The sequence below is a fragment of the Sciurus vulgaris genome (genome assembly GCF_902686455.1).
Source record: "Sciurus vulgaris genome assembly, chromosome: 8".
NCBI lineage: Eukaryota > Metazoa > Chordata > Mammalia > Rodentia > Sciuridae > Sciurus > Sciurus vulgaris.
In genome coordinates this window covers 88,652,923-88,797,101 of record NC_136468.1, presented here as the reverse complement: position 1 = coordinate 88,797,101, position 144,179 = coordinate 88,652,923, and the positions used below count along the sequence as shown (strand labels likewise).

General features: G+C 35.6%; 1 protein-coding gene across 1 annotated transcript; it reads left to right on the top strand.

The window, feature by feature from the left end:
- The first annotated feature begins 29,261 nt into the window (after positions 1 to 29,261).
- HIBADH (3-hydroxyisobutyrate dehydrogenase) lies at positions 29,262 to 134,936 on the top strand. Its single transcript, XM_079152572.1, has 8 exons — positions 29,262 to 29,432; positions 41,969 to 42,129; positions 54,006 to 54,115; positions 56,537 to 56,658; positions 123,253 to 123,386; positions 124,952 to 125,028; positions 131,760 to 131,916; positions 133,972 to 134,936. Exons 1-8 carry the CDS (start codon positions 29,342 to 29,344, stop codon positions 134,128 to 134,130), a joined length of 1,011 nt encoding a protein of 336 aa, XP_079008698.1. The 5' UTR covers positions 29,262 to 29,341; the 3' UTR covers positions 134,131 to 134,936.
- The last annotated feature ends 9,243 nt before the right edge of the window (positions 134,937 to 144,179 follow it).

The following is a 144,179-nucleotide window of genomic DNA, read 5'->3' as shown; positions in this document are numbered from 1 at the left end:
AACTTGCCAGAATAGATGCAAAAGGAAGGATCCGTTTATGTAACTTTTAAGCATGCAGCATGCCCATGGGCTTTTTGAATCAATGCCATTTTCTGCACTTGAAAGGAACTGTGGTGTGAAAGGGAATAGGGAAGCTAGGTTTTAGAGAACATGTAAGTGGGTTCACTGCAAAGCTTTGCATGACTGGGGACAAGAAGAGGGGGTTGTTGTTGGTAGTGGTGAAGGGGTACTGAGGCAGCTGCAATACCCATGCTTCAATAGTGCCACCATGTGGCTGTGACACCAGCAACAGCCTATCCCTCACCCAATGTGCCACTTAAGTTGACTGAACTGAATTTCTGGTTTTCTCCTCTGGAGGTGATAATAGGTGGAACTGACCACCCGTCCCTGAGTGTGCATTTCTTAGAGGGAGACGGGGAATGGTTGGAAAAAGAATTACAAAGGAGAAAGATGTTAATGGTAACAGAGAAGAATTATTTAGATAACAAAAACAGTTGAGTTTTTATTTTGTCTCCCGCATTGGAGAAAAGGAGTTTATAGGTGATGGCATGCTGGAGTTGACTTGTACCAATTTGTGAGAGCTGATTGGGAATTTTGAGGAATTTTGCAAGCTGATTGTTAAACAAAGACATCACGAAAAATAAAATACACATGTCAGATTTAGTGACAATAAATTTACTGGGAAAAGACTTAGAGATTGGGATGCAACTCCATTTGTCAAATCATAGTTCAATTGCAACCATGTGTTGGCTACAGAAACAAAAGTTTGGCAAAAGCAACAAAAATTCTGTAGGAATCCTTTGGCTGTGTGCATGTTATAATAAAAGTATTTTATATTTTATTTTTATTTGTAAATTATATGACACACATATTTTACATCATAAAATTTCTAAAAAACCTATATACATATAAACACATACACACAAATACATATATGCATACTTTTTTCCCTGAAGAATTCATTGTTAAAAACATTTACTAGCACACCACTATTTCTAGGTTATATGTTTATAAAAATAAGAACTTATATGAATAATGCAACATTTCATTTCACTCACACCTCTTCCAGACCAGTGTGACAACGAGTTCAGGCTGTTTGCAGTGCCTAATAGGAACTCCCATTCAGTTGTTTCCTTAATTCCCTCTGTGAAAAATCAAGGGAACTCCTATGAGATCTCTGGAAATACTTGAAAACCATCCTGAAGTGCAAGTGCCTAATAGTTCTGGAAAGTGACATTTGAGTCCCATTATAAATGTTCAACTTTATGTCTTGTTTAAGAGATTAAATATCACCATGAACTGTTGTCTTTTTTTTTTTTTTTTTTTTTGCTGTGCTGGGGATCGAACCCATTCTTTTTCTCATATAAAAAGCAGACAGGTGAATTCTTCTACATAGTGACAACCAACATAATCTCTTGAGACTCAAAACAATAAGAATGAGGAAGAAGTTTCCACTTTGAATGGCAAGATGAATACAGGTGTTGGATCTAGGTACCATTAGAATAACAGTAAAGGAACAAAAGTCAGAAAAGAAATAAAATCACAAAAAATGAAGAGAACTGAATAAGAATCACCAACAGATTAGTTTTTTGTTTTTTTTTTTTTTAATTTAAGAAAAGATGAAGATATGTGAAAACCATACTCCTTTTCTTAGGAAGTTACTTGATGTTCTCAAGAAAAAAAGCAGAGGATATGAAATCCAAAAGGAAATGATCTTGACAGAAAACGTAGAACTAACCAAGGATTCAATGAAAAGGAATCCTAAATGCCTGCTAGTGCTGCTAGAAAAAGTCTTTCCAAGATGGAACAAGAATGCAGTGGAGGCCAAAAAGAATGTCTTCAGTAAGAAAGGAATAATTCCCATGGTACTGATGGAATAAATAAAGTATTGGAAGGTATTTGGATATGGTGAAGTAAACATGTTCTGTCTCTCAGAAAAAGATTAAAAAACAATTTGAATCTCTAGGAAAACAAAAAAAGCTGAAATAAACTTGTATTCCAAGTCTTTTTTTTTTTTTTTTTTTTTTTTTTTTTTGCGGTGCTGGGAATTGAACTCAGGACCTTATACTTGCAAGGCAAGCATTCCACCAACTGAGCTATCTCCCCAGCCCTGTTCCAAGTCTTAATCCATCTAAAACACAGAACCGTTTTCAGCAGTTACACTGTACTTAAAGTACAAGGAAACAGTACTGTACAAGGTAGAGTACTTGACTATGATGTCAGAAACTTTCTCCTTCGTGTAGTACAGGGATCCTACGTTGCATTGATAGTGAAAAAAAAAAATGTTGCCATGAGCAAACCTTTTGGCTCTATATTGAAAAAATTTTCCATCACCTAAATAATAGTTATGTTATTAATTATGATTCAACTTTTGGAATCAATTTGCAGACAAAACAGTAAAAACTTAATTATGTCCATAAAATAGAATATAAATCACTTTTGAGACTATAAAAGAAAGATAAAATTGAAAGAAATTGGTAGATTAAAGTTTAAGAAGCCAGGCAATGGTGCACAGCTGTAATCCGATCTACTCAGGAGGCTGAGGCAGAAGGATCCCAAGTTCAAGACCAGCCTCATTGATTTATGAGACCCCTGTCTCAAAAAAAAAAAAAAAAACAAATAACCTGGGGATGAGCTCAATGGGTCCAATCCCCAGTACTGGAAAAAAATAGTTGTCAATAAGACATAAAAGGAAGTATATAGGGATACTATTAGATTTTTTCAAAAATGGAGAATCCAGAAGTACTGTCTTGAGTTAAGAAACAAGAAATCATCTAAATTTTTTAAAAAAATATTAAAAAAAGAAACAGGAAACTGTTTGAACATTACAAAGTTTAAACAATGATAAAACAATCAAATGTCTGCAGAGGAAAAATAAGAAGAGATGAGATGTAGAGGTGTAGATGTAAGTTGAGTGAACTAAATTTTCATCTCAGAGTAAGAGATCAATCAATAAATCAAGAGGTGATTACTTGGGTTTATGGAAGTCCATACTAAAGATTAAGGTCCTTGCACATGCTAGGCAAACATGCTACCTCTCAGCTATAATTTTGCAAGATGAGGAAGTTGGGCTGGAGTTGTAGTTCATTGGTAAAATGCTTGCTGCATTAGTGAGGCCCTGGGTTTGAGCACCAGCACCTGAAAAAGAAAAAGAAAAAGAAAAAGTTTTATTTAAATAAAGTAGTGAGAAAGGATAGCATCCCATAAAGAACTTTAAAGTCTGTGCATGTTTAATTTCAACCCAACTATTTACTATCTAGGAACCCTTGAGCGTGTTACTTAATTCCTTTGTGCCTTACCATTGTATGTAAAATGCTTAGCAAAGTGTTCAACTTCTGAGAAATGTGCATATTGTCATCTAATAGACAACAACCAAATCTTTTGTAAACCTGTTGGGGAGGATAGGAGTTTTTCTATTGTCTAAATTCTTCCTTGAATATAAATTGGTAGAACCTCTTTAGAAGAATTTTTTTCTTTTTTTTTTTAATTAGACTGGACTAATTAGTTAGACTTAGGGTTGCTCTACCATGGAGATGTATTCCCAGTCCTTTTTACATTTTTAACTTTGAGATAGGGTCTTGCTAAACTGCTGAGGCGGTCCTCTAATTTGCAATCCTCCTGCCTCAGCCTCCCAAATTGCTGGGATTACAAGTATGCCATCACCACACCCAGTGTTAGAAGGAATTTTCATGACAGCTATTAAAATGTAAAACATTTTTTTTGAAGCAAATATTCCATTTCTAGGAATTTATCCTCAGATTTATATTTATATTTTTGTTCAATGATATAAATTAGAAAATGTTAATTGCATCACTATTTATAGTAGCAAAAACTTAGAAAATTAGAAATTGTTTAAATGAATGGTGGTCTATCCATACAATGGAAAACCACCATTTTTAAAAAGTAAGCCAGATCTATATGTACTGATTTGAGGTCATTTCTCAGATATATAAAGTACAATAAACAAGATGCAAAATAATGTGTATATTACACTTCTACTTGAATAAAAATGAAGACACACAGATATACACACTCGTGTGCATGAAACTTATTCTGGGTTGACTCTGGAGAGGTAAATGATTCTAAAATGAGAAAGACATTTAGTTCTTTTGTCCTTTTTGAACTGTTGTACTTTTTGTACTTTTGAATTTCTTTTTTGTTCTTTTTTAGATATACATGACTGTAGAGTATATTTTAACATATTATACATACATGGAGTATAACTTATTCTAATTGGATCCCATTCTTGTGGTTGTACATGATGTGGAATTTCACTGGTCATATTACTGTTTGAATTTTACCATATATTCATACAAAAAATTTAAGGCTTTAAAGTCTTACAAATGTGAAATAAAATTACAACTCACCATTTCCGTTTGGATGCTTTTGCCAGAAAATAACAGAAAACTAAACTCCATAGCTTTTTTATTGCCTCATTACTAGGAATTCATTGGCCCACATAATGGAAGCCCAGAGCAGGACAGCTTCAAATTCAGCCTGGTCCAGACTGCCAGGACTGTGACTTCTCTTTTCAGTGGATTGGTTCTTATTTTGACTTTTCTCATGGCTAAATGCCATGCCAAACCAACAGGGACCATGAAACCCACTCCAATCTTCCTCAAGGCTGATATAAAGGCTTTCCACAAAGCCTTTATATCCCTGTTCATAAGATTATTATCAAAGATAAAGAAATTAGTTTCTCTTCTATGGCAACAGAGTAAGTCTGGCAATAATGATTGTAATACGTCCTCTGAAAAGATAATTTATAGGGAGACCTCACATTTGTATAGAATAGGTCATCTGTTAGATTATCCTATTACTTAGAATACAACCATTGGGGGAATGGAAGCCCATTCTTTGAGACTGTCAGACTTGAAGACAATATAGAGTAATCATCATCATGATGAATTTATAATGAAGGGATTCATTTGGTTTAACTTTCCCTCACTGCCAAAGACGATATTCCTGGAGGACTGCATAATGCAAAGAAAGTTGAAAATGTCACAGGTGCCATCTACGAGACAATTAGTGTCGGCTACATTGAAGACTTGAGTCCTGTCTTTCAGATCTCAAAAGGTCTGTAGTTTCTCCAGGGTTGCCACAAATTCTTCTAGGTGAGTTGCTGGAGTAGTGATATAAGTGATGGAGAATCACTTGGAAGGTACAGAGGACTGAATTTTGTGCCCCTTCCCTAACACCCAATACAATGCTATTTGGATATAGGGCCTTTGGGAGGTGATTAGATCATGAGGGCAGAGCACCCGTGAATGAGACAGATCCCTCATAAAAGAGGTTCCTTGTCCCTTCAACCTGTGAGAACAACATGAAGACACCATCTGTGAATGAGAAAACAAGCTCTAACCACATTCTCATCAAGTCTCCCAGGGTCTTAATCATGGAATTCTCAGCCTCTGGAACTGTAAGTAATACATTTGTTTTCATTGTTTATAAGGTACTCAATTTATGGCATTAAAAATACATTTTATTTGATGTATTTAAAGTATACAACATGATGTTATGGGAAGTCTACTCATTTAGCAGGAATCCCAAATACAATACATTATTAACTATATTACTCATGTTGTACATTAGATCCCAGGACTTATTAATTCTACATATTTACTACTTTGTAAATACCACTAACCAATATCTCCCTATTTCCTTCCCTCACTGCCTCCAGTAACCTCTGTTTTATTCTCTGTATCTGTACATTTGACTTTTTTTTTTTTTAAGATTCCACACAAATGAGAACATGAAATATTTTTCTATCTCTTGCTTATTTCAGTTAGCATGACCTCTAATTTCAGTCATTTTATAACAAATGACAGTATCTCTTTTTAAAGGCTAAATAATATTCCATCATGTGTGGACACAAAATCTTTGCAGGGTTTTTTTGTTTGTTTGTTTTGCAGTGCTGAGATCATATCAAGGGCCTCACACATGCTAGGTAATCTCCACTACTGAGCTATACTTCCAAACCTGGAGTAAGTTTTTTTGTTTGTTCGTTTGTTGTTTTTTGTACCAGGGATTGAATACAAATGTGCTTAATTACTTAGCCACATCCCCAGCCTTTTTTTATGTTTTAGTTTTACACAGGGTCTTGCTAAGTTGTTTGGGGCCTCGCCAAGTTGTTGAGGCTGGCTTTGAACTTTGGATCCTCCTGCCTCAGCCTCCTGAGCCACTGGGATTATAGGAATGTGCCACCACACCCTGCTATGATAAGTATTTTTAATGTTGGCAAACAGAGTTATAAAACACTTCCATGGAGTGAAGTATGCACTATTAAGATCAACTGTCCTACTAAAAAGATGTCCTAAATCTGAAATATCCTAGTACTTGGTTCATGCTTTCTTGGCCATGAGTTTAGAGTTTATAGGACCTGGGTTTGAAATGTCTTACAGGGATGTTTACAAATATGGGCCCCCTGACTTGTCTGATGATAGGAACCTATTTGGTAGTCTGAACTGTTCTATTGCATCTGCAGGTGCCTGTTGAGTGTCCAGTGTTAAATGTGGTCAGACATGAGTGATAAATGTCTTTATCAATAGCTGCATTGCCCCTGGGATAGACTCAGAGAGGAGAAGAGGTTTATGATTAAATTGCATGACATTGTTCCTTAGAAGACTTGGGGACAAAGGAATTACAGCTCCTCAAAAATGACCAGTTTATCTTTTGGCCAAGAATATTCTTTACGTTAACCTGACTAATGAAGAAAGTTATGCTACACCTGGAAACATTCAAGTCCCTAATGAGCCAAATTAGTTTTCTGGAAAAGGCCCTCATGGTTCTCTCAACTGCACCCTGGCACAACAGGAAGCCCTGGATCCAGGCCTTATCTGCTGGGATGTGTACCTGCCTGTCATTGCATCCAAAGCCTTTCTTACTCCCAGTCCAAGTAGCTGACGGGCAAAGTATGGCCAGACCCTTGCAAGCATGGACAGGTGTAGGAATTCTGTTTTGATAGCACTGGGTGCGATTTGCCAGTCCTTCTGAGGTTGCAGGACTGTGGAGATTTTTGAATAAATGGTCTGGGATGGGGATGACTTTCTGAATTCTTTGTCTCAAAGCGCATTAAAACCTGAAATTGACCATCAAAAAGATGAGTTAATTTAGTCTCTGGCTTTAATTTCTAGGGATTCATATCCTCTTGGGTTTCAATTTAAGCTAACTAGGAGTATGAGTTTTTAATTTTTTGTTTTGTTTTGAAGGTTGGTCCTTTTAGAGTTGAAGGTGAATTTCAGGGTGAGGAGACCTTTTCTATCCTAGTAATTAAGCTCCTCTGGTGTCAGTCTCTGAAATGGATGAGCACGTAGCAGAGTATTTAAAAATTTTTTTTTTTAGATGTTGATGAACTTTTATTTTATTTGTTTATTGATATGTGATGCTGAGAATCAAACCTAGTGCCTCACACATGCTAGGTAAGTGCTGTAAACTGAGTCAAAACTCCAACCCCATGTAGCAGAATATTTTTCCAGGTGTTTTCTTGGGACAATGACATTGGAGGAATCGGTCTCTATTGCAAATGAATGCTAGGGTGTAGGGGACATTGCAGGGCCTCCAGCTTCCTGACTGCTGTGGCAGTAACTGAATTCCATGTGACCTCTTGGCTTTTGTCTAAAAGTGCACCGTTTAATATGGTAACTGCAGGCCACATGTGGCTCCTGAGCACTTGAAAGGTGGATGATCTGAATTGAGATGTGCTTTAAGTACAAAGTAGACTGCAGAGTTTGAAGATGTAGTATGACAAAAAGAATGTAAAACATCTCATTAATAATTTTTAATATTGATTACATGAAATGGTAATATTTAAAATACCATATTTCAATACTCTGTTTAAACAAACATATCATTTCACTTGTTTCTCTATACGCTTTTTACAATGTGACCCTGGAAAATCTGTAATGGCATTTGGCTCTCCTCATGTTTCATTAGTACAGTGATATACCAGTAAAAAGTAGGAGAGTTAGACTAGGGAAGATGTGGCCAAAGGCTGCAAAATCCAAAGTCTATCAATAGTTCTGGCATATGAGGAGACTCCCTTTATATTCCAGGCATTCAAAATTGATTTTCCCTGAGTTGGCCCAGAGATGAGCATACCACATCCATTTCAGTCCTGGACTTTCAGCATCAAAGTCACCTGAGAGACAAGATCTAGGAATCAAATAAATCTATCAAGTCAGAGAGTCATAAACATATTATTAACTAAATGCTAGGAAAGGGTTATGGTTTGGATATAAGATGTCCCCAGAAAAGCTCATGTGACAATATTGGCAGAAATGTTCAGAGGTGAAATGATTGGGTTATAAGAGCTATGAACTAATCAGTGGATTAATCCATCCAGATTAATAATACTGGGTGATGACTAGGCAGGAGGAGCATGGATGGAGAAAGTAAGGTCACTGGGGGCATGCCTCTGGGGAATACATTTTGCTCCTGGCTCCTTGTGTGTGCTCTCTCTGCTTTCCGGCTGCTGTGGGTAGAGCAGTTTTCTTCTACCATGCACTTCCACCATGATGTTTTGCATGACCTTTGGGCACCGTGGAGAGAAACCTCTAAAACTGTGAGCCCCAAACAAACTTTTCCTCTTCCAAGTTGTTCTTGTTAGGCACTTGGATGAAAATCTGACTAACATAACATAGATAGTATTTGTAACCAGTACTGAACTGAAATAAGCTTGGACAAATTGCTCTCATTCCTGAGAAATATGCCCAAGACTTTAGCTTAAAGCTCTAACTCTCTGATGAATGTATCAGATTTAGTGCTTGCTAGGGAAGAGGTAGTGGTGCCTTCTGGTCACTGAGTACAGGGTGCGGTGTTCCTCATGCAGGGCCTCAATTTTCCAAAGGAACATGGGAACCTGGCAGCCTGATTTGAATTTGAAGGGAAATTTTCTCCAAGAACAGTTGGCTACATGGTGTGGGAATACTCTACCATAAGTCAGCATCTGCCACAAATGTAACTTGGAAAGTTGGTTGGGTCCATCTCTGATACTATAGAGACATTAGACCCTGGCTATCACCAAGGAAGTTGGGACAGTAGGAAAAGAGAGACCCAGAAAACTGTCATGTCACTGTCTTTCTGACACAAGCCCTCACTTCAATGACCAATTTTAGTCTTTCTTCCCTGAGATAATCTTGCCATGTTATGGGGGCAACTGGGGAGCATTTACCAATCTTGACTCTGTGCCTTTCGGCAGCTTGATTTGGCTATGTGCCTGATTCAGCTATGCACACCAGCATTTGGGATCTGCTATGGTTTAGATATCAAAATATTCCCAAAGTTCCATGTGTTAAAGGCTCGGTCCCTGGGTAGTGCCATAGAGAGGTGGTGGAATGTTTAGGGTCTAGTGAGAGGTCTTTAGGTAATTGGAGTATGCCATTGGAAAGGATTGTGGGACCCTGCCTATCTCCATCCTGCCACTCTTTCTTCCTCAGTTGGAGAGGTGACTGCTCACTCTGACATGCACTCCTGCCATTGTCATCCAGTGCCCTTACCAGAGGTCAAACCAACTGGGCTTGTCCAATCTTGCACCTTGAACTTTCATTACTGAGCCAAATAAACCTTTTATCTTTATAAGGTTGGTTGGCTCAGAAATGTTTCATTGTAGTAATATTAAATTGACTAATATAGGATCAATCACCTCTGACCAAATTAGTCAGTAGATTTTCTTAATCAGGTTTTTGCTTGGTTTCCATTTTTGGCCTTCTTTTTCATTCACGTCTAGCTGCAGACTTTTGTATGTGATAATCTTGGTTTTTCCCTCAAGAACTTTGCTTTAGACCTATTCTACTAGATCTCCTCTGGAATTAAAAAAAAAAAAATGAACTAACATAGAAGTCCTGATTGCTATCTTTTCAAACACCTCCTTATAAGGATGATCCTTGGCTGGCATACTGGAACTTGAACTTGGGAAAGATTCTTGACACCCTGACTGATTAAAAAGAAAAAAAGAAAAAAATGGCTTGCTGTACCTAAACTGTGCAAGTAATGCATTTCATGCTAAACACCTTTTTCTTTCTAGGACTCCAGAATTCTGTGATAGGCAGAGGTTCTATGTGACCAGTTCCCAATAAAAATCCTAGGTACATAATATGTTTTTATGTAGACAACATTTCACTTGTGTCAGCTGGACTCCTTGATGAGGAATTAAGCATGTCCTATGTAACTACATTAGCAGAGGAGAATTACAATCTTATGCTTGGTTTCCTTTAGACTGTGCTCCATGCACCTCTTTTTTTAAAAATTTTTAAATTTTTATTTGTTTATTTTTTTCGTTCATGTAATCATACATATACATAGGGTAATACTGTCTGTTTCATTCCACTATCTTTCTGTTCCCCATCCTCTCCCATCCCTTTTTGCTCTACACCAAAGTTCCTTCATTCATCTCTTCCCCCCACCCCCACCCTCATTATATATTGTCATGCACTTATCAGAGAAAACATTCAGCCTTTGGGTTTTTGGGCTTGGCCTATTTCACTTAGCATGATATTCTCCAACTTCATCCATTTACCAGCAAATGCCATAATTTTATTCTTCTTTATAGCCGAGAAATATTCCATTGTGTATATATACCACAGTTTCTTTATCCATTCATCAATTGAAGGACATCTAGGTTGGTTCCACAATGTGGCTATTGTGAATTGAGCAGCTATGAACATTGATGTGGCTGCATCTCTGTAGTATACTGATTTTAAGTCCTTTGGGTATAGACCAAGGAGTGGGATAGCTGGGTCAAATGGGTGGTTCCATTCCAAGTTTTCTGAGGAATCTCTATACTGCTTTCCAGAATGGCTGGACCAATTTGCCACTCCACCAGCAATTTTTGAATGTGCCTTTTTCCCCACATCCACACCGACACTTATTATTGCTTGTTTTCTTGATAACAGCCATTCTAATTGGAGTTAGATGAAATCTTAGGGTGGTTTTAATTTGCATTTCTCTAATTACTAGGGATGATGAGCACTTTTTCATATATTTGTTGATCACCTGTATATCTTCATTTTGAAGTGTCTGCCCAGTTCCTTAGCTTATTTATTGATTGGATTCTTTGTATTTTACAAGACAAAGGTGCCACAAACTCACAATGGAGAAAAGATAGCCTCTTCAACAAATGGTGCTGGCAAAACTGGAAATCCATATGCAGTAAAATGAAATTAAGTCACTATCTCTCACCCTGTACAAAATTCAACTCAAAATGGATCAAGGATCTAGGAATTAGGCCTGAGACCCTTCACCAAATAGAAGAAAAAGTAGGCCCGAATCTCCATCGCATTGGCTTAGGACCAGTCTTCCTTAATGAGAGCCCCATAGAGCAAGAAATAAAAGCAAGAATCAATAAATGAGATGGATTCAAACTAAAAAGTTTTTTCTCAGCACAGGAAACAATAATGTGAAAAGAGAGCCTACAGAATGGGAGAAAATCTTTTCCACACACACTCAGACAGAGCACTCATCTCCAAAATTTATAAAGAACTTAAAAACTTTACATCCATGCACCTCTTACGTGTATGAGTTTGCTTTGTATCCTTTTGCTTAATAAATCATAGCCATGAGTATGACCACAGGCAAACTCCCAAGTCCTCCTAGTGAATGAATGAACCTGGGCATGGTCTTGGAGACACTTGACATATAATATACAGAACTTACTAAAGAAAAACCTGAATGTATATAATTTTTGGTTTGATTTTTCCTCAAAAAGAGTTACAGAGCTGAGGTTCCACATGCTCCCATTATGGTACCATTCTGGTTGGGAGACCCAAAGCACTAGTATGTGGAAAATTGGCAGATGATGTAGACTTCTCAAAAGACACTTATTCTGAAAGGTTACCTAGGGAATACTCTAGAGAGATCAGTGAAGGAAGAGCAAGAAAGTTTGGAGAATTCAGTATGGAAGAAAGACAATCCTTAAACAGAACCCAAGGTCAGATCCCAGAAAAGCTAATAAAGACAAAGGCCTGTCTTTTCTCAGTCATATTGACTGAGTAAAGTAACACCAGGAATTTTATTGAAAAATGAACAAACAAAAACTCAAATGCTTAGAATTAGCACACAGACAAACATCTTTCTTAAAGAATATTGCTCTTGCTGGGAATGATGTCCCAGGTCTATAATCTCAACCTAGGAAGGGCTGAGGCAGGAGGATTGTAAGTTTTAGGCCAGCCTCAGCATCTTAGTGAGACCCTCAGAAACTTAGCAAGATCTGCCTCAAAATAAAAAATAGAAAGGCTAGTGGTAAAGTGTGCCTGTGTTCAATTCCCAGTACTAAAAAAGAAAAAAAAAAGTAGTTTGTTGTTGTTTTTAATTAATTTCTTATGGATGTACACAATGGTGAAATTTACTGTGGTGTATTCATCTATGTACATAGGAAAGTTATGTCAGGTTCATTCACTATTTTTCCTTTTCCTATTCCCTCTCCCTTCCCTTCATTCCCCTTTGTCTACCCCTCTGAACTTCTAATCTTTTCCCCTGTCTTATTGTGGGTTAGCTTTCACATATCAAAGAAAACATTTATTTGACCTTTGGGTTTTGGGGATTGGCTTATTTCACTTAGTATGACAGTTTCCAGATCTGTCCACTTACTGGCAAAGATTATAAAGTCATTCTTCTTTATGGCTGAGTAATATTCCATTGTGTATGTATATCACATTTTCTTTCTTTTTTTCCTATTCTTCAGTTTATTATTATTTTTTCCTCTTTTTTTTAAATTGTAAACAAATGGGATACATGTTGTTTCTCTGTTTGTACATGGAGTCAAGGCATACCATTTGTGTAATCATAAATTTACATAGGGTAATGTTGTTTGATTCATTCTTTTATTTTTATGCCATATTTTCTTTATCCATTCCTCTGCTGAAGGGCACCTAGGTTGGCTTCATAGCTTAACTATTGTGAATTGTACTGCTATAAACATTGATGTGGTTGTGTCATTGTAATATGTTCTTGATAAAGCTTTACTCAGGAATTATTTTAGGGACCCGAAATTCACAAATGGAGTCTGAAAAATAGGATGACATTATTGAGAAGTATTTTAATTATTCTACCATAGAAAATGCAAGTTGTTTGTATATGGATGGGGTGGGTTAAGTTTAGCACCATAGGCCAAATATTTAAAAAATACTAAACAAATCCATTTGGTCTCCTTAATTTTGTTGTCTCACAGAAAATCAGGGTTCAAATTCCCAATAAGAAGGCAGCTTCCGATTTTTTCAAAGTGGTTAAGGGCACAGACATTGGGATCAGTTACCTGATTTTGAGTCCTAGGGCTAACGATTAGCTATGTGCTCTTGGACAAGTTAATAACCTCTTTATGTTTTAATTGCAAATAATCTCATACTCAAATGCAAATCATAATTATAATTATTTCCTAGGGTTGCTGAAAGAACAACCTGAATTAATCCCTATAAAAAAGTCATATAGTTCCTGGCATATTGTATGTTCTCAAGAAATGATAGCTACTATTATCATTATTGTTATTATTATTGTTGTAAGACTGATTCCTGTGTTCTTAGAAAGTGAATTCTTAGGATGGTGTAAGAACATGATATGTTTTAGTAACTTGTAAATGAAATAAAAGAGAATGTCCTCTAAGAATTTGACTACGCAACTGATAAAAAGGAATCATTCGGAGGATAGCTAGGAGATAGCTAGAAGGCCCAGAAATTTCAATGTAATCAGGTTGAAGTTATTATCATATCTTGTGTGTGTGTGCATGTGTGTGTGTATGCAGTATTGAGTATAAGGGATTGAACTCTGGGCTTTGCACATGCTAACCAAGCACTGAGCTACATTACCAGCCTTTTTCTTTCTTTTTTTAAATTTGAGACAGTCTTGCTAAATTGCTCAAAAAGTTGCTGGGATTAGAGGTGTGCACCACCATGCCAGGCTAGTTGTTATCTTATTTTAAAACTGTATCAGTCAGGCCAGGTGAAGTGGTGCACACCTGTAACCCCAGCAGCTCAGGAGGCTGAGTCAGGAGGATCATGAATTCAAAGCCAGTCTCAGCAACTTAGTGAGGCCCTAAGCAACTCAATGAGACCTTATCTCTAAATAATAATATAAAATAGGGCTGGGGATGTAGCTCAGTTGTTGAGTAACTCTGAGTTCAATCCCTGCCCCCCCCCCAAAAGAGTGTATCAGTCAGAAAAATTTGTTATTCAATTATGACAAAATAAAATAGTAGCTCCTGGACTTTGAGTTTTATGACTTTGTTAGAAAAAACTGGAAGACCTGAGGAAGAGCTGTCAACTTTCCAATTTACAAAAACTGGGTATAAGAAAGATCCAACAGTCTATGGCCACCACCTTGTCCCCAAAGAAAAGATGCTTTATCACCAAAAAATAAGAAATAGCACATTTTCAGGACAACGACAGCCCTTCTCAGAAAGTCTACTCATCTACAGAGATATTTTTTCTTTTCCTCAAAAATGGGTGGAAGTCTCCTTGAAGATAAGCCACACTCTCTGATCCAGCCCGTGGGATAGGAAAAGTCAAAGAGGTAAACAAGGAAAAGGAAACCATACCATCTAACTTTGGTCTATTGTCTCCAGTTGCAACATCATTTCTAACGTGAAGAGAAACATGGAGATTTAGGCATTGACTTTGAATACTTCCAGTTAGGAAGGTCACCAAAGTGGCAGCACATTCTCTAGACATTTGATTTGTTTGTTTCCCATTGTTTTGATTTCATGCCATGAAGCAACCTTGGAATTCCAGTGTGGGTGCCTCCACAGGAAGACAATGGGTTGACCACATGAACTTAAAATATTTCTGGCAAATCACTGAAATGGCTTCTGACTATGATGAGCTTCCCATGTAGCTTCATTATAGGACAGAGAATGTGCTGATTATGCCCACAGAGGGGTATTGCTGTTTTATTTTTCCTAGTATACTAATAAATTTGCATTCTGGTGTCTATTTCAGTCTCTTGTCCAGTCTCTCAGGACCTGATTACTCCTACCCTTGAGAAAATAAAATTTCTAGATTATGGAAGTAGTCACTCTTCTTGTAGACAATGTCACGTACACACTGTTCCATTTTCAGAGTCAGGTTTATCTACTAAGACATTTACAAGGAACACACAAAGTAAAAAGCTAAGCTGCTGTAATAAAGAGACTCTAAACAAGGGCTGGTCTAGGGGCTCTGCTCCAGGAAGCAGAGGCTCAGGTTTCTCTCAGAGACCCATGTCTTCCCTCTCCTTGCTTCATTATCTGCTGGGTGTTGTTTTCATCCATACAGTTGAAACTGGTTGCCTCCATGTTTGTATTCCAGTCCTTGGGGTGGGAAAAGAAAAGGTCCAGGACAAGGGACTCCAGCTTTAAGGAAAGATCTGGAAGCTGAACACATTTCTTCTGTTCATATCCTATTGGAATTTCATCATATAACCACCTCTGGTTGCAAGAGAGACTGGAAATGTTTGCTCAATGTCATGTGCTGTGACCAAGAGTAGAAAACACCTTGATTGTTCTAAATAATTTACTTGGACTTTTGAATGATCCCTATGAAATGTGGCCTAATTTTATTACTATGGAAAGAAGAAAAAAAGGATGGGTACAGTGGTATGTGTTTATGTTCTTCCTTGGGAAGCTGAGGTGGAAGGTTCCTTGAACTCAGGAGTTTGAGACCAGTTGGGCAATATAGTGAGAACCCATCTCAAAATAAAATAATACTACTAATAAACCTGTCTCCCCTTCCTTTCAAATGGAGGTTACCCCCATACTGAAATCTGTGTTTATTATTTTATTGCTTTAAAAAGTATTTTTAACACATGGGTGTGTATTCATAAAAAGAAATTCTTTCTGTTTTAACTGTTCAAGTGCCATCTACATGAATTTATATTTTTGTGACTTGTTCAACAATGCTTTTGAGGGTCATCCAAGTTGAAAAGAGCAGCTATATTGTATTCATTCTTACTGCTATGAGAGTTTTCCATTTTGTGCATATACCACAATGTATTTACCTATTTTGTTGAATATCTGTCCCCCCTCCTCCCCATTTTTTTGTCATTTGGAGCAATAGTATTGTGACCCTTCCTGCCCAGGGTTCCTGATGAAACTATGTGTATATCTCTCTAAGGTAAACACTTAAGAGTGGAATTAGAGTTTGTGCAAATTTATTAGATAATGTCAAACCGTTGTCCACTGTCATTGACCCAATTTACATTCCTTCCAGCTGTGTAAGAAAGTTCCCATCTTTTTATCGTTTCATTGTATTGAAGGACAATATTATAATAATTTAAAGACCTTAATTGGCTTTATTTTTTATTCTAGAATTAAACACACTTCATTCCAGAAAAGAAAATAAGTGTTCCAAACAGTCTAGCTAAAGAAGCTGGTTTTTTAGAGAGAAAAAGGGCTTGAAGAAAGCAGGAATAAAAAGCAAAAGCAGACTGGTCATCTCAAAGTTACTTCACTTGTAAGGTCAGCATGGCTACTAGCAACAGGAGAGGGCAGAGAGCAATACAGGACGCTGGAAGAGGAAGCCAATGTCGCGGCAGGCTGTAGGAGACCAGAGAGAACAAGTAGAACAAGTATTTCTTAAAGCCAAGCCCATTAAGGGAAAGAAACATTCATTTTATTTATTTAAGCAAATTAAACATTTAACACCATTTGTGGGTTGGGGCTGTGGTTCAGTGGTAGAGCGCTTGCCTAGCATGTGTGAGGTACTTGGTTCAATTCTTAGCACCGTATATAAATAAATGAATAAAATAAAGGTCCATCAACAACTAAAAAAATTCTTAAAAAAATTTGTGCTATGGGGGCTGGGGAGATATCTCAGTTGGTAGAGAGCTTGCCTCGCAAGCACAAGGCCCTGAGTTCAATCCCCAGCACTGAAAAAAAAAAAAAAAAAAAAAAAAAAAAAAAAAAAAAAAAAAAATTTGTGCTATGGTCTGAATGTGTCCTCCCAAAGTTATGTGCAGAAAACTTTCAGTGCTGAAATTCAGGACCTCACCTCAAACTTTATTCAATTACTTTTTTGTAATCCCTATTTACAAGGTTAGATAATTGTTGACCACCACAGTCAAAGGTACAGCAATTAGAAAACACATAATACCTGGTGTACTCATTGCTACTAAAGGATCAGTGCTACTAGGTTCCCTCAGATGACAAAGCAAGGACATATGAGTGTGTATACTAACCTGTGTATACACACATTGATAAATACTTTTATATGTAACCACCTGTTCATACTGATGTCTCCAACTCTAAGTCATTTAAATAAACAAGTATTGTGAACTTTTATATGCTCTCTACCTGTGACACAAATCAATTATCTTATCATTATGTTCCAAAACATTTTGAAATTGATTGTTGGCAAAAACTGATCATGCCCATCCAAATCCTATTTTTTTTCTCTCAGTTACATTTCTAGTCTTTCTTTTCAGGTGCATATGGCTACATGACTAAGTTCTTCATCCCCTTCCTTCTTCTTTTTGCCTGGGATTCAAGACAAAATGTGAGGCTAGAACAAAGTGCCAGGTAGTAAAGCAGGAAGAGAAACCTGGATACTTGATAACTCAGAGCAGTTACACTGGCCCTTGTCTGCCTACCTCTAGACTTTTCTTTTTTCCCTTTCTTCTCTCTCTCTTTTTATATGTGCTGGGTATTGAACCTAAGACCTCACACATGCTAAATATGTGCTCTACCACTGCGATATACTCCCATTCACACTTCTTTAATGCATGGAGAAAACACATTGCTATCATTTGGACTTTCTGTTTCATCCAGCCAAAGCTGATGCAAACTGATAATTTTTCAAAGTGACTTTAGATATAGTTTCTTCCTTTCTTTTTTTTTCGTATCCCTCCCACCCTTTCTTTCTTTCTCTTTTCTTTTTCCAGTGCTGGAGATCCAAAACAGAATCTTATTCATGCTAGACAAGCACCTTTAGTCCAAATATAGCTTCTTCTATATCTAAAATATTTTCATAACTGCTTCTACATATAAATTATCTTCATGACTGCTCCTATGTCTAAATTATTTTCATGACTGCTTATTTATTATCCACGAAAATACTTTTTTGGGGGAAGGTCATTTTGAGTTGTCCTAAACATTGGGGAATAGAGTAGGTGTATTAGAAATTATTGTGAAAAAGGGAAAGGAAAAACAGAAAGAAGGAAGGAAGAAAGGAAGGGAGGATGAGAAGGACAGAGGGAAGAAGGAAAGGACAGAACCTGGGGAAGTCAGAGTGATCTGGGCAAGGGAGACACTTTCGTATCATCATGAAAATGAGTAAACATGAATCATATCTTCAGGACAATCATATCTGCAAAAATGATTACAGAGTGTGTACCGTATTGGGAAATTTTTCCTTTCTCTTCCAGATTCTTTTGTTATAGTCAACTGCAAGCTTCTAGGCTATGTTTACTTTCCACCAGTCTGTTTTTACTCTCTTTCAATTGGGTAGTTTCTATTGTTCTATTTTCCTGTTCACTGAACCTCTCCTTTGTCCTGCTGTTAAGTTCATTAACCGAGTTTTTATTTCTGTCACTCCAACTTTCAGTCCTAAAATTTCCATTTATTTCTTCCATCTTCTATTTCTTTGCTGAAACTTTCTGTTTCCTTGTTGAGATTGTTTGCTTTTTCATTTGCTTCAAGTACTTTTTAATTGCTCATTGAAATATCTTTTTTTTTTTTTCCTGATGACTTGATGATTATTGGTCTTCATCAGATAAGTTTAACTTTGGGTTTTGCATCTGCTGATTGTCTTTTCTTCATTCAGCTTGATAGCTTCCTGGGTTTTGGAATGATGAATGTTTTTTTAACTGAAATCTAGATGTTTGGGTATTATGACATGTTGAGCCTTATTTAAACCTTGTATTTTTATTGATTTTTTCTAACATGGTTCTGGTAAGGGAATGAAAGGGGATGATGATTTGTAAATGACAAATAGCAATAGAAGTCCAGGCTTCCTATTCTGCCTCTGTTGCTGCCAATGGGGAGAATTTCTCATTATTGCTAGGCAAGGGTGTGAGTTTCAGCTCCCCTAAAGCGGGCAGTGGTACTGCCCAAGTTGGGGCAGGGGTTGGAATGTTCCCTACAGGGCATCCACTGACCATGCTAGCAGGAGTTACCTCCTTCCTGCTGGACAATGGTGAAAGTCCTGATTCTTCACTTGGTCTCTTCTTACACACCACAGCAGAGAAAGGCAGGAGCACCTCTTTCCTATAAGGTAAGGGTGGCAGCCTGGGTTCCCTGCATTGGTCTCCAATGACTTCAAGTGCAAGGGGAGGCATGTATGTGGAGAACTCATTATTGCCCAGTGTTGGTGATGGAAGTCTCAGTGCCTTAGAGGGGTTGAGGGGAAGGGAGGTTGAGGTATTGGAATGTTGGAGTGTCTCATTGAGGGCTGGGAAGTATAGAAGTCTAGGCTTCCCACTTGGCCTTTGCTTTGTGCGGTAGGGCCACTGTTTGAGTATGTGTATGTGCCTGTCTTCCATCCTGACATTTTCTGTCTTGCTAGAGTGATGCTTTTACATTCTTTGGCTATAGAGAGCAGCCTGTTATTGGGGCATTTTTGGTCTATGCCTTTAGGTATTTTGGGGTTTCTGTTTTTTGGCTTTTCCAACAACGAATTTGGGATATATTAGGGTAAATAAAAGCCCAGGAGTTTACTACCACTGTGTTCACTTTGGGTCCTGAAGTCCCTAGTGAGTATGACCTCCTTTCTTTATCTTTCAAGTTATCTTATATTTGTTTTATATACAAATGGGCCCTAAATTATGATGGTTTGATGATAGTTCAACTTAATGATGGCAAGAAAGCAATACAAATTTGGTAGAAATTGTACGTCAGTTTTTGAATTTGCATCTTTTCCAGGGCTACCAGTATGTGGTATGATCCTTTTTCAAGATGCTTAGGAATGGTAGAGTAGAGGAGGTTGCTTTCCAATCTGCTCTGTGGTATGAGACCAAGAAAATGGATAAACGGCTTCTCAGTAAAAGAGGGATATTACTGGGATTTGATACTGGACTCTCAGAACAGCTTTGGGACTCAAAAGTTTGGATACAGTAAAATAAAAGAAGAAAACCTATTTATGGCAGCCTTTGGAACTGATTCACCATGGGCAAAGTTGGGAGAGGGTCCAAAAGAACCCATTTCAGTTGGCACTGTGGTGTGTCTTGGTATGGAGAAATCAGAGACCAAGGACATTGCTGGATGATACAGAGAGTGAGCTATACTACATCTTCCTACAGAAAAGATGCTGCTTATTTCCTAGTTGTCTGCCAAGAGCCAAGGAAGGAAGCCATATTCTTGCTGTGCCATGGTGGCCAGTGGCTATGGAAGCAAGTTCAGGAACCCAGACCTGAGTAATCTGAGTTGGGCTGAAAACCAGATCTGGCAGATAACTGCCACATGATTCAGAGTGTGCCTAAGAGATCAGGAGAAATTCAGGTGCAGTGAGTGTTTTACCCAGGGGAATAGGGGGCATAGAAACCTGAGAGATCCTGGGTCCCTTCCTCCTCTGAGTCTGCGGTGTGCTGGGAATTTAATTGGGTGGGTGGAAGTGAGTGTGTCCTTGGGGACTAAGCCCAGGTGCTGGGAAGGACAGGATCCATAGGTGGTAGAGGAGGCAAAGGACTGGTTCCTCCACTGCATGAATGGAACAAAGGGGAGACTCCTAGGGTGCAGTCTCCTAATGTGATTGGCAGAGTTCAAGCCCTGGAGGTGCACCAGTAACATGCCATTTCTGTTTATTGTGCCAATTAACATTGCAGATGTCATATAGGAGCCAATATTTAGTTTAATGTTGTACACTGGTTTGCATTGGTTGTTGTTATCTTCCCCTAAACCATGAGGTACTAGAAACCTTCAGGGACACTATAAATTCACTATAGGGAACTAAAAACTCTGCCACCTCAGATTCACACTGATAAATGGGTAGACATAGAAACAATATTAAAAAGCGAGGGGAAAAATCATCCCAAATAAACCCAAATACTTCAATAATGGATTCCATTGATACCACAGTGGAGGAAATGTCAGAAGGAATTTAGAATGTTCATAGTTAAACTGATCTGTGAGGTAAAAGACAATGGAAAGAGTGAAATCAGAAAGGAAATACAGGAAGTGAAAGATCACTTCAAGAAAGAGAGAATCTGAAAAAGAATCAACAAATCCTTGAAATGAAGGAGTCAATAAATCAAATTAAAAATTCAATGGAAAGCATCACCAACAGACTACACCACTTGGAAGATAGAGTTTCAGGCAACAAAAACAAAATATGTAATCTTGAAAATAAAGTTGACCATGAAGAAAAGATGTTAAAAGACCATGAATAGAATTTTCAAGAAATATGGGATAAAGGAGAAGGCCAAATTTAAGATTCATCAGGATAGATGAAGGCCCTGAAATACAAACTAAAGGAATGCACAATCATTTCAATGAAATAATATCAGAAAATCTCCCAAACCTCAAGGGTGAAATGGAAAAGCAACTACAGGAGGTGTACAAGATTCAAAATAGATAAAATTACAACAGACCCACACCACACACATGATTATGAAATTTCTTGTATTAGTCAGGGTTCTCTGGAGGAACAGAATCAACAGGAAGTATGATTATGAAAAGGGGATTTATTAGATTGTCTTACATGACCAGAAGCTGAATAGTCCATAATGACTTACAGCAGGTTGGAAAGCTGTAAGAACCAGTAACTGTGCAGTCCAAGAGATGGAAATCCCAGAACAAGAAGGATCAACAGTGCTACCCTAGTCTGAGACCAAGGTTTCTGGAAACTACCTGGAAAATCACTGGCAGAGTCAGCTTTGGGAGAGTGAAGAAGCAAGAGTCTGATATCCTCAGACAATCGAAGCAGCGATTAACAACCCATTCAAGAAGAGTCTAGCTTGCATCTGCACCTGTTTCCTTGTTGTTCCAACTTTTATTCCATCCAAGCCACCATCTTATTGGGTCGTGCTGCCCACGCTTAGGGAGGATCTCCACTTCAGCTCACTATTCCACATTTCAGTCATTCCTAGACATGCCCTCACTGACACACCCAGAAGCCTCTTAATCATTGGCATCTCTTAATCCAATCAAGTTGACAATTCAAATTAAACATTACATTACCTAACATACAGAATAAGGATAGAATTTTAAAGACTGCTAGAGAAAAATGACAGGTCACATTTAGTGGTAAGTCAATCCAAATTGCAGATGATATTTCAACCCTGACCCTAAAAGCTAGGAGGTTTTGGAATAATATTTACCCATCTCTGAAAGAAAATGGATGCCAACCAAGAATACTATATGAAGTAAAATTAGGCTTCAGAATTGAAGATGAAATAAAAACTTTCTGTGATAAATAAAAGTTAAAAGAATTCACAGCTAGAAAGCCTATGCTACAAAACATATTCAATACAATATTTCATAAAGAAAAAATGAAAATGAAAACCAGCAGAGGGAGGAACTACACCAGAAGAATAGTCAATCAAGGGAGGAACTAATGCAAATTAAAATCTAGAAATAAATCAAAATGACAGGGAATAAAAATCATCTCTCAATAATAACAATGCATGTAAATAGCCTAAAATCATCAATCAAAAGCCATAGGCAGATCAGATTAAAAAAACAAGACTCGACAATATGCTATCTCTAAGAGACTCACCTCATAGGCAAGGACATCCACAGACTGAAAGTGAAAGGATTATGGATCTTGTAAACAAGCAGGGATTTCTATTCTCATATCGGATAAAGTGGACTTAAAGCCAAAGTTAATCAGAAGAGACTAAGAAGGTCATTTCATGCTGCTTAAGGGAATTATACAACAACAAGAAATAACAATCCTAAATATTTATGCTCCAAACAATGGAGCATCTATGTATATCAAACAAACCTTCTCAATATCAAAACTTAAATAGACCATGACACAAAAATACTGAGTAAATTTAACACACCTCTCTTAATACTGGGTACATTTTCCAAACAAAAACAAAATGAAGACACTATAGAACTAAAAAATACAATGAATAGTTTAGACTTAACAGACATATGTAGAATATTTCATCTATCAATGATTCAATACACTTTCTTCCCAGCAGTACATGGATCTTTTTCTAAAATAGACCATATCTTAGACCACATAGCAACACTTAACAAATAACAAAATAGAGATAATACTTTGCATTCTGTCATATCATAATGGAATGAAATTAGAAATCAATGATCAGATAAAAAATAGAAGCAGAAGAAATAAGGGGTGAAGTAAAAAAATACTTAAAAGTAAATAAGAATAGTGACACAACATATCAAAATCTCTAGGATGCCATGAAGGCAGGTCTAAGAGGAAAGTTCACAGCATTGAGTTCATTCACTAAAGAATAGAAAGACATCAAATAAATAATCTCACATTACATTTCAAGGCCCTAAAAAAGAAGAACTAATCAACACTCGAATCAGCAAAAGACAGAAAATAACTAAAATCTGAGTCAAAACCAATGAATTGAAATTAAAAAATTCAAAAAAATCAACAAAACAAAAAGTTGGTTCTTCGAAAAAATAAAATTAATAGACCCTTAGCCAAAGTAATAAATGAAAGAGGGAAAATACTCATTATTAAAATACATGATGAAAAAGGAAATATTACCATAGACACTACTGAAATACAGTGGATAATCAAACTATTTTGAAAATTTATACTCCAATTAGAAAATCTTGAAGACATTTATAAACTTCTAGAGATATATGACCTACCCAAACTGAACCAAGAGGATACAGAAAATTTAAACAGATCAATTTCAAGTAGTGAAATTGAAGATGCCATCAAAAGCGTACCAACAAAGAAAAGCTAAGGACCAATCAAATTCTCAGCTGAGTTCTACCAGACCTTTAAAGAAGAACTAACATCAATACTCCTCAAATTAGAGAAAGAGAACAGGAGGAAACCCAAACTCATTCTATGAAGCCCTGATACCAAAACCAGATAGAGACACATCGAGGAAAGAAAACTCCAGACCAATGTCCTTGACAAACATAGGTGTGAAAATTCTTAATAAAATACTGGCAAATTGCACACAAAAACATATTAAAAAGATAGTGCACCATGATCAAGTGGGATTCATCCAAGGGATGCAAGTTTGGTTCAACATATGGAAATCAATAAATGTAATTCACCACATAAGTAGACTTAAAGACAAGAATCACATGATTCTCTCAACAGATGCAGAAAAAGCATTTGACAAAATGTAGCATCCATTCATGTTTAAAACACTAGAAAAACTAGGGATTGTAGGGATATACCTCAATATTGTAAAAGCTATACATGACAAATCCAAGGCCAACATCATTCTAAATGGAGAAAAACCGAAAGCATTCCCTCTAAAACTGGCACAAGACAGAGTTGCCCTCTTTCACCACTTTTATTCAACATAGCCCTTGAAACTCTACCAGAGCAATTAGGCAAGAGGAAGAAATTAAAGGGATACTTACTTACAAGAAAAGAAGAGTTCAAATTATCTCTGTTTGCTAACATGATCCTGTATTTAGAAGATCAAAAAAATTCCACCAGAAAACTTCTAGAACTCATAAACAAATTCAGCAAAGTAGCAGGATACAAAATTAACACCCATAAATCAATTGTGTTCCTATACACCACCCATGATGAATAAGCTAAAAGAGAATTAGGAAATCTATCCCTTTTACAATAGTCTAAAAAAAATACTTTGGAATCAGTCTAAGAGGTGAAAGTCATCTACATGAAAACTTTTTGAACACTAATTAAATAAATTGAAGAAGACCTTAGAAGATGCTTGGATAGGTAGAATTAATATTGTCAAAATGACCTATCAAAAGCACTATACAGATTTTTAAAAAAAATTTTTTTAGTTGTAGATGGACAAAATACCTTTATTTTATTTATTTTTATGTGGTGCTGAGGATTGAACCCAGTGCCTCACACATGCTAGGCAAGTGCTTTACCACTGAGCCACAACTGCAGCCCCAACACTATACAGATTTAATTCAATTTCTATATAGGTTCCTATGATGTTCTTCATAGAAATAGGAAAAAAAGAATCATGAAATTCATTTGAAAAAATAAGAGGCTCAGAATAGCCAAAGCAATCCTCAATGAGAAAAGTGAAGCAGGAGGCATCACAATACCAGACCTTAAATTATACTACAGAGCTATAGTTACAAAAAAAAAAAAAAAAAAAAAAAGGCACCAAAACAGACATGAAGACCAATGGTACAGAATAGAAGACACAGGCAAACTCACATAAATACAGTTATCTCATACTAGACAAAGGAGCCAAAAGTGTACATTGGAGAAAAGATGACTTCTTTAACAAATGGTGCTGGGAAAACTGGAAATCCATATGTAGTAGAATGAAATTTAACCTCTACATTGCATCCTGCATAAAATTCAGCTCAAAGTGGATCAAGGATGCAGGCAGTAGACCAGAAACCCTGCACCTGCTAGAATAAAATGTAGGTTCAATCTTCCATCACGTCAGCTTAGGACCTGACTTTCTCAACAAGACTTCTAAAGCACAAGAAATAAAATAAAAAATCAACAAATGGGATGGTATCAAACTAAAAAGTTTCTTCACAGCAAAGAAAACAATCGAGAGTGTGAAAAGAAAGCCTACAGAATGTGAGAAAATCTTTGCCACCTATACCTCAGATAAGGTGTTAATTTCCAGGATATACAAAGAACTCAAAAAGCTTAACACCAAAAACAAAACAAAACAAAACAAAATAAAACAAATAACCCAATCAATAAATGGGCAAAGGAACTAAACATACACTTTTCAAAAAAAAGAAATATAAAGTCAACTAATATATGAAAAAAAATGTTCAACATCTCTAGCAATTAGAGAAATGCAAATTAAAACTACACAGATTTCACCTCATGCCAGTGAGAATGGCAATCATCAAGAATACAGGTGACAATAAATGTTGGTGAAGACGTGGGGAAAAGGGTACACTCATACATTGATGTGGGACTGCAAACTGGTGCAACCATTCTGGAAAGCAGTATGGAGATCCCTCAAAACCTAGGAATGGAATCACCATTTGACCCAGTTATCCCACTCCTCAGTATATACCCAAAAAAATCAGCATACTATAGTGACACAGTCACATCAGTGTTTATAGCAGCACAATTCACAATAGCTAAGCTATGGAATCAACCTAGATGCCCATAAACAGATGAATGGATAAAGAAATTGTAGTATATATACACAATGGAATATTAGCCATAAAGAAGAATGACTTTATGACATTTGCCTGTAAATGAATAGATCTGGACACTACCATGCTAAGTGAAATAAGCCAATCCCCAAAAGTCAAAGGTCAAATGTTCTCTCTGATATGTGAATGCTAATACACAACAAGAGGTTGGGGGAAAAGGAAGAACAGAAGTTCAGTGAAGTAGACAAAGGGTTATGAAGGTAAGGAAGTGGGGATAGAAATAGGAAAGGTAGTGGAATGAATCTGACATAGCTTTCCTATGTACGTATATGAACACAACACAGTGAATCTCCACATCCACAAGACTGAGATTCTAATTAGAATAAGATATATTCCATGCTTTTATAAATATATCAATAGATTCTACTGTCATGTATAACTAAAAAGAACAACAATAAACCCCCCTCAAACTCAATAGCAGATGGGGAAGGGATTAGGGAGAGAGAGGAGGGGAGGGAAGGGGGAAATATTGGGTACTAAATTACAGCAAATTATATTCAATGCTTTTATATATTCCATGCTTGTGTATATATACTACATTTCTTATTCTTATGTCAAAACATATCTTAATGTTATAATAACTAAAAAGAACCAATAAGAAAGGAAAAATTGTTAAAACGGAAAAAAAAGAGGCTTAGCAGCAGCTTTTTGCTACTATTTTAAAGGTTAGGTATATGAAATACATTTTCAATTTAATAATATTTTCAACTTTTGATCAACTTTTGGCATATAGCCCCATTGTAATTGAGCAACATCTATATAATGTCCAGGGTTTTCAGTTGTACTTTGTGAAAGGAATAAGGAAAAAAAGCACATCTGCTACATCTTTCTGGAAGCAGAAGTCAACAACCACCATGATGCTTTGAACCATAACTTCAAACAAAAATGTGTGGCAAAGAGGTAGGATGAAGTTGCAGTGCTTTTCAAACAGAGGTATCAGGAAGGCAATCAAATAAAACAATCTAGCCATAGGCAGTGACTGCCTTTGCAAATGCAGTATCTGTGAGGATTTTCAAATATTAAGAATTACTAAAACAAAATCAGAGAGCTTCTGGGAAAACTTCTGTGAACATTTCTTGATTTATCAATCAATATAGAACTTCTGGGAGAAGACAGATGTCTACATGACACAGATCTGGAAAATTATGCTTTATCCTAGGATCACATTTGAGCAAAAGGAATCAAACTTTCAATACCATTCCCATTTCAAAGTCATCACTATTGAAAGAAAGAAAGAAAGAAAGAAAGAAAGAAAGAAAGAAAGAAAGAAAAAGAAAGAAAGGAAAGAAAGAAAGACCTCATGCCTGACTTCAGCTCCTTTTGCTCTTCCTGAGCTCCTTTTTTCTAACCTTGGAAAAATGCTGTTCACAGGAGGCAGCCTTTTGTTTAAAAAAAAATTATACACAAACATTTTCAAGAACAGAGTCCCATAAACAACCTAGAGAAGTAGCTCATAATAAAAATGATAGAAGTGATCTGATTGGGTATAAAATCTCAAGAGGACCGGGATATAAAGAGCTGGGGAGAGCAAGTGATGTGTTGCCTTGTGTGTAAACAGCTCTCTTGGGATTGACAAAGTTGGTAGCTTACTGCACTTCAGCAGTTAAATGTAGAAACCTGTAAGGCTACATTTATTGGTTGCAGGTCTATTCCAGCTAAAACCTAAAGAAACCCAGAAGAGAGAAATATGAAATGCTCCAGAAATTAATTAACAGTCCTATTAGTGGTGGGGTCCCAAATCTTGTAAACTGTCCGATATTTGAAACAAGTTTTTCCTACCTTTCTCCCTGCCTTTCCTTCCTTCTTTTCATTTGGGGTGGTGCAGAGGATTGTGATAGACACAATGAAGGAAATTGTTTTTCTACTAGTTACAGATGGGTCCTTGCACTGGAAACATTGCTAGCATGCCCAGAACCATGAGAGAGGTGTGCTTGGAAATTATCCAATTACTTGCTTTCGCTTTAGCAGCTTCCAGCTCCAGGGATGACTGGGCACAGTTAAAAAAAAAAAAAAAAAAAAAAAAAAAAAAAGACCGAAGTCAAATTCCTTGTTTCTACTACTTAGATTAGAAAGTTGAATGAGTACAACCCTAGGCAAATGAATAAAAAGTAATTTGGGAATGGGATTGAGAAACCTTGGGGTTTCTATTGCTCGAGCTACATCTCACTCTTTCCTCCTTTACTATCTTTCTCCAAAGGCTGCAAGTGGCTCTGGTGCAATTATAGCTCCCAACACTTTGGTGAAGATAGGAGGTCCCTGAAATTATCCACAAGGGGCAGAGATTCAAATATGTACACTAAGGACCCAAAGAATAAAGAATAGATGTCTATTTCTCTAACACGTTAACATGCATACGTATGGACTATTTTCTGGATTTTAATTTACCTTTACGTTCTGCTTTCCAAATTGATCAGGCTGTGAAATTTTCAACTATTAAAGAGATATGTTTTGGAATAGAAAGAGCAAGTTCCTAGAAATTCTTTCAAAAAAAAAAGTTATCAGTTTTTCAAATTTGTTGAGAAATTGCAGGGTTATACATCATCAAATCATTTAAAAAATTATTACATATACCGTAGATTTCTTGTTTTTCAATAGACACTAAAAATACAAGTGCTAACATTAGAAGATTCACATTTGCAAAGACTGGAAATTCCTGCTCTGGACTAAAAATTTTTGCAGCTGCTGCGAGTCAAAGTTTGTCCTTGCCTGCAACGTAGAAACGCATAGCTACAGCTCTTGGAAGGAATGTTTCTGGGGTACAGGGGCTCTGTGGAGGCGGTAGTGAGCGACAGACACCTCCTCCCACACACCCTCCACGTTTTAGTAAACAAGGAGACACACTTTCGAAGGTTTAAAACGTTGAGGGAGCCTGTGGGCGGGACCAGGGTGGCGGAGGATCTCGAGTTCTTATTGGTCCATTGCCCTGTCTCTAAGGGGATTGACAGGCCCTGCCCCCGCCGGGCCTCGCCTCTCCGTGCCGCGCTCCTCCAGTTGCGGGCAGACGCCCCCCCCAGAACAGAGAGAGCGCATGCGCGAGCGGTCCCACGCCGCTATCGCGCCAGCCCGCCCGCGGGGTTGCGCACTCTCTCCGTCAGTGGCCCAGCTGGGAGGCGGTGGAGGTCACCGCGGGGAGGCGGGGCGGGGGGCAGCATGGCAGCCTCCTTGCGGCTCCGAGGAGCCACCTCCGGCCTCCGGTACTGGAGCCACAGGCAGCGGCCGGCAGCAGCCAGCCTTGCAGCGGGTAAGGACCTCGCGCCTCTTCCCTAGGTCCTCTTCTGGCCGCCTACTACTGGCGACCAGAGGGCTGAGGAGGTGTTTTCAGCCAAGGTTGCTGTGATTGGGTTGGGGTTTAAAAAACAAAATTTTCACTGGTTCCAAAGGCCTGGCCCCCATTGCGGCCGCTGCTCCTGCCTGTAATTCTGTCTCTTCTGCCGCATCCCCTCACTCGGCCCCAGATGTGCGGGGTTCAGTGTCCTTTTGGAACTTAGGAAGGGGCGGGCAAAGGCTAGGGGTGAAGGGAGAGTATTTGGGTCCAGGACAGGCTTCGTTGGAGTTTGGGCTCCTTGGACATTTGGAGGACCGAGCAGCAGGGGCGACCCAGCACTCACCCCGGCGACCCCTGGCCTTCCTGACGCCCCAGGTTGCACACTCAGTGAGAGCACCCTCGGGCCCACAGCTGGTTTTGGGAGAGATGGCTGGACAGTGTCCTAGCATTCCAGCAAAGTTTGTCACCCTTGACCAGCAAGGCGGGTTTACCCCTCTTTTGTAACTGCTGCCTGGAAGAGTCACTCCTGTCAAATTATTAACCCACACTCTTAACGTCCTCAAATTGTAGCCTCAAAACGTCCAGGCAAACTGAACCTTTCCTGTGTCCCTCCCCCCATACTATTAGAAGTTAAGGACACTAACCAGGAACTTAGGAAGAGGCAGTTTTTAGAGCTACATGAAGATCCATGGAAAACTAATTCAGTCTTTGATTTTTCACATGAGGAACCTGAGACCCCTTTTGAATAAATAAGTTAGGATGTCCCCAACAGGATCTAAAAAGTAGTCCTTCATTCTTCTTCGTGCCTGCATGTTCTAGGACACCAGGGTTCCTCTTTAATTAAAAAATTGTTGATTTGTGGGAACACTGTCGTTGTTTCTGTAAAAGTGAATTTTAACAATGCACGGTTTAGTATGATCATATTCAGGATTAACAAAGTCTTACTAGTGGGGTTGGGGGTTCTCTACCCAGTGGTAGAGCACTTGTCTAGCGTCCACTAGGCCCTGAGTTTGGACCCCAGCAGACCGCATCTCCTGCCCTCCAAGAAAGGGTACTCAGTTCTTTCATATTTCATTAGTTGAGTCAGATGTATTTGCTGTTTAGTGATTATACAAGATGTTCTAATGATATTTGAATGAACCCTTCATATAGCTTTTAGAGTTGTGAAGGTTCTTACAATTCCTGGTAGAAAAATTGGAGGCCTAAGACTATAATACTTGCTTTTATAAATTGGAAGGGCCTACCTCACAGTGCTGGTTAGACTACTTTGGCATGTGATCTTCAGGTTCTTCAGCACAAAGTTGTTGTAAGAATATAGGTTTCTGAAAAACTTTGAAGTAGTTCTTTAGTGATGAACTGTTTAAAACATAAGCAATTGTTTTTCTGTGGAATTGTTTTAAACACTCAGGTTGATTTTATTTTACTACAAAAGTGTTAATTTTTTTGAGGTTCAAATCAAAGGATAGAAAAAACAAGTTTGGCATCCAGAGTTTGCAAGTTTGGCATCCAGAGACATTAAGAAAAAGAACCATGATTAAATAGTAACATTATATAATATTCTGAATTTTTTAGGTTATTTACCTCCATTGTATGTTAATGTGCTTACATTAGATGGATGGCAATGTTCTAAGGATCCATAATTTATTATTAAAAAAATTAAGTTATCAGTTAATACCACACTTCAATTTTAACATACTTAAAACATCACAAAGGAAATAGAAAAATAAGAAATATTAAACTATACATATATTGCTATTTCATTACCTTTAATAAAAGTAAATTTTGTTTTTCATTTTTAAAGGAAATTACATTTAGTTTTAGACCTTTTTTTTTGTACAGAGGAAGAAAATCTACAGCTGAAGGCCCTCTACACTTCATGTGACTTTCAGAAATGTACATGGAAAAATATCTTATATCTTATATTAGGTTATCTCACAGTGACCACCTGACAAGGGGTGGAATGGGAAAATTAACCAGCATCATATACAGAAATGGAAATACTAATTTTTTATTATTGGTTCTTTTTGTATATATGATATCTACTTTCAAAGCAGTGTAACTTCAGCATAAACCAAATCCAAATATATAATGGCATTATTTTTCTTGTACATCAGCTTCCAGGGTGGCATATGAGGTTCTGAAAAGTTGCATGTGGTCCTTGGACTAAAAGTTGATATTAAATTTGTGATATTACATAAGGAGAATATTTATTACTAAAACAAGTTAGCCCAAATCATAAAGGTATTTCTAGAGTAAGTCACCAACCTTAATTTTGCAACTTTTAAGCATTAAAGCAAATAGAATGTTCATGATATAATATTATATGATAAAGTAGGACATGGTATTCTATAAATCATATTCTCCTTTTATCCATTTCCTCTTTTTGCAGTTCCAGTTATCTACCATTAACCACAGACTGAAAATATTAAATGAAAAGATATTTTCAGAGAGAGACCACATTCACATACCTTCTTAAAATATATTGTTATAATTGTTCTATTTTATTGTTGTTAATCTCTTACTGTGCTGAATTTATAAATTAGAGTCTATCATTGGTATGTATGAACAGAAAGAAACAGTTTGGTACATCCCAAGATTTTGGACATCCACTGGATGTCTTGGAATGTATCCCTCTGGAAAAGGGGAAACTACTCTACAATGTAATCTCATGATATAATGAAAAAAATGCATTCAGAAGATTAGAAAGACTATGTAAAAACCTTAACAATGATTATATTTGTGTAATGAGATTAACTTTTCCCATGTAACTATACTTTTTCAATTTTACAATTTTCTACAATGTATATGTATTACTTTGATTAGGAAAAAAACCTTCAGAAATGCAAAATTCTTAACCTATTACCAGTTTTTGCATTTCAAAATTAAGACTGATTTTTGTTAGCATTTCAGATTATCAAGAAATGGGTAATTTTTGATCATGTTATATTTGAGAGATCAAAACCTATAAGCTTACATCTGTAAATTTACTTATTTTTATTATTTTGATTCATTGTGTACAAATGGGGTGCAACTTTCATTTCTCTGGTTGTACATGAAGTAGAGTCACATCGTTTGTGTAATCATACATGTACATAGGGTAATGATGTTTGTCTGGTTCTATTATCTTTCCTTTCCCCTGCCCCTTTCTACCCCTCATTTTCCTCTATACAATCCATCTTTCCTCCATTCTTGCCTCCTTCCCTGTCCCCCCATTATGTATCATTATCCACTTATCAGAGAAATCATTTGGCCTTTGGTTTTTTGGGATTGATTTCTTTCACTTAGCATGATGTTCTCCAACTCCATCCATTTACCTGCAAATGCCATAATTTTATTATTCTTTATGGTTATGGAATATATACATATTCCATTGTGTATATATACCAGAGTTTCTTTATCCATTCATCTATTGAAAGACATCTAGGTGGGTTCCACAATCTAGCTATTGTGAATTGAGCTGCTATAAATATTGATGTGGCTGCATCACTATAGTATGCTGATTTTAAGTCCTTTGGGTATAGACCAAGGAGTGGGATAGCTGGGTCAAATGGGGGTTCCATTCCAAGTTTTCTAAGGAATTTCCATACTGCTTTCCAGAGTGGCTGCACCAATTTGCAACCCCACCAGTAAGGCATGAGTGTACCTTTTTCCCACATCCTCGCCAACACCTATTTTTGCTTGTATTCTTGATAATAGCCATTCTGATTGGGGTGAGATGAAATCTTAGGGTAGTTTTGATTTGTATTTCTCTTATTACTAGAGATGTTAAACATTTTTTCATATATCTTTAGAATGCTTGTAGACCTTCTTTGAAGTGTCTGCTCATTTCCTTAGCCCATTTATTGATTGGATTATTTGTATTCTTGGTGTAAAGTTTTTTGAGTTCTTTATAAATTCTGGAGATGAGTGCTCTATCTGATGCATGTGGCAAAGATTTTCTCTCACTCTGTAGGCTCTCTCTTCATATTGTTGATTGTTTCCTTTGCTGAGAAAAAGCTTTTCAGTTTGAATCTATCCCATTTATTGATCCTTGCTATTATTACCTGTGTTTTGGGAGTCATGTTAAGGAAGTCTGGTCCTTAAGCTGACATGATGAAGATTAAGACCTAGTTTTTTTTCCATTAGGTGCAGGGTCTCTGGTCTAATTCCTAGTTCCTTGATTCATTTTGAGTTGAGTTTTGTGCAGGATGAGAGATAGGGGGTTAGTTTCATTTTGCTGCATATGAATTTCAGTTTTCCCAACACCATTTGTGAAGAGGCTATCTTTTCTCTATTGTATGTTTTTGGCACCTTTGATTAGCATGAGATAACTGTATTTATGTGGGTTTGTCTCTGTGTCTTCTATTGGTCTACCTGTTTATTTTGGTGCCAGTGTCATGCTGTTTTGGTTACTGTTGCTCTGTAGTATAATTTAAGGTCTGGTATTGTGATACCTCCTCCTTCACTCTTCCTGCTAAGCACTGCTTTGACTATTCTGGGTCTCTTATTTTTCCAAATGAATTTTGTGATTGCTTTCTCTAATTCTATGAGGTATGTCTTTGGGATTTTAATTGGAATTGCATTGAATTTGGTAGTATGGGCATTTTGACAATATTAATTCTGCCTATCTAAGAATGTGGGAGATCTTTCCATCTTCTAAGGTTTTCTTTAATTTCTTTCTTTAGCATTCTGTAGTTTTCATTGTAGAGGTTTTTCACCTCTTTCGTTAGTTAAAGACTGTCTATGCTAAGCCCATGGCCAACATCATTCTAAATGGAGAAAAACTGAAAGCATCCCCTCTAAAAACTGGAACAAGGCAGGGATGCCCTTTTTCACCACTTCTATTCAACATCACCCTTGAAACTGTAGCCAGAGCAATTAGACAGACCAAAGAAATTAAAGGGATACGATTAGGAAAAGAAGAACTCAAACTTTCACTATTTATCTATGACATGATTCTATACTTAGAGGTGTCAAAAATTCTACCAGAAAACTTCTAGAACTCATAAATGAATTCAACAAGTAGCAGGATATAAAATCAATACTCATAAATCTAATGCATTTTTATTCATAAGTGATGAATCCTCTGAAAGAGAAATTATGAAAACTACCCCATTCACAATAGCATCTGTAAATTTAGAAACTAATGTTGCCAGATTTTCTTGCTGGTTTACTAGTTGATCAATGACTATCACCTTTGTATGATGTCTTATTATTTTTCTTTACCCCAGCTTATGGTCTAACTTTGCTATTTCCACATACTACTATCAGGACTTCCTTAAAGGAACATGTGTTTTTTAGGTTTGAACATTTTTAGGGTAATTATAATACCATTGTATTCCTTGGAATTTCTGCCCCTCTGGCAACAAATTCTTCTTTATTTGCCAAGCACTCCTTCTCTTGTTCGATCTTCACTAAATGTTGTCTTTCCCCAGATACAGTTCATTTCCTAAATGCTTCTATACCTTCTTCAATCTCTCTGTTTCTTTCTTCTAACCCACTTGGCATAGGATTTGTCCCATAGTTCTACTTCTTGATTATTGTTAATAAAAGTAGCTAATATTTATTTACTATCATGTGCTAAGCATTGTTTAACGTTTTACATGCATTGTCTCAAATAATCTTTACAATCATTTTTCTCAAGTAGGTGCTCTTGTTGATAAAACAGTAGATACTTTTGTTGATTTTAAATATTATCACTATCAATAAACAGCTTCTCTTTTGATATCAGACCAGCTAATACTGCCACCCTATCTCTAACTGTCACAAGCTAAGGTGAAATAAAGGTAACTGAGCCCATCATTGAAAGCTTCATCTTCATTGGTATTCATGTTGACTTATCCACGATGGGCCTTATTGTACTTGATTGCCTCAATCTCAGCCACATCAGCATTCTACTTTAGCTCTTCTAGATCTTATCATAGAATTTGGCAGAATTTCTCTTGCTAGGGTTTCACAAGAAGAACTGGTCTTCTGATTGATTTAATTCCATGATTCTCAACCAACAAATATCATTATTACACCTTGTCTTTGGACCTCTTCTTTTCACCCTTTAACACATGGACACACTTTCTCATTGCCTCATTTCATTAAGTCCCTTTCTAGATTTATATCCAACTTCAAACTTATGTATAATGCGCAGTTTCACTGATGCTTTTGATAGCATCCTAGTATTATTTTTCTCAGTCTTCTGCTTTAGTTCTGGGTCATATCCATTGCCTTTGGTTTGCCTTCCCTCTGGCTGCCACTTAGGTAGTGATATGGAGAGTCACAAAAGTTTGCTGATAAGCTACAATGCTTTCATGGATCTCGTGTTCCATTTTCTGATTTCCCCCAGCTTTGACTTAGTGCTGGGGGAAACCAGACATTTTGGCAGAAATGGCATTACCTTGTATTGGTTTAGACAGTTTGGAACCTGACCCTGAACCTGGGAGAAAAGGATATTGGAGAGTCAACCTGCATTGTGTAATGGTTGCTGCAACAGTTTAACCTTTGCTAGATTCACTTTGTCACCATTGTACTCTATAATTGTGTCAGAACTGGCTTTTATTCCCCATAAGCCCTTTGGTAAAACCTTTCTAGTTAGTAGTGATTTATTCACATAATGCTTATTCAAGCACTTACTGTATGCCATTTCATTTTCTTATAAAAGTAGTTATCAAAGTTATATATATTGTAAAAACTCAAAAGGATATAAAAAGTAAGATCTTTTCTTCAGATCTGACCCATTACTCAGACTCACCAGATTAACTGCCATTTTTTTTTTTTTTTTTTTTTTTGCGGTGCTGGGGATTGAACCCAGGGCCTTGTGCTTGGAAGGCAAGCACTCTACTGACTGAGCTATCTCCCCAGCCCTTAACTGCCATTTATTATGTATCTATATAGAAAACCAGAAAAATAAGCACACTGTACAGTATTTATAAAGTTTTGCAACTTACCTTTTTTGTTTTCACTCAATAACTTGTCCTGGAGATTTTTCCTGTGCTTTTAGATACATATATCACATTCTTTTAAATATTGGTATAATATTTCATTGCATTTAGTATAAATTATTAAGTATCTTTTTAATGCATATTTTATTATGAATTAAGTGGACTATTAGCAGTTATTTATTTTTTGTGGTTTTTCTGTTGTAACAAACAGTGCTATAATAAACTATGTATTTGTGGTATACAGAAGTTAGTGTATAGTACAGACCAACAAACTGGTTGGGCACCTGTTTTTATAAATAAAGTTTATAAAACTTTTACAAATAAAGTTTTATAAATAAAGTTGTATCAGAACACAGGCACACCTATTTGTATTTGTATTGCCTATGCCTATGACTGCTTTCAAACTATAGTGGATGAGTGGAACGATTGTGACACAGGCCTTATGGATTGCAATGCTAAAAAAATTTACTGTTTGATTCTCTTCTCAAAAATGTCTGTTTTTTTTTCCAAATCAGGATGCACTTGGTTTTCACACATTACATTCAATTGATATATTACCTTCTTAATATATTTAAAGTTGAGAACTCTAATGTTTGTTTCTATAATGTTCTAAAAGTCTATGATGTTGATGTTTTAAAAACAACTATTTGGACTGGGGATATAGCTCAGTTGGTAAAGTGCTTGCCTTGCGAGCCCAAGGCCCTGAGTTCAATCCCCTGCACCACCAAAAAAATAAATAAATAAAATAAAAATTCAAATAAAGAAGTTCTTTAAAAATAAAATAAAAATAGCTATTTGAGCTGGTGAAGGTGGCACATGCCTGTGATCCCAGCAGCTTAGAAGGCTACGACAAGAGGATTGCAAGTTCAAAGCCAGCCTCAGCTAGAGCAAGGCGCTAAGCATCTCAGTGAGACCTGTCTCTAAATAAAATACAAAATAGGGCTGGGGATGTGACTCAGTGACTGAGTGCCCCTGAGTTCAATCCCGGGTACACCCCCCCAATTAAAAAAAAAATTCCTAACCCCAGCTATTTGCAGTATAGTTGACGTATAATAAATTGCACATATTTAAACTACAATTTGATAAGTTTGAGGTATATGTACCTGAGAAACCATCATCACAATCAAGATATTGAATGTATCTGTTACCACTACCCTAAATTTCCTTTGCATCTTTATATTTATGAATAGGAATATTTGTATATTTTCACTGGGTATAGATTTCTAGCTTGACAGTTTTTTCCTCCTCAATATTTTAAAGATGTTGCTCTAATGTCTTCTCAGTTGCATAGTTTCTGAAATCTGCCTCCATGCTTTCCCTCTGGCTGCTTTTAGCATTTTGATTATGATGTATCTTGGCATAGTTTTATTGTTTGTTGTACTGGGATTCATTAAACTTCTTGGAGGCAGTTTTAAAAAAATTGGAAGATTTTTGGCCATTAGTTCTTCCCATAGTTTTTTTTTTTTTTTTTTCCCTTCACTTTTCTAATTTGAGGACTCCAATTGCATATGCGTTTGGCTGGTTAAAACTGTCTCAACTCATTAATGCTCTTTTCATTTTTAGAATTATTTTTTCTCTCTGTTTTGCTTTGGGTAGTTTCTATTGCTTTGCCAGTAAGGATATTGATCTTTTCTTCTGCAATGTCTATTCTGCTGCTAATTTTCCACTGTAATTTTCTTCTCACACATTGTAGATTTCATCTCAAGTAATTTTGATTTGGATTTTTAAAACTATCTTCCATATTTCTACTTTTGAAATGTATGGATTACAGTTATAATAATTTATAATGTTCTTATATTTTTAATTCTAACATCTGTGTCATGTCAGGGTTGGTTTCATCTTTTTGACTTCTAAGTGTACTTATTCCCTTGGGCTTCAAAGAAGTTCAGCCTTTGGACTTCAGCCTCTCTGTTCTTGTTAACTCTCACAATTTCAACTCTGTTTTGAAATAGATGGTCAAGTCAATCTCTCTCTCTCTCTCCCCTCCCCCCCCCCTTCTTATCCTAGCCATGGAAACTTTTCTCATTTTGTCCCTACAACCTTGGTCATATTTCTAAGTTTGTTGGACATCTTTCAGCTCACAGATAGCTCGTAGTTGCCCTATTTAAAATGGAACCAACTCTCCTTTTTGATTTCTCTACTTAGGTTATTGGTACTACTATTCTCTTAGTGTCATTTTTGACCTTTGCCTTATATTTCAGCCCATAGTCCAATCCATTGTTACATTTTTTTCCTGCCTTGGAATAATTTTGCCTATTTGTCTTTCCCCATGGTTACTACTCTTTCTGTTTTTATGGACTGAATATTTGTGTCTCTTCAAGATTCATATATTGAAATTCAAACCTTTAAGATGATGGTTTTGAAGGGTAGGATCTTTGGGATAGAATTAGTTCATGAAATTAGAGCTCATAATAATCAGAGACATGAGCTCTCATCCTCTCTTTTTCTGCCATGTGAGAATACAAAGAGAAAATGGCCAACTGGCATCTTTGTTACTTTCATTTGGACTTTCCTCCAGAATTCTTTTTTAAGCCACCCTACAACCTGAATATTTGTTATAGCAACCTGAACTAAGATCTAGAGAATTACTGTTACGTTTATGTTGGTCTTCTTGAATTCAGACTCTTTCTTCCAGTTGGTCTTCTTGAATTTAGACTCTTTCTTCCAGTTCATCTGTTGTATACTGCTGCTTCATTTCTCTTTCTAAAGTGTAAGTCTGATCATATCATTCTTATCCTGCCCTTCAATAACTACCTCTTGCCTCAAAACACAGTCACATTGTTTAGCATGCTTTAACCTTCCACATATGGTCATATTATTTCTTCTAATTTAAATCTACTGTTTCATTTCTTTGGAAATAATACAGGAGGAATGGAAGAATGGAGGGCAGTGTCATACAAATGAAGAATCTAGTCAGACTGACCTCATTTGAATATTGGGTTACAACTTAATAAATTCTTAGCCATTTACTGAAAGATGGGTTTAATGATAGTATATTCTGACAGTGTTATCTATAAAGTCTTTAGTGTCTGGCATGTAGTAAAACATTAATGATTACTGTTATCATTCACTGCTGGCTTGCATATATGCTCATGTTCTTTTTCTCTTACATTGCCTTCCTTTCTGTTCTCTCATTTGAAATCCTACCCATCCTAAAATACCCGGATCAAATACTTCCTTCTTCAAGTTCCCAGATCATGAATTTTCCTTCTCTATCAGTGTTTTTAAACAATATTTTACCCCAGACTGTCTTGTATTAGCATTAGATTGCATAGCGTACATCGCCTTGGATTTTAAGACTATTGAAGGCAAGGACTGTGTCTCATTAGTGTCTTCCATGTCATCTGGCATGGGACAAATACATAGTTGCTTAATATTTGTTGAGTGTGGGAATGATTTGTGATTCTGTGTTGTCACACTTACATGTTTGACCTAGAACAATTGCCTGTTATGGCCTTTAAAATATAATCTTCCTAGTTTCTAAAGTTTTTAGATTGTTAAATTATACCTTTCCAGCCGTGCGTAGGGGCGTACACCTGTAATCCTAGTGGCTCGGGAGGCTGAGACTGGAGGTTCAAAGACAACCTCAGCAAAAGTGAGGTGCTAAGCAACTCAGTGAGACCCTGTCTCTAAATATACAAATTAGGGCTGGGGATGTGGCTCAGTGGTTGAGTGCCCCTGAGTTAAGTCCCTCAAAAACAAAAACCTTTCCAACATTAACACAATAGCCCAGAACAATAAGATTACATTTTCTCTCAAGCTATTTTTGTTAGTGTGCTTAAGAACATTAGAATACTCTTAAAAGCCAGGTGCAGTGGTGCATACCTATAATCCCAGTGACTTGGGAGGCTTAGTTCCGACGGTCGTGAATTCAAAGCCAGCCTCAGCAACTTAGTGAGGCACTAAGCAACTCAGTGAGATCCTGTCTGTAAATAAAAATCTAAAAGGGCTAGAGATGTGGCTCAGTGGTTGAGCACCCTGGATTCATTCCCTTGTATCAGAAGAAGAAGAAGGAGAAGGAGGGGGAGGAGAGGAGGAGGAAGAAGAGGGAGAGGGGAGGGGAGGAGAGGAAGAGGGGGAGAGGAGTAGGGGAGGAGGGGAAAAGAATCCTCTTACAATATATACCTCTCATTCTGTTTAATTTCAGAATAAAATTTATTTCATTTAGGTGTCATTTCTCTGTCATTGAATCCTTGTGGGCCAGAATGTCAGACAAAGGGATCCCGTTATACCCAGTGTGTTAAACTTGGCATTAGTAAGGTGTTCTTGCTTGATCTTACTTGATACCCACATTTAATAGAAGTGATAGTCAATAATCATATTAAAAAGAATTAAATATGTTTCTAACCCAATAAGCATTAGAACTTCAAACCTTTTTTTAGAAAAATGTTATTATATTCAGAGTAAGTTCAAGGAAGAACAGGGATCTATAATTTGAGAGGATCTGAAACATGAGAGGGTGACTGTGATTAGTTGTTGCACTCCACAATTTTGAAACTGGAGAATTTCAAAGAAAAAAAAGAAAAGAAAACTGGTAAATGAAATGGCAAGTGGAGTTATTTCTCTCTTCTTGCCTTGACTGGGAGCTTTTCCAGGTCAAGGACCCCACCTTGCTTTGTCTGTCCCCCACTATCCTCAGTACTTCATATGCAGTGAATGTTTGTTGAATGGTGTTGGTTGAGTGGAGTTCTAAAAATCTGAGACATTGTGTCCAATGTTATTTCTGTGGTAGTGTAAAACCTTTTTTACTCTAAAGTTTTACTTTGAATCATGTGCCCCCAATGTAATTTAGAAAACCCTTCGATGAAAAACAAAAACCAATCTTGTATATGAAGACACTTCTCCTTTTCCCTCTTTCCTTCGTCCCCTCCTTCCGTCCCTCCCTTCCTTCCATTTTCCTATCTTTCTTCTTGCCTCCTCTGGAAACCCCTCTTTTCTGAAGGTGCAAAGGTGCTAAGCCCAGGTCCTGATACTTTTACCTTTACAATTTTAAAGCCCATGGAAGCATTTCCTTCCTCTCCTTTCCCCTCCCTTCCCCCAGGACCACATGTATAAAATAGTAACTTTTCTTGAAATATATTCTCCTAGATTTAACATTTTATTAGGATTTTTAAAACTCTGTGTATTAAACATAGGGTCTTGACTTGCTAAGCTTGTGTTCTGTCACCAAGCTTCACTCCCAGGCTAAGGTTTGTCCAAGGGTATAGACTTTTAGTCTTTTACCTACATCATTACAGGAGATAGTATAAATATAAGGAATTAAAATGCTTTAAATAGTGGGTAACTGACTAGAGGAGATTTATAAATGATAACATTTTTGAATTTATTGTTAAAAATGGTAAAGGGATGTTATAGAGGCAGAAAATAGGAAAGATTGCTTAAAGTTTTATGAATGTTTTATGAAGAACTAATTAATCTTAAGTAAAATTTGCTTGCACACTATTGATACCTTTAAGTGTGGTTAGGTTATTACTTTAAAACTATTCTTTTAAAAGGCTTTTTTGTAGAAAACATAAATGACAACTGATTTATAAATATTGAAAGACTGTTTACAATGAAAAATGTTATCTGCTCCTATTGAAAGTATTGTATTGAAATCAGTGTGTTCTAGGTCAATGGCTTCTAAGACTCCGGTTGGATTCATTGGACTGGGCAACATGGGGAATCCAATGGCAAAAAATCTCATGAAACATGGTTATCCGCTCATTATTTATGATGTATTCCCTGATGCATGCAAAGAGTTTCAAGAGGCAGGTGAACAGGTAAGGTCTTTCCTGCATATTGCTTTATATTTTGATAATTAAAAATGAATGTATACCGGATGCAGTTACTCACACCTGTAATCCCTGTAAGGTGGATATAGGAGTATTACATGTTCAAGGACAGCTTCAGTAACTTAGCAGGACCCTCAGCAACTTAGTGAGACCCTGTCTCAAGATACAAAATAAAAACAGGACTGAGGATATAGTTGAGTGGTAAAGCATCCCTGGGTTCAATCCCAGTATTAAAATAAAAACAACAAAAACAGAATGTACATTCAAATAAATGGCATCTTGGAAGTATACTCAATGAAGTTGTAAGCCTAATTCATGGTTAACTTTATTTCATTGGATATTTAACAATTATTCAGCATCCAGATGTGCAGCAAAGGAGCACTTCCATTACTGTTTTCGGGGAAAGGATATATGCTGTAACAGGTGACCTGGAACATTTCCCAAATTTGATCAGAGGGCCTTGTTTTGCTCTGTTAGTTTCCTGAGATAATAACTTTACTGATTATGCTGTTAAAGCAGTTTGTTTGGTGGGAGTAGCCTTCCAAGTTAGTGAAAGACAGGCATGATTGTCTTAGAACAGAAATGGGCTTAGAGATACAAGCTTAGCTTGAGTCCTGGATCAGATATTTACATGTTGTCTTAATGGTGGCAAGTTACTTTACCTCTGCTGGTTTTCTCATTTGTAAAATGTGACTGATGAAAACCTATGTCATTAGATTTTGAAACGTCAATGAGAGAATGAATATAGGTGAATGTATTTTGTAAATAACTGTATGATAGTACTTTTAGTTATTGGCTATAAACCTAGAGATGACCTAAAAACACTGTGTGTTAACAGATCTCTAGAGTGTTGTTTTAGGCTACCATTTATGTTTCAAGAATTTGAACATTGGAGTTTATCATATTGAATGAGACTGCTGGTTCAGTCTTGTATATTGAGGAGATGGATTTTACTTTATTTTTTTGGATTTGTTGAACTTTATTAGTAACTCAGATGACAAGAGAACTGGGAGAAATCTAAAAACCTCCAAAATTCAGCTGGGTGCAGTGGTGCACACCTGTAATCCCAGTAGTTCTGGAGGCTAAGGCAGGAGAATTGTGAGTTCAAAGCCAACCTCGTCAACTTAGTGAGACTCTGTCTCTAAATAAAATATAAAAAAGGACTGAGATGTGGCTCAGTGGTGGTGTCCCTGGGTTCAAATGCCTGGTACCAAAAAAGTGAAGTGAAGTGAAGTGAAAAGTAAAGTAAAGTAAAATAAAATAAAATAAAATTTAGCAGTCAACTTCTAGATGATAGACTTTAAGGTGAATACTGTGAAATGCAATGTCTAGATAAAGGACAGATTTAGGTAATTTAGAGGCCATTTGCTGAACTGGACATCTGTATATTCTTCCCTCCCATGGTTGCATACCATCTGGAAATGGCAGCAGTCTTGTATGAGAATGTGAGTGTGATCTTGGAACTTGACCAAATAATGTTGAAACTTCCTTGAGCCTATGCAGTCTGTGAGAACCAACACTGTCCTCCCAGTGCTTATAGATGACCTGAGGTAACTTAGCAACTTAGTAACCTTGTTTGAGAGATTTGATCAGTAATTTTGCTAGAGAATCTGGAAGGGTGACTTTTTTGCTATCTTCAAATATGGTAAGCATTTTAAGTTGATATTCAGTCTGGGATGAATCAATTCTCAGTTATTTTGAGGAGATGGATTTTACTTTTTGAAATAATACATCTGTGGTGGTGGTGTAACTTTACAGTGGTTTACATATTGTCTGTAAGAGTAGCTGTGCTACTCAGTTTCTAAACTGAGTAAATATCTCCAATAAAAATAGAACTTAACTGAAGAGAAAGAAACCTAGACTGGCAAAGCAGAAGCTTATGACCTTTTAAGTTATTATTGATACTGTTATTTTCTCTCAACGCCTATAGCCTTTACACCTTACCTGTGGAATAACTGAAATGATGATCACTACTTTGTGAATCTTTTCTGCTTCTTCCTAGATTCCAGATCTTTCTGATGCTCTGCCTGAATTATCTCATATTCTGAAGTTACCCCCCTTACCTCCATTTCCCAACAAAATTCTTGTTCTTTGTTAATTTTAGGTAGGTATGAGGCAAGCCTACTTTAAGAATAAGGCTTATCCCTGAGTATAGGAGATACTTACATATTAAAGGGAAAGGAATGAATCTAGTATTTAGTGAGTACCTATAGCTTGTCAAGTCTTTTGCTATTTTTGTGTTATCTCATTTTATCTTTGCAACATTTTTTTCTTATTCATTTTATCATTTTATTATCAGGAAACTTATTTGTGGAAAAATTAAACAATATCCCAAGGCTATACAGTGAGTGAATAGTGAAAACCAGGATCTAAACAAAGGTCTTTCTTTGACTTCAGAGCTTTGGCTCTTAATTACATGACGCATAGTCACTAAATAGGGAAACTAATGTGTCAGACGTTTTGGAGTATTTTCCTTATTCTGAAATATAGCAACTTGTTATCTGTTTATAAACTAGGTTTCTGAAAAATAAAGTGCCTCGATGCTTTTTGAATAAGTGGTCTCAAGTCACTGATCATATATTCCCTGCCCCATTCTCTCTTTAATGTGTGGTTCTGTACTCTTGAAGTTTGTTGGAATTAATTAATAATTATCCGTTATAATGGGCTGTTGAGTGGGAATACAGAAGTTAAGTATGTCTTAATAGAAGACACAGGAGTAAGTATTCTTGACCTTGGATTTGGCAAAGAATTTTTAGATCTGACAACAAGAATATGAGCAATAAAATTGAAAACAGATAAATTGGACTGCATCAAAGTAAAAAATGTTTGTGTTCCAAAGAACACCATCAAGAAAGTGAAAAGACAATCCACAGAATGGGATAAAATATTTATATCTGATATGGGACTTATATCTTGAATATATAAAGTTAGCTTTTTCATTGCTATGAACTAAAGACTTGATAAGAACAACTTAGAGGAGGAAAAGTTTATTTTAGCTATGGTTTCAGAGGTTCAGTCTATGGTTAATCGAATCCATAGCTCTGAATCGAGGCGAGGCAGAACATGAAGGTGGGAAGGGCACGACGGAAGAAAGCAGCTCAGGACATGGCGACTAGAATGGAGAGAGAGCTCTGCACATCAAGGACAATATATAAACCCCAAAGGCATATCCCTAGTAACCTATTTCCTCCAGCCACACCCTACACACCTATAGTTACTGCCCAGTTAATCCATATCAGTCACAGCTGGCAAGCTTTCATAATCTAATAATTTCACCTCTGAAAATTCTTGCATTGTCTCACATATGAGTTTTTGGGGTCACCTCATATCTAAATCATAATAGAAACCTTACAACTCAAATGTAAAAGACAAATAATTAAATGGGCAAAAGATCTGAATAAATGTTTCTTCAAGGAAGTTATACAAAAGGCCAGTAAACACACGAAGATTCTTAACATTATTAGTCACTAGAGAAGTGCAGTCAAAACCATGAGGTATGCACACTAGAATAAAAAAATTAGAGAACAACAAGTTTTGGTGAGGATGTGAAGAAATTAGAACACTCATAAAATGTAAAATGGTTCAGCTACTTAGTAGGAGTTCCTCAGATTAATTAAGCATAGAGTTATGACATGACCTAGTAATTATACTCATAGGTATATGCACAAGAGAAATAAAAACATGTACGCTGTTAACTTATGTTAATAGCATAATTCATAATAGCCAAAAGGTGGAAGCAACCCAAATGTACGGCAGTAGATGAATGGTTAAACAAAACGTTTTATGTCTATATGGTGAAATATTATTCAATAATTAAAAGGAATGAGTATTTACATTTGCTACAATACAGAGGAACTCTGAAAAGATGTTAAATGAAAGAAGCCAGTTCCCAAAGACCAGATACTGTACAAGTCCATTCATATGAAAGTCTAGAATAAGAAAATATGTAGAGATAGAAAGTACCTGGTTGCTTAGTACTGGGGATGAGGTGGAGGTAGACGCAGGAGTGATAGCTAATGGGTATAGAGTTTCTTCTTGAAAAGATTCTAAAATTGACTCTGGTGATGGTAGCACAACCTGCAGTACTAAAAGCCATCAATTATGTAGTTTTAAATGGGTAAATTGTATGATATGTGAATTATAGTTCAATAAAGTCATTTAAAAACAGAAGTCTAGAGATATAGCTCAGTGGTGGAATATGTGTTTGGCATGTGTAACGACCTGGGTCAATCCCCAGCATGACACAAAAATAAAAAATAAAAAATAAAAAATAAATCCAAGTCCTAACTCCTGGTACCTATGAATGTGACTTTTTTGGAAACAGGATCTTTGAAGACAAAAATTAAGGATCTTGAGTTGAGATCATCCTGGATTTAGGGTGGGCTCTAAATCCAGTCACAAGTATCCTTCCAAGAGACAGGAAAGAAGACATAAAGACCCAAAGAGGAAGGCCATGTGAAGATGGAAGCAGACATGAGAGTTATGCTCCTGTAAGCCAAGGAACTTCATGAGCCACTTGGAGCTGGAAGAGACAAAGAAGATCCCTCCCCTAGAGCCTTTGGAGGGAGCGAGGCCCTGCTGACACCTCAATTTCAGACTTTGGTCTTCCGAGCTATGAAAGAGTAAATTTCTGTTGTTTTAAGCCACATGCTTATAGTAATTTGTTGTGGCGGCCAAGGGAAACTGATAGAGCAAGTATCTACAGAATGGGAATCTACAGAATGCCCTGGGTTTGGAATTTGTCTTCACCACTTAGTGTCTGTGCAAACGGGAAAGTTTTAAAATTATCTCTAAACCTGTTCTGTGTGTGAAATAAGGATAATAATCAGACCTTTTTCATGGAGATATGAGGATTAAATGAGTCAGTATGTGTAAAGACTTAAAATCATCTTTGTTACATAGTAAGTACTGTTTGTTAGTGTTAGCCAGAAATTAGTTTCTATAAACCTTAGATGTGCCAGACATGGTGGTGCCCTCCTGTAATCCTGGCGATTCAGGAGACTAAGGGAGGAGAAGTGACATTTCAAAGCCAGCTTTGGCAACTTAGCAAGGTCCCCAACAACTTAGTGAGACCCTGTCTCTAAATAAAATATAAGTGAAGGACTGGGGATGTGGCTCAGTAGTTAAGTGCTCCTGGGTTCAATCCTTGGTACCAAAAAACCAAAGAAAAACAAAACCAAAAAAAAAAAAAAACCTTAGATGCACTTCTACTGTACACATGCATCTGGTTTTCTCTTCTGATGCTCTCCATTCAGATGGCAGTGTCAGAGTGTCCTCACTTGTTTGTGAAGGAAAATTACTTTCTATTGCTCCGATTATGAAGTTCCTGCAGATTACCATAGCAAAACAGATTATAGGACTGGGAATATTGCTTGCTCAGTGGTAGAGTTCATGCCTAGTGTGCACAAGGCCCTGGGTTCAGTTTCCAGCACTGAAAAACAAACAAAAACCCAGGACCTTCATTAAGTCATTAACTTAACAGATATTTCTTGAGTACTTTCTGTGTGCCAGGCACTGGAACTATAGCCCAGAATGAGTCGTCATCCTTGCCTTTGGGGATCAGTAGTGGGTCTTAGATTATTGAAACACAAATATGTGATTCCAAATTGTGATAGGTAGAATGAAAAAAGTAAAAATATCATATATATTTTTAATATGCATTATCTTAAGTGAGAAGGCATTTTCTTTAAAGACCTGACATTTAGTTAGACAGCAGAATACATAGCATTTATCTGAGATAAGAATGGGATTGAAGGAGCATTTTCTTCAAAAAGAGGAGTCTTAGACTCTGTTTGCTAGAGATTTTACTTTAGTTCAACAGATATCACTTGAATACCTGTCTTTTGTCTAAAAGTTCACCTAGTGCTGTGGTAAATAAGACAGGTTGAGCTGAATGTGACAAGGTGTTGGATATGTCTCAGGGGACAAGACAAACTAATATTACAAGGAATTCCTATTAAAATTACAATTTGACTATAATATGCTAATAAAGCAGTTTTGGGGAAAAAATAACTATTAAAAGCCATTTCTGATGAAGAACTACAGAAATATTGTGTGTAGTCTTTGCTTACCCACACATAGAAATGATGTAGTCTAAAATAAAAGTCACGAAGACAAGGTCTCCCAGACTCATGGATGGAAATTAAAGAGTTCCAGGACACAGACTTAATGACCAGGTTTTTCTTTTCCCTCTTTCTTGTGATCTGTAAGTGGGTGTAAGGAAAGAATATGGGTTCTGGGTAACTTTCTTTCAGACTAGTGAATAGTGAAGAATTACCTTCACTTCTTGGGTGCCCCTCTGACCTCTGTACCCAGTACACAGACAGGTTCTGTGTGTGGTTCACATTGAGGCTGGAAGCCTGGAAGATGGAATTCTCTTTTTTTGCATCCCATCTTCCTCCCATCTCTGGTTCTCTTAAGAGTCTGGACTCCACAAGATTCTCTGAGTATTGATTATTATCAGCAGTGGAAGGTAGGAGAATGAAATATAGATGAATGAAGCGAGAAAGATAAGAGGGTGAAAAAGCTTTGGGCCTGAGAGGAAGTATCTGTCATAATAAAATGAGAACATTTATTGATAAATGATATATGTTGGCAGCTTACAAAATGTTTTGAACAGTGGCAATATCACTTGAACAAGTGTGATTTTTCTAAGAATATTCCTTTAAAAGGTAATAGTAATTCAAATGAAGTAAGTTCACATATATTAATATGTTAATGTTTTTTATATTTATGTTTACAAAGTATTCAATGAAAGAAAAAAATGAACTTCATTCTGCACTATAAGGCAAAGACAACTTGAAATAAGACTGGAAAAATATAGGTGAAAACCATGAAACTTGTTACCCTGTGTAAAACAATGCCCTGAAGGGATTAAAGGTTAAAAAATTCTGGGTGTATTTTAGTTGACTCCAACATTTTAATGACAGGTATTCACCTCCCCACACTCTTCCACCAGTGTTACAATATTAAGTGAAGCTGATGAGGTGAAAGCCAAAGTTAACAAAAGTTTCTCCCCCATCTCCCAAATTGCAGAATGCTTGCTTCCAGTTGATTTCTGATTAGCAGGGAGACTAGCAGGGAAGAAAAAAGTTCCAGAATAGGCATATCTAACTCAAAGTACAATCAGCTAGTTCTAAAGATCCTCATAAAAAGTACCACATGGGGCTGGGAGTGTAGCTCAGTGGTAGAGCACTTGCCTAGTATACATGAGGCCCTGGGGCCCATCCCCAGGGCCACTCCCACCACAAAAAAAAGTACTACATGGGTTATTAAGGAAATAAAAATTTTGACATGTTAAGTATTTTACATGACTGATTAGCTTATTTATGCCTTTAAAGGTTAACCAGTTCTAATGAGACATTTATAATTTATTAAATTTGTTATTTGTGGTCATTTCCATTAAAAATTTGGTCTTTCCTGATTTAGTATTTGCTTATTGTATCCTTGTTTCTGTTAGAAATTTAGATTTGACCTACAACACATCATCACAACTTTTAGCATCTTTATTAACAGTGTAACTAATGATAACCATTAGGCCTGCATCTATTAGAAATTAAAAATCAATACATGGTCAATGTGTGTTTTAAAACACGAGATTGTCTGGGGCCAAATCCCAGCTCTGCTGTGTACTATGTGTGTGGCTTTGAATAGATTATTAATCTCTCTTTTGCTTAAATTTCCTTGTCTTATAAAATAGAGATAATAACAATAACTCCCTCTTAGTCCTAGAGGACCTGGCACATAAAGAGTGCTATTACTGCTCCTGCTATTCTTCCTGTGGTGCTGGTGGTTGTATCTATACCATGTTTCTCAACACACATTTCCCCCAATACTATATATCACTGTTTTTGCTGAATCACCAAGTTCAAAGTGCTTTGGAAGGAAATAATAGACATATTTTTAAATGAAAACTGATAAAAATTAAAATCAAATCAGATGGTTATTTGACAGCATCCCTGTTTACAGAACTATTCTGTACTGTCTCTTCTCTCCCACATTTATGATAAGAAGATGCTTGTCTCTCTTTGTAATTTAGGCCTTAGCATGAAGGGCATGCAACTTGTGCTTCATTTTCATTGTCTAGGATTTTCCATGGAGATGCTGATACGTGCCAAAAGTCTGGGACATAAGCATCATTTTCATATGAGTTTTCTGGTTGAATGAGGCTTAATTAGATCCTCTTTTGTTTTCCCTTTAAAAACTTGGAAACCATCTTGTTGTTCCTGGATTGTAAGGCTGAACATGTTTGGTTAAGTAAATCTCTTGGGTTCTAATCTGGCATCCACTCACATCTTGTTAAATAAGAACTTTAAAAGCCTCTTGCTGAGTGGGCTCCATCATTGTTGACCAGATGTTTCAAAATATAGGCACAAAACGTTTTTGTCAGTCAAATGTAGTATAATTTTGAAGTAACAGTGTGTTTTTCTACTTCCAAAGATTAAAAACCACAGGAGTAGAAGTTTAACAAGGTCACGTTCATATTGTTTCTTTGCAAGTTTCTGTTACCCATTTACTTGGAAATAATGCTGAACTTGACTTTTCTGTCTTGACTGGAAGAGAGCAAGATTTTTTCTCCTCATATAAAGTAATGAGGCAACAATTGTCTCCTTCCAGTGGATTTGTAAAGAGGAGGTACAGTTCCTTCAGATTATTCTTGGTCCTTCTCCCTTTCCCTGCTTCAGCAGAGCACATTTTGTCTAGAATTTATCCAGTCCTTTACTCTTTATATCACACAGTTGCCATTGATGTATCCTGGCAGACAGATGAATCAGGGTGAAGTCCAGAGAAACTGGCTGTGAGAATTTTTAAAGACTGGAGATATTGAGATATACATGGAAACCAATAAAAAGGTAGACTCATCTTAATTCATAATGGTATAAAAATGAGGTTGTTGTAATTAGCATGAGACCTGTCTGGACAGCCTCAGCAGTCATAGCAGAGCCAAGATTCAATCAGCCAGGCCAGGGATTGTCCACAGATGTGGAGGTATTGCCAACCTGACCTGCACAGCGTGAGTCCTGCTAATGCTGTCCATTTGTACTGAATCACTGCAGGTGTTCCAGCCCCATCAGCCCTTTCTCACAGGGACCATACATTTCCTAGTATTTAATGTTACTAAGTGTGGAAAGTATCTCTGCCCAGTTTCCTTTCTACTTTGGAGATGGAATCCCTTAACGATAACCCAACCCATATTACTATTTTTATCTTATAGATTGAGAAACTGAAGCCAGAGGTTAAATGATTTGTACAAAATAACACATGACTTCTTGGCTGAGCTGCAACTGAACCTGGTTCTCTGGCTTCCCCAAATTAGTGTTCTTTTCTCTGATCCATGCTGTCTTTGCTTATCCACTCAATTAGCAAATGTAATTGAAGGGACTCTAATTAGTTTGGCTCCTAAAGGCTTTTGTGGTTAGTGTCAGATTGGCAATGAGGTTTTTTTTTTCCCCTTAGCTTTTGAGTTGTGGCCAAATTTCATCAATTATTTCAGTCTTGAAGTCATCACATTGATGGCAAGATTATTTAAGTGTTTGTCTATCTGTCTGATAACATGCCTTTGTAATGCAAATTAAAGGCTGCTATTATAATATATCAATGTATGTCATTATGAGACATGGAGCAGTTGTGGCCAGTATAGTGGTGACATTCCAGCTATCACTATCATTGTGTGTTTTTTCCAGGCTTGTGAGCTTTGACACTACTTTCCTATATAATTGAGGGGTTAGCAGTGCTCTGGCAACCCAAGCATCCCAAGAAGCAGATGCTAGGGATGCAGGGGGTTGATTGGCCACCCCATGCACTTGGCAGTTGGATGATTTGGCACTGCCAGGTCATGGGCATGAGAAGCTTGAAGGTGTGAAGCACCCTTAGATCTGTAAGCTAATTGCTGGTGCCCTTTAGGGACCTCTCAAGGTGTTATCTAGATGAAATTGAATTTCTTTCAATGGAAAAGAACTCAGTTCCTAAGAAGAAACCTAAAATTGACTCTTAGACTTCAGAACTTGTTGATATCTCTGAAAGATCTAGAGATGGAACTATAATAGAAGGAAAGGCCTGAAAGATAAGCTATTGTTTGCATTGTGTTTACTATTGTGCGGATGAATAAATGGGGCTCTCCAAGTAACCCATGTTCTTGAGATAGTCTAGGAGTAGAAATTATGACTCTTATGACTTCATTTCTTATCTTTTCATTTTACTGAGCTATATTTTTCTTGAATAAATTTGAGTGGTTTTCCAGGAAATGGTTGCCTCTTTTTGAATCTCAGTATTTGTGTGTAAGAAAAGTTTTCATGTAACTTATTTCTTTGTAATTTGATGGAAAGTTTTTAAGTTTTCAAAATTATTTGTGGCCTATCCTTGTTATACATCAAAATATACATGTTGAATATACCTCATGTAGACTTCTAAAATGCTCCATTATTGTTAGGTTGCAACATTGAGAGAGAATATCTGTTTTGTTTTAGAGTATGAGGTGTTCTACATTTCTTCTCTGGATTTAGTACACAAATTGCTGTAATACTAATCATCTGAAAATTTATTTATTTATTTATTTTTTGCGGTGCTGGGGATTGAATGCAGGGCCTTGTGCTTGTGAGGCAAGCGCTCTACCAACTGAGCTGTATTCCCAGCCCTGATTGTCTGAAAATTTAAAGAATGATTTATGAAATTGCTTTATCCAGAATTTGATTTAGAAGCTGATGTTCTAAGAAAAATTGAAATGTATTTATTTCTAGTTCATAATATTTAGATTACACATCATGTTTGGTTTTCCATTCTTTGACATTCATCAAATGCACATAAAAGATAAAAAAAAAAGTTATGTAAACTTCTACCACATGAAAAGCAGACACATTTCCATTCCTAAGATGCTTTCTCATCACTTCACATTTTCTAGTAGAAAATAGGTCAGTTTCTCCATACATGATGCTTGTCGAATTGTGTCTGTTTTTACATATATCAGTCATTCTGGAGAGAGGTCTTCAATTATTTGCCTGATAATCATTTACTTTTTTTTTTTTTTTTTTTCCATGAAAAGAGAAAAGACATTAGAGAAAGTTTTGTGACATTTGGGGTGACAGGCTCCTTTTATTAAAGGAGAATTAGAGTCTGAGAGTGAACTCTTAGTTTCTCCTGACCTCTTTGGTTGCCAACTGGCTGGCGAGGTTTATCAAAGTATATATGTGAGAAAGTGAGAGGAGCCATGGGCAGGGGAGCATGTGAGTGAGTGTGTATGCCTGCTTGCATACACATATATAGACGATGCACAGAGCAACTTTCCTCTCTAGTATGTTCATGGTCATTTTAAAGCAGGAATGAGATTGAGAGGGTAACCTGATACCTATTCATGTGTTTCTTGTATATAGTTTTCCCATGAGTTCTGATAATTCATCACATTCTGGTGGTATTCACAGTTATTGCAGTAAGTGGTCATGTTCTTGTCCTGACCTTTTCTGAAACAGTGAATTTTCTTGTTTGTTACTTTGAAAATAGAAAGTAGAGGATGGTGGTGAAGTTTTGCTAAGGGATTTTGTTGCCCATCAGATTACTCTATCTCCTATAGTAGGGCTACCAATTCTTTTGTACATTTTTAAAACATTTTTTATTTGCCTTTTTCCCATTGACTTCCTTCACATTTTTAAAAACAAACAGATTTGATTCCACAGAAAATGCATCAGTACGTGGATAAAAAGTGGACTCCTTATTTTGGACAATAAGGTTTTAATTTTTGTTATTTGGAAGCAAGGTTTGATTTTTATGTTCTGTCACTTTTAAGCATGCATACAAAGTGGATCCTACTTGGGCTCTAGAAACTGCTTACATTTTAATTTAAATAACATGCCTTTGCAATTTTTTTTTTAAAGGTAGTGTCTTCCCCAGCAGATGTAGCTGAAAAGGCTGACAGAATTATTACAATGCTGCCTACCAGTATCAATGCTGTAGAAGCTTATTCTGGAGCAAATGGGATTCTAAAGTATGTATTTTTCAACTATGGATATTTTCTTGTTACGCTAGTTCATGAATTTCACATTTGTTAGAACTGTTAGGAAATTCTATTTGTTAAAACTTTCTATACTGTTTTCTTATATCATAAAGTGAATAGTGTGTTTTTTTTCCCTCAATGTAAAGGGTTTATTTTTTTCACTGAAGTCAAGTTTGGGTGGGAATAAGGTTTTTTTGCTTCTGTTTCTTTTCTTTAACTCTTACGTTAAACTTACCCTTTCTTTGGTAACATATTTAAGATGCTTTTAAAGATTGCATTTTAAACTGTACAACTATTAAAAGTATAATTTTCTTATGGCTTTTAGAAATTCAGAAAAAGGGTTCTATGAAAAATAAAACCAAACGCTGGAAAGAACACTGTTATTTAACATTTTATTATATAATAAAAAGTTACTCTATGTCCTTCGGGTTAGTATATCTGTAGTGAGAACTTCGGGAAGTTGGAATAAGGTTAGCAGCAACTCTTTAAATGAAATATAATTTAGGTTAGAGTTTCCTACCAGTACCTATCTTCCCTAGTTCTGGGCACCTTTTGGTTAATTGCCGTCTGTTGCCAAATCCTTGTGGTGGTTGTGTTAGGATGACAGTGGTTGAATTCCCAACTTAGTTTTCTGGTCTTAACTGGTTCCTATTCCTAACTTATTTTCTTGTTGAATTTCAGCAAAGAGCTTGTACAAACTAGTAGGCTCTATGGACACATAAAGAGCTTAAAGAAAGGGTTGAATTCCAGGAAATTGTAATACATGAAATTTGAGGTTTTTGGAAATTGAATTACTTTGGAAAACTAATAAAGTTGGAAGCAAAAGACACTTGGATATTAGGCAGAAAACTGATAAGATAAATGTTTAGATTTCAGGGATGGTTGAAAGACACTCCTTCTGGATGGAGCCAGGGAGCTCTCGGTGTGTGTGGTCCTGAGGCACTCTTGCTGACTCACTGCCCCGCCTGTTTCAATTATGGCCCTGTCTTACCTCTCAGGGAAAAATTGCAAAAACTTGTGGGGAGACAGGATCCTATATGTATTAGTATCCTTTACTTTGGAGGATGGTGGCCAGCCACCAAACTCTTTGCAAAGCACTCTCCAGGGAGTGCTTTGAAAGAATTTGACTTTACATTAGTTCATAATTTGCTTCTCATGGATGATTCTTTATTTTCTTCTGAGTCGGGGTCATTTCCCCATAACCAGTGCATGTGTAATTTTTTAGATGATTTCCATTTTGTTTAAAGATTTAATATCTTAAAAATAGAAAGATCACAGAAGACTGATAAACTTAATTCTTATTTTTTAGATTACATAAAGTGAAACTTACACAGAGGTGATCTCTAATAGTTTGTTGTGTCTCTTCTATGGAATATACCCAAGCTTTTAAACTAGAACAATTCATATGTCTAAAATTGTTGTTTAAATCGTTTTGTGTGCTATTTTTTTCCTATAGAAAGATTTTACTTTCCTTTTTAGTCGTTCTTATCAGTGATTTTTTTAATCCCCTATTTTCTCCTTTAATATTTATACTTGCTGAGTTCTCATTTCTGGTCATGATTCCATGTCCTGGCTGGGAAATTTGAATTAAGGGCTAGCCATTGCCCTTAATAAATTATAATTGAGGTGACAGTATACTAGCCAGTAAAATAGGCACTGTTTTTTAGATAATAAGGGAACTAGATAGGTATATATATCCTTTATTTGTAGTAAAAACAGTAACGTTTTACTACAAGAATGCCATTTTGAATATTGAGGTAAGATATATGAAAACATTGCTTCCTCTTTGTGTGTGTATTTTAATTTCCCACAAAGAACAAAAAGATTGTGAAATTTCCTGATTCATTCTTGTGTTTTCCTGCCTGTTTGATATTTTTGTCTTTAAAAATGTTTTACTTGTAAAAAAATATATATAATCCTAAAGCATATAGCTAGATTTCAATTTTGTTTAGTTCATCTACTAGAAATTATATAGATATGTGAAATTTGCAGGCTTGTTAAAGACAAACAAATTACCTTTTAAAGACCCAGTGACTTTACAAACAAAAATTAAAATCCTATCAAATACCCTTTTAAAGTTAACAGTTGTTTTAAATTGCTTACATCTTAGCTTCACCTATATTATATAGTTAGTGTGTACTTTACTTGAAGCCAGAATGTGTACCATGTAGTTTATTAGATTCTTTTGGGTTTATTTGGAAGAACTTGGGTTTATTTTGAACTGTAATTAATCTGGGAATGAATATGAGATTTTTGAACTAATAATGTTAACTAATAATGTTCTAACTAATAATGTTTTTAATACTAAACCAAAGACCCCATTGATCTGGCATCTTTTAGCTGATTCTATGTAAGTAGTTACATGCAATGTTTATTCAGAGTTGTAAACTATGAATATTTTTATTTACTTAGAAAAGTGAAGAAAGGCTCATTATTAATAGATTCCAGTACTATTGATCCTTCCGTTTCAAAGGAATTGGCCAAAGAAGTTGAGAAAATGGGAGCAGTTTTCATGGATGCCCCTGTTTCTGGTGGTAAGTGGTAGCTAAAATATATGCATACTTATCTCTGTTTGTTGAAAGTAGCTCTTATGATTTTGTGCTACCCAAGATATTTCTAGTTATTTTTAGATGTGTTTAAGGATTCTTAGCCTCTCATTAAAAACAAAACCAAAACAAAACAGGCATATTTAGTACTCTAAAGATACATTTTTCTGTTTAGACACAAGGAAATTATAGTTTGAATAGTTGCAAATTTTTGGTCTCATTATTATGGTTAGAGATTGATCAGTTCCTAGAAATTTAACTTTTTTTTTTTTTTTTTTTTTTTTTTTTTTTTTTTAATACTAAGGATTGAACCCAGGGATACTCTACTTCTGAACTGTGATACCAAGATTTTTAAAATTTTTATTTTATTTTATTTTAAAAAATTATTTTAGTTGTAGATGGATGCAATAGCTTTATTTTATTTATTCATTCATTTATTTATTTATTTATTTATTTATTTATTTATTTATTTATTTATTTATTTATTTATTTATGTGGTGCTGAGGATTGAACCCAGTGCCTCCCTCACACATGCTAGGCAAGCACTCTACCACTGAGCTATAACTCCAGACCCTAAAATTTTACTTTTGAGACAGTGTTTTGATAAGTTACCCAGCTAGCCTTAAAACTTTCAATTCTTCTGCCCTAGCCTCTTAAATTGCTGGGATTACAGGTGTACACCATTGTACCTGGATAGAAATTTTAACTTTTAAGAACTAATTCAAGAATTAGCTTGAGTGATTCTTTAACTGTTGAAGAAAGTGAAGAAGTGGTAAAAAGAAAAAAAAAAAAATCATCTCAAAGGAAAATAGGCCCAGATGGTTTTACAGATGAGTGTTACCAAATTTTCAAGAACAGATGACCTAAAATTTATATAGACTTTTTTGGACAATATAAAATGAGGAAATACATTTCAACTCACTCTACAAGACCGGTATAACTCTTGATACTTAGATAAGACAGAAATAGTAGTAGAGAGAAAAATTACATGTAGGTCTGTTTTAGTCATGATGTAGAAGCAAAAACTTAAAAAGCATATTAACAAACCACATCCAACCATGAATAAAGGAGATCAAACACTACAAACAAGTTTGGTTTAGCTTATGTGTTCATAAATGGCTTAATATTAGAAAATCTGTAAATGTAATTCATCATACAACATATTTTGATCATCTCTGTAAGAGAAGGAGACCTACTAATGAAATTCTAAAAACTTATTGTGCCAAATAATAGAAGGATCTGGGTATTTGGGAATGGCAGGATTACAGATATGATTTTCTATAATTTTCAAGTTTTTCAAAATCACTGTGTGATCAAAATTACTCTGTGCCTATTTATATACATATGTATATATGTATTTTTCATAATAGACAATAGAATAAAAGTTTTATTCTGATTGCATTAAACTTGATTGCAAGTTTTGGTGGTAATAAGTAACATATAATAATTCAAATCAGTTTCTGTTTTTTCCGTAAGGAACTTGATGTTTGTTATGAAAGTATCTTATATACCAAATGATTTTTTTCCCAAACCATTGTTGTATATAGGTGGAAGAATATAATAATTGTTAGCTTTTATTGTTATATTGAATGGGTTTAGGCACTTTGATCACAAAATACTAATAAACTTGGTGTTGGTGTGGCTTTTTATTGGATGGAATTAATAAACTGAACAATTCTTTCTTTGAATGGATCTGTAGTTAAATTTGAAAATTGATATGGTGGGGCCTGGGGTTGTAGCTCAGTGATGGAGTGCTTGACTGGCACATATAAAGTACTGGGTTCAATCCTCAGCACCACATGAAAATAAGTAAATAAAAACAAAAAAAATTATTTAAAGAAAAGAAAATTGGTATGGTACATTTGATCTTCCTGTTGACTTTTCAAATTTTAAAAAGTTTTAAAAATTGACACAACTGTTATACATATTTATGGGGTACCATCTGATGTTTTGATACGTGGGTACATTGTAGCAATGTTCAAATCAAGATAAATGTATCTTATCTCCTCAAACATTTATCATTTTTTGTGGTGAAAGCATTAAAAAATGCTTTCGCCTGACTTTTTTGAAATATGCATACATTATTATTGTATGTAGTCATCCTACTGTGCAAGGAACATCGGAACTTATTTTTCCTAAGTATAGTTTATTACCTTTTGGTCAACCTTTTGCCCTCCCTACCTCTTCCTTACTCTCCCTAGCCTCTGGTAACCATTGTACTACTCTCAACTTCTAGGAGATCAACTTTTTTAAGACTGAACATATAAGTGAGACCATGTGACATTTGTTTTTCTGCTTGACAACATACTGACCTCTAGTTCTATTCTATATTTTTGCAAATGATAGGATTTCATCCTTTTTGTGGATAAATAGTGTGCTATTTATTTACTTAATTTTTACAGACTGCATTTTGATTCACAGTACACAAATGGGGTACAGCTTTTCGTTTCTGTGGATGTACACCATGTAGATTCACACCATTCGTGTAATCATATGTGTACATAGGGTGATGATGTCTGTCTCATTCCACCATCTTTCATACCCCGGTCCCCTTCCCCCTCTCATTTCCCTCTACATATGTACCAAATTTTCTTTATCCACTCATTAGTCGATAGATCTTAGGTTGTTTCCATCTCTTGGCCATTGTGAATAGTGCTGTAGTGAACCTGGGAAGTGTGATGTCCCTTCAATAGAATGATTTATTTTCCTTTGGATATATACCCAGTAGTGGGATTGTTGAATCAGATGGTAGTTCTGTTTTAAATTTTTTGAGAAACCCCCGTGTGGTTTTCCATAATGGCTGTATGGCTGTACTAATTTATATCACCACCAATGGTGTTGTATGTAAAGATTCTCTTTTCTTCATATCATAGCCCGTACTTTTATTTGACTTTTTGATAATACTTATTCTAACTAGAATGTCTGTGATTTTGGTTTGCAGTTCCCTGATATCAAGCATTTTAAAAATATACTTGTTGGCCATTTTGTATGTCCTCTTTTGAGAAATGTCTATTTAGGTCTGTTGCCTATTTTTAAATCAGATTATCTGTTTTTGTTTTTGTTTTTTGCTATTGAGTTGTTTGACTCCTTGTCAGATGTATAGTTTGCAGATCATTTCTCCCATTCTGTAGGTTGTCTCTTTGCTCTGTTTCCTTTGCTGTGTTATCTTGTTGTTGTTTGACCCTTTGTTTCAAGAGTACAATTTGAAAATATTTTGCCCAGGCTGGCCTTAAACTCAAAGATCTTTCTACCTCGGCTTCTACCTCATGAGTAGCCTGTGAATAGCTGGAATTACAAGTGTGTGGCACCATGGCAGGCCAACTGGATTTTAAAGGGTTGTTTTAATTTTTAAATTGCAGTCATAATTGTGTGGAAACTTTGAAATTACTCTTTTGTTCTTATCAAACTATTTAAACCCTAATAACTGTGAACACATCTGAATCTGCTTTTATTGTTGATTAAAAGCTTTGTGTAGGGATTTATTGGTTGATGTATGATCATTATGAGATGAATTAGTATATAATAGCAGCTTGTTTACATTGGTCTTCTCATAGTTATTAATTTTATAGCTATGATGGGTTAGAAACAATTCCACTTTCTCAGTTAAAATAGATAAAACTTCCTGTATGTTAAATAGCCTGGTTTTAAAAACATTATATTTTAACCAAGTAAACTTGAATAAGAGGGATGTGGGAGAAGCATAGCTTAGATACCAATTGTGGACCCACAGTTTCATAGATGTTCTAAATTCATCAATCTTGAAGTGTGAGATATTTGGGATCATTTAACAAAACCTTAAAAAACATTTCTTCCTGTGTATTATCCTTTTTTCCAAGCCCAATTTTATTACTTATCTCAGGTTTTAAAAAAAACTTTTAAAGGAATATGTGTGTGTGCGCGCGTATGTGTATGTATATACATCCATATATATATATACACATATGTATACACATATACACACAGATACAGTAGTATTATAAAATTATAAAGGGACTATCGTATACTTATTGCTTTGTGGTTAGCTTTCTCATTTTTTTTTCTTTTTAAAAATTTTTATTTTTATTTTTACAGACTGCATTTTGATTCATTGTACACAAAATGGGGTACAACTTTTCATTCCTATGGTTGTACAAATCTTCTGATTCTTTAAGAGAAGTGAGAAAGCCAGGAGTCAGGACCGTGAGGGACCAGAGCACTGACATCTGGGACCAGGGAGTTATTCAATTTCTGTTCTTTGAATGTAGTAATGCTGCACCCAAGCATGTGGAAACCACAATACACTGAATAGCAGTGACTTGGAGGCATGGGGTAGGGCGCCTGCTATCTTTTCTAGTAAGAGGCATAGTTGTCTCTATTCTTTTTTTTTTTTTTTTTAAATTTATTTTTATTGTAAACAAATGGGATACATGTTGTTTCTGTTTGTACATGGAGTAACAGCATACCATTTGCATAATCATATTTACATGGGTAATGATGTTTGATTCATTCTGTTATTTTTTAGCTTTTTCATTTTAAAGTAATTTTTTTTAACCCAGATGAATTTAAAAGATTTTTGAGAAGTGAATGGTTTCCCCAATCCAGCATTTTCTTCTACTTCTGGGGAGCAAGTAAAAAGAATCATTTCTGTATCATTTTACCAGCCCATGCAGTAACAGATAGTAGATTTTCCTCACATTTCATTTCAATATTTATCAGACCCATCATAAATGACTCCTGTGTACATCATTTATTTATTTATTTATTTATTTTGATAGTCCTGGCAATCAAACCAAGGGCCTTGCATATGCTAGGTAAATGCTCTACCACTGCATTACATCCCCAGCCCTGTACATCATTCTTATTATAATACAACTCTACTTAAGTGCTCTATGACTCACAATGTAAGGAACCATTGTATACTTGTATAATTTTCACTGTATAGTAGATTTTTTTTTTATAAGGTACTTTGGCATGATTTAACCTATTTGGTGCTTCTCTTTGAAGCTGTCAGACTATACATGTCTTTATCAAAGCCCACATTTATAGCCATAAATTCCCTTCCTCTTCTGAAGTTTAAGTTTTTTTGAGTAGAGGGAGTCCTTTTGTTTTTCTTTGTTTTTATTAAATACTGACTATATATAAAAATATCAGATACATATATATATATATGGTATAAAGTGTAAGTATATGTTGAGCTAATTCATACTACCCAGTTTAAGAAATAGTCTTATATTTATTACCCTTGAAGTTATTTTTAATATACTTTTATTTCTAATTAACACATAGGAATTGTACATATTTATGGGTACAGTGTGACATTTCTTCAGTACAGGTATATGACAGATCATGACCAAACAATATGTAATGATCAGATGAGAGGGGCTGGTATGACTGTTACCTCAGACATATTGAAAGTAGTTCTTACATGCTTCCCCCAATTCTGTTTTCTCCCCAATTAGAGTGTCACTATTTTTGTGTCTCATTCTCATGCTTCTCTTTACAGTTTAGCTCCATTTAAAATCTCTTTATAGTAGTTTTACTTTCCAGGATTTGGAACATTCTAGAAATGGAATTATACGTATATTCTGTGACTTGCTTTTTAATGTTCAGTTCCTGGATTTCATCTGTGGTGTTGGTAGAGCCACTTACTCAGTGCCTTCTTGAGAATCAGAATGAGGCATCCTCTTTGCACTGAAACAGCTCACAGGTGAGCCAAAGTCACCTTTGTATTAAAAAAAAAAAGTGCTTCTTTTTCTGAGCAGATGGATCCCTGCATGAGGGTTTATAGTCTGGCAAACTGTGATTGAATTTGGCACCTACCATTAAAAAAAAAAAAAAAAAAAAAAAGGAGAAGGAGAAGGAAGATCAATGGAGTAGACAAAGGGGAGTGAAGGGAAGGATAGGGAAAAACAGGGGAATGATTCTGATCTGACATTCCTGTGTACATCTATGAATATACCACCGTCAATCTCACCATCAGGTACATCCACAAGACGCTAATTTAAACAAACAAAACCTATAAGCAAATAGCAGAAAGATCAATGGAATAGAAGGTAGGAGGAAGGAGGAGAAAGGAAAGTACCAAGGACTGAATTACAACAAATTATATTCCATGCTTCTATAATCATGTCAAAATAAATTCTAATGCCATGTATAACTAAAAAGAACTGATTTTAAAAAAATAAAGAATTTAGTCCCTACTGATATGTATGGTGGGATGTCCATGTGTAGTGAATAAATACCCTGCCTTTACATGGTTCTTATGTGTAACTCATTACTTTCAACTGCTGTATGGTATTTTTTCTAGATAAGTACACCATACTTTGATCTTTTCTTTGGTGACGAACATTTGGATTGTTTCCAATTTTTTTATTATTTGTATTTTTATACATCACGGAAGTGTGTCTGAATTTTCAGTCTTTGGTTTTTCCAGCATAATGCTTGGAACATGGTTGGTCTTAAAAAAATGTTTAAAAACTTTGGAGTTCAACTGGGAAGACAACCACATGAGATAAACAGACGGTAGTGATATTTTTGTAAGTGATGGTATTGTACCAAGATTGGAAATAGCACATAGGGATGTTTTTAAGTAGTTTTTCTCAGGATCATACTGCTGTTGAGTGGCAGAGTTGAAGACTAGTATGATTCTGCTGTTTTAGGGAGTATTATTTCCAAAGAGATTTGATTTATTCCAGGAGAAAATAAAGATTGTAAAATGGAAGAATGCCCTTTGAAGTGTAATTTTTTTCTCATTAATTGGTTAAAATAACTAATAGCTGATGTGATATACTGTTATAGTAACCACCTCTTGCATTGACTCTGGGCTTAGCCATCTGACTTGCTTTTGGCCAGTGGTATTTTTGTAAATGTTAGGCAAGGAGTGGCTTTGAAAGCACTTCGTAGGTTGACATAATGCCTTCTCTTGTTACTAAAAACTCTTCCACCTGCAGAAAAGCCTGGGCTAGCTTGCTGGAGATATGCACACTAAACCAAGCATCTGGGTGAGGCCATCTTAACCAGTAGGCTCCAGTCAAGATGTCAGATGACTGCAGCCACATTAGTGACCTCAAGCCTGATCGACTAGGCCAAGTCAAAATTGTTTACCTACAGATTGTGAAAAAGAAAAGTTACACCCACAAAGTTTTGGGGATAGGTTTTATGTAGCAGTTGATAACTGATGTAGCCAATTGAGTTGGAAAACTAGAATTCTAGTCCAAGATATGCTAATAAGCTGGAGAAATGAGCTGAGTCCAGAAAAGAGTTGTTTGCTTGCTGTGTCTCTATATTTCTGAGTACCATGGAGATCTTTGACCAAATGTTACCTAAGCATCTACCCTGAAGAGCTGGTAAGAGATACTCATATTAGAAAGATCTGAAGCATAGTTGATGAAAATTCAACAAAATTTTTTAGGTTTTCTTGTGGACTCCTGAGGTTAAATAGTTTATCAAGTGTCTCTTGTGCTCTTAGAATTGAGTTTTATTGTTAGAAAGGGCCTTATGAGTAATTTAGTTTTTACTGTTATTTAATAGATGGAGAAATTGAGGTTTAAAAAGGGTAAGTGATTTGCTCAGGGTTTGCCATCTTTTAACATATCTGGGACTAGAATTCTAGTTTTCCAGATCAGTCCAAGGCACTTCACACACTCTGCCAGATTTCCCTTCAGTCTTTTTCTATCATGGTTCCTCCCTTTTTTATAGTAATCCCTTTCTGAGAACTCATTTTCAACAATTTTATCACCTCAGTGGCTAGTCCCCTCTCTTTTTGTTAACTGGTAGGCACTGGCATGTAGTGAAAACATAGAGGGAATTGCCTTATTTTCTAACCTGAAGAAGCTTAATGTATCTGTTCTAGAGTTACTTGAGAAGAAGTGGTTGAGAAATTATTATTCTAGAATTCAAAGAAATAAGGAGAGATCAGATCATTCCTATTAACTGTTCCAGGGAGTCTTTGTTCTGCAGATAGATTGGGATAGAACCAGTTTTGGGGGTCTTTTCTGTTTGGTGTTCCCTGGCTGGTACTATTTAATCAAATGAACCTCCAGAGAAATCAAAAGAAAATGCTGTTTTGACATATACCTCCGATGTTTGAGTTTAACTGGGACAGAATCTATTCTGAGGTATAAAGACTTGGGAGTTGAACATGCTTATACCTGAAAGCAGAGGAATGAGAAGATTGTTTTATATAGCAATAATGAGACTATTTTCCCAGATGTGAAACACATATAAAAACTTAAAATATAGTATATAATATTATATAATTATGTAACATATAATAATAAAAAATAACATAATTATAATAATATTAATTTTCCATACCCTTCTTCTCTGTTCTTATTGTATTAGCATCTCTGCTATTTTAAGGACCATTGTGTTATGCTTATGATTGTTCCTGTTTCTTCTATTAGACTCTGAAGAGGGCAAACAGTTGAATTCTATCTTTATCCCCACTGGGTACTTTTAGTGGGCATTTAAAAAAGTATGGCTGATTAAATCAAGAATCTTGTATGTGTGTGGTGCTGGAGCTCAGACCAGGGCCTTTCCCATGCTGTGCAAGCATACTGTTGAACCACATCCCAGCCCCTTTTCTGTTTTTGAAATTCAAGACCAATGTTAAATATTTGAGGCCTTCCTGCAATTATTCTCCACTCTCAAAATATTAGAACAACTTAAAAAGGAAGTTCTTACATTAAAAGTTTAAAATTTGGGAAAACATACTAATAATGTGTGAGTATTTGCAAAATAATGTGATATGTAGTATTCCCAGTACTTAACAACCTGAAAGAGAACTTCTCATTAACAGTTTGGTCTCCAGCAGCATTCTAGGCACTGTAGAGAAACATTGCTTGTGCTGTCTGAGTTAGCTGTTAACCCATTAAGTTCCAGGTTTTCACTTCTGCAAATATTTCAACAATATTGACAAAGCTGTATTAAAATAAGTTGCAAATTATAACCTGGAATTTATATATGTAATTATATTATTATTATAATTACATTCTTACTATAAAATTATATACTATATTTGAGTTTTTATGTTTGTTCCACATCTGGGACCATAGGACAAAATGGTTAATACTTTTTATCTCATACTCAACTTTATGGATATTTAAAGAGAGAGTGACATCAAATTTAATTTATACAGCTAATTCTGGGACAACAAAAATTTTAAATCAGGAAATGGAAAGTCTATGCTAAAGGTCAATTGGAAACTCATAGATGATTCCCAGTAATAACCCAAGGGATCCTGTGGTATTTGGACTTAGACTTGATAGCTCTTTAGTAAATATTCTTAAAGAAGAAATGGAATTGGTTAGTTCATATCATTTTCTTACTACCTTTAGTTTCATTTTTGTTGATGCTGTTGTACTTCTGTTAATGAAGAAACTAAAAGAAGAAACTTTCAGAAAAAGAAGGTAAACTATCAAAGTCAAGGCTTACATTTCTTCAATGAATTACTTTGCACTTAAAATTATTGTTATTTATATAATTGTTACAGAATTACATACTGTTTTCTGTTTATTGACCTTTTTCTGATCTTCCTTCTTTGCTGACAGCATCTTGACCACAAGAGACATGCCTCAATCTCCATTTCATTCGATTAAAACTTCTGAGTACTTTTTCTGGGCCAACTGTGCTAGTCACTAGGGTCAGCACTTTGCCTCTTGGAACTTTTGTTTAATAGGAATACAGAGAGTAAATAAAAATAATTTCAGTGGGAAGTGCTATGAAGAAAATGAAAAAGCACTATTAGGTGAGGTGGAGAGTAATAAGAGGGCTCTTTCATAAAGTAGGTGGATGCCCTTTTTTGGGAAAATGACATTTAACCAGAGATATGAATGTGAAGGTCCAGGGGAATAGTATGTTTCAGTGGAGGGCACTGCTTTGTGCAGACTCTGGGACATGAACAAGCCAGTAGGTTTCTGGAACTTTTATTGTTATAGCACCAGGATTTAGCTGGTAGTTTTACTTGAAGGTTGTTAAAATTGAATAACCTGTACTTGACTTCCCATATGTCTCATACTCTGCCTTTGTTTAACACTTCATGGTTATAAAACTGGGCTTCATATAACTCAGCCTTTGACACTGGTCTCATAAGTATGCCCTAATCTATTTATTTTATATAAATCACATCATTATGAAATTTGTAATCCTTACTTAATGCAAATGTTTAGTTGTACCAGTTTGGATACATATACTTCTTTGTGTGGAGGAAGTGGATGTGTTGCCACAGAGTTGGTTCCAATTTGATCAGCTCTCCTCTATAACAAATGCTGGGCAGAAAGCAAATTTAAAATTATTGTTTGTGACTAATGACCAAATACCATTTGCTCCAGAGACATCATTGCAGCATTTAACTGTGCTTGAACAATTGAAGATAAATTCATTGATTACTTAATATATCTATAGGTTTGCACAGAGAATTTAAGTTGAAGTGACTCTGAAGTGGCACTTGTAGTTAGCCCCAGGCCAGCAAGCCTCATTGATTCACTAAACTGTATTGTTCCAGTTAGGAATTAATGTCAAAGTTAAATAATTGAACTTGTATGTATGTGTTTATATAGCAGCTCCCTACCAGGAAACCAAATTTTATACTCTACTTGGCTGGTTTAAGTTTTAGTAATTTGAGGTATTCTTAGAATATGGAATAGTAAGCACAAAACCTATTAAGTTTCCCTTAGAGTGTTAGACTTGCTTGCTAAATCTCAATGAAAGTTTCATATAGATTCCATTATTGTTTTTAAAATCAAGTGTGCAGTCTTTTCCTTTACTGCTCACTGAGCTGTATACCTACTGTTTTTCCACCAGATCTGTATCTAATTTATGGTAAAGGGACCGCAAAAACAAAAATTATTTCTATTTTGGCACCTATTGCTATTATAGTTAAGGGTCTGTTGGCATTTCTATTAAAATGTTTTCTTAGAGAAGTTTATAACTTGGCAGTTTTACTTGGCTTTGGGCTGAAACATTGCTATTTCTGTCCAAAAGCAAATTCTTTTATCAAATTTCATAGAACTAAATTTTCTGTGGTTTATAATGTGTTAAGGGGGGATGGACTATCATTATGGGTCTTTTTTTTTTTTTTTTTTTGATGGTCTCATGAGCTCTTTGCACAGTAATGTTACTTGTTACCTCAGTAAGAATTTATTTTTGTTGTGGAAGATGAATGAGTTCTGTAGAGCTGCAGTTACAACATGGTGCCTATAGTTAACAATACTGTATTCTATACTTAAACAATTGGTAAAAGGGTAGGTCTCATGTTCAGTGTTCTTACCACAAAACAATAGCAGCAGTAGTAGTAAGAAAGCAGGAAGATGAGGAAATTTTTGGAGGTGATAGAATATTTACTACCATGATTATGCTAATAGTTTCATGGGTATATGTATATGTCTAAACTCATCAAATTGTAGACATTTAAATATGTATGAGTTTTGGCATATCAATTAATAAAGCTGTTAAAATAATTTTTAATTGTTGTGAAATAAGTTGGCCAAATAATTTATATTCATGGGCCCCTCCCTTTCAAGAGTTGTATTGTGGGTCAGTGGTAGAATACTTGCCTAGCATGTGCAAGATCCTGAGTTCAATTCCCAGTGCACACTCATATTATTGTTATGATTTTTTTTTAAATTTTAATTAAAAATCATAAATTTACATAGGGCAATGTTGTTTGGTTATGATGTTTTTAAAGTTAACTTTTCAATTGGCATTTCCTATGTATTATAAAATTTTAAAGTACATTGTAGCATTGACATTTGTATGAAAGACTTGATTTATTCTATCTTGAAAATAAATAAAGTAATAAGGCTCTTTGGTCTTATTTAATTTTGGTATTATTTAAAGTTTTAGTAACTCAAATAGTTCAGATATCCTTTAACTTAGTGGAAAAATTCATTTCCATAGAAATGACTTAAGACTCATTGGTACTAATACACAAAATTAATTATGTTAGTTATGTTACTTAGCTATTTACATTTTCCCATAATTTTATTTATTACCCTGTATGTATTTGGTATCCTTTTTGTGGTAAATAAATTTCAAGGCTTTCTTTGAAATTATCTCTGAAGAAGATGTGCCCATAAACTCATTTTTATATTCTTTGGCATACTAAGACTCCCTTACAACAGTTGTCACAGACAAGAGCCTCTGTATAAATTGTAAATAATTTCTTAACACAGTGAAAGAAGACTGTTGACTCACTGACTTATTGCCTGAGATTTGAACAAAAATAGTTTTGTCTTCTATGAAAATTGTAGAATGGGTTTGAGAAGGTCAGTGTTTTATCACTTTACTCAGAATTTTCATTATTGTTATCATTATTCATTGTTAGTAATAGTTATTCTTTCTAACAACCTAGTTTATTTCTAAAAATTTATTCTCTCAATTTGTAATTCCTTCATGTCCAAATCTGAAGGCCTAATTTTTAACTCCATGGTCATTTGCAGTCAAGTAACCATTTTAAGGGTTGCTCTTGCCAGGTTCTGCCTTGTGGTGGAGAGACATTGTATTCGCTTTACATGGTTATGCTGGAAAGTGTATGGATAAGGCAGGGGTCCTGCCTAGAGTAATCCCAGGGTATTTTTAATGTCCTTTAATTGCCAGTCAGGATGTAAGTCAGACCAGACACAATTGGGTCTGGTCACGTAGTTTAGGACTGCCTAGCCATGTTTATATAGGGTGAAATAGAGTTAGCAAATAAATCTGAAGCTATTATTTATGTATAATTTATGTTTTTAACATCTATTGATTTCTAAGCAGTGTGAAATTAGTTCTGTTATACTTTATCTACTATATATCTTTATGTTGTTTTGCTTGTGATCCCTAGATAGCATTGGGGGTGAGGTGGGAGAAAGAGATGAAATTAAGAATTTTATAAAGGTCTTTTTACTATGATCAAAAGCAAACTGTTAAAAGACTTAGTTACAGTTTTCCAGGTGCCTGATTTTCTCAAAGTATGTTTATGTTCGATAATATTAGTGATGAGAAGTATTTGAAGTTTTAAATCCTTCTTTCTATATTTGCCATATAATTCTGTTTTGTTTTGCATTGTGTTGGGTGTTTTAGTTGTGACCACTTTAAATTTACATGCAAACTTCATAATAGATACCCCTTTTTCAGGGCCAAGATGGGTAGAGCAACAGACATGCCTTCCCCGTCCTGCTTTGAAGGGATCTTAACCACACCTGAAAGTGGAGCGTTTTTGTTTTGTATCTAGCTCAAATTACCTCCAGGGATATGGCAGATTTTTTTTTTTTTCCTCCTTTTTAGATGAGTACTAAGAATTTCAAGATTAGCACCTGTCTTTTATTATTGAGGTATAGACTGTTAGTTGTAGTTATCATAATTGTTTATCCATTGCAGCCTCTAAAAGGGCATTATTCTTAAGGAGTTTTAAAAAATGAAATTTAATATAAGGCCAGAAATAACAAGTAATTTAATCGTTAATTAATTTCATTGCTCCTAATTCTTCTTATGTGTGAAAGTAATACTTGTTCTCAAGTGGCCAACATTTTTAATGTACTTTGTCTATATATTAAAAGAGTAGAAAAACAGTCTTGGCAGACACTGAAATAGTTAATTGACTTTTCCAGCCAAGATAGGTTTGTAAAACTTTCTGAAAATTAAGAAGTGGAGGAAAAGAATTTTTCTTTGCACTAATGACATATTTTATTAACCCTTTACCTTAGGCTGTAAATTTTTTTTTTTTTTTTTTTTTTTTTTTGCAGTATTCTTTCACTAGATAAGCAGCTGGGGGAAGAAGGATAGTTTATTTTGTACAATTGTTAAATATCTTTCTGCAAACATTCAAATAGTTAAAAATTATTTTGATCTCAAATCCTGGGTAGATATAGTTTTTTTCCTAAATATGTGATAATTTTGAGAAAAAAGTAAGAGCAACCATGTAATTCTGACTTTGAGACCTATAATTTTTTAATAGCAAACTTTTAAAAATAGCATTTAGAAACATTTGATGATATCTTGTGGTCTTTAATTGGGCTGAACTTTTATATTCTTATTAGTACTCATATAAAATCAACAGGTTTTCATGATCAGGCATTTACATCTTAAATCCTGCTCTCTGCTCCATAAGGAAATAGACTGCTCAACACTGTATACTTTGAAGTTAAGTGGAAGAGTCTACATTTGATACAAAAAAGTTACCTTACATGATGTTCAAGGGCTAATAGACAAGGGAGAGCGACAGAGTGAATGATAGAGCAAGTGAGCAGGAACTTGAGCTTAAGCATGCTTGGAATGAGAGATGACTTTATCCTTTTCCATTTGAGCTGCTAGTTTGTACTGCAAACTGTAAAGTTAAACTTTTTGGAATTGTTACTGCCCCAAGTGGGAATATAAACTATATTGAACAAAATTTATTTAGCCTGTTAAAAAGTCAACATAAAACTGTAGTTAATTAGTTTATATTATTACATCACTTCTAGTAGAGATTCAAACTAGTACAGAGTAAGAAGAGCTGCATCAGGTGAGCTGACTGCTACCCATATGGGGCTTTAAGATAATGATGAGTTTAAATTTCCTCTTAGAGCTAAGTGAGAATAAAACTGGAGGCAATAAATACTCTTGGCTAAAGCCATTAAATGAAAAAGCTGGGAATTCTCCAGCTCTTGACTTAAATTGTTTGTTTATCAGCTGGCGCCTAGTCTGGAGTCAAGAGCTGGAGATTTCTATCTGTGACAGAACTTTGAAACTCTTGCAGGACACTTTCATTTCAACTTAAGGTAACTTGAGTTTATAGCTTCGGCTTTAAAGATTACTAATGATTTACTCATTTCCTTACCATTTAACCAGAGTGGACTTTTTCCCAGGAAGGGATCTGTGTTTATTTAGGGCCTTTGTCTGAGGAGGGATTAAAAGGCAGCCCACCAGCATTGTGAACTTGATGGTAATAAAAGGTCACCAAAACACACCATAAAAACATTCTTACCATGGAATTAATTATACAGTGTAATTTTACAAAGCAACTCGGTTACTCCATGCATCCCCCTCCTTAAACATTTCATCATTTAAAATTTAAAGTTTTCATACAGTTTTGGTTTACGAAAAAATATTTTGCTTATTTTATGCTATTTAAACACTGAGGATAAATTATCACGGGCATACATGCAGTTAATAGCATTAAAAAGCCTAAAATTTTAAAACAAAAATGATTTTTTTTTCAGTTATGGAATGAATAGCTTGTTTGGGAGGAAGGTGGAATAGTCAAAAGGGTTGGCTGGTATTTCACTAAACAGCTCAGTTTCTAAAAACCAAAGCCCAGTTTAAGAGTTTATCTGTGCCACCAGGTGGCATTGCATCCAAACCTGCTTGTGATAAAAGAATTTTAAAATACATTATTTTGTTTTTGAGAGAATATAATACTTCTAGATTTTGCTTTTGAAATCAACTTAAGACTGCATCTGATATCAAGGTTGATTAAATGTCTCCAAAGAATTGAAAAGATTTCTGAATTTTGCAAGTATGTGTTTTTAGTGTGTTGATATTGAAATGAAAGTAAATTAAAATGAAATATTTTTTAGGGATTGCCTTTTTTAGTAAAATAAACATTTGGTTATTATTATTGCTATTATTATTTTGCTGTACATTGCATTACTTTTTTGCTGTACTTGTCAAAACAGTAGAGAGGGGATCCTGCTAATAAAAATTCTCACAAATATTTCAAAACCCCCCAGTGCTGCAGATTACACGCCCCCACACACCCCTACACACTCTCCCAGTCCCTTGTAAAAAAGTGTCAGCAGGTTTCACTGTATGGGAATTTTTAAAAAGAGGGAGAGACCTTTGAAAGGTGCAAGTTGGTCCTTTTCACAAGGCTAACTATGAGATTCATTAGGCAGTTCATGTTCATGTCTTAAAAGCTGTTTTTGGGAAAGTAAATTCTTGAGTTTCCTGTACTGGTTTTCAGGGAGTCTTTATAGTTTTAGAATCAATCAGCTCATTTTAAAAGTGATAATGTAAAAGAAAAAAAAAGAAAAAAGCTCATTATAAATTTTATGCAAGTGAGATATTTTCATTAAAATATGTATTTATGTTCTATTTTTATGAACCCCTTAAATATAAGTTAATAAACTATACAACTATCCAGGTGCTACAATATGTTGTCAGAGTAAATAAGATTCAGTGTACATTATATTGATTTTTATTCTTTTAAAAAGTATATTCACCATACAAAGAGATGTTTAATGCTTGGCTTTGATCATTTCTCAAAAAACTTTATGAAATATTATTCATCGTATACTCTTGCCTCTTCTCTGAGGCTTCTTAATGTGCACAGCCTATTTAAGAAATGTATATGTTTTCAAAGTAAATGTTTGACCTCCCACCTTGATGGTCCCTTTTAAAAACAAAACATAAAAACCCTCTTTTTTTCCCTTATATTTGAATAACTTGATTGGAATGTGTGCTATACTAAACTAAATATATACACCCTTCAGTATTATAAGAGAGATCTTTTTTATTTTAAAAATTATGATTTCACATTTGAAAGTAATCTAGACAAAGGTACTCATGACATTTGACCCTCAATATTTTACTTTTAAACTTGATACAACAGTCTGCTTCCTAGCTTTGTTGTATGCTAATATTTCTACTTATTTAACATCAAAAAGCTGTAGTGGTTTCTCTTTATAGATTATGCCTGCGTTCTGGAATTGCCTCCTGCTGACCATGAATTGCTTCATGGCTTATTGTGTTAGAATTTCTCACCAGGGTTTTTGTGAGCTTATACAGCCAACATTTTTAGAAAAATCAAATTTGATACAGTAAACTGAATTAGCACAAATTATACTTACTATTCATAATTACAATTGAAGTAATCTTCTTGGCCTGGCAAATGCAAATCTCATGTAATGATATGCATATATATAATTGCCTACAATGACTATTTTTCTTGTTATTTCTTTAATGTTAAATGACTCTTTTTTAAAATTCCAGAAATCTACTTTTTCATTCAAAAGAAGTTATTAGAAAAAAAATCCCACTTGTTAGGGTGTATGCTATTTAGCGATGGAACTATTAGATTTTGGCTGCTTTCCTTTCAGTTGAAAATAGTATTGGTGTGAGTGGGTGTTGCCATGGGAACCTCCACATAGATATAAAAGGCAAGACTGTCTTAAGCGGAGGAGGAGGGGCAATGTTCTAAAATACTGGTGACCTAAATGATCTATTTTACATATGTGTTAGTGGGGAGAGGGTGTAGCTAAGATGAGAAAGGGAGAGAAAGTAGTGCAGAAAGTACATGTTAAGAGTTAAGACCATCTATTTATACTTTCAGAGTCTCAGATGGAGGTGTTTGAAGACTGATTCTTATTTATTTGTATCATTTACATATATTAGGGAACTATTCTTCAAATATGTTATTTTACAACTACATCTATGGAATATGTTTAACTTGATTTGACTTTAGATAAAAATGTTTAATTCAGTGAAATTTCCTGGTTCAGAAGGATTTACGTCTTTGAGGTGACTTTATTTATATATTTTATTGATGGCTATGGTTATTTAATTCTTTTTCAAATACCTGAAATTTTTAAAAAACTAAACTGGCTAGGCGACAGCTAATGTGTCTTTCATGGGAAAGTTGGGGTTCAGGTATTATAGTGTTTTTAATAGTAGCTTTTAAAATTTAAAAAATTTCAGTAATTTTTTGTTAATATTTAGGCAGGAAACAATGGCTTACTGTATCTTTACTGTGTGCGCATATATAATGGGTGGTTCCTACTTTTTTTTTTTTAAAGGGGAAAAAAAAAGCAAAAAACCGAGCATCAAATCCTTTTATATCCTTTAGGAACACATGTGCAACTCTGATAAAGGTGATTTGAGATCAACCACCTTAACTGTATGCAAAGTAAAATTTTTGTTTTTTGCATACTTAAGTTACAAAAACAAAAACAATGAAATTGTACCCAATATGAATGGGCATGGTAAAAAGCAACATCATCATCATAATCATCATTATCATCATCATCATCATCATTGAGATTTAACACATCAGATACTTATGTAAAAAAAGAAAAGACATTAAACTGACAAAAACTGTTTAAACATCTTTTTAGTCAATTTGGAGAAAAAGTAAAGCTGTTAAGTTTTTAAATTAAAAAGAATAGTTTAAATTAAAAGGGTTGAAGGGGTGCACTCAGGAGGAAAAAAAAAGAGGGGATTAAAGACAAACACTGCTTCCTGAGCCTGGCTGCATCTGATATAAACGAACCAGCCCTGGGAAGTGTATTGTTTTCAACCACAGGTAAACAATTCCGGGTATCTCTCTGGGGGTGGATGAGTGTTGGTTGGATAGGGATCCTTGAGAAGTGAACTGGCATGCAGAAAGTTCAGTTATCAATGGATTTTTCAGTGTGAAAAAACAGAAACAAGAGTAAAGAATGAGAAAGTGTGTTTGCATAGAAAATTGACCAGGTGAACCTTTGAGTGATGTGAAGTAATTCCCAAATGTTAGAAATAATTAGTTTTCAGTGATCATTTTTTTTGTTTTGTTTTGTTTTTTTTTTGAGAGACTTTGACTTTCTAGTATAAAACATTCAGCAATGAAAATACTTTTAAGGGGACTTTTGGCATATTATTCTGCTTCTGAAAAAGGAAGGATTGTAGAATTAAATTTCTTGGAAATATTGGTAACAAGAGAGATAAACAGTCATGTTTATTTAAAAAAAATTTTGACAGAATAAAAGTAAGAGCAAGATCCTGTTTTTCTGTTTTAGTTTTTCCCTGCTGCTTTCTTTCCTCCATTCTTCCTTGGAACCAAGTCTTAACAAAGTGGAAAACATTAAAATGCATACAGTCTCATCAATAAGGATGTTAAACATTTTTTTAAATTTTAATCATCTTAAGACAGTTACATAATAGAGAATTTCCTAGAAGAAATCAATTCTAATATTGATTAAGTACCTTTTGTGGGTCAGGCTGTCATACTGAGTGGTTTATGTTTTTTTAAACATTAATTCTTAAAACATCCCCATGGAATACAGATTCTTCTCATATTTTAGTAAGGAAGTTGAGTTCACTTTGGAAGAGATAAAGGACCACAATACAATGATTGGAAGAATTAGCTTGACTTAGCTCAAAGAAGACATTTTAGGTAGAGGATTTCCAAATATTATGGTAGGACCATTACTTCAAGTTTAGAATTTCTTTTGGTTGCTAGAATAAGGAAAATGCATACCACCATCCAGTGACATCCTGCCCACTCACACATGCTACTCCCAAATATGGAAAGAATTATTAGCAAACTTTAAAAGATCCAATTAGATGAATTAGCACAGTTTTATTTTTGTTTTTATGTGCTTGAATCTATTAAAGGAGAGGGACAGAGGGGCAAGAAAAGGTGGAACCAGAAGTGAAAACCAGAAATTTTAAACTTCTAAAATAACTTTCTTTGTAGGTTGTTTAGGAGTTGGAGTATTAAAAAGAGTATGTCTTATTAAGTTATATAATCATAATATGAGTTCACGTTTTCTCTTTTTCAGGTGAATGTAGATTTATAACTTTTAAAATACCAAAAATATCAGTGAGAATTTCAGTATGCATGATTGATCAGTGATATACTTTTAAAAATGTTTACAAAATTCAGCATTAAAACTTGTGAATAACAGTGTGCCAAGCTTATCAGTCAATAAGAGCAATAAAAGCAGCACAGCATTCAGTTCTAATTTGATATCACAACTATCATTTCATTTTTTACTGAAAGAACTATATAATATATTAGGGATTTTGATGATTTTCATCTTGTCAGTATTTTTAAGTACTCCCAATAAACACAATCCTTCAGTAGTAGTATTTGAAAAAAAAAAAAAATTGATTCCAGCAGCTTTTAACAGGTGATCTTTAAGAGTTGGGGGGGGGGGGGGGGGGGTTTGTGTTTTAATAGTTTTACCTTGAAGAGAATGCAGTGATACTTTCTGTATTTAATTCAGATTATATTTTTAAAAAACTCAATCCATACTTTCTATGGTGTAACCACATAATTTTCATTGAAGTGGTAAGAATTTAGTGTTTATGATGTTTTGCTTCCTCTCAATATTATATTTCTTAGTATTTCTCTGAATATTGTAGGATTGAGTATACTGAAGTGTGAAATGCTAAAGTGAATATTTTGGAAACAAACAGAACCCCACCCAACTCCTATTTTAAGTATTCTAAGAGTGAGAATTTCAAGTGTTTAAATAGCTTGATATGTCTGGTTTATGACTCATAGATTTCTAGCTCCAAAAATGATTGGCAGCAGTTTGGGAAGAGTGAGGAGGAGGCCCTAACCAATATTCTTGTTAGAAAAGATTAGCAAGAAATTTATGGGGGAAAAAACCTGTTAAACAGATATTTTGACCCTGACCCTTACTAGGATAAAATTCCAAGGGTGTAATGATTATTACTGATTATAAAATTGCCCAGAAATGAGTGATGAGAACTGGAGTTTAGATGAGTCTTATTTTTGTGTGGTTTTGCTCATTTTTTTTCTTTTTGGTCAAATTGGAAGGAACCTTTAGTAGGCCATCTGATTATGGCAGGACCAAGGTCAAGTTCAGCTTTGCCTGATTTTGGTGAGTTATCTTTTATAACCAAAGTGCTGTATGATAATGAGATTCTTTACCAGGAAAAAAATGAACAATTCTTGATCTTTTCGGTGCATCACTTTTAAGTCATGTGTTTTTTTTAATATAGAAATTGTGACTTTAAATGGTGAATCGTGATATTGCAGGAATATGCTAATGTTAACATACAGCTGTGTTTTCATGAAGGGGAGATGATGTGGGCAAACTATAGTAATGAGGGTGAAGAAAGGGAAGGAATCTGAAAGAAATTCTATTTTTGTTGGTTAAGAGCTGGAACTGTGGAATTTATGTGCATTGTCAATTATACGGGGATGAGAAGTTAAAAAAATAGGAAAAAAAAACCCTTCAGAATGGTAAAATTTTGATGTCTGAACTGAGCACCCTTTATTAATTATCTTTGCAATACAGTTAAACATGAAAATAAACTCCTCAGGAATTGTTGACACATATTTTAGTTTGTAGTGTGTGTTGTGGCTATGAGGTTACAACTTGGGAATGAGTTTTGGGATAAGGTACTGTGGGAATGAGCCTCCTGTGGCTCACCATTTACTATTTCCCATGTATTTACTGTTTCGAACTGGAGATGCACATCAGTATAGCTGTACATCTATGCTGGGCTCGTCTCCCCCAGCCCATCAAAACAGTTTTATTGTCTAAGAAGTAAGTTATCTCTGTGTTTCGCTCCCACATCCTGTGATAGCTTAAACTCTGAATTTCTTTTTCATTGACCATAAAAATGAAGGTGATATGCCTTCCTTTTACTTATGTCTGAGTTTTAAATGTTCTTGAATTTTTTATATGATGATACCCCCAAATGCACAATTGTAAACTACAAACATCTACGTATAATTTTATGTGCAAATGTTTTTTGAGAGAAAAACAAACCTTTCCTTTAAAAAATAAAACCTAAAGTCTTGAGTAATTGCTATTTAATTTTATTTCTATTATTTTGCTTTGGCTTGCTTGATTTTAATACATTTTTAAATAAAACATTTAAATATGAAAGATTCAAAGTAAAGTTTAGGATGGAAATTTTATCTATTGAATTCATTTTTTTTTCTGTTTTCTACTGAAAGTTCTTCAATAAATGTGCTTACCTTTGACCCTTCTTTTAATTAGACCCAAAAAAGACTTTTTTGGGGGGATGTATGACCCCACATCACAACTTTTATTGGTATCTGCCTTATATATGAACACCTGTCTTTGATATGGTGATTGCTTTCTGAAGGGCTTCTTACTTATTCTCTTTCAATAATGATCTAAAATGAATGGATTGGTTCAATCACTTGTCTTCTTAAGGTGTTCTGCATTTAACCTTTGTTTGAGGGAGACAAATGTTATTATGTCTAGTTTCAGTTGTACCCACTTTGCCTTGATCATGTTGGGGCTTATACTTTTTTCTTGTCAATGTTTTCTTATCAATGTACTCAATGTGTAGTTATGGAAGTGAAATAGTGACAAAGTTTCTGTGGGAAAGAAGTTCATGTTTCCTGTCTTTGTTGGTATTTGTGGATTCCTAATCTCCTAATAGTCTTGGGATGCAGATTTGTACATCACAACAACTAGGGTGGGTAGTTTTATGGTGAGGAAGAGGGGGAAAAGATAGTATTGAAGCAATTCCTGTCTAGGTCTGCAAAGTGCAGATTGCATTTCTCTTTCAGTGGTGTTAGGTTTATGGCCCTTTTTTTTGGGAAAGTGCTATTAAGTGTTTGGAGACCTTTATCTTTGTCTGTTTTGTTGCAGCAGATGGAGTTGTCCTCTGGTGGTTTTGCTAGGTATGATAAATGTTGTACTAAAACTGTGCTTGTTGGAAGTTTGATCTGCAAAGATTACTGTCTTTCAGTTTCCTGAAGAAAATGGAATCACGGTATTCAAACTATTAAACAAGCCCATCAGCAGATCAGTAATAATAATATATTTATTATTATTACTCATTGATGCTTGTGATTTTTTCCTTTTAAAACAAAGGTTTAGGAGTAAAAACCAGAAATAATCAATTTTTTCAGAAATAATGTAAACAGTAGAAATAGTTAAGCCTTTTGCTTCAGAGCTTCCAGGGAGAAATGTCTAGATAATGAAGAATTGTCCCTATTTTATAAAAGAATAATGAAAGCAAAAAAGTTATGTAATTCTCTTATGTTATAGAAAGATTATTCCAGGAACAAAATTTTCAAATCTTCTACACATATAGTGTAGCTGTCCTTTGTTTTCTAGAAAAAGATGATTTTGTACATATTTCTAACATTCTAAGAGGTATTTCCCTTTTTGCACTCTCCTTTGTTGGTTTAATTCTATTTTGACTAGTAGTATCTTAGATAATACACACTTCTAATAGCTTTTATGCAGTCTGTGGTTAATCTACATTGGTGCTGAAAGATGCTAGTCATCGCTTTGCTCCTTTATCAAAATAAATTTAATTGAATTTTCCCAACAAATAAACTTGTTACTAAAAACAGGAAAGTCTAATCAAATGATGGGGTATTCGAAGGCAGAATTTTTTTCTCTTTTGGGTGATTTGCACTGCAGATGTAGTCTGATACAAGTAAGAACAAATTTATAAACCTGAATTGAGTCTGTGGAGTAATTTGCAAGTTATTATCCTTACATTTCAGTTATTTGAATTTATAGTTCCTTACATTAATATAAGGTAATGGTGGTTCTTGAATCTGAAACTCCCTCTTCAAGCTTCTTTGTGTCATATGTTTAGCTTTTCTGTATTCCCATCTTCAATAGTTAGGAACAACATAAGGAAGGAGGGTCGTGGCAGTATCCATAGTCATAAGCTCCTCTTTTTTTACTTGTACTTAGGAAAAATGTTGACTTATATTCAAAATAGTAGTTGGGGACCTGGGGCTTAGCTCATTGATAGTGCTCCTCCTTAGCATGTGCAAGGCCCTGGGTTTAATGCCCAGCACCAAAAAAAGGAAAAACAGAATAGTAGATGGTCTCAGTGATATCTGGACTCCACTCTTTGTTTGTAGTTGTAGCACTTAAGATGTAGGATGCAGAGGAATCCGTATGGGGGATTCTGGTGGTACTGTTGGAAGGTTATTGACTCACAGCATCATGTTTTTCTTTCTACTGAGATTGCTAGGAGACTCAGAGCTTTTGGGATCCAGTAATAATCATCATTTCTCCCAGTCTTCCCTTTTCTGTATGATTTACATTTCACTTGTGTTTTTAGCTTAAAATTTTTATTTAGTTTCTATCTGCCAGACACTGGGAATATAATATGTTTCCTTCTCTTAGTACTTATAGTACTTATTTATGTCATTTTAGAAACTAACCCCAAATCCTTTTTGGAAGTAAAGGATTTAATCATAAATATGGACTCATAGCCATCAGATTTGCTTATAATTTTTCTTTAAAATTTTCTTCTCTACTTTTTATTTTTGTGGGAGGCGGGGCAGGTACTAAAGATTGAACCCAGGCATTTAACCACTGAGCCACATCCCAGCCTGTTTTATTTTTTACTTTGAGACAGGATCTCACCAAGTTGCTCAGGGCCTAAGTTGCTGGAGGCTTACTTTGAACTTTCAATCCTCCTGCCCCAGCCTCCCAAGGGAGCCATTGGGATTACAGGCATGCACTACCATGCCCGGCCTCTGTGTACTTCTATTCTTGCCTTTATTATCATTTTCTTTGCTTAATTTTCCTTTTGTTTTTAAAATGAAATGAAGACTTCCTACCTTCTTTTTCTTCTAAGCTTCTATATATTGTAAATGGAAGATCATGTTAATATTTTAAAAATACTTTATTGTGCATAAGTGTATGCATATAAAAACAAAAATGAAATTCTTTCTTACAAGTCCTTTTCCACTTAATATATCTTTTAGTATATAGATTTGCTCTATACTTTTAAAATTACTACAAAATACTCTATTAAGTGGACAGACTTCTGCTGTTACCAAGAGGCTACTCTGAATATTCTTGACCATAGGTGTTTTTGTGTATATGCAAACTTATCAGTTGGAAAAATTCTGAGAAATGAAATTGCTAGATCAAAGAGTATGTATAAGTGTTGGGGATGTAGCTCAGTGATAGAGTGCTTGCCTAGCATGCAAAAGGCCCTGGGTACAATCTCCAGTATTACAAAACAAGAAGAATTTTTAAAAATAATATGTATATTTTAAGTTTTGACAGAAACTGCCACTTTTTCATCAAAGTTTATATTTCAACCAACAGTGTAGAAGAGTAATATCTGAATGTGTTCCTCAAAATTTGTTAGAAATTTAATCCCTAGTGCAACTGTGGAAGATGGGACCTTTTGGGAGGTTTAAGTCCTAAGGATTCTGCCCTCATGAACGGATTAATGCCATTATAAAAAGACTTGACCAAAGAAGTTGGTCCCTTGATCCCTTTTTTGCCTTTCTACTTTCTGTTCTGTTGAGAACACAACATTCTTTCCCTTTGAAGGATGCCTTGTTCAAGTCACCATCTTGGAAGCACTGGACCCTTACCAGATGACAAACCTTCTACTGCCTTCATCTTGAACTTCCTGTATTCTAGAATTTTGAGAAATAAAATTTTGTTCTTTATAAATGGCTCAGTGTCAGGTAATTTGTTTTAGCAGTGCAAGCTAAGAGTATTTATTCACGTTTGCCAACATTGTCTTTATACTTTAGTAGTCTGATAGGTAAAAATGGTATAATGCAGTTTTAGTTTTCTTCAAATTATGTGTTCCTTTGTGTATTCTAAGGATTTTTTATGTTTCTTTGAACATTTTAAGAATGTTTTAAAACTTCTTAATGCTTATTGTTTTTTAAATAATGATCGTTGTTTCTGTTCTTTGGACATACTTTCATTAGATTCATTCATTCAGCAGCTATTTGTTCATTACTTACAGCATGCCAAGTGTTCTGCTAGGTATTGATTTTTTCTAACTGATATGCTTGCTCATTCATTCTTTTATTCAGCGAATAATGAACATCTACCATGTACTCAGTATCATTCTAGGCCTGGGAATACAGCAATGAGAACACACACACACACACACACACACACACACACACTTGCTGTTATGGAAGTTATATTTTAATGAGTGTGAGTGTGTGTGGGAAAATAGAAATGTTGAAAATATTTTCTGCCAGTTTGTCCTTTTTTAATCCAATTTTTATGGTACTTTTTGAAATGCAGAAGTTTTGTATCATTATATGATTAGAATCTATTAGTTTTATCCTTTATGGCTTCAAAGTTTTATGTTCTATTTAGAAAGGAGGATTTACCCTATTCAAGTTTGTGAAATTAAAAAAAATTACATATGATTTCTTTTTTTAAAAAATATTTTTTTAGATGTTGATAGGCCTTTATTTTATTCATTTATTTATATGTGGTGCTAACAATTGAACCTAGTGCCTCACACATGCTAGGCAAGCGCTCTACCACTGAGCCACAACTCCTATACATGATTTCTTTTAGTTATTTTATGACTTCATTTTTAACAATTTAAATCTTTAATCCATATGCAGTTTATTTTGGTGGGAGGATCGATGGTAGACCTCTAGAGTACATTTTCTTTTTAAAATCTATTTAATGAAAAATATCTTATCCTTCCCCATTAATTTCAAATACCCCATTATTTTAATGCTCTCAATTCCTATAAGTATTGGGGTTTATTCCTGAGTTCTCTATACCATTCTGTTGATGTCTCATGGTTGATTCTTTCATGAATAGGACCTTTTTACTTTCTGTTGCTTTATTATTTGGAAGGGTAGTCTTCTCACACTGCCCCACCCCAAGAATTTCTCCCAAATTTCCAGACTACTTTTTCTGGTTATTGTTCTATAGAAACATAAGTTATTTTTATCATGTTTTCCCCTAAATATTCTGTTAATATTTGCACTGGGATTACACTGAAGTTGTAAATTAACTTATGAGAAGTTGGTGTATTTACAAAACTGTGTCTTTGAGTAGGAAAGAGGATAGATGGGACTATCAAGGCCCTTTTAGTCATGCTACCCATTTTGTTCTTTATGCTAAGAACAATGAGATGCCATTGAAAGTTTTAAGCAGAAAGGCAGCATGATCACATTAGGATTTCTAAAAGATGGTAGTAGCCATAGTGTGGAAAACATTTCGGAGACAGGGTAAGTAAAAATTGGGAGACCAATTGGGAGGCTACTGCAATAGTGCAGGCAACAGTGATGGTAATTTGAGCTAAATTCATGGTTGGGGGAGATAGAAAATGGTGGAATCATGACTTTTTATTTGTTTTTCTAAAAAAAACTAGATTTAGGTATTACAAGAAGTCAGCCTGTAAAATTCACTAAGAACATAACTCAGGTTGAATGGAGCTTGGTGAAGTGCTACTTTTTTGGTGAAAAAAATGTACAAGTTGGTCCTGGTAATTGGTTTTATTGTTTTCATCCTGTCTTCCACTTATTCTCATCTTTCTTCCTTTTTTTTCTTTACCTAGAAATCAGTCTGTTCTCATCAGATTTCTGTTCTTTATTCTTAAACATTCTTTCATCCAGCAGATATTTACTGAGTACTCTATTAGTCTACTTTCTGTTATTACAGAAATAATTGAGTCTGTGAGCTAGAAAATTAACTTACGTGTCATTCTTTTATCAGAGATGATAAAAATGTAAAATCCCTAATACATCTTACCTTCTTGAGACTTCTAGCAATCCAAATAATCTTTGTTGTACTCTTTTCTTTCCAATTAAACCTGAAGTATGAAAGCTTTAAATCCAAAGAGAGTTCACTACTTTTGGCATTCTCCATCTATATCATTTTATTCTCAATTTGTATTAAATATTAAATATTTGGTTCATTACCACCAATATTAAAACTTTACTTTTTTTCACTTTCTATATGAATTTAATAAGCCATGAGTCAAACATTGTTTTACAAATTTTAGACCAGCAGTCTGGGCTCTGTTCTCTATAGCATTTTTATCTAAGCAATGCAATGAAGAATAAATTCATATTTGTAAAAGCTCTTAACACAATGCCAGACACATAATTTGTTCTCAGTAGGTCTTTACTGAATTTTATTTTGGACGCCAGCATGCAGATAATGACAGTGAATAATGGCACACATAGAATAGTATTTAAGAAGTAGGACAGTGCTTATCCAGAAGGATGTGTCTTCTATCAAGCTGCAGCATTCCTGTCTTTGCTTGCTATAAGATTTTTAGCCCTTTCTCAACGGTGATGAAGAGGATTGGATCATCAAATCTGTGACTGACCAAAAAAAGGGAGTAGGGGATTAAATATCTTGGATCATGAAGTAAAAATCTAGAATCATTTTTTTAAAAAAGAAAGAAATACTTGAGGGGATGGGTGACTTTAGTAAGAAAAGAGTCATATTTTGATTCATGGTCTGGCAGTCCAAAGTTGAAGGTCTGCATGGGGTAGTGACCTTCTTGCTCTCAGAGTCCAGAGGTATGCAGAACATCACATGGCGGGAGACAGGAATCTTGCATATATGTCTTTTCTGGTCTCTCTCTTTTCTTATACAACTACCTATATTCAGTCTTGAGGGCTCCACCCTGCTGTCTTATCCTCAGATATAATTGAGGAAATTTTAGTAATTTCTAGAAGAAAAATAATTGAATTGTGCATTAGTAAAATTGTCTTAGCAGATAATAAGATGACTTCATGATATTTTTAAAAGTACTGTGTTCTGATTTATCCAGATTTCTTGTCTTGTGTTTGTCCTGGCCCTCTTCCCTTACTTATTTTCCAGGTTCACTTAGTAAATGACGCAGAACAAACAACAAACCCCAACAACTCTCCCTGGCCCATAGGCTTTAAACTTGAAATAATGTTTACATTTGGCTTGTTCCTGGCCAGCGAACATTTTATTCTTTTAAATTTTAAAACATTCAACAGTGAATTGTTACCTTCAGGGTAAAGATCCTGTACATTCCTATGTAGAAACTTTCCTTATCTGAACTGGGTCCAGATATGATTATGTTTCTCTGTAATAACTATTTTAGCTAAATTTCTCTTGATATGTATATCATTGAATGATTCATAACCAGACATTTATTTAGACCCTTTCCCTCCTAAACTGCTGTACTCAGATTATGAAAATGACCAGTTTGAAAATGCAACTACTGACTGATAACCTTCATCTTTTGCTTTTACCTTCTCAATTATTAAAATGTCTGATTTTTAAATGATATTTCTTTGACGAAAATCTTTAAATTACAGCTTTACCCTGGTAGAATCTTTTTTCAGTTGTCTTTTGAATAGATTAGAAATAGTTAAATGCCTTTGAATACTTACTTCCCAAATAATATTTAAATCCACTGGTTGGTTAAAATGAGTGTTGACAGAAAGAAGCCTCCTAATTGGAGGGGAAGAGGGAGAGGTGCAGGCAATGTGGGGGGAGAGCGTGGCTGGGTGTGGCTGGGAAGAGGGTGCAGGGAATTGACACAAGGCACTGAGCCATCCCCATGAACCTTACCTTATGAAATTTCTTGTCATCTATTGCCTTTCATATAAAATTGGGTATTAGTAAAAGTACTATTAGAGCATTTTTCTCCTAATAATTCATTTTTTAATCTAATATAACTTGTTATACCAATTTTTTTTTCCAGTTGTTAAGACTTAAATTTTCTGTTTCTGGTAGTAAATCATCTCTGTCAAGTGTAGGGAATCTGCAGCTTTAACACCTCTTCATGTCTGATTAGAAGGTTTTCTTTTGTAATTAATTTTCCACTGAGCTCTTGTGGAGAACAGGAGCCCACTGCAGAGAGGTTAGAACACCGTGGACTTTAGCTGTTCAGTTTTAATGATACAAGGGGATGGCAAAGCAAGAATAAATGAGGTACTTTTTGGTGAGCAGAAACTGTGAACTGACTGTCAGCGTGAGATGGGTTCTAGGAGCAGTTAACCAGCAGTACTAGGGCACACTCCAGTGATTGAATTTGCATAACAAGGCTTGCTGAAGAGATCTGACAGGCACAGAGATTTGTCTAGCTAGAGAGCTCCAGATGGACTTGACCATGTAGCAGCTGGGTGGCACGTTGCTCAGCATGGACAGTACCGCCCAGACTGGCAGCTGGACCCTGGCGGCTGCAGGGCTGTGGCAGGCCAGCTGGTGGCTTCTGACAGCCAGTGGCCCTGTTAGTGGGCCTTTTTATAATGGCCTGTCAGGGTACTGGACTGCAGGGACTCGCAGGAGAATGTCACAAGTCACTAGTGAGGGTTGTTAAGCTAAAGAAATCTGTCCCACGGAAGTAGAGATGGTCACTATTGCAGTCACAAAACTAACACCTCCCAGAGTGATTCCCCTCTTTTACAAAGAGGACAGACTCTCCTCCCCGTCTCCACAGTTGCTCTAGACCGTAGTTGTTCTGGGTTTTTGTAGTTTTCTTAAAATTTTGAAAGCAACCTACCTGGGGGCGCATGAGAATTATCACTTGGAATGGAAATGAATATTCCTTTTTTCATATTTTCATCTTTGGTATTTGTAACAAGGCACACTTGTTTAATACTTTATCACAGATTTATTATTCATAGGAAAAAAAACAACATGTTTAAAAATAAACTGCAGAGAAAGTGAGTGAACTGGTGTGTGAAATCAGTTTGTTCAGGCCATTCCACCTCCCTGTGTCCAGGTGGATTACATTTATGTAAGGCATTAAAACACCCATCTTCTCACATTAGTTAACATGGAAAAAGGCTAACTTCGAGCCTGTCATTGGTAAATTTTATTTCTGTGTTCTTAAATTGAGGATTTTTCTATCTTGTAACATTTCTCCTCTTAAAAAATCACATATCTAGATAATACAACATTTTTTCTAAGGAAGGAAAACTGCTTAGATGCATTTCTCTTTAAAGTGAAAATTTTGCTTATAATCCCTAAGCTCACTTTTAGTACAACCAAATTCTAGTGAAAAAAAAATTAATGTTTCCTTCGCATGTCATTGACACTTGATTTATTTTTACTTTCATTTTTTAATATTTTATTTAGTCCTTATTCATCCACTAATATTAAGCAGGGTAGGTGATACCTCCATTTTAATGAGGTGAACTGGGGGCCACAAAGAAGGCAAATGTGCACTGTTGCTTGGCTAATTGTGGGACAACCTGGACTTGGACACAGTTAAGGATGGTCTAAGAGAATTACCATTTTTAATCATCAAATTGGCAAAGATACAAAAGTGTGTTCTTAGCAAAGATAGGGGAAATGTGTAGCCTCATAGTCTGTTTTGATGATGTAAATCACTTCAGCCAGTTTGGCAATATGCATCAAAATCTTAAAAAATATATATTTGTGTATTTTACCAAGTAATTCTACTTCTAAGAAATTTTCCTCACAATTTAAGAATGTATGTAAAAGATTTAGCTGTGAGAACTTACCTTGACCCAGTGGCTCTGGAGGCTGAGGCAGGAGGATCTGAAGTTCAAAGCCAGTGTCAGCAAAAGTGAGGTGCTAATAAAATACACAATAGGACTGGGGATATGGCTCAGTGGTCAAGTACCCCTGAGTTCAATCCCTGGTCCTCCCCACCCACTCACCCCCCAAAAAATGTACATTGAGCATTGTTTAGAACATTGGTTCTTCATGTTTCATTTATGGGCCTGCAGTGGAGCTGTGAGGTCAAAATTATTTTCCTAATAATATAGTATTATTTGTGGTACAAAAGGAATGGTGGGTAGAACTGCTGTTTCTTAGCATAAATCAAGATGGCAGTGTTGTGTTTTTAAGAGCCCCAGACACATAGTTTCGCTTAATGTTCTTGAAGAAGCAATAAAAATTGATTTATTAAATCTTGATTTTTGAGTGCTTCTCTTTTTAGCTTTCTATTTGATGAAATGAAGAGTATGCATAAAGCACTTCTACAATTGGTTGTTGAAGAAAAGTACTTATATATTTATGAGTTACTAGCTAAACTGTCAGCTTTTTTGTGGAACAACATGTTTATTTGAAAGAATGACTGACAAGACATCTTATAGAAAAGAACAAAGTTAGGCTTTTATTGCAAGGAAAACAACTTGAAAATATTTATTGCCAACAATAAATCTGGATCCTTAAGTAAAAATTAGACCTTTGGAATACTTGTACTTGACTGTATGAGCTCGATATTTTTCTAATACTTAAAGATGTTTTTGATTAGATTGGTGGTTCTATTAAAAAGTGTGGATTTTTGATATTATGTATTGGGAATTTTGAAGATCTTTATTACACACTGATGGTATCTTCCAAATGTCCATTATATGATATTAATTATGTCTGCATAAAAGACACAAAGTATAAAATAAACTGTAGATTTTAACATAACCATATAAAAATTTGATGGTAACAATTTCAGATTCCATATTAGAAATAGTGTTTGAGAAATCATTTGTCAGATTTTGGTTCACTATCAAAGAAGTATATTCACAATTATCTGAAAAGGTTATTAAAATGCCTGTACCTTTTCTAACTACATTGTCTGCATAAGGCCAGCTTTTCCTTCTCTTCCTTAACCAAAAACACATATATCTGTTTCTGCATTTAATCTACTATGAAAATCTGGCTGCCTTCTATTAAGCCAGAACCAAAGATTTACATTCGTGAAACAATGCTACTCTTCTAATTTTTTTCCCTTTGGTAATTTTAAAATTTATATAAAAGTATGTAAAATAGGGTTGGGGATGTATGTACCTTAGTGGTGGAGTGCTTGCCCAGCTTACAGCAAGTACCTGGGTTTAATACTAGTACTGTGTTTAAAAAAAAAGGTGGGTTTGATATAAAAATATGAAACATACAGTGGGTTGATTATTGTCTCTTTAAATAAATCAAGAAATAAATATTTTTTAAAATTTATTTTTCTTTCTTTTTCTTTTTCTTTGGTATCAGAGATTGAACCCAGGGTTATTTAACCACTGAGCCACATCTCCAGCCCTTTCTTTTAATTTTTTTTTTTTTTTTTTTTTTTTTAATTTTGAGGCAGGGTCTTGCTAGGTTGCTGAGGGTCTTGATAAGTTGCTGAGGCTGACTTTGAACTTGTGATCCTCTTGCCTCAGCATCTGAGCCATTAGGATTACAGGTGTGTGCCACTGTGCCTGACATAAATTTCTTAGTTTTAATTTCTAATATAATAAATACTAATAGGCAACATAGTGCTGGAATTCTCAATGATACTTAAGAGTCCAAAGGGGTTCTAAGACCAAAAAGTTTAAGGAACACTGATTTAAAATATTGATGAGACTTGGATATAACCCAAATGTCCCAATGAGGAAATTGATTAAATTACCTATGAATCAAAATACTGTAGATAAATATTTGACATGAAAAGATTTTATAGTATTTTGTTAGGTTGTAAAAGCAGGTTATGAGACAATATGATATTTAATTTTTGTTTAAAATTATTATAAATATACTGTAAACCTATTGTAATGTTATTCTATAATACTAGGGTGTTAATCCATTTTCTCTGGAAAAGAAAGGTAGAAAATGTTCTTTAAAAGGAAAGAATATTAGGCTGTATCATGAGGTACTATTTCCCTTTGGCTTTTGATGAAGACATCTTGTTCTGTACTCATTTTGTAACATCGGCCAAGTTGTTTAACCTGAATTTTTTTCTTCTTATTTTAAAAGCAAGGACAACAATAACTGTCTCTCCAATTCATCGAAAGGATTAAGTGAAATAATATACCTGGCTTATAATAGCTGTACAGTATATTTACTTCCCTCTAACATCTCTTTCAGCTCTAAAATTCTGTATAACATCAGTGTGTCTGTGACATTCAGTGACTAATAAAACTTCCTGTGAAGGCAAAATAAGGCTTCTTTGACAATAAAAGGAGCATATCATGTGAATGTCATATTATTTCTGTGAAGAAAAAGATTTGCAGAATTATAACTATAATATAGAAAGTAAATGTCATATGCTTGCCTTTTGGTAAAAATAGTTAAGGGAAACTAAATTTAATGACTGCAGTTATATAATAAGTCTTAGACCAGATACTTTTATAAAATTACTTGGTACTTTGCAGACATTATTTCATTCAGTCCTCATAACTACTCTGTGAGTTAAATACTATTGTCATCTCTATTTTACTGAGGTAGAAATGTTCTCATAAAGAGGCTGAGGAACTTGTCCTAGTTATTTGTGGAAGTGGAACTAATTTAAAACCACGTCTAAATTACTATAAGTTTTGTGCTTTTCACCTATACAATATGCTACCTTCAAAAAAAGAGAAATAAAAAACCATTCAATGAACACAAATTACAGCTCCCAGCTCCTCACTCTGGAAGACCACATGGAGTTTGAGGTGAGAATAGTCTAGATTAAAGTTTAGGTACTTCAGATTATCTTAGCTTTAAAGATTCAATCCCCAGTGTTCAGTTAAATTAAAATAATGCATACAAAACCCAGTGTCTGGTGTATCATAAGCATTTAATAATTTAAAGCAAATTATCATAATAATTCTAAAAATAAGATGGAAGTTTGAGTTTTGTTCATAAAATAGGGGAAGAAAAAATCATTCCCCATAGGTTCACAATCCCTTACTTGAAACTCTGTGGAGCCCCATGAGTTTTATTTCAGAATTATAAAAAGATAGTATGTATATTTACTATAATATATTATGTAACATCCCTTAGCCTCTGTAATCAAACACATGAATTATTTCTGCGGTGAAATATAGGAATATTCACACTAACTAGAATAAAGACAGACAATAAATAGTGTTTTAGTCAGCTTTTTTTGTCACTGTGACCAAAAGACCTGACAAGAACAATGTAGAGGAGGGGAAGTTTATTTAGGGCTCCAGTTCCAGAGTTCTCTGTCCATAGACGGCCATCCATTGCTCTGTACCTTAAGTGAGAAAGAATATCGAGGCACAAAGGTGTGGTATAGGAACGCAGGTTAGGACTTGGCTCACCAGGGACAAAATATATACCCCAGAGGCATACCCTTGGCGACCTACTTCCTCCAGCCACATCCTCTCTGCCTATAGTTATCACCCAGTTAATCCATTCAAATTAATTAATTTACTGATCAGGTTAAAGTTCTCATAACCCAGTCATTTCAGCTCTAAACTTTCTTGCATTATCTCTCACCTGGGAGACACCTAATATTTAAACCATAACAAAAGCCTTATTTCAGTTCAGGTAAACTCTTGCTGCCAAATGAGTAAAGAAAAAATCTGTTACTTCTTAGGACTTATTCTATAACAGAGCTGTAAGGGAGGGATTATGGACTTGTAAAACTGAATAGTACTGTTTCAAGTAGACCTTACCAATTGAGATAGTCTAGTGATAGCATTCTGCAAGAGAGACTCTTAAGTCCTAATTAAAAGCAGTGCATTTTTTCACACTTGTTCTCAAATACTAATAATTATATCCAAAGAGAAAATAGGTACTTCTTCTCTCAAATAAATGTACTTTATTTTAAATAAAGTTGAGGGCTGAAGTACCCTCTTTATCACAGAAACCATAAAAAGCCAAATCCATTTGAATTGTCTTCTCTTTCAAGATTTCTTTTTATAATAGAATCTCCTTCCCTTTTAAGTGAAAATATCTGAAAAATAATATTCTCTGTTGTGGTCTTTTTAAGTACTAAAAGATCTACAAATAGTAAATTTTCCTGAACTGTGAAAAAGATTAAGATATATATAAAAGAAAAAAAAAGTAATGGAGGAAACAATGGTAATTATGCAACGCGTTAGCTTGATTTACTCATTTTATAGTGTGTACGTATATCAGAACATCACATCAAACACCATAAATAATTGTTATTTGTCAGTTAATAAAGTTGGCAGGAAAAAAAGGAAAGGAGAAAAGGAAAAATGTAGATTTTATAAAAAGAAAAGGAATTGGGCTGGGGATATAGCTCAGTTGATAGAGTGTTTGCCTCGCACAAGGCCCTGGGTTCAAATCCCCAGCACCGCCAAAAAAAAAAAAAAAAAAAAAAAGAAAGAAAGAAAGAAGAGGAATTGAGTAATTTTAAAGGAAGGAGACTTCAAATGTTAGAAAGATAAGTCATCATAGTTAATGACCGTGCCTGTTGGAGCCAGTTCTAAAGCAGAGTAATGAAACAGCTTCTTCTTTAACCCTAACCTCCTCCTGCCTTTCCTTCCTTCCATATTGTATTTACATCTTCTATTGTGCCTGATTATATATTCCTAGCTTCCTTGTTTTTTTACCTTTGTTGAATTTGACCCCATCCTTAGTCAAATCCAGCTGTTCATTTGTGCTACATTTGCCCTGGAGTAGCTGAACGTGGCTGGAGTAAATGGATGATCATGTTGACGTGGCTTCACGTTTAATTAATGATCACTAATTTAAAGTGGGCCCTTAGAACTGCTGGACAGCTCTCCTTCATTCCTCAGTCCATTTACTTGTTCCATCATCTGAACAATTAATTTACACCTTCTGTTTTTAAACCTCTGGTACCCTGTATCAGCTGATGACCTTCCTTCTCTCACTAAGAGAAGTACGCAGGCCTGTAAGAATTTTGTGTGATCCTACCACTAAGTCTGCAAGCCCCCACATTCTCTTCTTTCCCTTCTGTCACAGAGGATGAACTCAGTGGTGTCTCTGAAGTCAGCCTCTCTACTTCTGCTGTGATTTCCCCCTTTTGCCTTCTCCCCAGTTAAACCGGAATTTCTAGGTGTATGTCCTCGTATGCAGTTGGAATTGAAGACTGCTCTATTAGGATGTAAGTTCCACTAGAGCCAGAATTTGTTTTGTTTTATTCACTGCTGTATTCTCATTGCCTGTAACAATACCTTACACATAGTAGGTACCTTGATTTATGTGGTGTGGATAAATGAGTGAATGGACAAATAAGTGAATCTTTCTAGAAGGAAAAGATGTAAATTACAGTGTAAGCTCTGGAGAGCACAAAACATACCTGATAAATTACTTTTCCCTGTGTTTTATGTTCAGTTGGGAACCAAAAATCTGTTCATCTGACAATACTGGTTTGAGGAGCTTTCTACCTAATTACTACATTATCAAAAACTTTTTTCCTAGAATTTTATGCAGAGAGTTGTAGTTTTCTGAACAAATTTTGATTACTGGGGACCAGGATTTTTCTACTTCAAGTGGTTAAGTTCTTTTCAAATGAGTTTCTTCGAGGGAGTGGATCTATACAAATTCTTGCTTCTCTTCTTTTTACTTATCACTGCTGCTAGGAAGATGTGGGTCTAACTGTTTTCTCTATCACTTTTTCTCATCTGTGAAAAGAAGACAGGGTATGTCTTATATTGAAAAATGCTTGTATGGCCTCACTATAATTGATTGCATTTCTTTAATTAAGCCAGGGAAGCATGTTTTTTTTCTTGACACTTCTGTTTTTTGAAAAATCATAGGAAAAAATCCACATCTGTTTTAAGTTGGTCCTATACTTTTCCCAGTTTTTAATTTGTAAAAGTGTTGCTATTTTAAACAGATTCCTTTGTATTTTGAAAATGTACATGTGCACTATACATGCAGTGCAGTTTTAGTATGAGAGTCAGCACTATGGATTTTCATGGGCCATAACTCAGTAGCATGGCAGTATGTTATAGAACCAATCTGCGAATCTTGCTTTTCTTACTAATATGGGTCAAATAGTATTATGATAAAGATTCCTAGCTTTTTTTTGGTGGTGGTTTTTATTTATAAGACTACCCTAAAATGGAACTCAGGTCATTTATGTACACAATGCTGTAGTAGATACCCTGGAACAAATAGCATCACTATGGTTAGTCATTCACTGGGTAAGCTATTACCAGGGCACACTCAGAGCTATTAAAGACAGAAACACATACAAATCTGGTTGTTAAAGTGGAGATATAATTAATTTAATTAATAATTATTCTGTTTTTAGAAATTTGACTCAGGTGTTTCAAAAAAGTGTCTAATTTATAAGTCGAGATGGTTGTTTACCTCTTTTGATCTTTAGGTCAGAATTTTTCTCCTTTACTTCCTCCCTTTTTAGAAGACAGTGAAAATAGAATTCGTGAAACATTTCTAAATATTGAGTACATAGAGTTCCAGTCATGTGTTGTTATCTAATTATTTGTTCTGTGTTTAATTTCAGGTTATATATTCTTCTTTCCCTTCATCTTCTACATGCATGATTTCTTTTTTCTTTTTGACTGAACCATTCACCCCCAGGTACTTGTAGCATATATTTTCTGGGAAGAGGGACATTTTCCTATATAATTCCAAGGCTACTATCACACCTGTATAATTTGACATTAACTCAGTGTCATTTAATATATAGCCCATGTTCCAATTTTCTCAATTTTCCCCCAAGTAACTGGGCTTTTCAATTTTCTTTGGTTTAATATCTAATAAAATTCATACATTACATTTTTTTAAATATACATTTTTTAGTTGTAGGTGGACACTATACCTTTATTTTATTTTTATGTGGTGCTGAGGATCAAACCCAGGGCCTCACGTGTGCTAGGTTAGTGCTGTACCCCTGAGCCACAACCCAAGCCCCACACATTACATTTTGTTGTCATGTTTCTTCATCTTTAATCTAGAGTAGTTCCTATGCCCTCCCTTAAAAAAATTCTTCCAGATACTGACATTTTTTAGTCTAGATGAGTTGTCCTATGGAATATTCCTTATTCCGGATTTGTTTGTGTTCTTCACTATTAGTTTCAGGTTAAATCTTTTTGGTAGCGATATAGAACCTGGTTTACCAAAAAGAAAAATAAAAAAAGCTTTTAGTTGTAGAAAATCTTTTACTTACCCTGCCTATTCTCAGATTCTTTTCTTAGAGTCCCAACTTCCTAACTCAGGTACAAGGAAACTGAAATTGAATTTGCTTTGAGCAGATACTAGAACCCTAACTTGTTGTAAGGAAGAAAGTTTGGTTCTCTTTCAGTAAAAATCAAGTATCTAAGTTGTGGTCTAATGAGCCTTTCTGAACTCATGTGTGCTTTTCTGTGACCCCATAGGAATCTTAAAATGGCAGCACTAAGTGATCTCTTCTGAAATGCCAGGCTTTCAGGTTTATATTCCATCAAAATGACCCACTGTATAAAACAGAAACAGTCTGACCTGCAGGATAATGTATTTCAGTTGTACTGTATAAATGAAATATTTCATCTCTTCTATTTGTGCTCATGGAAGGAAATAGGAAAACCCCAAATCTGTGTTTTCAAAGCTTTCTAAAGTTCTAATTTGGTTGTTTTTAAAACTTATTTGTAAAAAGTAAGAGTTTACCAGTGAATTTTATAACCAAAATGATATGTTACTCTTATACTAATTTATAATGTTAATGAATATTTTAAATGACATACTTAAAAATTTTTTTTAGTTGTCAGTGAACCTTTATTTATTTATTTTATGTGGTGCTGAGAATTGAACACAGTGCCTCACACATGCCACTGAGCCCCAACCCTAGCCCCTTAAATGACATATTGAACTTATAAAATCATGTATCTTCAAAAAAAGTTTCTCATAAGTGTAACAAATGGTCCTGTTTAATTAATGTCCTGAGCTCTTTTCAGAACCTCATTAACTCTCACTTTACAAGATTAGCATACTGAACTCTAAAATACTGTTTCATTTAATGATTTGGTTTATATATTTCCATACTAAAGGACAGTGGATGTAAATAAAATTATTCTACTGTGAGGAGTAAGATTTTCTTATTATTTTGATTTGCTTTCTGAGGTCAGCAGTGTTTGGATTAATCAGGTTGACATTTCTTGCTGGTGGGTCATGAACTGTTGATAATAGCATTAAATGGTGATTCAGTTGTTACAGAAGGTACAACTCATTACTCAGCTACTATATTAAATCATAAGGAAAAGCAACTGGCACCCCACAACCATGTGTTCTGCAGCAGTGATACATGAGGGAAATATACATGTTTCTTTTGTTTACACCTTCAATTTATTTGCAGCTTAGTCACATTCTCAAAGAATGTGACTTGCGGCATTGCCACTACTTTAGAGAACCAAGATCAATAGCTTGAATGATTTGGTAGGATGAATGAATACATATAATTCTTTTTATAACATACTCAAAGTCTTCTCTTCATATTGTTAGCCTTTCTATCTTGTTTTAGTAATGAGTGTATCTGGGTTGCAAGTAATACAAGCAAATATTTTTATGGAATTGTAGATTGAACTTAAACTACTACTATGGGCATGTGGATCCTTTTAAAAGATAATGTATTCATTTTAAGGAAGAGATGATGCTTGAAAAGTTCACATGTAGGAAAAAGAAGTAGATACCTTGAGGAAAGTCATTGTTGTAAAAACTTCTTTAAGAAAATTTTAAAACAAGCTAGATTTCCTGTTTTTGTTTTGCAGTGCTGGGGATTGAATCTGAGGCCTCCAGTGCACAAGCACTACCACTAAGTCTACAATCCCAATTTATTAGGTTTTGTTTCTTTTAAAATAGTTGCTAATCAGTTGCTTTTTAAGATAAAACTAACTAGTTCAGTGTGCAGTGAATCAGAAATTACGGGTCTCTTTGACTTTTAAAATGTGTGTTTTCAGCATATGTCTTATGAATAGGCAGTGAATACATAGTAGCATGACAATTGTATTAACATTGGTTTAAGTTTTGATCAGATAGAAAAGAATTAGTGAAGTCAGTTGCTAATTAGTAATAAAATACCCTTGCTCCCAGCCCAGGGTCTCACAGATAAGTGCTAAACTATGATTTGTTAATGAATGTGTGACACTTGGACCGAAGCAAGAGAGCTTTATAGCACTTTATATTGTCACACCAAATGTATTTTAAGGGGGAAAAGAAATGTTTCTCTTTATAGGGAGGAGTAATTACCTTATTTTAGGTAAATAAGAATCTGTGCTCTTTAAGAAATAATATAGCATTAGAAAATTATGGGCCACTAGAGGTCACTGTTTAGTAATCAACTTTTAATGAACCAGAACAGTCAGGAAAGCCAATAAATTACAGTGTGGATTTTTCTAATTATGAATTCATATTTAATCATTCAATGACAAGTTAACTGTGGAAATGGTTCTATGTACTTTGCATATGTGGTTATGCTAATACACTATTATATTTCTCAGATATTAGTCCTCCATCATTAGAGTAGTACATTGCCAAAGGCTTTGTTACATAATCTTAATTACTAATTATGAGATGTAATTAACTTTGTTACCACCTCCACCCCTTTTGTGGGCCAAAATTATTTTTAAAAGTTAATGTTTCACTATAAATACATGTTAAATTTAGGAGAACATAGGTATAATGGTTGATCAGTTCCTTCCTCTTTCCCTTAAGTCTTCATGCTTCATTCCTGCTTCCATCCCTTTCTCTGCTCTATCTCACCTAATTCCTTTCTTTCTTTCTTTCTTTGGGTTCCTCTTACACTTTAATGGGAATCAGCCATTTTATTTTGTCAGTGACTACATGTTCTCAAGCTTTCCAGCCTTGATTCAGTATGTAGTAGAATGTGACTTTTACTGCATGTGTTGAAGGAATCCCAGGGTGGGCAACTTGAGCTGAACCAACCAGCAAAGGGAAGATGGTATGCATGTAGGCAAGTGTGCTGCTGCTGTTACTGCTAAGAGCAGATGGCTCTCCTCAGCCTGTCCAGCCGGAATCCATTCAGGAAAAGGCAGATTTCCCTACTCATGTGATTAAAAAAAAAAAAATGTTTTCTTCTTTAAAGACTAGGCTGGTTGCCCAAGAGGAGGTCTTCTAATCATAAGGAAGATGCTGAACATATGCACATGTGTTTGCCTTTCTTGAAAACAGTCCTGTGCATTCTTGCTTAGAAAGCAGGTACATAAACACATTGCTGCTCAGACTTCCTCTCCTTTTTACTGCCTTTACCACCCCTGCTACAATGCCACTGCTCTGCTATTATGTCTGATACCTCACTGTTGGGTTTGCTTCAGTTCGCCCAAACCGACACATTGTCCAGAAACCTCTGGGTCTTAATCCTCAGCCAGTCCAGTCCAGTCTTCTCAGCCTTCCATTCAAGGTCCTCTATCATCTGAATCCAACTCATTTTTTCTTTTTGTTTCCTGCTTTTTATCTTCATGTACCTTAAAATCTAACCAGACTGGAACCATCACTATTTCTTAAATGCATATTTCATTTACTCAGGTCCATAGTTCTTATTGATACTTTCTTTTACTGGGATTTTAATCTCTGCCTCCTTTTTTTGTCTGTCAAATTTCTAAGTGTAACATAGATATTGCCTCCTGATATTGCCTCCTCTATCTTTAGGTAGAGGTGACCTTTCCTGTGAACTACTGTGTCATTTAGGGCACTTACCATCCACCTTGCATTGCAGTTACTTTGTACCTGTTTTTTTTTTTTTTTTTTTCCTTATCTATATTGTAAATACATTGGATTTTGAGATTCTTAGAAAATAAATTAGAAGTGCTAAAATTTTCAATAAAAAGTCTATTTGGAAGGATGTCTGGCTTCTTAATTTTATGCTGAGGAAATTTAAATAGTTTTATAACATTAAATATTAAGTTTGTGATATTAGAGAAGCTTGTGGAATATGCTTCACTGGAACTTTTTTCCATAAACTTTTGGTGGACTTTTGTCTGGTAAGTTGGATTTTGTCTGATCATGTAAGATTGATAGCAAACTTGCTCTTTATTGCCTCTTTTGTAAAATCACTAGAATTGTAAGCAATTCTCTATTAAATCTCCTGAGAGAAAAATGTAATCTACACTAATACTTTAAGTTAATATTAGGAAAATGTAATTTTACACCTAATACTTTCATAGCTTTATTTTTAGAGAAATTGAGAATTTGATTAAAATAACCCTTTGCTTACAACAACTCCAAATTTCTTATGTTTTGATAAAAATAAGAGGAAATATGGAGGTTATATATTATTTCCAGTGGTTATACACTGTATATAAATTCCATGTTATTAGAGAAGGAGGTATCCATAACCAATTTTTTTCCTTTCCTAGAAGAATAATAACAAAAAGTTTTTCATGCCTATACCTATATGTACTTTGTTATGATGGAAACTAAACTTGCAGAGTTTTTTGTTTGTTTATAAATCAGACAGGTAGAGAATTACCTATTTGAAGTTTGGGGTATGCTTTTCCTTGGAAGTAATATTTTCTAATAAATTTGGGTCCCCTTTTTACTGTATTCAACCCAGAATCTCTGTAAGTTATAATACTATTAGTGTCATGTTTCTGTATAAAATGATTTCTGAAGTCTGGGGTGGAATGTAAGCCAGAAAGCCAGTCCTTCCCATTCTTTGAGAAAAATCTGCTTGATTCCTCTTTCTCCCCTCTTCTAAATTGTGAAATCTAATGAAATCTAAGTTGTCCTATGGGAATTTACTTAAAATATTTCAACTGTCTCATCTCTAGAGTTTTATCAATTCTGTATTTCTATTATAGACTTTTCTGCTTTCTGGGCCTGCATTTTTATCTTTGTCCCTTAAGTCATTAATTCATTTTTAAAGTTAATCTTGTCTTTTCTATAAAATCAATCCTTCCTTTTGATTCCTATTTATAGTATTTTTACAGTTTCAATTTTTCTGATTTTTTGGATTCAAATTCTGAGAGCAGCACATTCCAATAGAAATATATGTAAGCCACATATGTAATTTTAAATTTTGTGGTAACATTAAAAAATTAATAAAGTAATAAGAAACACAAAAGAATATAATTTTAATAATATGTTGTATTTAACCCAAGTATCTAAATCTTACAATTTCAAGATGTAATGAATATGAAAATTATTGGAGGATTTTATATCCTTCATACTATGTCTTTGAAATGTGGTACGTGTGTCACACATAAATCACATCTGAATTTGAACTAGCCTTATTTTAAGAACCACAGGTGGCTGATAGCTACTGTATTGGATAGTTCACTGCCTTAGAGTCAGTGACTACATTCCTCTCTCCTCAGCCAGTGACATAGTATGGCTCTTCACTGTCTGCCAGAGTTCCTTCAGTGTGTGCAAGAAAATTTACAGGGTTTTTTTTTTTTTTTTCCCTTTCCCTTTCTTCCATCTTCCTCCATTCCTGTTTTTGGAATAATGTATGTATGAGGCACTTTGGTAGCATAAGTCATAATCCTTGCTCTTGAGGAACTCACACTGTAATCAGTGAGATGGGTGTGGAAAAGGGCACTGCGTTACTGTGTGGACTGATAATGGTCATAACAGAGCTATAAACATGTCCTGTGATAAGCTGATGATATCATTAGGGTCATCCACATTTACCAGATCTGACTTCTAGGCCATTTTCTTCCCTGAAGAACTGGTAGATGTTTACTGTTTATTGTGGGGTTGGATAAGGACATTCCAAGAGAAGGAAAAAAGTTTCAAGGTTCTGAATCAGAAAAGTGCATGGCACATTTGAAGATGAAGTGTCAGTCAGTGTTTGTTCTAATACAGTTATTTATTATTTTCTGAATAATTTCCATACTTTTATACATTATGTTTTTGCTTTTACAATTCTTTTCACCTGGAATTTCTTTCTCTGCCCCTCATCATTCCCTGTCGGCACATCACAATCTTAATCTCTTTTATGACTCACATTAAACTGAGCCTTTCAGTGAAGCTTCTCTTCTAGTTTCATACCCCAAATGTAATGTTTCCCTCATTTGAATTTTGAGCGTCTTAACTTTTTTTATGGCAATAAATTTTCTTTTTATTGAAGTCATTTTATAGTGCAGCAATTCATGTCTGAGTCACAAAACTTAATTTGGACAAAAATTGGGCCTTAATTATTTCAGTATCATCTGAAGCCAAGAGTGTATTCCTTGTAGACAGGAGATATCCAGTAAATACTTACTTTGTGGATAGTAAATATTTTTATGAGAATTTTAAAATAAAAAAGTAAAACACAAATTGAAATGATCTAGAGATTCTAAATAATCTAATGTTTTTTAGATTGCTTTCACAGAGAGTCTTAACTTGATTGACCACTATATCTAGTTGGATGAAATTTCCTGATTTCTTATGTAAAAATAGATGGCATAAAAGCAACATGCTCTTCTAAATTTTTAGAATATTACAGGTGCTAATGGTAAAGACAAAACCTGTTTTATTATCAGAAAAGAGTTAAAAGTATCATAGCATAAAAATAAGAGGGAAATAAATCTTTCCTTTGACACTTAAGGATCCCACCCACCCATCCCCTCCTTTTTATCTTTACATAGCCGTGTATCGCATCTGACAGTGTAGAGGACTGGATATAATACCCTGCTGCCATAAAATATCCATGTACTAGATAAATTGCAGTAAACACCTTTTTTTCCCCCCTGTGGTGCTGGGTATCAAAGCCAGGTAAGGCATTTACCCATGATACAAGTGCTCTATCACTGAACTACATCCCCAGCCCTAAACATACTTTTAAATGCATTTTAGATTCCTCAAAATATAAGTGAAATCTTCAGCGACCAACTAATTGAGTAGTAACCTGAAATAAGAACGATAGATAAACCCAGCAGCTTTGGCTGCCCTGGGGCAGATGCTGATTCTGAGAACCAGGGGCTCTGAGGGTTAATGTTCATGGGTAAAAATAAAACATGTGGTAATAGGAACGCAGACCTTGTGCTCACACAAAGTGAGGAAGGCAACCCCTATCCCCCTTCCCAAAAAAGGCCAGAACACCCAAGAGGAGGCCATACCCTTGAGGAGAAAGAATGGTCTGTGAGTGTTCTGCCTGCTTGTTAAGGAGACTAGAAAATCTGTCTACCCTGGCTGTAGGCTGAGAAAATAAATTAATCTTCCTCAAGTCTTTGTAACAATAGCCCTGAATTCATGGGTATAGAGTTCATATTTTCATATTTAAATTACCAGATTGGGAAAATACCCAACCAATAAATTTAAGGGCTTCTAAGTTGGGTTAATAGAGCCTTTGCCCACAGAAATAATAAAAATCCTCTCTGGAGAAAATCATCTGCAATCCAGGACACTCAGAATTCACAAATATTAAGTACATTAAATATAAGCTCACAGTTAAAAATAATAATTACCAGAGATATAAGAAGATAAGTCACCAAACAAGTCAACAGGAACAAATTAAATTCTTGTAAATTACAGATATTAAAATTTCTCAAACAGAACATAAACATACTTTATATGTTTATAAAACATATAAAGTAGTAAAAGATGGAATTGAAAACAATGAATAAGGAGCTAGCACATATCAGAAATGACTGATTATATTGGGAAAAATTATTGAAATCTGAAAATTAGTAGATGAGTTAAATAGCATATGGAAGTTGAAGAGATAATTATTAAGTAGGAAAGAAGAATCTGTAGAAGTTATGCGAATGCAATAATCAGAGGTGCAAAGTATGAAAGAAAGATTAAAAGACATGGATATGTGGCTGGAAAGAAAAAGTTAAACAAGGCATCTGAGATTTCAGATGGAATTGGGGGAGTGGGCAACATGATGTTTGAGAATTTTCTAGAATTGACTTAAGTTCACAGAAACAGAAAGCACAAGATATACCAAATAAGAGTTAAAAAAGAAATCTTAACTGGGCATGGTGGTGCATGCCTATAATCCTAGCAACTGGGGAAGTTTTGGCAAGAAGATTGCAAGTTCAAAGCCAGCCTCAGCAACTTAGTGAGAACCCTCAACAACTTAGCAAGACCCTATCTCAAAATAAAAAAAAATTAAAGGACTGGGAATGTGGCTCAGTGGTTAAGCATCCCTGGGTTCAATCCCTGGTACCAAGAAAAAGAAATCTTAGTAAGTAGACAGTAGAAAAAAAATTAAAGTACCAAAGGCAAAGAGAAAAATATTTAAAACAACAAGGGGAAAAAACCATACCACCTATGTAAGAACAATAGAGTAGCACCCAAGTCTCTCTGTCCTGTCCTAGCATTATTGATATGTAATTTGTACGTAATAAAATCCATCCATTTTAAATGTGGAGATTGATGAATTCATTGATAAAATTTTTTATTTATATATATTCACATAGCTATCATCACAGTTCAGGTGTAAAATATTTCTGTCACCCAGAAAGTTCCCTTGTGCTTTTTTGTAGTCAGTACCTTCCCCAGCCCTGGATAAACACTGATTCACTTACTGTCACTGTAGTTTTGCCTCTTCTAGAATATTGTATTTTACAAATATCATGTAAATGTGCATGTAGAATTTATACAATATGTAGTCTTTTGTGTCAATAGCAGACTTCATAAGAACAATTGAAGCCAGAAGACAGTGGAACAATATTGTCAAAATACTGACAGACAACTGTTCACCTAGAATTCTCATCCAGCAAAACTTTCCTTCAAGAATGATGACTAGGTTCCAGTGTGTTAAGAGGGAGTGAATACATTCTTCCCTTCTTCCTCTTCTACTGAATCTGACTAAAAAAAATCTTGGACTGAAGTAAATGGCAGCAGGTAGATTGGAGAGGGAAAACAACTTGAAGCAACACAAACCCCGGCAGTGAGTTTTCTGCCTCCCAACTCCTGCCACCACCATGTTTTGTGTCTTCCATCCTGTATTCAAAGGCAGCATGAATCCTGTCTGAACTGTGCACGGGTTACAAGCAAAAGGAGAATTCAACTCCAAGAGCAGGAAGCAGGTTACTATGATACAGAGAAGGAGGGGGAATTTTTTATTTATTTATTTTTTACTTTTCACAACTCTGTCACAGGAGCCTCCCTCCTGAAACTGCAATTCTGTGGGGCCAAAGGTGGCTGAGCAGATAACTTAAAAATCTGAGAGCAGAATCCCTCTCATGTAGCAGGGGAACTATGGTCTAAACAATGTGAAGGAATCTCTATTACTTTTTCTCTTTTATTCCCTGTTGCCTGACCATAGAGACAGAACCAGTGGCAGGAAGTAAAGAACTTTCTCGTAAAGTGGATTAGAAGGGGAAACGGCGGTGGGATCCTAGAACGTCAAAGGGTTGGGGACAGTTCACAGATAAGAAGGGACATCAAAAAATGATGTTGTGTGTGATCTTCTGAAACTCCCTCTGAGTAAAACATCATGAATGTGACCCTAAAGAGCATATTAAAGGCTTTATGAGTTTAGCTGTGGAATAGACAGTCCCCTAAATATCAAACCGGCTTTGGGCTGGTGCACATGTGGGACAGATTCAAATAGCACTGCAAAGAATTTGAAAACTGAACTGATATTTGAACTGATATTTGAGCCTATGAAAGTAGGTTGGAATGTGCAACCTGACCCTAACCTGGTTGATTGCCTGGTAAAACACACACAGAGAGACACATACAGAGATGAACTATTCTTCATAGAATTTGAACAAGACCTAGAGTTTCAGAATGTATTATATTCCAAACGTCCATGATACTATAAAAAATTACTTGGCAAAAAGAACCAAGAAAGTGTGATAAATTCTCAAGGAAAACAATTAAATTGCCAAAAACAAAATTACCTAAGATGCTTCATATCAGTCATGACTTTAAAACAGCTATTCGAACCATGTTTCAAAGAGTAAGAAGATAGAAAGTATCAGTAAAGAAAAAGAAGTTTAAAAAAAAAATAACATGAGAATTTTATAACTGAAACATACAATAATCAGAAATTTGAAGAAAATCACTGTATGTGTTCAAAAGCAGAGTAGGTATCACAAAGAGTCACTAAATCTGAAGATAGAAATTACATGACTAGAAACTATCCAATCTGAACAATGGAAAGAAAAATAAATCTTTTTTAAAAATTGAAGAGCCTCAAGATCCTGTGAGACCATATCAAAAAGTCTAATGTTTGTGCCATTGGAGTTCTAAAAGGAAATGAGTGTAGCTCAGAAAAACATCTGAAGAGAATAGTGACTGAGGGCTTCCCAAATTTGGTGAAAGACAGACTTAACAGATTCAAGAAGTTTGGTGAACCCCAAATAGAAATCTGTGCCCAAATTATCATGATCTAACTATTTAAAACCAGAGACAAAAATAATCTTGAATTGGCCAGAGAAAATAATGCATTACAGGAGAAATGATTGGAACAATCAGAAAAACCTTGGAGACCAAAAGTCAGTAAAACAAAATTTTTAAAATGCTAAAATCAGAATTTTTATGTGGCACATACTTTTAAAGAATGAAGATAAAATAGAGATATTCACAGCTAAAGGAATACTTGAAAAAAAGATTCATTGTCAACTGACCTGCTCTGCAAAAAAATGATAAAGAAATTTCTTTAGTTAAAAGGTAAATGACATCAGGGAGAACTGTGGAACTTTAGAAATGAAAAAAGAGCAGCAGAAATTGGATAAATATGATAAACTATTTCTCTCTCCTTTTAAGTTCTTCAAAATGTCTGCTGGTTATGACAAAAAGTATAACAGAATTTTCTATTTATGTAAATGTAATACAAATGACATTTATAAAGGTAGTGGTAAAGTCGCAGTAAATTTTCTACATTCTATCTGAAGTCGTAAAGTATTCTAAGTGGATAGAGTACATGTAGTTAAGTGTGCATATAGTAATCTATATCAGTCACACACATTAAAATGACAAAAACTACACAAAGATACAGTAGGAAAGTTAGAATGGAATATTAAATAAGGTAATATTCAAATATTATGATGCAAACAAAAGCAGGAAAGGAGAAGCAGAGGAACTAAAAACAGTGGACAAATAGAAAAACAAAATCATAGAACTAAATCCGAGACTATCAATAATTGTATTAAATGGAAGTGACTTAAACCTACTTAAAGTCAAAAAATTATCAGATTGGACTTTTAAAAAGAGGCCAAATATGTGCTATTTTAAGTTAATTTAAATATAAGATGTAGGTAGACTAAAAGGAAAAAGAAAAAGGCATACCTTGTGAATATTAATCAAAATGAGGAGCAGAGGATCTGAATAAATGGAGAGATAGCTTTTATCTGCTTGAAAAAGCATATAAAATAAATCTCTTTAGAGACTATATAAATTTTAATGCAAAACCATATCATTTCTTTTTTAAAAACTTAAAGTTTTCTGGAAGAATACATCAATAAAAATCACCAAAAAGTTTTTAATAAGACAATTACAATTCTGTTACATATCTGAACATAGTTTAAAGTTATAATGATTAAAACAGCATGGTGTTTGTTCAAGAATAGACAGTAGATTAGAGGACAAAAATGAGTACAAACAGAACCATATCTATATGTGGACTTATCTGAATAAGGCAGTCAGATTAGTGAGAGAAATAATGAATTATTTAATGAATTACATTAGGACAATTGATTATTCATTGTTAGGCAGATTCTTCATACTATACACAAAAATAAATTGAAGAGGGATTGAAGAACTTTAAAAATCAAAAACTTTAAAAAGACCAGAAAAAAATATGGAATATTTTCATCATCTTAGCATAAAGAAAACTTTCTGAAACAAGATACATGATCAAAAAAATAAAAGAAAAATGTTAACCAATCCAAGAATTAAACACACACACACACACACACACACATACACACATCTATGTGACAAGATGCAAAATTTAAAAACACTGACAGAAGAAAAATAAATGACAGGTTATCAAAATATTTTCAAGATATAAAAAAAAATAGGCATAACAACTACCACAAATAAACAAGAAAAGACCAAGAAATCAGGAGGGAATACAGAAATAAGATAAGCAATTTTCTGAAGAAGTATTATATTGACTTATATGAAAAGGTGCTCAGCTTTGCTAGAGGACCAAGAAAGACCATTGTGTAACAAGCACTGCTTATTTAGTCTTTCACAATCCTGTTGAGTAGGTGTTACAACATACCAGTGGGCATTTTTTCAAAAATTGCAGCTCATGAAAGTGGTGGAATGTTTTTTCCATTAAAATCCTTTCTATATTCTTTAACTTATGATGGATCGTTTTATTATAAATTTTATTTCTAGAGTACATTTGAAGGTGTTAATTTGGTACAGTTCCTTGAAATGAATGCAAGAAATGCAGTTTACTACTCTTGATTATGTGACCCCCCCTCAATAGGTTAAGCTTTCAAAACACATTCATACACATTCACACACACACACGCACACATTTACTTGAGAAGATAGACATGACTTGAAAGAATGTATTTATATTTTACTTTGGAAAATACAGCATAAATCATGTCTTTAGATTTTGACTTACTATACACCTTATATGTCTGAACTTCCTGATATTGTATTGAATTCACTTTCAATTGATGCAGGGGTTTTTGTTTGTTTGTTTTCTGAAGCCTAATAGGTAGTTTGTCAACATCCAATTCATTGTTTTATGAACTATGGTTTCCTTTATCACATTTTCCTGAGCAGTAGAATTACTGCTTGTTTTAAACACACACACACACACACACACACACACACACACACACACAAATGAGACAGTGTGGATGCAGAACGGTAAGAAACATTGAAGTTCATCTTTGCCAGATGGGAAAAAGAGTCATCTAATTTGGTTAGAGTGTCAGGCATTGGTTGTCAGGGGCCATAAAATGAGCCTATATACAAATACATTTTAAAATTTTGTAGGTAAAAGAGTTTTTTCTTTTATGCCAGCAAGATTTATTCTTTTTAATCCTAGGATCAACCTTTGACCTTTTTAATCTTTTGAAATACTGTAGTAGCTTTAAAGCTTTCTGACATTACAGTGACCAGAACTCAGAAGTATTTTCTAAATGGTACTGTACAGATTTCCATGACTCTCTTCAGTTTGTTTTCTATAACAAATCAAGAAGAAAACTTCATAAAGTGATATTCATTATTTCTTTGAATTATTATTTTCTACATCACTTCTCTATTACCTCTCTTTTTTTTCTCCAATTTTTTAACCATCAATTTATTAAATGGTTTTAATGCAAAGAGCTCATGGTCCAGGGAAAGCAAACAGGTAAGCAACTATCAAGCATTTCACTTTCACTATAGAAAGTGATGTGATCAATAAGAAGAGTGTGGATAAAGTGCACAAATGGGCTTCCTGAGTTCTTTACTGAAAATGGCACTTGAGCAGAACCATATGAATAAGTGGAGTTTTGCCAACTAAGCAGAGCCTGAAATGGATGTTGGAGTAGGGCGTGAATGTAGATGAATTATACCAGTAAGAGGAGACAACATGGGTATAGGAAGGCAAGAAAGATGAAAGTTCGTCTTTCCTAGATGGGGAAAAGAGTCATCTATTTTGGTTAGAGTGTCAGGCATTTGGTGTCAGGGGCCATGAAATGAGTCTAGAAAGCTCAACTGGGACCAGACTTTGAAAGACCTTGCATGCCGCACTAAGGAATCTCTATAGGTAAGTTAGACATACAGAAAGAGATAAGATTAATGGTCCTCATGGCATTGGGTGAGAATTGAGTTCAAATGAGTGTGTAGGCAGAGGAAGATCAGCTAAGTTATTACAGTATTTTAGGCAAGAGATGAGCCAAGCCAGGGCAATAACTATGAGAACTGGAGAAAAATAAAATGCAGTTTGGTCAAGATGGTAGAGTAAATTCACATTCGGATATACCTGCTCTGTTCTAAGCACAGAAAAATAACAATATAGTAATAGAAATGAGAAAGTCAGTAAAAGAATGCTGCAAGACAAGATACATGTCTCCATGGGCCAGAAATAGAGTAAAAATACAGTGAATTAAGTGGCACTAACACTGTCAGGCAGCTGAGCTCTGCATCCAAAACTAGGCAGTAGTGGCAGAGTTCTTTTCCCCGGTAAAACAGGAGTAAAAGTACTCCACGTGAGTAATCAGGTGCTGATCCCGTCCTCAAAGCCTGAAGCCCGAAGCTAAGATCTGCTTCATTTCTTTACTTGGGCTATAGTTTTTAGCAAGACTTGAATCTTGGACATAGGAAGGGCATGATTATAATGGTAAGACCAGGCACTGAACCAAGCTCCATGACTGGATTCGCTTTATTTCTAATAGGGCAGGAGCTCCAACCCACCAGTATGAGAACTGCTCCTAAACTGAAGGCTTGAGAGGCTCAATGAGACTACTGTAAAATCACACAGACACATATCTGTAATCCCAGCAACTGGGGAGGCTGAGGCAGGAGGATTGTAAGTTCAAGGCTAGCCTGGACATCTTAGTGAGATCCTGTTTCAAATAAGAAATAAAAAGAACTGGGGATGTATCTCAGTTATTAAGTGCTCTTGGGTTCAATTACTGTTACTAAATCAATCAATCTATCATATAGAGGGGAAAAATGAATGAAAATGGCCAGGGTGGGGGCAAGGGATAGGAATTAAATAAAATGAACCTGAAAGAATTCTAAACCCATAAAAAAGAAGAAAGTCAGTCAACAGAATAACCTTACTTTACTAATTCCTAAATCATGTATTTCAGTAAAAAGAAAAGTGATTCTAAGGAGCAAAGCAGAATATAAGAAGTAACAATGATGCAAAATGATTTTTTAAATTATAAACTTTAAGTATTGACTCTTTTAAAAAACTCTTTCAAAAATTAGTGCTTTTTGTTTTTCATTTCACCATCATTGTCTTTAACTGCAGACACTTAATGTAAACCTCCAGCACCTTAGTTTAACAATCCAAAGCAGATTTCGATTGGTTTTGCTGGATTGTCTTGGCCCCAAGTAGATTAGTCACTGTTGCCATGAATGTGGGGAACTCCTATTGTCCACATTATAGTTCTTTGGCAGAGGGGCAGGATTTGTTATCAAAACAGGATGGGAAACCTTACTGTTCTAAAGCAAAACATAGATGTAAGTTTATATCACCATTAATATCCTGTAGAACTAGCAATCTAAGGAACTAACCTTGGGAAAGGCTGCCATAGAACTTCTAGTATACATGGGTGGTGGTATTGTCTAAATTGAGAGTGCACATGCAGAAAAAGAAACCAATTTGAGAAGTGTTTGAAGGAGAGAATTGAAAGACAAAAGTTGTTAGAGTATATTGAATTCATTGTGCTTCTGAGGGCTAGCAATAAGGAATGGCCAGTAGATAGTTGAAATTTTGACTCTAGACTTGGAACTAACAGATTGACTATTGTCTTTGTTCTCAGTATATTGAACAAGTTGTAGCTGTTGGCTGTGCATATAGTCAGGAGATAATTTGTATTAAGGGGAGAGGAGGGAGAAGGCCATCATCCATGACAGGTTAATACATATAGCTTATTCATTACTTTAAAAAAAATAAAGCAAGAAATGTACCTTCCTGCTATGATTAATTCTCATGAAGTCAGATAAAGAGTTCTCCCTACTTATCAACATTTAGTAAATAGTTGCTTTTATCATATGGTTCACAGCATGCTATAAAAGTTTTATTTCAAGGTTTTAGTACTTGAGGTTGACTAAAAATATAATTTTTAAATTACTTCCCATGGGAGTGTTCTTTACTCAGTAAGGAAACAACCAAGTGGAATGCAGAGTGTAAACAGTAATGTCCTTTCTCATGCAAATCTGGTTAGCTACTTTTTCTTCAAGTTATGTCATGCATCATTGTAAATGGCTGCAAAGGTACACTGTGACTGAGGGCCTAACAAGAATAGCAGGGTGTACCACATACAACTTGTATGTGGAAGCTGCCACCTCCAACTAGACTTTCCCCCAAACTTTGGAGTTCAGATTCTCAAGGGATTTCCAATTGAATTTCAGAGATGGTAGTTCATGATTAGCCTAGTGCATCTTAGTAGTTCTGCATACTCTTAATCTTTAATTTTAATTTTTTGCTATTAACAGTTCACTGCTATTACAGTTAGGTTAACATCTTGCCTTGTGCTTATTCCTTTTTTTTTTTTTTTTTTTTTTTTTTTGGTACTAGGGATTCAACCCAGAGGTGCTTAACCACTGATCCACTTCCCTAACCCTTTTTTAAATTTTTTATTTTGAGACATGGTCTCACTGAGTTGCTGATGCTGACTTTTAACTTGTGATCCTTTTGCTGCAACCTCCTGAGCTGCTGGAATTACTGGCATTCCCCACTGCACCTAGCTTGCTTATTTCTTCATAATTACTGCTTTTTCCTCCTTATTTCCACCCTCTTGTCTACCAGCCATCACTTCCTTATCTCTGCCCTCAAAGTTATAACACCTCGTGTGAACAATCAATTCTCTATAGAATGGAAGGCTGATGATTATTGTTTGTTCTTCTTCTCACCAGACTGAAGAGGGTGGATCCAGAGGGTTGTGGAATATGACAGTAACTGGATTACTCAAAACTTGCCTATTAGTCTTATTTTACTTTGTGATTGATAATGCTGAATGAAAGAAAGGTATATGAAATTTTTAGAACAATATCCAACTTCAAATGCAGAATTATTGCAAATTATGCAGCTCCTAAGAAAGTAAGGTGAGAAGGACATTAAGATTGCAGGCTATTTAATGAAAGATTCTTTGACTTTTAAAAATAATTTTTAAAACTGAAAGATGTGTTGGTTACAAGATGGAATTTTGTTTTTGTGGTGTAGGCAAGTGCTCAGCCACTGAACTACATCCCTGTTCACAGGATGGTGTTTTTAAACTCATAGTTTCCAAAGGCATTAAGTCAATTCTTCTTGGGCTTCAGCGATTTGGCCTTCAGGAGCCTTGTGTTTCTTTGCAACCTGACATTGGGCACCATCTTGATCTGGGCAAATGTCAGGGAATTGCTTGCTTGCTTGTTTATTTATTTATTTATTTATGTTTTTATGTATGTAGTGCCAGGGATTGAACCTTGGCTTTGTGTGAGGGAATTACTTTTAAAAGTGATCTTCAAAATGAAAGCATACTATTCCATTCATTGATTAACCCAACACTAAAACCCTACTCTGTGTTTCTGCTGAGCTTCTGTATTGCGCTGGTCCTTCTCGAGCTAGCCTAGCACCACATGGAACATTCTGTTGCTCTTTCAGCATAAGCAGGGCTATTGTGATATTTATCTGAATTCAAACAAGGCTAATTAAAAGAGCTGCTGACAGTTGTTGTGATCTGACTTTGACTGCAGCTTGATGGTCATTATGGGTAAATAATGAACCAGGTCTGCAAATGTAGCAGCTGCCAACTTGGGATAGAAGAACGGCTATTGCTTCCAATTTAAGGATCTATCGACCGCTTCTCTTCTCCCTGCAGATCTTCTGCAGAAAACAAATGTTTTCTGCTGCTGTGTATTGTGGTTTCAGCTGTTTCAGATATAGCCTATAATTTCCTTCTTTAATATTTAACTTAGGACATTATTAGCTTACAGAGTTAACTTTTCTATTTTGAAAAAGTTCAGCTTTGTCCTTATGTATGCTATAACTAGCTAACCAACTGTAGTTATTTTTATGCATTTAATTTGTGTATTATGCAGAAAATAGGTTTAGAACAGCAAGGTGTAGCTTGTAAAAATATTTCAAAATCTACCTAGGTAGCTTTTTTTTTTTTTTTTAAAAAAAGAGATAGATACATGTTCTTTACTTTTGTTTTCTTAAAGATAAGACATTTCCTGCCAAACCTTGGTTTTGGGTTTTGTTCATCTCATCAATGGTTTATGAAATATTTTGATACAAATCCCTATTTATCAATTCAGAGGAACTGCAGTGACTTTCATTAAAATGCAATACTGAATATATTGTCACTCCATCACGAGCTTTCCCTTGTCCTATTAGTACGTAGGAACAGGTGCATTAAAGGTAAGAGAGACAGCAAATTGCATTCATAGATTAAATATACTTCCCCGAAGATTTCCCATACTTACAGGATACAGTTTCTGGATTTAAAAGTCACAGTCTAGAATTTGATACAAACCAGTACCTAACACATCTCTAGCATTTATTCAATTGCTATGGAAAAGACTTATCTGCATTATGTAAAGTCTGAGAATGCAGTGATGCTTTGTGCATAATGCAGAGGAGTTTCAAGATCTTGCTGGGAGGAAATGATCCCAAACATGCCCCTCAAAGACAAGTCTTACTTTGAAAAATAATGATGAAAAATTGCTTATTTCTCCATGTATTTGTGTCTATGTTTATTTCAGGAAAAGCTAACCAAACTTCGTTTATCTGACTCAAGGAAGGGTGCTCTGAGTGTTTTTGCTTTTCTGTTTCCAGCTTGGATAATGCCAGAAGTAGTGTTAACAAGGGGTTATGTTATGCTGGCTTATGTTAAACCAGATCACCCCTAACATGTGCAGAGCCATTCATCTGTGTCACCAAAACCCAAGAGAACATCTGACATGGACTCTGAAACAGAAACAGTGATCACTTACAAATCAAACATGGCACGCTCTAAACTGATTGTGCACGGCAATCTTTTCTAGAAAGGACAACTAATTGAACATGATAAAGTGTAAAGTTAATTAACACCCTTAAATTTGTTGATTACTTTCACGGGATTATATTGTTCGTTGAGTAGCAGCTTTCTGTCCCAGCTGTCGCCTTTTTCAGCGAATGTCGCTGGTAAACAATAGAGACACCATAACAAGTCGTAAATGGTCCCTGTGACAGCAGCCCCTTGTGAGGCTGCATCTGTAGAAAATGATTAGAACAATTGCATTTTAAAGACGGCTCACATTGCAGCCCAAGTCCCATTGGTCCTCTTCTTGATCTCTTTTGATGGCAGATTGGTTAAAACATTTAAGTTCTTTGAGTAAATTAAGTGATTTACTACATTTTGCTATATTTGAGTGTGAGTGCTTTGGTGGCAGGGTTTTTACAGTAGTAAAGACAAATGTAATGCTTTAGCTTTCCATCTCTTTCCTCTCTGGATTCGAAGGCTCCTTTCCAATAGTCATAGAATCAAAAATGATCTCATTTGTGATTTGTAAGTGGTTATTCTGGGTTATCAGCACTTGCATAATGGTTTATCTGTTGTAATCCTTTGGTTCAGCTTTTCAACAAGGCTAACTTCAAATTTCAGTTATTTGCTACTGTTAGGTCAAAGTGCTATTAGTCGTATCACTCAGAACTGCTACTCAACGAACATGTTTAAGCCTAACGTGCTGTTATTTTTTATAACACTTGTATAATAACTGTATAAAATACCTTTCCAATGTAGTCTTTCATTTGAACTTAAAGTAAGTGGCAACTTTTTGGGGGGGTACCAGAGAATGAACTTAGGGGCACTCAACCACTTAGCCACATCCCCAACCCTATTTTGTATTTTATTTAGAGACAGGGTCTCACTGAATTTCTTAGCGCCTCACCATTGCTGAGGCTGGCTTTGAACTCTAGATCCTCCTGCCTCAACCTCCTGAGTGCTGGGATCACAGGTGTGCGCCACGTTGCCCAGAACAACTGTTTTTATCACCATTTTCACATGGTGAACTCAAGACTGAGAGGTGTTATGATTTGTTCAGTGGTGTGACCTTGAACCATGATTTCATCCCAGGTCTCTTAATTCAAATTGCATCTTTTTCATTTTTTAACTCTAGATAGTAATGTTCCCATACATGTGCACTTATGTTCATGCTTGTTTATGCAGCAGTAAGCGAAAATGCCAGTACCACTCCAAAACTGGACTTTTAAAAAATATCTAATTGACAAATAAAAAGGTACATATTTACCATGTACAGCATGTTGTTTTGGAATAAAAATAACCTTGTGGATGGCTAGATGAACCTAATTAACATGTGCTTTACCTCACACACTTAAGAGTACCAATATCTGGGCTGGGGTTGCGGTTCAGTAGTAGAGTGCTTGCCTAGCATGTGTGAGGCACTGGGTTTGATCCTCAACACCACATCGAAAAATAAATATATAAAATAAAGTTATTATGTCTAAATACAATTAAAAATTTTTTTTAAATAAAAGAATACCAGGCTGGGGAAATAGTTTAGCTGATAGAGTGCTTGCCTCGCAAGCCCAAGGCCCTGAGTACTGCAAAAATAAATAAATAAATGAAAAAAAATAAAAGAATACCAATATCTACTCTAAACAGTTTTCAAGAATATAATTCATTGTTATTGAATAGTTGAGCTATTTTGAGCTGGGTACAGTGGCCAGGCCTATAAACCCAGTGACACAAGAAGCTGAGACAGGAGGATCTCAGGAGGATCTTGAGTTCAAAGCCAGCCTCAGCAAAAAGCGGAAGCACTAAGCAACTCTCTTGAGACCCTGTCTCTAAATTTAAAAAGTGGGGGCTGGGAATGTGACTTACAGGTTAAGTGCCCTGGGTTCAATGCCTGGTATCGAAGAAAAAAAAAGTTGAGCTATTTTGATAAACTGGGAAATATTCGTCTTAGTATTCTAGGTCATTTTATTAATCACTGATTTCTGCTTTGCCTACTTTCTAAGAAGAAATCAAACATTTATCAGACACATTCTTTATGTTGATTAGTAAGATTCTAACCATTCCTGTGTATAAGGATCTTAACAAAACACACCAGAAAAATCGTGGATTAGAGTAGTATAAATGCTTTATTAGAGATATCACTTAGAACATTATAAGAATAGAAGAAGGGGGTCATGGCTATGAAATGCTTTTCAGAGTTGACGTGAATATGGTCTTTAAAGATAAGCAGTGGTTTGCCAAGAAAAGAAGGAAGGAAAGGGAATTTCATATGAGGAAATAGCCTAGGAAAGGCATGGATCATTGTACATTCAAGCCACTGCAAATACTTTTTAGCAAGGCACTTTTTCTTGAGGTAGTTGATTTGAAAAAAATAAATAAATAAAATAATTACGGTTCATTAGCAAGAAAAACAAAGATTAAAAATCAGAACCAATTTAAAGGAGAGAGAAAAGGAAGTTCATTGCTTCTTACAACTAAAGACAAAAGAGAAGGTTGAGTGAGTTGCATAGTTCTTCTTTCGCTGAAACATAAAAGTGCAAGTACTTAAGAATAACTTTTTCTTAATGGGAAAAAATAGGTGGAGCTCTGAGACTGTAGAAGAAATGTTGAGGAACAGTGAATAAGGCTTTTAACTGCTGTTTATATTCATGTTAATACATAAGCTGTAATTATGTGTAGTCATTATATTGTACAATATTGTAAAAGTTCTCTTGAACTTATTCTTTATTCCTGAGTTTCTTTTCTCTACTTGTTTTGTTCTGATAAGCAAACTCACATCTCTTGTGAAGGGAGGTGGGGCATTGTGTGCATTTAGATAACAGGTAGAACTCAGTGTCCATATGTAACATATACTGAATTTCTGGCTCAGTTCATGTTAGTCTAAACCGCTCTGAGCCACATTTGCTAATGGAGTCAGAATACCTATAATCTTATAAAAGTTTCCACAAGCCTGCCCAGTTGTCAGCAAGACCATTGCTCTCTGAGAACAATTTCTTGTTTCCTTTGTCACCCTTTCTCTTTCTGAGAATTCATTATTCTTTCAATGACAGAGGTTGAAAAATGGAAGAAAAGAAGAAATCAGAATTTGGTGGTGATTGCCCTCATTCATCTGACACTTGGAATGATACTACCTTTGGTATTATTTCTGGGTGTACATCTCTTTTCCTAATTATATTTTAGACCTGAGTATACATCTCTTTTCCCTAATTACATTTCAGTGTTCCATATCTACCATGGCTTTACATTTTGGGCTTTCTGGAATAGTCATATTTCAAATATTCTCCTTACCACAAAATAACCAATTGATTATTGATTATTGATTATTAAGTCTTGATTTTTGAACAAGAAAAATTGCTTACTTGTTGAATCTTTCCACTTAGCACAAAGACCTACCAAATTGTTAAAGGTACTGAATAGATGCTTGTTATTGAAATTTTTCATCTGTGAACCTGTGTTTGACTGTATTTATACCTCTCCTGAGGCATGCATCTCTTTTTTATTATTCAAATTTCCTTATCCTTCCCCATTCGATGATCCTCTCTCACCACCACTTCCACCACCACACACACTAGATTTCAGTCTTCTTGAGGGCAAGGACTATGTCTTCTTCATTCCCAGGGTTGGAAACCACTGGGGTATGAATCTTAGTTGATCAAATTTTATGTGTCAACTAAGAGACTTTGATTATATTTTAAAACACTTCTCCATTGTAATGCTGGTTGAAATTAAAACATACTGCCAAGAGAAGTTATAGAAGTCTTATCATCTTAAAAGCAAGGTAGTCAGCTACCCATTTTAAATGATGTGTACATTCATCTTTTTTTAATTTGTCCTAATTCGTTATACATGACAGCAGAATGCATTTTGACTCATTGTACACAAATGGAGCACAACTTTTCATTTCTCTGGTTGTACACCATGCAGAGTCACACCATTTGTGCAATCATACATGTATATAGGGTAATGATGTCCCTCTCATTCCACCATCTTTCCCACCCCCATACCCTCTCCCCTTCCCTTCCTCTTTTTTATTTGTCTGTACAAATGAGTTCAGTTTTTCTGATTCTGGGGTCATGGAATGGAATCACTAGAAACATCATGACCAGAAAGTGTTAGATAAAGCCCTATAGGCAATCACAATATTTAGACTTGGTAGATTTAATTAATGTAGTTAGAAAATTAATTTTTTTGTACTGGGAATTGAACCCAGAGATACTTTGCCATTGAGCTACATACCCAGCACTTTTTAATTTTTATTTTGAGACAGGGTATCACTCAGTTGCAAAGGGCCTCACAAAAGTGCTAAGGCTGGCCTCAAACTTGGCAATTCTCCTGCCTCAGCTTCCTGAGTCACAGGGATTGCAGGCATGCATCACTGTACCCAGCTTCTTTTTTCTAATTGGAAACAATTTATATATTATTTGTACAAAGTTTTTTGTGTTAATATGATAAATGTTTAAATGTGGATGTATGTGAATTTGAAAAATCCAAATTATCATAGAATAGCAAAAGCTTCAAAGTAACTCAGTGATTATTTTGTCTGATTCACTTCATAATTGAAAAATACTTAGGGCAAGCAGTATTTAGTGACTTGCTAGAATGACAAAAACACTTTATGATCCTGGATAGATTTAACAGATCTCCTGACATCTGTTAGCTCTCAGTAATGACTGTAATTGTTCATTTCCTCACTCTTCCTTCCTGTTTACTGCCTTGGTCCCTTTCATGCTGCTATAACAGAATACCTGAGACTGGATAATTTATGAAAAACAAATTTATTTTTTACAGTTCTGGGAGTAGGGAAGTTCAAGATCAAGGGGCTAGCATCTGGTGAGGGCCTTGCAGTATCATTATGTAACAGAAGGGCAAAGATAGGACAAGAGAGTGTGTATGAATGTGAGAGTGTGCTGGAGAGGTCCAAACTTGTCCATTTTTAAGAAGCCAATTCCCATTCAGCACTGTTTCCAACATGTGCCTTTTGGGGGGACACACTCAAACCATAGTATTTCCTTCTCTTTGAAGCAATAGTCAATTAACTGAGCATCTCCTATGTTCCAGACTGTGGCTATGGAGTCAGGGAGCCAGCTGTCACTGCCCTGATGGAGCAAATATTCATATCGAGAAGACAAACTGAAATAGAGGTCTTAAAATAACAGGTGGTAGTATGTACTGTGAATGAAATTAAGGCAGGTAAAGGAGATCAAGAGTTATAAGGTACTCTTTTGGATTGTTAGAACAAGCAATCAGGGAAAGCCTCTCTGAATAAGTGATTTTGAGCAGAGATGTGAATGAAATGAAGGATATAAGTCATGAATAACTGGATGAAGAACATTCCAGGTAAAAGGAACAGCAAATGCAAGGCTGTGGTATGGGAACATGCTTGACCTGTTTCAGGAACTGGTAGGAAGCCAAAGTAGCTGGAAGGCAGCAAGTGATGAAAAAAGAATGGTATGAAATAAGATAGGAGAAGTAGCCAAGGGCCACGTTGAAGGGCCCCTTGGGGCTTTGTGGAACTTTGGATTTATATTGGAAGTGATGGGAAGCCTTTGGAAGGTTGAGAGTAGACAGGAAACACAAACTAGGTTTATATTTTAGGAGGATTATTCTGGCTGCTATATGGAGAACAGACTGTGGAGGCAAGAGCAGAAAGGAGATCAAATAGGAGGTTATTGTAGTAGTCCACCCGAGAGGTGGTAGTTGTTCAACTAGGGTGGAAGTGATGGACACGAAGAGAAGTGGGCAGATCACAGGTTTATATCTTCTTAGGAGCAGAGAGAAAGGTCATTCAACCTTGACCCTTGTTATGATTTGGATGTGAGTTGTCCCCCAAAAGCTCACATGTGAGACAATACAGGAAGGTTCAGAGGAGAAATGACTGGGTTTTAAGAGTCTTAACCTTATCAGTGAATTAATCCCAGATGGGATTAATTGAAGTGGTAGGGTGTGACTGGAAGAAATTGTAATTGGGGCATGGTTTGGAGGTATATATTTTGTATCTGGAGAGTGGAGGTCTCACCCCCTCCCCGCTTCCTCCCTTCCTCCTTCCTGATGATGTGAGTTGTTTCCCTCTGCCACATTCTACCGTCATGATGTTCAGCCCCACCTCAAATCCCGAGGAATGGACCTGACGTTTTATGGATTAGACCTCTGAAACTGTGAGACCTCAAAAAAACCTTTCCTCCTCTATAATTGTGCTGGTCAGATTATTTAATCACAGTAGCGAAAAGCTGACTAAAACAACCCTGTAACTAATCACAGGACCTGATACTTACTAGTTACTCAGTTCATTGTGTTGAATGGATGAAGCAAATGCAGATTCCTCATCCCTTTTTCATACTGTGTTGCCATTGAGAGATTTTGCAAGAGCTATTCATAATGTTGCAGTGTTACTATGGACTGCTCTATAATACTTTTTAACTTGAGCTGGCCTGCTTCTCTTGTTTATGGATGTGGGGTAAATCAGCTAATATTTAGCAAACAAGACTAAAATTATCCCAGAGAAGACCATGGCTTAGATAATCAAATAGGAATTAAACACCCACTTTATAGGCCCACATTATAATATAGTAAGCCCTTATATTTAAATGGCACTTTTATTTTACTACATATGTTTACATACTCATACTCCATGAAGAAGTTATTAATGCTTTTCCAATTTTATACTCTGAGACTAAAAAATTAAGTAATCTTGTTTATTATCACACATCCATCAAATGATACATCCCCAAACCCAGATATTATATCTCCATATCCTTTACTCTTTTTCTACTGTGCTTATTCTTCTGTTTTCTAGTTATCTATTAAATATACTATGTACTGTGATTGATAATGGGGATGTTGACATGAACAGGACCCCAATGGTGACCTCATAGGAGGACTCAGATGAGAATATGAAAGATTTTAATAAAGTGTGATAAATGCCATAGTAAAATTTAGCACAGAGTATATTTTGGTTTTGTGTATACAGCTATTAAAATATATAAGTAAAATACAGGTTGAGTATCCCAGAAGTGTTTTAGATTTTGGATTTTTTTCAGATTTTGTAATATATTGCATGTCTTGGGTTGGGGCCCAATCTAAACAAGGAATTCATTTCTGTTTCATATATCCCTTATAGACATAGCCTGAAGGTAATTTTACACAGTATTTTTAGTGCATCTGCATTTCGACTGCAGTCTGTCACATATGGTCAGGTATGGAGTTTTCTACTTGAGGTGTCATGTTGGTGCTCAAAAAGTTTTAAATTTTGGACCATTCCAGAGTTTACATTTTTGGATTAGGTATCCTTGACCTGTAAATACTTCTCTCAGTATTCTAGCAGCTGAGTGTGCAATCCATGTCTTCCTATTTTGGAAAACAGACTTGAATTAAAATGGTATAACCATTTAAAATAAAATACATTTATTGTTTACTACTGATAGACATAAAAATCCATGTCTTCTGAAATTCATAAAATGTCTACATCTTTTTTGAGTTCCAGCTTCCTAGATATTCTTTCCTTAGTCCAAAACAGTTAGGCTTCTTTTAGGATAACTTAGATCCTTGTTTTGCCTTTGCAATGGGACTAGGCTTGATAGTATTGTATGGATAAAATTATATGTTTGGAAATATAAGATTTGGTCCTAAGAAATGCCCAAACTTTAAAATTACCCAGTTTAGTCAGACCCTTGCATTAGGATATAGGTTATGATAAAATCAGAAATAATTACAACACCTTTTTGAGAGGAAAAAAGTGGAACTACTGGAGACTTGAGAATTAAAAGATAAATTATTCTTTCTTTTGTGGTCTGCTCTTGTTTAAATAACTTATTTCTTCTTTTTGAAATATGTGTTTGAACAAGTGAGAAAGTGCACCTGTCAAAAGATTAACCAGCTGAGAACCATTGTCAGCATTAATTTTCCTTTAATAAATGACTCTCTGAAGCTATTTAGCAGTCTGTAATCTAGATACAAAGCTGTTGACCTATGATGGATAGTGCTGGATTTGTTTGTAAGCTTTGACTTAAATTGTCTACTTAATTTCTCTAGGTCAGATCAACAGGATTAGGAGAAAGAGTGGTTATGTGGTTTGAATAAAAATGGCTAAATAAATTGAGCAAAATAGTTGTAAAACATTAATGGTTCACCATCTTGGTGAAGGACGTTAGAAACAAGCAAAATGACAGCCACTTAAACATCAGCATTATCAAATATTCAAATGATGTGGATCAGCTTATTGAAAACATTTTTATAATTGGATTTTTGTACTTAATCCATTCCAAAGTGTATTTGAAGATATCGTGAAATAATGTAATTTAACTATATGTGCACGTGTTACCGGTTCTGTAACATGGGCACTCTCTCCTCCAAGGTTGATTAACTAACAATGCTACCTTCTTTTGCTTTTAATAGTTGGTTAAAAATAGTGTGAACTGCAAAAGAGAAAGCTACTTAAGTTGACAATAGCAAAATATTCACATTTAAATTAAATAAGGAACTCTGGGCCTTTTTGGAACTCTGGGCTTTTTTTTTTTTTTTTTTTTTTTAATGTGTAAAAGCTTTATTTTATTGAATAAATTAAATTGGAAAGCAGGCCTTTACTTATAAATATTTATTCTAATGGCTAGGTTTAATACTTAATACCATACAGTTTCTTTATTCCTAGCTATGTGTCAAATAAGTTATAAAGCCAATAATTATGATATTTTCCATTTACCTTTTACCATTTACTTTAGTTTTTCCATTTACCTCCCCCCTACACCCCCCAGTATTAAGAGATTGAATGCAGGGGCACTTCTACCACTGAGCTACATCCCTAGCCCTTTTTAAATTTTATTTTTGTGATAGGAGCTTGCTAAGTTCTTGAGGCTGGCCTTGAATTTGCTTCAGCCTCCCTAGTTGCTGGGATTATAGGTGTGTGGCACTGTGCCTATTAAATTACATTCCTATATTTGAACAAAATCTAACCTGAAAATTATGAATTAAGATTTCTCTCAATATTAAAACAGTAATAATACTCTTGCTTTTACTTTATTGTTAATAAAATGAGTGAGGCTTTCTGTGCCCTTTTTAGACAAGCCTATGCCAAGTTTCCTGTGCCAAGTTAGAAGTTTCTCCAGTTATTTTAGTCAATGAATATGCATTAAGCCTTTGTTAAAAGCAACTAAGAAGTAGCTAAACTAAAGTTAAAGTTAATTTTTCTGCTCATGTTACTAGGAATGAATAACAGCAGGAAGGGCTGGGTGTGGTGGTGCATGCCTGTAATCCCAGTGGCTCTGGAGGCTGAGATAGGAGAATTGCGAGTTCAAAGCCAACCTCAGCAATTTAGTAAGACCCTGTCCTTAAATAAAATACAAAAATGGGTTGGGGATGTGGTTCAGTGGTTGAGTGCCCCAGGTTTCCATCCCTGGTACCAAAAATAAAATAAAATAAAATAAAATAAAATAAAATAAAAGCGAAAGGGAAAGAAAAATAGAAATAATACTGGAAAGTACACACAGGAATAATCAGTCTAAGTAAACAAGCTTTCTTTCTCTTTAAAAAAAAAAAAAAAGAATCTTACCACTAGAAATGCCTTCTTCTTTATGGGTCAAAGAGCAAGTGCACTTTTTGTAGATCTCATCTGTGGATAGTATTTGGAGAGTAAATCCAAACTAGGATAAGATCCTTCTGGCTGCCTGGCTGCTGCTATGCTGGTCAGGGCCCAGGCAAATATGTTTTGTATACATTCTATCATGGAATAGATTTCTTAGGAGAATAATAGATGAATTAGGATAAAATTCATCTTTCAAAATCCCATGTGTATTGTGCCAAAATATTTAAGATGAATCAAGAATGAGAATACGACTAAATCTGTATGTTCCTTTTGGTTTTCGATTAACCTGCATGATACTTGATTACTGAAATATTCCTATGGAGATATAGAGTATCTCAGACATGCCTGGCATATATACAATTTGGAGGCCAGATATTTTCATTTGGTTTTGGGATTTCCTTTCCTTTTACTATTTGAACATTTAAAGAAATATATCCTTTTGCTTCTATTTCTTTGCCCCCAAATGATTCAGGTGTGGGAGCTGCTCGGTCTGGGAACCTCACATTTATGGTAGGAGGAGTCGAAGAAGAATTTGCTGCTGCCCAAGAGTTGCTGGGTTGCATGGGCTCCAATGTGGTGTATTGTGGAGCTGTTGGAACTGGGCAGGTAACATTGTCACATTAATGACCTTGACGTAATGATGCAAAATTGGCTGTTGTTTTCTCTTTCCTGATCACATTCTTATTTCTCTTCATTCTGTTTAATCTGTTTAATTCTTTGCTCAGATTTTCTTAAATTAATTTGGAATAGAGTTTCCCATCATTCTTGGTGGGTGTAAGCAGATGCCAACCAATTTACTTTTTAAAAGAAAATATCAAAAGTTCCATCATTGTGATCTTGGCATGTCTTCCCTGAACTCATCCATAAAACTGCTTTTGTTTAGGTGTTTGTGTTGTCTGAATGACTATTGTCCTTCATCTAATTTTGTAATTATTTGCTATAGCTCCATTAATACTACAGTTGGGTAGAAGTAACCTATGCCCTTTAATCTTTTTCTTAAAAAAACAAATAATTTTCATTTAGAAATATGAGGTAATTGACAGCACTGAACTATGAATTCAAACAAGTTGTACCCTTCCCACTCCTAACATGCACACAGTCCTTCGGTTCTTCCTTTTTAATGCTTTGATCTTAGTCACCAGTACTGTTTCTCTTACTCAAGACTTCTGTATTATCTTAGATACATTTATTGTTTCTGTACTCTTCTTTGTCATTCTCTAAGCTCCGTGGAGTTTTGCTTCTGTGACTGATTGCTGACCATCTTGTCCATTCCACATGTGACCTGGTCCAATCTTTCTTTCATTATCTCATACCTAGTTTACTGCTCAGAGGGCCTAATAGGTCTCTAGATGCCAAATGTATCACTCTGTGCAACACAATAATCAAAACCAAGACTAACAAGGTGCTTGTATCATGATGTGTACTTCTCTGTTCTGAAACTTTATGAATAGATTCCTATTTCCTAACATCAAATCTTAGCTCTGGACCCTAGCTTTCATAACTCCTATCCAACTCTTGGCAGGTTTAACAATCAAATTTCTTACCATTCCCTAAAATATATACATGTGAGTAATTTTCTTACTGATCCAGAAACATCTAATGCTCTAATACATTTAATCCCTTTTATTTATATATTTACCTTTTATCCTAATCTCTTCCCTTTTCTTGCTTGTCTATTTATATCCCCCTTTGGGCTTCTGAGAGATGATTTCCACCTCTTATGTGCTCTTGCCTTGGGTGATCTTATTTCTCTGAACTTCTACTATCTCTGCCTTGTAACCTCTACCATATACTTTGCCATTTCATTGTTTTTGTTTGTTCATTTGTTGCCTTTCATGTAGCATATTAGTCCCATTCCCAGTTAGGTCTAAGTTTCATCCGTTATAGAGCAGTCATGCCCACATGGATGGATATTCCCTATAGTGCTGAGCCCATAGTAAGTCCTGGGTCACTACTGTGGGTTTATGACCTAGTGGAAGAGATCCCCACATCTGACGTGGGGTAGGCTTTGGGCTACGGAGGCATGCTGCACCTCATTATCTTCCCCATTCAAGAGAATCAACAGTTGAAAGCTACTTCTTCTAGAAAGAAACCTATGAACTTAGGCAAAGAAAAACGTCCTGTGAGTTTTAACTTGAAAATAGAGATATTTCACATGTACTCTTTTTCAGGCTGCAAAGATCTGCAACAACATGCTGTTAGCTATTAGTATGATTGGAACCGCTGAAGCTATGAATCTTGGAATCAGGTTTGTTGAGTAGTACATTTTCATATACTAACAGTTTTTATTGGCTTTCCTATTTGATTTTCCAGTATTAAAAAAAAATGATGTTTGTGAGAGATAAATGAGTTGATCCAGGGACGTTTTGAAAGTACTTCATTATTGAACTTTAATAGACTTTGCTTATTGGACAAGCAATAGGACCCTGGAGAGCATGAATACTCTTGCCATAGCCATAAAATGTATTGCACTGTGCATTTTAAGTTATATTATCCTTTTTTATATGGAAGTCCCATTTCTTCTATTATGTTAAATGCAAGGAACACTTTTACTATAAAAATTAAACATTCTTTGGCAGTGTCAGGAAAAATCTGTATGAAACATGGCTTTAATGTATAGTGAATTCAAGTTTATGCTACTGTGTGACTAGTTTTATGTAACAATTTTAAATATAGTCCCAAAATCTGCACTAAAAGAGTTCTTGGTGGTTCAGTTGCATTCATAAAGCTACAATTCATATGTGTAACTTTCATATTTAACTTGCCTGTAGTTTGGTTAGTTGGCATTAGGATCTATCTTTAAAATAAATGTCATTCATACTTTATTTAGAGTGATTCAGGAATTCTGTTTTTACTGCAAATGCTCGTCTTTTAGAATGCTTAAGGTTAATGTCTTAATTTTAGCCTTTAATCTTTCAGGTTATGAATGCTACATATGATTAATCACCTAATTAATTTTTGAATATTTTATATTTTGTGAATATAATAAATATACATTTCTTACTTTAGAAAATGCTTAATAAGCAAGGTGCTTTATTCAGATGCTTTCTTTCTCACATCTACCAAACTGCTAACCAAATATATCACAAAGCAGAGTAGTGGTTCATATCACAGCTTTTGATACAAGCAATAGAAAGAGCCAAAGTGCTTGAGATATTTTTTAAAACATGGTAATGGATTCACATTTCCTCTTAATTACCATATCAAGATGCTGTTGTTTTATTGAATTGCCCTTGTCTCAGATGTTAAACTATCTTGACCTATTAAGTTGTCATGTTGTAATTGAGATAAAAGAGGAATTTGCTTTGCATCAGAGCTAATTGGTTTATCAATATCCTGTACCATTTACATTTTAAAATTGAATGTCTATAAGATGGTAAGGCATATCTTTATAAAGCCTTAATAAAAAAAAAAATAAACTAGTAGTATATAGGAAGTCCTTCAGAGTGTTATGTCTGTATTGTGGCCAGTTGTAGGCTGTGGGTCACTTATCATAATTTAAAAACTGGTTACTAGTAACTTGTATTCATGTCCATTCTTTAGACTTAATTTCATAGAAGAGGAAAATGTAAGTTTCTGGAACCCAAATTGCATATAAAATTAATTGGTGTTGACAATGGGATTAGTAGGCATATGCATCTTTATAATTTTATTTCCATTTTTCTAGATATGTGGATATATCATAAAAAGCTAAAGCCTAGATAGACCTATGTTCTACTATACTGTGCCGTACTCCCTTGTCTTTGCCATTTAGTCTTTATTCAGTACCTGCAGCATCACTGGGTCAGGGTGTTCCTTAGGCACAGTGGTGCATCTTCTGGCATTCCTTAAATAATTTTCCTGTTGGAACTCTGATTAGATGACCAGTTGCCCTTCTGAAATGAAGTTTTATTTTGTATAGGAAAGTGCTTGTGGATGTTCTCCTCCAAATACCAGCAAAGAAAGAAAAGTAGGAAAATCAATTAAATAAAATGTATATAATGAAATGAAAACCACATTGGTTACTGTAGTGTGTGTTTTCAAGGAAAAAAATGAAGAGTAATATAGTTCCAAATAGAGAAATTTAAGAGCAAAAGCAATAAACAAAGTTTCCCTGACTTTTGACATTGATCCATTATCACAAATAGTATTTAGAAATATGAAACTTTAAAATACTTAATTTTTCTAAAACTCTATGTATGTTCCAATACACACACACACACACACACACACACACAAAATATACACTAAAAGTCTGAACACAAGGTAGAAACTTACTCATTTTATTTAACTGTTAAAATAATTTATAAGTTTCTAGTGTTACAGATAGTACTAATAAATTACTTATTTTCATAACATTAGGATTTTATCACTCTATCTTACAAAGATTCTCAGTGGTTTGAAAGCCCTAAAAGTGAGTGCTTCTGCTATTGTCTTTTCTCCATGGTTTACAGACATGGTTTTAAATGACAGGATTGTTCTCTAATAGAGTATAGACAGTGGCCACGATTTATTGAGCTTTGCAAGGTGAAAGAGAAAATTGGCATCAGCAAGCATAAATTCCCAAGTAGTAAATTCCCACAAAGTAGTATAGCATCAAAGTGGTTCAGCCACATTTATATTCTGTTCACTTTGAAGTGAATTTTTTTTAGTGTATTAATGTCAACATTTACAAATTGAGTTACCTATTCCTATGAAGTGATCATTTCTGATTAATTTCATTCTTGTAAGTCAGTGTTTTTTCTGGAACACTTTCTTTTTTTAATAGAAGAATAAAATCTTACCATTTAAAATTCTTATTGACCTCTATGTTCTTTTACAGTGAGTCTTTATGGATGTTAGTGAAATTTTTAAAATGTAGTAAAAAAAGTAAAGAGTGAAAAATATTGGTATACAATATAGTTTGAAATTCTTTTTTATTAGATCTTTCTACTTTCTAATTGGGTTCCTGGTTAGGCCTCAGAAGTAGTTTTATGGCCCTGAGAGTCTCCTGCTTGCATTACAGTCTCCTTCTTGTTCTTATGCATCACCTAGAAACAGCATTTTTAATGTGAGTTTTGTTGTCTTGTTTATATTTTGCTCCACTGAGAATTAATTTCTTCTTCAATATTGCTAGTGTGATATGTTATTTGCATTGCCAGTAAGGTCCCAGACCCCTCCAGCAACCCTCTTGTCTTCTACCAAAAGAAGCTTGAAATAGTTGCAATTCTGATGAACAATTGAAAATTGTTCAAGATGAGAACTTTACCACAGCGTAATTTTATTTTAATATTTTATTTTACTGCCCTTAGTAGTTATCTTTTTCTTATGTGATGACTGAAGTCTCCTTGTATAATAAATAGAAAAAATGACAAACAGTTATAATAAAAATATGAAGAGATTACTAAATAATCTGATAAAGTGCCATCGTATTGGCCATTCACCAACCACCTGGCACTCAGTGAGTCTCAAGCTGTTTAGAGGGTATCTTCTAGTTCTGCATTTCAGTTGTACTACAGACTTCTCATTTAGAGGCAATAGTATCTATTTACTGGGTTGTTCTGAAGATTGAGTTAATTATGTAAATCTTTTAAAACAGTTACTGGCACAATGTTGGTGCTCAGTGCATGGTAGCTCATGGTTGTGATGAGGTGGCATTTAAAATGTTTTATTTTTTCCTAACACCTCTCACTAGCTGTTATTATATGTTTCTTTGTTTATTTATTGCCTGTCTTTCCATCTGGAAAGTAAGCTCCATTAAAGGGAATGACTGTTTACTCATGGCTGTATCTTAAGAACATTCCTGGCAGATAGCAGGCACTCAATGAAGGCTCAACTAAATGAATGAGGAGAAGAGGTGGGGGAGTGAGGGGACAGGATATGGCACTTCTACCTCAGTCACAGTTATCAGGGCATGTGTCTCAACTCACACCCTCCTGACCTGCAGGCACAGCTTCCCCTTAACTTCTTTATTGCCTCCTCGGCTCTATTCATATCTCCTGCACATGACCCTTGGTGAATAAGTGAATGACTGATTAAAATTGACATGGTTTTAGATGTTTCATTTCCAGATCTGTTCCTGTGATACAAACATCCCCGTTCGGTGAAAAATTGTTGTTGTGGTTCTTACATAAAACCAAATAGTAAAAATGCTTAGAAACAGAATAAAACAAACTTTTTTGATCCTTAAAAGCTTGATTACAGTGAAGGCAGAAGGTTTGGATTCTCTTTAATTTTTGTTTTTACAGTTTATGCATCATTTTTTATTTCTCCCAAAAGTTCATTTAACATTCTTGTGTTTTAGAGGTGAGTAGATTTGACACCATGACGTTTGAGTTGCATTATATATGCAATCAGAGCAATGAATTCATTCTCTGTTTATATCAGAGAACATTCCAGCAATTGTAAAGCCACATGCATGCACACACGTACTCTCGAACCACATCCAGTGGCAAGTTATTATGGGGACTGACAGACTGTCATCCTTTTGATGGCTTGAGCTGTATATCTCCTGAACAGCAATGGGGCTCTTATGCAGAAAGTATCATATGTTCCCAGCCAATTTACAGGGAAACAGCAATAACATTTTATCATGGTTGAGAGCCCAGTAGCTGCTTCCTATTAAACTTGCCCTTTCAGATACCTGTCTTGGATTAATTTGTTGATTTCAAATGGAAACTCAGTCTTCTCCAGTGAAGCATGACGTTCTAGGATAGACTCTCTGAATGACAATTACTGTGTATTCTAGCTGGTTTCAGACCATTACAAGCCTTGGGCACAGTGGAAGACAGAGGACTTCAGTAACTGATTTTAATATCATGTCTAATTCTAACTGTCAGTTATGTATGTGCCAGGGAAAGAATCCTCGGAAAGATGAAATGCAAAACACTTCTCACTTGCTCTTTTTAATGATACACTTTGCTGCAGAGTGGGGGGCAGGGGAGGAAAAGCAGGGAGGGAGTAGCCATTTCCTGAAGGGAATCTGCACAGCAGGAGAAGCTTCAGGTTTGAAAAGTGAGCTTGGAACAACTGCCACCTGATTTTTTTATGTGTGTGCCCCTCAGGATGCTTCTAAATAGTACTCTGTTCAACAAAACAGGTTTCCACAAATCAGCGCCAGTATTTTTCCTTGAATGTTCAAATAAAATGGAGGGTTTCACAAAGTTAGGATAATGAGCTTTACTCACCATTTTGGTGGGTGTTACAGAGTGTAAGTTTCCTTAGCAGTAAAGATTCTTAGGAGATACTGCCAAGTATAATCTGGCCGATTATAAAGAAGAATGTTACTTTGCTGCTTTAAATGATGAATCATCTTAAAGAAAAATCTAAGATAGTAAGCCCCTAAAATATATTTCAAATGGGTAGGAAAAGCAGTGTTTTGGGAAGTCTTTAAAAACACCCTGTCTTTATGGAACACATCAGACATAACATCTTGAACATTTGCGCTTAGAGAATAGATTTGCAGTTACATCAAATTATGTGGTTGTTAATTGTGATTTTTCTTTCAGTTATTCCCTAAGCACACTGGCTTTACCTTTTCCTAAGTCAAGTGCCACAACATCATACTGATAGTCTAATTTTATTTAAAAGGGGAAAGAAAGCATCCATAGCAAATTACATATTCAATAAACTTTGATCTTTATAAAAGAATTAATGAAACTGTTGAGTTTTTCTCTGGTAGTCTACCATTGAACAATGTACGGTAGCTGATTTAGATGGAATCTTCTGTATCTATTATACTCCTTAATAAAAACCCATCATTTTAATGGACCTCTGTATGAATTCAGATACGTGGCATGCCACAGCATTCCATGAACCACTGCTACCCCTTAAAAGCCACGTTATACATCCCATATATATCCTGTTGACTCTAGCCCTTGCTCTAGCATCAGAAAAATGTTTTACTGTTCACAATATTCAGATTTTGAAATGAGAAACCATATTTCAAACACAGAATAAGCAAGAACTTAAGCATGCCAAAATGCAGTTTCACACTTAAGTGTTTCTTTTCAATCCTTTATTTTCTAAAAGAGATTGGTTTTAATAAAACACAGAAGGCTTTTATGAAAATTGTTTTATAATAGCCCTCTGCATGAAAGAAACCAATAAATTGCTGGGTAAAAAGTTTTATTTGAAACTTTATTCAATAATACTTGACAAAACTATGCTTCCCAAACTGTTAAGATCCCTAGAATCAAAGTAACATAACATTTTGATGCTGTTTTTTCTAGGGTCCACATTGAACAGCCGCTCATGCCATCCGCCCAGTGGTAGAACAAATGATGTTTCCGCTTGGGCAAGCTTTGTTTTATCAGGATCAGTAACCTTATCAGCAGTTGACCCAGAACTATAATGCATGTCTCTGAATAGATAGCATATGTCACAACTCTGGGCAGACTTGCTTCATAAGCAAGATTGTTTAATGAAGATTTAATAAATAAGGAAAAGTTTGCAGCAAGAAATGTCTTCCTTATAATGATAACTTCTCCAAAGCTCATTTTACTACTCATGGCCCATCTCTTGCATTTATTCTCACAAAAGGAATAAACACATAAATAAATGCATCCACACGGATTCCCATGCTATATCATTTATCTGTCAGTATTTCTGAAATATATCATTTGTGTGTAAAGAATGTAGCATTTAGATTTTCATATTGGTTTAAAGTTCATAAGTGACACATAAAAGCAGTAATGTTCAAAAAACTAGAAAACCCCTGAGTGTGACAAACCAACAACATTTTCTGCAGTTATGTATTATTTCCTCTCAATAGTAGAGTAGTGCAGGTTTTCTCTAAATGTGAAAATGTGAAATGTCCTGGCTCAGAAATGATCCTGTTCAATCAGTGGCTTTTAACATCCTGTAATTCAAGATTAAATTCTTCACTCTCATATCAATCTGCTTTGATTTTTAAAAGACATAATAAATGGAGAGAGAAGATGGAGCATCCTCATGTGTAAATAAGTCATGCATGACTTGTGCATTTTGACATGTAACAGTTTTTTCTTTGACCTTTGACAGGTTAGGACTTGACCCAAAACTATTGGCTAAAATCCTAAATATGAGTTCAGGACGGTGTTGGTCAAGTGACACTTATAATCCTGTACCAGGGGTGATGGATGGAGTTCCTTCGGCTAATAACTATCAGGGTGGATTTGGAACAACACTCATGGCTAAGGTATGGTAAATGCAGAGGCTAACCAAGGGGGGTGTCAGGGGATACTTAGTGGTCTGATTTCTCTTCCTTCTTTTAACAAAATATGTCTCTCCTAGAATGCAAAATTACTATAGTAGTGGTTCATTTTCTCAATAGAAATGAGTAAAAATTTAGATTTTAAAATTCCTTATCTTGTTCATTTTATTCCTGAGCTTTTAGAAGACTGGGCAAGGATTTTTCTTTTGTCCTTAGGTTTGTTTATAACATGAGCTGGTACAATTTTGTTCTTCATCATAAATTCATGCTAATTTACCAACTCCCTAGAGTGGGAGCAGTGACTTTCCTAATAGTTAACACTGCACGTACACAGTGCCAGGGAATCTTTCCCATGATTTCTAAATATATCTTCCTGCTTTAAGAGTATATTTGGATTTTTGTGTAAATTAATTAGGTCATTTGCAAAGCAAGTTTTGGGGCCTCCGTTCATTTGTGATCTTAACTGTAGAAAATACTTTTTAGACTAGCAGACTTTGAGATTTCTGTATAAAGCTTATTACCCACCAATTGATATTTTTTTCTTTCTGATTACAAAAATAATAACAGGCACACCTGGATATCACACTTGGCTTACTCTTCCTCATGTCTTGTGGCATTTGTCCATTGAACTTCTTGAATATGCCTTGAATTTATCTACTTCCCTTTTCTTCTTCTAGCCATATCTTGGCTGCAGCTCATTTTTTTAAAAAAAAATATTTTGTTTTAGCTGTATATGGACACAATACCTTTATTTTATTTTTATGTGGTACTGAGGATCAAACCCAGGGCCTCATGCATGGTAGGCAAGTGCTCTACCACTGAGCCACAACCCCAGCCTGGCTGGAACTCATTTAGCTATAACACAGGTGTCCTTAGCTGGTCTCCTTGCTTTTTGACCTCATCTTCTCCAATTCATTTTTTACACCATAGCAAAAATGAGACCTTCTCAAATGTGTAAACCTGATTGTGTCACTTTTCCCATAAAGTTCCTTTAAGAGTTTCTGATAACTTACAGATTAAAGTCCATCCCCACAACTTTTCTTACAAGGCCCTTGGTGATTTGGACTGCATGCCTCAGCAGACTCATTTTTACTTTGTCACTCCCCTCTCTTTGCTTCAGCCATACTGAACTCATTTCCACCTCTGCGTTCTCTCACCTGTCAGACCTTCCTGTTTGCTGTTCCCACTGCCAAACATTCTTCCTTACCCTCACCTCCCTGACCCCCCCATGCTTTTACCTGGCTTATGCCACTCATCCTTCAGATCTCTGCTCAGCCATCTCTTCCTCTGGAAGACTTGACCCAGCACCCACACTGTACCTCCCCGCCTCCCATGGTGGGTACTTCTCCAAATCATATAAATGCTTATTTAATTGTCTTTCTTCCTCAGTAGACTGAATTTGGGTGGGCTGTGGATGTCGTGTTTATCATTGAATCCCAGCTTCTTGTACATTGTCAGTATACTTTCAATATTTATTGGAGGAAGTAATATTTGAAACTGTGTTTCCTATTTTTCTGTTTTATTTCCCTTCTTGTTAGATTTTTTTAAATTTTATGGCAATCTTACAGACTTCCACAGATTTTAAAATCATTTCCTTATGTAATCCTACTTGTATAGTAACTCCTATCCAAAAATAAACAGGTCTTGTAGACGATGGGGTAATGAAGGAGACACTCAGAAATCAAGGTTTCTGTTTTAAGCAGTTTCGCAACTCTGTGAAAGCGCTTGTAAAAATATATACGGACTAGGGGTATTGCTAAGTGGTAGAGCACTTGCTCAGTATATGCAAAGCCCTGGGCTCAATTCCAACTTACCAAATGAGGGGGAAAAAGAAAAGAAAATATATATGTGTGTGTATATTATATGTATGTGTGTGGATATATATGTGTGCCTATGTATGTAGGAAATTTAATGTTAGTAAGAATCATTATTTTTAGACTCTGTTTTTCCTTCTCTGAAACCAAAACATTAGGACCACAGTTAAGAGTCAGCCTTTACCACCAGTCTTAATGTATTTCCTCCTGCCCTTGTTCGATTTAGGATCTGGGGTTGGCACAAGATTCTGCTACCAGCACAAAGAGCCCAATCCTTCTAGGCAGTCTGGCTCATCAGATCTACAGGATTATGTGTGCAAAGGGCTATTCCACAAAAGACTTCTCAGCTGTTTTCCAGTTTCTACGAGAGGAAGAGAACTTCTGAATATGCCCTTTGGCCATGGACATTGTTGGGAACCAAACTATCTTGGAGCCACCACCTCCTAGCTCACTCCACAAGTAAATGGGTTTAATCAAAGGTCATCTGTCTCTTTTGATTGTCTGTGTTAAGTAATCCTTAGGATTTACCACCCATTTTTAACTGCTTATTCTTTTTGTCTACTTAGCAAACATATTATCAGGAAAAAAAAATTTTTTTCTGTCAGCCACTGATGGTCTCTGCTAACTAACTGAATTAATCTTTTTAAAAAGTTTGATCCTAGAGTATCTTCTACTAAATTGTTGAATACTTTGAATGGGAAATTTACTTTGCAAAAAAATAAAATATTGCCAAATGTTTTGTTAATAGGATGAAACCCATCTTAAAGGAAAGAAAAGAAATCGAAGTGAGGAAAGGAGTTAGAGAAAGGAAGTATAGCGAATTACTACCTATGTCCCTCAGGAAGTTTGTCCTGTTAACCAAGTGCTGGTATTCTTGCATTCCTGAGGTTACTGGTTTATTCTCCAGGGAGTTGATAAAGCAAGAGGACTTGTTGCTGCATGTTTTATAATTTAGACTCTGTTACAGTATCTCAGTGTACCCCTCTTGTTACAACTCCTAGTACTCAGCAGATTTATTTCTATATTTTTTTGCTTCTGTATACATTCTTACCACATATTTTTGGACTTCACAGAATGATATCTTTAGACTGTTTTCAGAGCCAATGATGATATTTGCTTTAGATAATTATTACATTATTCTAAATATAACCATATTATTTTGAATTCAAATAAATTTCTATGCTGATAATATCTTCTTGGAGTTTTTGTTTCTTAAAAAAAAAAAAAAAAAAAAAAGCAAAAACTGGCTTTATAGTCTAATGGGGAAAGGAAGGTAAGAAGGAAAAGGAAGGGAGGTAGAAGGAGACATCTTAGAGTTGGCCTGCAGTGGGCCAGCCTCCTGCAGCTCTGCCCGAATCCTTGGTTGTCATTGGTTTGAATGTTTTCCATGTCATGGTGCTGTAAGAATTCAGCTTACCTTAAGTGTAACACGCATGCCCCATTATGGAGCACAGTCCCCACTTTTCCCATCTCAGCCCCAAGAAACATTCCAGGTGATAGACCTAGAAACCAAAAGTACTACTACTTCCATTATTTTCCTGGTGATAAAAAATTCCAGGCAGTATTATAAGTGCTAGGGAAACAGTGATGAACAAGACAGAGCTCCTGCTCCTGTGGACCACAAATTCTGGTGTGTGTGTGTGTGTGTGTGTGTGTGTGTGTGTGTGTGTGTATTCTCTAATAAACAGTAAGTAAATGTTTACATGTCAGGTGATAATAAAGATCAAATAATAATAATAATAATAATAATAAAGCAGGATAAAGGGCATGGATAGGCAGTTCCAGTGGTATTTGTTAGGGTGGTAAGAGAAGTTCTTTTTGATAAGGTGGCATTTGAGCAGAGATAAGGAAGTAGTTGGGGAGCTGGGCATGGTGGCCCACACCTCTGACCCCACCTCCTTGAGAGACTGAGGCAGGAGGATCTCAAGTTCAAAGCTAACCTGGCAACTTAGCAAGTCCCTGTCTCACCATCAAAAATAAAAAGGACTGGAGAGGTAATTCAGTAGTTAAGTGCTTGCCTAGCATGTGTGAGGCCTGGGGTCTATCCCCAGCACCACAAAAAAGGAAGAAGCTAGAGAGCAAGCCATGCAGGTATCTGAAGGATATTCCAGGCATAGGGGAAAAGTACGCAGACTGAGAAGCAGGATAATGCTGGAATAACAAGGAATAACAAGAGGCCTGTGAGTGAAGTGAGGCAGGTTGAGGGAGTCTGGTTGTGTAGAGCCTTGTAGGCTATGGTAAGATATTGGCTTTTATTCTGATACATTGAGATGAGCAGAGTATCAGTTAACTTTTGCTGGGTGACAAACCACCAATACCTGGTGACTCAAAATAACACATTATTTTTTAAAGATCCTCCAGGTTTGCTTTCTTATTCTGAAGTAGGCCAGCTCATCTGGAGCTGGAGGGTCTTACTCTGCTGGGATAGCTGGAATGGTTGGGACTTCTCTCCACATGGTCACTTGCCCTACAGGAAGCCAGCCTGAGTTTGTTCACATGGTGGCAGACAAGCCACAGTGAGCAAGCACTTCTCTTGGCTCGCTTCATATTTGTACTGTCTTGTTGGCTAAAGCAAGTGACACAGCCAAGCCCAGAGTCAGCATAGGAAGTGAACACATGAGAGTGTGGACACAAGGACAGGCATGATGGCAGACATTTTGCAAACAACATTTTAAAAAGAATCCTACTGGATGATGCATGAAGAATAGATGACAAGAGCACAAAGGGAAATAATGGGACCAGTTAGGTGATTATAATGATCCAGATGAGAGAGAGTTGGGACCAGAATATTACAACAACGGGGAGCAAGAAGTGATCAGAAGTCAGGTGCACAGGCACATGCCCGTGATCCCAGCTACTCAGAAGGCTGAGGCAGGAGGATCACAGGTTTGAGGCCATCCCTCAGCAACTTAGCAAGACCCTGTGTCAAAATAAAAAATAGAAAGGATCAGGGCTATAGCTTCAGTGCTAAAGCACCCCTGGGTTCCATCCCTGGTATGAAAAAAAAGAAGTACTCAGATTCTGAACATGAAAGATAGAACCTCTGATTAACAGATGGGGCCAGGGAGAAAAGGAAGAGTCAAGGATGACACACCAAGGTTAGCAGCTGAGAAACAGGACAGGAAGAAAGGACTTGTCATTACTGCAAGGAAGATTTGGGGAGGATTGTACAGGGTTTAGGAGTTTAGTTGAGATGTTCAGTAGACATCTGAGAGAAGAATTAAGGATCCAAGAACCAAACTCTCTGGTATTCAAACTTTTAATGATTGAGAAAATAAGGTAGAAGAGGCAAATGCAACTGAGGGGGTGACCAGTAAAATAGGAGAACAGGGGCTGGGAATAGGGAGCAGTGTCCTGGAAGCCAAATGAAAACTGTTTTAAGGAGGCAGTGATTGTTTGAAAAACCACTGATCTGAATAATATGAAGGCTGGAAACTGATGATTTAGACTTGACAAATTTGAGGTCACTGGTAAGTTTTTGAACAGTCTTGGAAATGAGGGTGATTGTGAAGGACAGGATGGGAGGAGAGGAACTGGAAATAAGTGTAGAGACAACTCTTCAGGAGTTCAATGCAAAGGGAGTGAGGGGGGCTGGGGTGTAGCTCAGTGACAGAGCGCTTGCTCAGCACATGAGGCACTGGGTTCCATCCTCAGCACTGCGTAAAAAAATACATTTTAAAAAAAGTACCAAAGGGAATAGGGGCCAAGGGAAGTATTATTATATGTTTTTTAGATGGAAAATATTGTAGGATTATACTGATGGGATTGGAATGGTCTCATAAAGAGGGAGAAAGCAATGATAAGAGGGAGGACATCTGCTATGTGATATCTCAAGTTGTTGAGAGGGGAGGGGTATAAGTGTGGGTAAATCTCTGAGAATTAAAAACCAGCAAAATTGTACTACATGTCAGGCTGCAAGCATCTTGCATGAAGTATAGAATTGTAATTAATTATACAGCTTTTCAACATAGAACAATGAATATTCATCTGGAAAGGAATTTAGTGACATCTAAGTGTGACCTTGTGCAAGTCACCCTCCTTTAACCATTTATTTTCTCATCCATAAAGTTGTCATACACCATGGACTCTAACAGGAAGTACTTGCTTAGGAACTTGAAAGTACAATGGATATGAGCTAAAGACAGTCACAGATGATGGTGACCATGTGGTAAAATTGGAACCCTCAGACGTTGCTTCTGGGCATGTACGATGGTGCCACCATTTTGAAAAGTATTTGGTGGTTTCTCAAGTGGTTAAACATTAGAGTTGGCACTTGATCCAGTACTTCTGTCCCACATGTGTACCCCACAAAATGAAAACATATCCATAGACAAAAATATACACAAAAGGTCATAGAAGCACCATTCATAACATGAAAAATGGAAGCAATCCCATATATCCCCCCACAGTCAATTAGATGAACTGTGGTTTAGCCACGCAATGGAAGATTATTTGACCATAAAAAGAAAGTGCTGATACATGCTACAACATGGGTGAACCCTGAAAGCATGCAACTGAAGAAGATGGACACAAAAGGCCACATATTCTATGTTTCTACTTACACGAAGTGTCAGAAAAGGCAAATTCATAGAGATTTGTGGTAGATGAGTGGTTCGCAGGGACTGAAGGGAGGGGTCTGGGGAGTGACTGCTAATGGGTATGGAGTTTCTTTTGGGGGTGATGAAAATATTTTGGAATTAGTGATAGTCATACTTTGTTAGTATGTTCTAAAAACACTGAATTGTACAATTTTAAAATGTATATACGTATTTATTATTTGAGGGAAGAAAATCACAAGTTTTGTTCTGTATTTTGACAAATCTTTCTCTCCTGGGGCAATTCCCCCACCCCTGCCCCGAGACATATGGCAATGTCTGGAGACATTTTTATGGTCACACTCTATTGAAATTTGGTGGATAGGACCAAGGAAGCTGCTAAACAGCCCATAGTCCAGAACAACACCCACAACCAGAATTATCCTGTCCAAAAGGTCAAAAATGGAGAATTCAAGAAACCCTTTTCTAAGGTTCTGCATTGACCCCCCCAAACCTGCATATTAAAGCCTTTTGGTCCCCAGCTTTATCAGCACACCTACTTCTAATCCTGGTTCCTGTTCATCCAGATTCTCAGGAACCATCTCCAAATCCTCCCTCTCCTTCATCCACTCTCTACTCTGCACAGCTAATTCTAAATCTCTAGTGTCTATTGCAGGCCCCCTCACTTTTACTTATGTAGGCTACTGCAGTATCTTTGTAACTCCTCTTTTTAAAAATAGCTTTATTTTTGAGTTATTATCTTTTTGAGTTATTATCTCAAATTATATTAATTTTGAGTTATTATCTTTATACAATAGAAGGTTCTCCTTTGATACAATTTGGCTTTTAGGAAGTTTAGAGTTATGCAACCATTACCCCAATCCAGTTTTAGAATATTTTCATCCACCCTCTGAAATCCCTTGGGTCCATCTGCAGTCGCTCCCTATTCTTCCTCCTCCTCCGCTCCAGTCATGGACAACCAATAATCTTTCTGTCTATAGATTCACGGCTGCTTCTTGGCCTTTCCCAATTCATCCCTCACACTGCCTCAAGAGAGGTCCTTCTAAGACAGAAATCTAATCCAGTGGTTCCCCTACTTAAAATTCTTTAGTGTGCAATGCAGTCTGAACTCCTAGGCATGGTGTTCAAGTTTCTTTGTGCTCTGGTTTGTATTTTACTCCACCATCACCTTTGCCCATAGCTCTTGCCATTTCCCAAACCTGTCATGCTTCTCACACCCCAGTTCCTTTGCACATGCCATTTCTTCACCTGAGATGCCCTTCTCTTCTCCTCCCGATTGACTGGCTGGCTCAGGTACCTTACCTTCTAAACAGCCTTCCTCAGCTGCTGCAGGCTGAGTCATTTCCCCTGTTTTCATATCTCCTTGTTGATCTCTCACATCGCAGGACTTACCCTGTTACCTTATATTTACTGCTTTGCTCATCTGTCTTCCACACCAGCTGAGAGCACTTGAGGGCACAGAATGTGTCATATCAGCCTTGAATACCCGCGTTGATTCAGAACCTGGCATTGAGTAAGAGTTCAGTAAATGAATATGCAGATGGGTAGAAGTTATAGCATTATGTTTGTGTTAGGTGAACTACTAACTGCATAAACTTTTTTTACTTAAAGATTCTTGCTTAGCAGACTTGAGTTTATTTTACTTAGGGTTTCGTTCTCAAGTGAATGCAGTTTGTTACACATAACTGCCCCAAAAGTCTTGTAGAATGTGGATCTTTTGCAAAGTTGTTTTGATCAAAATTTTAGCATATGCTGTGAAAACTGAAGAAAGTTGTGGGGACAGCAAAGTAGGCATTTTTGGTAGCAAGCTCAGTCTAACCTGGATGTTCTTTAATCATCCACTTGCATGCAGGTGAAGCCTGCACCTATTTCCTGTGTTGAGCACAACAGTTCCAAAACTGCATAAGGTGAATCTCACAGTAGCACAGGTTTGACCTGCTCAAGGAAGACTGTAAACAGTTCAGTGTTGGAAAGACTGTTTGCTGTCCTACTGATCTGGCACCGTTATAATCTGACTCAGCCATAGCACAGTCCAAATTTAAGTGAACACCAAATGGACTGGGCCTTTGCCTTGGCTCTTCTCCTTGAGTAGATTTTGATCTCATTTTCTAAGCAATCAGAAATGTGTATGATCCGTCCACATCGTAGGGGGGAGAAAGGCAAACCTGAACAGAGAACGAGGCAACTTTATCCTTGGGCATAAATTCTCCCCCGGCTACTGTCAGAAGGCGGCTGCTGCTCAGGAAAACATCCCGAGTTACTACCAGCCATAGCTGCAGTAACTGTACCCTTGAGCATTCTCAAATGGCCAGCCAATGGGGAGTCATCTGCCCGAGTGGGGTTTTTAGCCATCTTTCAGTTCAATTGAAGAGGGAGCTTAAGGACATCATAGGGATTTGTAACGTTCCATGCAAGGTGTCAGACCCGTAAACTAGCGTGTCCGTCGTGCCATGCACGCATGGAATCATCTCTCGTTGGCGACAGACAGATTGAAGATGACCTTTTACTATTTAATTGTATTCATCATTTAATAATTCAAGAGTACCTAAAAGGAATGAAGACTTCTTCATTCAGACTAGAATTAGGTGCTTTCAGAATGTTAATAGGAAAATACAGTAAAGCAGAAGCACCTTGCCACCAGCCTGCAGAAAGTGCTTTTTAAATGTCTTGGTTACAATATCTGTCCGTGGGCTGGGGGACTGGAGACCTGAGTTCTCACCTCAGGGCAGCACTGAGATGCCCGATATTGTAGGCATCTTTCCTTCTCTTGACAATGAGGGCACTGCACTGATCTTTAAGGTTTGTTTTAACTTTAAAATTCTGATTCCCTTTAGTTAATGGTTTAAGAAAATGTGAGGCATGTTCTTCTGACAGGTTTTGGACTCTCTCTTGTTAGGTATTATTTATTGCTCATATAGCCATCTCATTTATTAGGGTTTTTTTTTTTTTTTTTTATAGCCAGGAATAGATTCAGAGATCAATACATTTTTATTAATGATAGTCCGTCATGCCTGGTAAAGAGATGGCAAGAGAGCTCATCTAGAATGAGCCACTTGAATAAACCTGACACACAAGCTTAGCTGCGAGCTGCATTTTGGCAGGCCTCTCTATAAAATAATGACATTGGCAGAGGGGGAGGCTATGGAAACCGTCCTCACAGCCAGACTCATAAAATCAAAGGGCAGGTTTGGGGCGTGTTTCTCAGCATTGGCTGTATATGCAAATCCTATGACTTTTTGAGTATAGCATTTTGTCTTCAAAAGGACAAAATTTGGCATTTGCCATAGTCATTAAAAATGATAAATGCCTAAAATACTTTAGCATTTGGATTACTGGAGGCTAGAGCAAATATTGTTTCAATATTAAACAGGATTTCAGAGTAGAAAACTTCTCACTGAAGTTGTCAAATCAGAAAATTAAAAATCTTTCCCTAATTTCCCTTTAATCATTTGAAATTAGACATAATTGTAACTTATTTTGCTTGCGAAAATGAATGGGTTTTTTGGAAGTGAATTTCTCCTCCCAGCTTCATTAAGAGATAGCCTTGTGCCCTGAAAGAGTTAATCCACTTCCAGATGGAGCTTTCTAGCCCCTGTGAGCAGAGTTCAGATGATATCAAGTTCACTATTCTTTTACATTTGTTCTGAGCCTCTTGAACTTCATTTTCATTCCAATTATGGGTAGAATGTGAAGTATTCTTTGGTCATTTTAGACTATTTGAGACCTTTTCCAGAAAATTTCACCTCAGAGTTCCCATCCCAGAGACCCTGAGAGCAAATGTAGCTTTAATCTCTTGTCTGTCTCTGTCTGTCTCCTCTTAATGACCTTAACCCTGACCTGAGGCCTGCTCTCTATAAGTGCCAAACTTGATTCATGCTCCTTGCTTGGTTTAGTTTTGTTCCTTTAATGAGCCAAGATGGCCAGGGAGACCTGATAGCTTATTTGTGCTAATGTAAGTATGCTCTGCTAGTTAACTCCTAACTCATTTATTTGGCTTTTACTTTTGCCTAGAATTGACTCTTTGTCTCTGAGATGACAGGTCCATATTTTAAACAAAGAGCTGCAAACAGTTCAGGTAAACACGAGAGTCAGGAGCAGACTACTACCTTGAATGAAAGATAAGGCAGCTTTTAGGGGAAGGACAGTGTCCGTGCATTCCGTGCAACCACCGTGTGAGAGATGCGGCAGAAATGCCCATTGTCTTCTGTGCTCAGGGGCCTGCTGTGCTCCTGCTCAGGTCCTTTTTCCGCTTGGGAATTCTAGGAGTCATCCTGTCTTCAAGTTCAACTTTTTTGTGTTTGAGACTTTATAGTCTGAAAGTCTTTATTTCTCCAGCTTCTAGAACTAACTGTCTGAGCCTGTCAGTGTGTGCAGGAATGCTTTCTTTTCATGTGCGTTTAATACATAGTATCTGATTTTTTTTTCTCCCTAAGTTACAATGGCAGAACTGGGCCATCAAGGACACTTAGAAGGTGATAAGCAGGAAGAGGCTCTTAAAGGGAAGATTTATGATAGGTTTGGCTTCCCTGTTGTCCAGCTTGAGACTTTCAGCCCAATTCGTTTTGGATTGGTCTGTCCATAGGGTTCTGACAAATGTGTCTTTATCCTTGTGAAATTTATGCTTGCTTGGGTGTCAAAAAAAAAAAAAAAAAAAAACTATTAAAAACTGATGTGACTTTGAACAGTGGCTTGATCCCTGATTATGGCCTTTCCTAGCCATGCCATTTAATTTCTGGCTGGACCATCTAGTGACATTAAAAGCTGCCCCTTCCAAGGCTGGGTGTTCCCTGCATGGCACTGTACTCATAGCAGTTTAGTCTAGCTCCTTTTATAGGTCAGTGACACCCGGAAGCTTGTATACCTGTGTCGCCACAAATCTTAAAAGATGCAATTTTCTTGGCAGCTTCATCCTCCTAAAATGAAATGGAAGGTGGGAGTGAAGGACAGGGTTCTAATTTCAGTGTTAGGATCAGGGCGGAAGGACTCTGGCATTCCCCCCACAGGGAAACTGCTGGCCAAAGGACCAGGAAAGAAGGATGCTGTAAATGGTGTTAGTCACACAGGAATTCTTGTCTTTTTAAACCATCTGCTTGTTCTCTGAATGTGCTTCTTGAATGGAACCGAAGGGCACCCTCGTCTATAGTACAGCTTTACATACTTGGCCTCTTCTGAAGAAATAAAAAGAAAACTTCAAAGAAAATTCCTCCCAAGGCAGTCAGAGTTATCAAATCTCCAGCTCTTCAGAGTTGAGGAATCTCTTCTTGTGTTAGCCCTGTTATGCCAGATGGTTTCCTCTTAAAAAAAAAAAAAATCATAAATGCATTCTGCATGGTCAGGTATTGTCATCTTTGCAGAGGATTTTCTTTGCCTAATGTCCTATCTGATGGGCCATTCTGTGTATTATATGCTACATAATCTCCACAAATGTATACTGTGGTCCATAAAACTGCCATACTGTTTTCAGAAACTAGTAATTCACAAAGTAAACCTGAGACAGTGCTGTTAATAAACACAAATTGCAAACAAGAAGGTAGTAAGTGGAAATAATGCACTCATTTAGGAGTAATAAAGCCTTTGATCTTACTTTGAAGGAAAGAGTCTATGTTTAAACTACCCATTCAGGGACAGCCAGATGCCCATAAAGAGCAGTGCTTTGCTTTGATAGAAAATCACTGAGGCCTGTCTAGCAGGTCTGGTTTGTAAACAGATTAGTTAAGGGCTCATCAGGACTGATTTGCATAGGATTCAGGGAGCCTCAGTTACTTTTTCAACCTTAATGAGCAGTACCAGTTCCAGGTTGGTAAAAAACATCATTTTTTTTTTTTTTTGTTTTTTTTTTTTTTTTTTTTTTTTTTTTTTTTTTTTTTTTTTACTTTTT

Bases quoted from the DNA above. Each gene is read 5' to 3' on its own strand.
- HIBADH (XM_079152572.1), top strand. From the start codon at position 29,342: ATGGCAGCCTCCTTGCGGCTCCGAGGAGCCACCTCCGGCCTCCGGTAC. The intron at 56,659-123,252 runs GTAAGTGGTAGC...CAAATGATTCAG, and splicing joins GGATGCCCCTGTTTCTGGTG to GTGTGGGAGCTGCTCGGTCT. The intron at 123,387-124,951 runs GTAACATTGTCA...ACTCTTTTTCAG, and splicing joins GAGCTGTTGGAACTGGGCAG to GCTGCAAAGATCTGCAACAA.